Source organism: Hypanus sabinus, chromosome 9 (genome assembly GCF_030144855.1).
Source record: "Hypanus sabinus isolate sHypSab1 chromosome 9, sHypSab1.hap1, whole genome shotgun sequence".
Lineage (NCBI taxonomy): Eukaryota > Metazoa > Chordata > Chondrichthyes > Myliobatiformes > Dasyatidae > Hypanus > Hypanus sabinus.
Genome location: NC_082714.1, coordinates 155861855 through 156006033, shown reverse-complemented (window position 1 = coordinate 156006033; position 144179 = coordinate 155861855). Strand labels below are relative to the sequence as shown.

The 144179-nt window shown below is 42.9% G+C and overlaps 1 protein-coding gene across 2 annotated transcripts; it reads right to left on the bottom strand.

The window, feature by feature from the left end:
• Positions 1–36849: 36849 nt before the first annotated feature.
• Positions 36850–141050, bottom strand: hm13 (histocompatibility (minor) 13). 2 transcript variants are annotated; one of them, XM_059980899.1, is made up of 13 exons: positions 140766–140894; positions 126680–126792; positions 117736–117834; positions 117176–117258; positions 105089–105177; positions 100081–100166; positions 96126–96251; positions 89943–90000; positions 81675–81758; positions 79019–79055; positions 76715–76817; positions 74563–74648; positions 36850–40601 (listed from the first exon to the last, which is right to left on the bottom strand). In XM_059980899.1, the coding sequence occupies exons 3-13, from the start codon at positions 117820–117822 to the stop codon at positions 40517–40519; spliced, it is 924 nt and encodes a 307-aa protein (XP_059836882.1). In that variant the 5' UTR covers positions 117823–117834; positions 126680–126792; positions 140766–140894; the 3' UTR covers positions 36850–40516. The 2 variants fall into 2 exon arrangements, with proteins under 2 accessions (XP_059836882.1, XP_059836881.1); XM_059980898.1 differs by lacking the exon at positions 126680–126792 and having other exon boundaries at positions 140766–141050.
• Positions 141051–144179: the final 3129 nt, after the last annotated feature.

Sequence of the window (144179 nt, the reverse complement as noted above, 5' to 3'; positions counted from 1 at the left end):
GGATGAAACCCTGCATCAGGATAATTCCTTTCCCTGCACCAATGCTGAGCTCCTCCAGCAATTTGTGAGATTTTCGCCTGCACACACTTTGGGCTAGTAACATCGCCTCATCCATGGTTACACCTTATCTTTGTACTGGTTTGATTTCTTTCGTATTCATTCTGCCTCACTGTACAGGGTAGTGCCTCTGGTGAAGGGGCTTGTCGTGTCCAATCTGGGGCCGCTCACTCACCTTTGGTCCCTACGGACACTCAGCTCTCTCCTGGGGCTCTGAGTTGCTGCTTGAATGCGACAGTGGCCAGAACCCAGTACACTGCTTCAACAGGCAGGCAAGGCCAGGTGAGGGTAGCTGGCGGTGAGACAGGGACGTGCCTCAGAACCCAGTACACTGCTTCAACAGGCAGGCAAGGCCAGGTGAGGGTAGCTGGCGGTGAGACAGGGACGTGCCTGTCCTAGTATATGAACTCAGCTCTGGGAGACTGGGAGGATGAGATCTTCAGTGAGATCCAAAGGCCAGGAAAATGGCACTGCAAAACTCTGTGGAGAGCAATGGGCGTGCAAGGCTTGGAAGGTATGTCACGCTCACCCACGGCAACCAGGGAAGACCCCGGTTTGTGACGCTTGTTCATACCTCTGAACCTGGACATCTGAGGTCAAGAGAGTGGAAATGCCCCCGTGCACCGGCTTTTCCTCTTTAAAAACTCTCCCGCGCAGATTCTGTCACCATCGGACGCAATGGACAACCACTTATTTTCAAAATGATGTTCACCGATTGTCTCATTTCTATAAACATTATATGGTTATATACGTTATATTCATGTATATAGTTAAATGGTATTAAACTTGACTTGATGTTCAATATGTCAGTCCTCAAGGGTGGAAAATTTTAAAAGGTTCACAGATAGTTCGCTATTCCCCTTTTGCACTATTCATTTATTTTATTTTTTATTGTAGCATTTAATGATTTTTTAAATTTTGTATGGCACTGCACTGCTCCCACAAAACAACAAGTTTCATGACGTGTGTGAGTGATAATAAACCTGATCCTGATTCTGACGTCGAGGCATTCACAGTGGAACACAGCAGAGTCAATGAAAAACTAAACATAAACCAAGACAGATAATCAATGTGCAAAAGAAGACAAATAGTGCAAAGAGGAAGTATATGAACAGACAGAGAGGTAACTAAATAAATGGATAGATGGATGGATTGAGTGGATGAATGGATAAATGAATAGAAAGATAGATACATAATACTGAGAGCGTGAGTTGAAAGTGAAACCATAGGTTGTGGAATCACAAACAAGAGGAAATCTGCAGATGCTGGAAATCCCAGCAACACACACAGATAAATTCCTCCAGTGTCTTGTGTGTGTTCCGTAGGTTGTGAAATCAGTTCAGAGTTGAGTTAATATCACTGACATATCCCACAAAAGATGCCAGCGTTGCAGCACTTTCAATGAACTCTTGACCACTCTCTCACTACTTAATTTTTATATAGATAATTCTTTTAGTAATTGACGGTATATTTTACCTATGTCTCTGTACTGCTGCTACAAAATTTCACGATGATAAAAGCTGATTCTGAATCAGATTCCTTGTTTAGAAGTCTGGGTCAATGGGAACAAGGGTGATTAGTGGTCAGGACGCCATGCTGGTTAGGATAAACCACAAGTTAAACTTACTCCCAATGTGTGGCTGTTCTAGCCGTTGATGCTGTCCTGCTGAAAGTGATTTGGTGGGTACAACCTTCAATTCCGTAGACAGCCAAGGGAATTCAAACTTAAGCCTAGTGGAGGCGTTAAAGGTTCTGAAATAAGAGACAGCAAACAGAATTGGGCCAGATTCTTTTTTTTAAGAGATTAGGTTGATTTGTTTCTGGGCAAGACTTGGACTTTTGCCCAGATTGCAAGGATACAGATCCTGGAGACACTCTGTACAACTAGACACTGTAATCTAAGCCTGAAAAGTTTCCCTTTTAAAAAAAAGAGTCCCAAGAGTGATGAATTCCAAGTACTGTATACTCAGGAAGCCATTTAGTTCTGTTTTACTTCAGAATTTTTGTGTTACTACAAGTTAACACTATTTTGTTTAAAAAGTCTTGCGTTTTTCTCACCCAACTTGCCCGTGGACTGCTTGACCCACTCCCATCAGGGAGGAGGCTACGTAACATCCGCACCAGGACCACCAGACTCAAAAACAAGCCACACACACAAAATGCTAGTGGAACGCAGCAGGCCAGGCAGCATCTATAGGGAGAAGCACTGTCGACGTTTCGGGCCGAGACCCTTCGTCAGGACTAACTGAATGGAAAGATAGTAAGAGATTTGAAAGTAGGAGGGGGAGGGGGAAATGCGAAATGATAGGAGAAGACCAGAGGGGGTGGGGTGAAGCTGAGAGCTGGAAAGGTGATTGGCAAAAGGGATACGGACTCAAAAACAGTTACTTTCCCCAAGCAGTAAGGCTGATCAACACCTCCACCCACTAACCCACCCCGCCACATCCCACCATCACTACTTCAGCATTTTCTGTCAGAGTCACCTTGTGTACAGAGACTCCTGTGCCTAGTGTCACGTTATAGACATACAATCAGTCTACGTATATAAGCTATCTCATGTATTTATAGTTAATGTCTTTTATTTTGTTATTGTGCCTTTTGTGCCACTTTGGACCTGAAGTAACATTTATTTTGCTCTCCTTTACACTTTGTGTATTGGAAATTGCTATTAAATAATCTTGAATCTTGAATTCCAAATATACCCAGGAAGCTGTTTCTGTTTTACACTGGAATTTTTTTTAAACTACAAGCTTCACGCTATTTTGTTTAAACACTCCCGCATTTTTAATGGCGACAGGAAGGAAATCCCTTTGGGCAGTTGAAGCCCATTGGTTCCTGTGAGCCAAGCAGCAGGATCGCATGGCCCTCAAAGGGTTAAACCCCTTCTGACCGGAATCTGCAGCTACCACATGGCAAGGCGAACATTAACATCCTGGCTAACAGCTGGCCAGACTTTCTGGAGCCTCTCATCAAGCGGAGAATCTACTGTAGTGGCCGGCTGACTTCCTTACTCAAACATGTCCAGGTGTAAAGCCTTTCTGTGATCCAAAGGCATCTAGGGAGAAGCTGTGTAAACACCCGGAACACTACCCTGGGGAGGACCTTTAGAACAACAGCTTCACTGAAACTCTCAAGCCCACTTACAACAGGCTGCCAGCAGTATAGAGGGGTTTGTCCCTGGGACATGTGTGATATTGATACTAGTTTTTACTATTGTCACATGTACAAAGATACAGTGAAAAGCTTGTCTGTAATTATACTGCTTATTTTATTTATACTTTATTTTAATCAATCATACTTTAATTAATTAAATTATTTCGCACGTTTCATATGCCTGTCTGTAACCTAGAAGAGTTCCTCTTGCTAAGAGTCACTTTTGGCATTTTATCGTCTCCTGTCAGTCAACTTATGCACAGATATTCCAGCAGCTAACATCACTTAAAATGAAATTATCTCAGAGTTGTATATAGTGACATATACATACTTTGATAATAAACTTACTTTGAACTTTATGTACATACAATCAGTCACACTTGTACATTATGTTTTGTCAGATCATTTTTATATTTAAATTTATTGTGTTTTATTTATGCTGCATTGGATCTGAAGTAACAATCATTTTGTTCTCCTTTACACTTGTGTACTGAAGAATGACAGAAACAAACTTGTATCTTGAATCTTGAATGCTTCTGTTGTTGGTTGGTGGATAGCCGTCAGTCTCAAAGGGCAATGGGTGATGATGATCACCACGAGCCTGGGTGGAAGGTATGGAGATCCTGAGATGCCCAGTTGTCAAGATCTCCCACTCACCCTCACCGGTATGGTCCAAAGGAAAGCTTATGAAGCAATACGTTTGGCACCAGCTCAGCTGCAGGAGCTGCCGGAGGATGTTCAATGATGTCCAGATGCCTTAGGGGCTCCACTCTGGATTTTCTGTCTGGGTTTACTCCCATAGCTTTCGTCTCTCCCAAGGCTGCCCACTGGGCAGTGGGGCTATTTACCCACAGCTGGGGATCTGGTTCACGAGCACCAGGGCATGTCTACACACCGATGGGCCTGCGTGCTATGTGTGCAGGGGCTGGACCTCCTCCCTGTCCTCTGTAGTTCAGCCCGAGTCTGAAAGGAGTTCAGTTTCTGTGTGTTGCCAGTGAGGAGGTACTACGTGAGGCTTGCTGTTAGAGAGGCTATGTACTGGCAGGGAGAGACTTACACATTCAGCTCTCCTTTTCGCGAGACTGCTAGCCAGTGGAGGAAACTGAAAGTGAGAGTGACAAGCACTACCCACGACACTACCACATAGGATGCATCAAAACAACTACTTATCACCTATGTTTCTATGTATACTTGATAAATAAACTTGAATGTTCATTATACAAAATACTGTTTATGGAGATCAAATTACTAAACAGTGCATTATGCTAGAACACGGATTCCCAACCTGGGGTCCATGGACCTTTCAGTTAATGCTAGGGCATAAATAAAGTTGTGAACCCTCGCTCTAGGATGAGGTGTGAAAAAGAGAGCAATGCAGGTAACCAATGAAGTGCAAGAACACAACGAGGTGGATTACGAGACTAAGAGTTCATCTTATTGTAGAACAGGTCATTCAGGAGCCTGAAAACAGTGGGACAGAAGCTGTCCCTTGTCCTGGTGGTACGTTCTTCGTGCTTTTGCATCTTATGCCCTTAAGCAGTGTGGAGGAATGGAGGCATCTTGGAGTTTAATACTGACTATCTTTTCTATACCCTTCAGCAGTTTGTATACCTCTGTCAGCACACCCCCCCCCCACCAACACAGTCCACTCCAAAAAGTGCAAACCCCTTGATTTGTGGTTCTTTCTTGATAAAAAAAAATCCTTCCTCTCTGACTGAGGATTTGGTTCCATGCTTAAAGCACAGGAGCCTGAAGGCACACACTCAGTGTTCTTGGAGCAGTTTCTTCCCCTCCGCTATCTGACTTCTGAACGGCCCATAAATCCATGAACACCTCATGATGAAAAGGCAATGCCTCAAGAAGGCAGCGTCCATCATTAAGGACCCCCAACACTCGGGACATGCCCCCTTCTTATTACTATCATCGGGGAGTCTCACACTCAATGTTTTAGGAATGGCTTCTTCCCCACCGCCATCAGATTTCTGAACCGTCCATGAACACTACCTCACCATTTGATTTTTGGCGACGTCTGTCTATTTATTGTTGTGTGACAGTAATTCACAGTTACAGTTTATTATACTGCACCACGGTAGTATAGCAGTTACCACAACACTTTACAATGCCAACACCCAGCCATTAGGGTTCAATTCCTGCCGCCCTCTGTAAGGAGTTTCTACGTTCTCCCCGTGACTGCGTGGGTTTCCTCCGGGTGCTCTGGTTTCCTCCCACAGTCCAAAGATGTACGGGGTAGGGTTAGTAACGAATGGACATGCTCTGTTGGCACTGGAAGCACGGTGGCACTTGCGGGCTGCCACCAGCACATCTCAGGCCGCATCATCCAAAAACAACGGGTTTCTCTCTGAACTCCGATGTTTCGGTATACATGTGATAAATAAAGTCAACCTTAAATCTTATATTGCTGTCACAAAAACAACAAACTTCACAACATATGTCAGTGAAAATAAACCTGATTTGGAATCAACATTATAGTCACGAAAAGACTGGTGTTAAATACTGCTGACTTTTGATTCAGTTTTATGAAGTGCTCGTGGGTTCAGTGTTCATTCAGGGGAAGAAGCTGCTCCTGAAATGTTGAGTGTGTGCCTTCAGACTCTTGTACCACCTCTCTGATGGTAGCAATGAGAAGAGGGCATGTCCTGGATGATGGGAGTCCTTAATGATGGATGCTGCCTTTTTGAGGCATTGCTCCTTGGAGATGTCCTGGATGCTGGGGAATCTAGTGTTTATGATGGAGCTGGATAACTTTCTGCAGCTCTTTCTAATTCTGTGCAGTGCCCTTCCACAGCAGACGGTGATGCAACCAGTCAGGATGTTCTCCACAGTATCCTTGGTAACATACCAGTTCCCAAAGTCAAAGTTCATAGTAAAGCTTATTATCAGAGCAGATAGATGTCACCACATGCTATCATGAAATACTTTATCTGTGGGCATACTTAGCAAATCTATAGAACAGTAACTGTAAACAGGATCAATGAACAACAAACCATGCAAATGCAAATTTAAATGAGTAGCAATAAATAATGAAAACATGAAGCAACAAGATAGAGTCCTTAAAGTGAGACCATTGCTTGTGGAAACACCAAAAATTGAATGAGTGTAGTTATCCCCTTTTGTTCAAGAGCCTGATGGTTGAGGGGTGGTAACTGTTCTTGAACCTTGTGGTACAAGTCCTGAGGCACTTGTACCTTCTACTTGATGGCAGCAGTGAGGAAAGAGCCTGGACTGGGTGGTGAGAATCTTTAAGGATGGATGCTGCTTTTCTACAGCAATGTTTCATGTAGATGTGTTCAATGGTTGGGAGGGTTTTACCCGTGATGAACTGGGCTGAATCCATTACCTTTTGTATGATGGTTTGCTGAAAGGCATTGGTGTTCCCATACCAGGCCGCAATGCAGCCTGTCAGCACTCTTTGCACCACACATCTATCAAAGTTTCTCAAGATTTTTGACGACATGCCCAGTCTCTGCAGACTCCAGAGGAAGGAGAGGCGTTGTTGTGCTTTCTTTGCAATTACATTTACATGATGTGTCCAGGATAGGTCCCCTGAGATAGTGACACACAGGAATGTAAAGTTATGACCTTTTCCATCTCTGATCTCCCAATGAGTATTGGCACATGGCCCTCTGGTTCCCCTCTCTTGAAGTCTACATCAGCTCATTGGTCTTGCTGACATTGAGTGAGAGGTTGTTGTTATGACACCACTCAGCCAAATTTTCACCCTACTTCCTTTATGCCCATTCATCACCACCTTTGATTTGGCCCACAACAGTGGTGTCAACTTGTATATGGTGCTGGAGCTGTACTTAGCCGAACAGTCATTAGTGTGGAGTGAGTAGAGCAGGGGGCTAAGCACACATTGTTGTGGTGCACCTGTGCTGATGGAGATTGTGAAGAAGTTTCTGCCAATCTACAAGCGAGGAAATCCAAGATCCAATTGTACAAGGTGGTATTGAGGCCCAGGTCTTGGAGTTTACTCATGAGTTTTGAGGGGATGAGCTGTAATTGATTAAAAGCATCCTGATGTATGCATCTTTGCTGTCCAGATGTTGCAAGGCTGTGTGAAGACCAATGAGATGGCACCTGCTGTGGACCTGTTGCTTCAGTAATCAAACTGGAGCAGATCCAAGTCACCACTCAGACAGGAACACAGCCTCTCAAAGCACTTCATCACTATGAAGGTGAGTGCCACTGGGTGATAGTCATTGAGGTAATCTTGGATGGACAATAGTCTTGGCCACCGGTACTCCTCAAACTCCTAATGAAATAGCTACTGTTGTGCTTTCATTGTAATTGCACCTTTATGTTGGGCCCAGGTTAGATCTTTAGAGATGTTGACACCCTGGAACTTGAACCTGCTCACCCTTTCCATCTCTCATCTCTGGTTCGTGTTCCCACAACTTCCCCTTCTTGAAGTCCACAACCAATTCCTGGGTCTTACTGATGTTGAGTGCGAGGTTGTAGCTGAGACACCATCTAACCAGCTGATCTATCAAGTTCACCCACCATCCAGACCAGGCTCTCTTCTTACTACTACCATCAGAAAGGAGGTACAAGAGCCTTCGGTCCCACACCACCAGGTTCAGGAACAGTTATTATCCTACAATTTTCCAGCTCCTAGAACAGAGCCAGAAAGTTGTAAGATAATATCTGTTCCTGAACCTGGTGGGGTGGGACCGAAGGCTCAACTGTGAACTGATTCCACAACCTGGGGACTATTTCAAAGACTTTACAACTCATGTTCTCAGCATTATGCATTTACTTTTTTTTTATTTGCACAATTTGTCTTCTTTCACATATTGGTTGCTTGTTGGTCTTGGTTTATGTATAGTTTTTTCAAAAATTCCATTGTATTTCTTTATTTTCCTGCAAATGCTGCAAGAAAATGAAACCAAAGGTAATATATAAGACCATAAGACCTAGGACAGAATTAGGCCATTCAGCCCATTGAGTTTGCTCCACCATTCCAGCGAGGCTGATTCCGGATCCCACTCAACCCCATACACCTGCCTTCTTGCCATTTCCTTTGATGCCCTGACCGATCAGGAAATGATCAACTTCTGCTTTAAACATAACTACAGACTTGTCCTTCACCGCAGTCTGTGGCGGAGCTAAAAAAATTCCTTCTGTCCTCTGGTGTCATGATGTCATACGGTAAATGATAATAAATTCACTTTGTCTTTGACTTTCACTTGAAGTGAAAATAATTTCCTCGTCAGCTACTCTCTAACACTTTTAATTAACATTCTTAGTTATTGATCTCCCTGGTAAGGGAGCTATGACCTTCCTGTTCACCTAAGCTGATTGTAGTTTTATATAGTCAATTAAATCTCGCTGCTTCCTTCGCTCCAAAGAAAATAACCAATAGAGTGTAACAATTTCTCCTCATAACAAAGAATTTACAGCCTTGGAAATGTCCTTGAACGTGTAAAATGTAAAAAAGTGGAACCACCTCAGGTGCTTGAGAAATCGGCAAGGAACAAAATGGACTCCAAAACAGAGAGGAAGAGATCAGGAAGATGGCCAGAATATTTAAGATGGAGCTGGTGCCGCGAGGGCTGCTCAGACGATGCCAGTGTTTATGGCTAATAGATTAATGAGAGAAGATGGAGGGAGTGAAAACAAAAAATCAAGGGGTGTGTTAAAGCCATGGAGTGCAATTACATAGAGCATAGAAATTTACAGGACGTTACAGGCTCTTTGGCTCACAATGTTGTGTCAATCATGTAACCTACTCTGGAAACTGCCTAGAATTTTCTATTTTTCTAAGCTCCATGTACCTCTCTAAGAGTCTCTTAAAAGACCCTATTATCTCCGCCCCTACCACCGTTGCTGGCAATGCATTCCACACACCCACCACCCTCTGTGTGAAAAACTTACCCCTGACATCCTCTCTGTACTTACTTCCAAGCACCTTAAAACTGTGCCTCCTCATGTTAGCCATTTCAGCCCTTGGAAAAAGCCTCTGGCTATCCACACGATCAATGCCTCTCATCATCTTATACACCTCTATCAGATCACCTCTCATCCTCCGTCACTCCAAGGAGAAAAGGCCGAGTCCACTCAACCTATTCTCATAAAGCATGCTCTCCAATCCAGGAACATCCTTGTAAATCTCCTCTGCACTCTCTCTATAGTATCCACGTCCTTCCTTTAGTGAGGTGACCAGAAATGAACACAGTACTCTAAGTGGGATCTGACCAATTCATAGCTGTTGCTGAAGTTGAAAGCAATATTCGAGAACATCTGTGGTGAGCGGGAAACTGGTACATGTGGTAACCAAACAGCAGAAACAACCCGTTCCAATAGAAAAATGAATAAGCTGACAGAGGAATTGGTTGAGGCAGGTATCATGGCATCATTTAGGAAGCACTTGTGTAAGGACATGGAGAGATGGACCATCAGGATTATAAGACCATAAGCCAGGAGCAGAATTGAACTATTTGGCCCATCCAATTTGCTCTGCCATTCCATCATGGCCAATTTATTATCCCTCTGAGCCTCACTCTCCTGCCTTCTAACCGTAATGATCGATGCCCTGACTAACTAAGAACCTGCCAACCTCTACTTTAAATGTACCCAATGACTTGGCCTCCACAGCCGTCTGCGGCAATGAATTCCACAGATTCACCACCCTCTGGCTAAAGACATTCCTCCTCATCTCTGCTCTTCCAATTGAAGATGGTGCTGGTGAATCTCAGCAACTTCTGGCTGGTGGCCAAGGAAACGAGGAAAACAACTCAATACCTTGTAATCTTTCTTTTTCTGGCAAACTATCTTTGCAAACAATAGCCTGTAACTTCCCTTTGGATTTTGAGGCAACTTGATGTTGCAGAAATGAGGCAAGGCAAGGCAGCAGGCCCATCGCCAAGAGCGAAGAAGGCCTGAGGTTCAATAGATTTAGGCACTGGGCCGAAATGGATAGATCACATATAGGCTGAATCGAGGTGGCGGGATCCAGGCCCCAGAACATACTGAAGCAACTGAACCTAGTGTTCTGATAACAATATAGGCACTGAGCCAGATTGAAAAGGTCAGGGTGTCAGGACCCGAGGTGAGGGACAGCCCAGTTCAGCTTGTGGTTCTGCTCTGCACTGAACTAAGGGTCTTTGTAGCTTTCAGTTCAGAACGCTTTCTGCTTGCGTTTATTGTTCGCATGATTTGTTTTTTTCTCTCTCTGCATATTTGTGTTTGACGGTCATTTTTAATGGGAATTTTTGGGTTTCTTTGCTTTGTGGCTGCCTGTTAGGAGACAAATCTCAAGGTTGCATAGTGGATGGGTCAGGCAGAGGTTTAAGGATGACTGGAAGCCAGAGACTTTGAAACAGAGATGTGGCAGAAAGATGGACAGTCAACCTTTTTGGGTGAAGGCCCCTCATTTGGACATCAACGTTTCTGGTGGAGTTAACTCACCAGGAAGGATTTTCAAGGATCAATGCCTAAAAAGGACAGTGTCCATCATTAAGGACATGCTCTCTTCTCATTGTTACTGTCAGAAAAGAGGTACAGGAGCCTGAAGGCACACACTCAACAGTTCAGGAAAAACTTCTTCCCCTCTGCCATCCAATTCCTGAATGGACATTGAACCTGTGAACACTACCTCACTACATTTTTTATTTCTATTGTAGCATTACTTATTTAATTATTTAATATATATACTTACTGTAAGTCACAACTTCTTTCCTTTTCTATTATTGTGTATTGCATTGTATTGCCACCGCAAAGTTCTCAAACTTCGTGACATATGCCAATGATATTAAACTTGATTCTGACTCTGACAACCCGCAATGTTGACTGCTGATTTCTCTCCACAGAAGCTGCCTGACCTGCTGCGTTCCTCCAGCAGCTTGTGTGTTCCATGCATGTGAGGTGGGCAGATTGACTGTCCTCTGTGAATTGCCCCGGTGATGGAGGTGAGTGGCATAATTCTGGATGCCGTTGCTGGGAAGGAGGAGGAGAATAAAATTGTATTAATCAGCGTGAAGATCGTTGAAGGTCGGCGGTGAAGAGCTCGTTTCTATGCCACGACTCCACATCTCTGTCTACGTGAGGGGTTGAGCAGAAATCAAGCCTCTTTAAACATCAGCAGTCAGTGATCGCCCTGATCTGGGTGAATGCACGCAGCAAGCATTAAACCTGACAAGCACCACAAACCCTTCCTGCTGTGTCCGCTTCTCCAATTCCGCTGGCCAGTGGCGGATGCTGCCGAGTTTAATCCCCCTCATCCAGGCCGCAAGCCTCTGATAATGGAGGTAATTAGACAAGCCTCTTGCGCTGAGTCTCCATGCTGAACCCATTACAGCTGCTTGTGATATTTACTGAGTACCAGGGAGGCTACCAGTTCACATCTGGAGTCTAGACTTACTGACTCTATGGGCTGGGCTCCCTCGGACTGTTGCATCCCCTGTGATCGGCCACTGTTTGCTTAGGTGGCCCGTGGGTAATTGGTATCAAAGTAATTCGCTCCATTACAGGGCTCTCTTTCAGGGACGAGGAAAACAGAAAGGGCTCCATATATCACCAGAGGGAACGTCTGCCGGACACCTTTGCTTCAAGTTACCGCCCTGTGCTAAATTGCTTCCACAACTGGATGCTCGGAGGCCAAAATCTGGCCAGGGAGAAAAAGCTTCTGTTAAAGGCAGCACAACTCCAGGATCCAGCAAGAAATAGCTTTGCTGTCTGAACTCGCTCGACAACTCGATTGCTGAAAATGTGGCAAACATCAGAGGGCATGCTAAAACACACCCAATTACCAGGGGCTTCGATTATGGAACATAGAACAGTACAGCACAAGAACAGGCCCTTCAGCCCACTATGTTGTGCTGATCCAATTAAATTAGTAATCTAATGGACAATCTAACTAATTCCTGCTGCCTATATAATGTACATATGCTTCCATTTCTTCACATTCGTGTGCCTATCTGAACATCTTTTAAAGGTCTCTAATGTATCTGCCGCTACCACCACCCCAGGCAGGGCATTGCAGGGACCCTCCACACTCTACTTGCCCCCCATGTTTACCACCTCTCACCTTAAGCGTATGCTCAGATGTCAGTGTAGGGACACCTAACACATTTCTTAGAAGCTCACCTATGGAGAGGAATAAGGAGTTGCCGTTTCTGGCTGAAACCCCATCAGGACTGGAAGGGAAGGGGGCAGAAGACAGAATAAGGAGGAGGGCAGAGGGAAAGGAGCATGAGTTGCCTATCACCTGCGAGTTTGTACTCCTCGTCTTCCCCCATCTTCACATTCTGGCTTCCAGTCCCCCCCACCTTTCTTTCCAGCCCTGATGGAGGGTTTCAGCCTGAAACGTCGACTCTTTATTCCTCTCTATAGACGCTGCTCAGTTCTAGAATTGTGAAATTTGCTCCAGGCTCCGGTACCTCCTTCCCAACGGCAGCAATGAGAACAAGGCATGACCTCCAGCATTTTGTGCGTGTTTCTCCGGATTTCCAGCATCTGCAGACTCTCTTGTGCTCACTTTCCATGCTGAGCAGATCTCTCGGTGACATCCAAGCATTGCCTTTTATCCCGCCCTCCATTGTGTCTCTCTACACTTCCAGCTGCCTCAGGAAAACAGCCGGCAAAATGGAAGACCCCTCCCTCCCCTTCTCTCTTCTCCCATCGAGCAGAAGACAAAAAAGCCTGATAGCATGTACCGCCAGGCTCAAGGACAGCTTGTAAGATACAGAATGAGACGTACAAACAAGCTGGATGAACTCGGCAGGTCGGGCAGCCTCCGTTTCAGGTCGAAACCCTTCGTCAGGACTCAGTCCAGCTTGTTTGTACGTCTTGATTTGACCATAGCATCTGCAGTGTACTTTGTGTTTAAGATACAGAATACTTCTCTAAGACTATAGAATAGAACATAGAAGACGAGGGGACATAGCTTCAAGACTCGGGGGAGTAAATTTAGGACGGAGATGAGCAGGAACTGCTTTTTCAAAGAGTGGTGAATCTGTGGAATTCTCTGCCCAGTGAAACAGTGGAGGGTAAGGGTTGGATAGATTTTGCATGGGAGGGGAATTAAGGGTTACGGGGAAAAGGCAGGTAGGCGGAGATGAGTCCTGTGGTGAACTACATATACCTGTCTGGACACTCCCCCTGCTGACTGCTCCTGTGGCTCCTCCCACAGACCCCGGTATAAAGGCGATCAAGGCCTGAGCCCGGCCTCTCAGTCTCCAGGATGTAGCATGGTGGTCACTCACTGCTTGTTCCTTCTTCCAGTCAATAAAAGCCTTCATGTCTCAGGGTGAGTTATTGATGGTGCATCAAGTCCATGGCCAGATCAGCCATGATCTTATTGAATGGCAGAGCAGGCTCGATGGGCCAGATGGCCGACTCCTGCTCCTATTTCTTATGAATGGATTCATGACCTCCTCTAACTCTGCCTGCACTGCACCTCCTCTGTAAGTAACTCTTCATCCTGAGAACTTCTTGTAATGATAACAAAATAAGAGATAGGAGTAGAACTAAACCACCCAGCCCTGTGTCTGCCATTCTACCATGGTTAATCTATTACCATGCTCAACTCCTTCCACTGCCCTCTCCTCGTAACCTTTGACGCCCTAACTAATCAGGATCCTATCAACCTCCGCTTTACATGAACTCAATGGCAATGAATTCCACAGATTCACAACCCTCCTGGCAAAAGAAATTCCTGAGGCTTTGCGCTCTAGTCCTAGACTCCCCCACTACAGAAAACATCCTCTCTACACCCACCTTAACCAGGCCTTTCAATATTTGATAGGTTTCAGTGAGATCCCCCCTCATTCTTCTAAATTCCAGTGTACAGGCCCAGAGCCATCAAAAACTCTTCATGTGTTAACCCCTTCATTCCTCAGGTCATCATGAACCTCCTCTGGACCCTCTCCAATGCAAGAGCATCTTCACTGAAGCAAGGGGAGGAAAGCTGTTCACTATACTCCAATTGTGGTCTGACCAGTGCTTCATAAAGTCTCAGCATGACATCCTTGCACTTATATCCTTTCCCGTCCCTTTGAACCTCCAGCTTTTGAATTTCCTTCCCATTTAGAAAATAGCCTACATCTTTATTCCTTCTACCAAAGCACCTGGCCATACATTTCCCTGCACCATATTCCATCTGCAGCTTCTTTGCCCATTTTTTCTCCCAGTCTGTCCAAGTCCTTCTGCAGATTCCCTGCTTCCTATGTGCCCTTCCACCTAACTGTGTGTCGTCCACAAACTAGGCCACAAAGGCATCAAAAAATATATACCCTTGAATTCACAATCGACTATCTCATTTTGATCTTTCACTTGTTTACCTGCACTGTGCTTTCACTATTCTTAATGCCTGTTACACCGCTGCCGTTTACGGAGACAATGAAGGTCCTTCGTCTCTGGTGGTGTCCAAGGCTTCCTTCATCAGGTCAGTAGCTTCCTCTTGGTTTTCACTACCGTCAGTCACACAAGTCCTGGGCGGAGACTCAGGAATACCATCACACGGACGTAGAAGGATTATTCATTACTATTTCCGTAACAATTTTATTTTACCAGTCAGGGTTGTAGCCCTGAGCTGAATGCCTGAACCTAGAGGACCGGTGGACTGCTCTTAGTCTGGCCTTTTCCCTTTGACCTGCTTGGCATGGGTGACCCTACTAAGGGCCAAAGCATAAAGCCCTGACTGCAGCCAGCATCGCTCTCTGGAACATTGAGGCACGCAAGCCTCCAAACCCTACGACAAGGTTGAGGTCCTCTTGGAGGAGATTCTCTGCAGCTGTTAGTTACTTCTGCATTTGATTGTTCTAGTGTGCCCAACCTCACTGCGCCATGTGGCGACTTGATCTGTATAAAGAGTTTGCAAGACAAGCTTTTCACTGTATCGTGGTACCTGTGACAATAATAAGCCAGTATCCAGTGTGTAGGTGTCTCCGGACGGTGACGTGACCAGTCAGAATGCTCACCACCGTGTATGAATTTGCCTGAGCCTTTGGTGACAAACTCCTGACAAAGTGCAGCTGCTGGTGTACCTCCTTCACGATCGCTTTAATATGCTGAGCCTCAGTCGAATTAAAATTAGGGCACTTACCCCCCTTCAAACTTGTTCTAGCCTTCACGAGCTCCTTTTGAGATTATTACTGGTACAGTGAGAACTTGTTTTATATGCCGTCCGCTCAGATAATTGCATGACAAGGCTGCATTGAGGTAGAGCAGGGCAAAACGGTAACAATGCAGAATAAAGTGAGACAGTTACAGAGAGAGTGCAGTGCAGGTGGACAATAATGTGCGAGACCATAACAAGGTAGACTGTGAGGTCAAGGCTCCATTCCATTGTGCTAGGAAACCACACAACAGTGGGATAGAAGCTGCCCTTGAGCCCAGTTGGCCTGTCTCTGCTTTTAGGATTTTTTTGTGTCTTCTGTCCGAAGGAAGAGGGGAGAAAGGAGAATATCTGGTGGGGGGGATGGGACCTTTGATTATGCCGGGGGCTTTACCAGTGCAGTAAGGATTCCATGGAGGGGAGGCTGTTTTCGTGAAGCACTGAGCCGTGCTCACAACTCTCGGTAGTTTTTCTCACGGGCAGAGCAGTTGCTGTACCAGGCCTTGATACATCCAGGTACATCTATTGTGCATTGATAAAGAGTTGGTGAGGGTCAGAGAAGAGATGTCACTACTGTTCCATGGTCTTCCACACTCGTTGCTTTTGTAGAGGGATCAGAAGTGGAGAGAGTGAGCAATTTCAAGTTGCTGGGTGTTGAGATCTCTGCGGATTGAAACTGGTCCCAACGTATCGATGCAGCTACAAAGAAGGTGCGGCAGCAGCTATATTTCATTAAGTGTCTGAGAAGACTTGGTGTGTCATCAAAAACACTTGAAAACGTCTGTACATGTACAGCGGAGAGCACTCTGACAGGCTGCATCTCTGTCTGGTATGGAGGGATGGGAGCTACTGCACAGGACAGAAAGAAGCGACAGAAGGTGCAAAATTAGTCAGCTCCATCATAGGCACCTGCCTCCGTAGTACTCAAGTCATCTTCAAGGAGTGGTGCCTCAGAAGGGCGGCGTCCATTGTTAAGGACCCCCATCACCCAGGGCATGTGCTCTCCTCATCAGGAAGGAGATGCAGAAGCTTAAAGACACACACTCAGCAATTCAGGAACAGCTTCTCCCTGAGGGACATTGAGCCCATGAACAATGCCTCACTCTTTTATATATCATTTCTGTTTTGTACTATTTTAAATATATTTAATATACATATACATACTTACTGTAATTGATTTGCTTATTTATGTGTTTTTTTCTTTCTATATTGTCATGTATTGCATTGAACTGCTGCTGCTAAGTTCACAGATTTCACAACAGATGCCAGTGATAATAAACCTGATTCTGAATCACTTATAAGCTGCTCAATCAAACCCACAAAATCCACAGTCTTTCCCAATTCGATTCATTAATGGCTTCGAGGTAAGAACCCTGTGTCTACTGTAGTGAATCCTCTCAATGGTTTTAACATCTTAGTCACATCTCAGAATCAGGACCAGAAAGACTTCATTGCCAGAATGTGAAATGTACCAGAATTGATTGTGGTTCAGTGCCAAGCATAAAGCCCTGGACAATACCGTGACAGGCAACGTGGTAGCAACCAACAATTTACAAGATAATACTGCAGAGCCTGAGCAATAAACAATTAGCAAAATGGTCACATACGCAAACATCAATCACCAAATGTAAATAAAAGTGAACAAATGATTATCAACAGAACAAGGAGATATGCCCTCTTCTCATTGCTACCACCAGGGACGAGGTACAGGAGCCTGAAGGCTCACAGTCAGCAATTCAGGAACAGCTTCTTCCCCTCTGCCGTCCGATTTCTGAATGAACATTGAACCTATGGACACTACCTCACTACTTTTTAAATTTTAGTTTTACACTACTTATTTAACTATTTTATGTATATATATATATAGACTGTAAATCTCATTTCTTATCTATTATTATTATTAGATCATAGGGCCATAAGACATAGGAGCAGAATTAGGCCATTCAACCCATTGACTCTGCTCTGACATAACATCATGGCTGATCCTGGATCCTACTCAACCCCTTACATCTGCCTTCCCGCCATATCCTTTGATACCCTGACCGATCAGAAAACAATCAACTTCTGCTTTAAATATACGCATGGGCTTGGCCTTCTCCGCAGTCTGTGGCAGAACATTTGACAGATTCACTACTCTGTGGCTAAAAGAATTCCTCCTTACTTCTGTTCTAAAAGGTCACCCCTCGATTTTGAGGCTGTACTCTTTAGTTCAGGATACCCCACCATAGGAAACATCCTCTCTACTCCACCCTATCTAGTCCTTTCAACATTCGGTAGGTTTCAATGAGATCCCCCAGCATTCTTCTAAATTCCAGTGAGTACAGGCCCAAAGCTGCTAAACACTCCTCACATGTTAACCCCTTCATTCCCAGAATCATCCTCATGAACCTCCTCTGGACTATCTCCAATGACAACACATCCATTTGGAGATATGGGGCCCAAAACTGTTGATAATACTCCAAGTGTGGCTTAACTTGTGTCAATAAAGCCTCAGCATTATCTCCTTGCTTTTATAATATACTTCCTTTGAAATAAATGCCAACATTGCATTTGCCTTCTTTACCACAGACTCAACCAGTGAATTAACCTTCTGGGAGTCTTGCACGAGGATTCCTAAGTCCCTCTGCACTTTGAACCTTCTCCCCATTTAGATAACAGTCTGCACTATCGTTCCTTTTAACAAAATACATCATCATGTATTTCCCAACACTGTATTCCAACTTCCACTTCTTTGCCCATTCTTCCAATTTGTCTAAGTCCTGGTGCAATCGCATTGCTTCCTCAGCACTACCTACCCCTCCGCCTACCTTCGTATCATCTGCAAACTTTGTCACAAAGCCATCAATTCCATTGTCTAAATCATTGACAAACAATGTGAAAAGGAGCGGTCCCAATACTGACCCCTGAGGAACAGACCTGGTCACCGGCAGCCACCCAGAAAAGGACCCTTATTATGTATTGCAATGTACTGCTGCCGCACAGACAACAAATTTCACAACATTAAACCCGATTCTGATTCTAAAAGACAATTTATTGCGTGTTGTGCAGGGTATTACACCAGAGTAAAGTTTCGTTGAGAGGCTGGATAGTTACAGGAAAGGAGCTTCGGGAATAGCGTGTAGCCCTGGTGGTGTATCGTTTCCCTGATGGCAATTTGGTGAGGAGGCGATTGCTAGGGTGGGTGGGGACTTCCTCAGCTCTTGTCTTTGCTCTAGCAATGAACAGGTCTCCCTCAGCATTTTCACTGGAGGTGAAAACTAAGCTTGTTGCCCACTCAGAGGTATTTCTCTTTCTCCTTTGCTTGTGCAGCCCGACTCAATTCTGGAAATGTTGCCAGAAGGTCCCTGATCCAGAAGCAATTTGATTTTGGCCTGTACAAAGTTTGCCTGCCCTGCCAAGATCCCGAGGGAAGTTGACTCTGCTCCAGAGGAAGAGCTAACTTGGAGGTCCTGGAACTCCTCCGAGCTTAAACTCTCGTCCCAGCTGTTCAGTGGATGGGTTGGTAGGGGACAGATGTGCAGTCACCCTACCGGAACTCACAATCAGAATCAGATTCAGTATCAGTGACATGCACTCTGTCATGAAACTTGACCACACTTCAGTGCAATACATAAAATATACTGTAAATTACGATAAGAAATATGTATAAAAATTAAATAAGTAGTGCGAAAAGAGAGCAGAATTAGTGAGGTAACGTTCATGGGTTCATTGTCCAATCAGAAATCTGATGGCAGAGGAAGTGTGAGTGTGAGTCTTCAGGCTTCTGTACCTCCTCCTAAGTGTCCTAGGTGGCGGAGGTCCTACCCTTCTGAGGCATTGTGTTTTGAGGATGCCCTCAATGGCTGGTGCCCATGGGAGCCTGCCGAGCCTGTAACCCTCTGCAGCTTCTTCCCATCCTGTACATTGAAGTCTCCATACCAGGCTGAGGTGCAGCCAGTCCACGGTACATCGGTAGAAATTTGCCAGAGTCTTTGGTATCAAATCTCCTGAAACTCCGTATGAAATATAGCTGTTGGCACGTCTTCATGTAATCGCCTCAAAATGTTGGGCCCAGGATAGATCTTCAGAGATGTTGAACCCAGCTGCTCACCCTTTCCATTCCTGACACCCCCCCCCCCCACCCATGATACAGCCTAGTGTGTGTCCTCCCTTTCTGAAACCCACAAGTTTTATTCTGAATCAATTCCTCCTTGTTCAGGAAGCACCATCACTCTGACAATCACTTTCAAAATCTTGAGCAGAAAACAAAGCACTGGAGGAACTCATTGGCAGGCAGCATCTGTGTGGGGCAAACTCTTAACTGCCCCAACAAGAATCAGCTCTGGGCCTGTACTCACTGAAGTTTAGAAGAATTGGGGGGGGGGGGGTTGCGAGGATCTAATTGAAGCCTATCAAATATTGAAAGGCCAAGGCAGAGTGGATGTGAAGAGGGTGTTTCCTATAGTGGGGAACTAGGACCAGAGTCAGAATAGAGGGACGTTGATTTAGAACAGAGATGAGGAGGAATTGCTTCAGCCAGAGAGGGATAAATCTGTGGAATTCATTGCCACACACAGCTGTAGTGGCCAAGTCATTGGGTGTATTTAAGGAGGAGGTTGATAGGTTCTTGATTAGTCAGGATGTCCAAGGTACGGAGAGAAGCCAGGAAAGTGGGATTGAGAGGGATAATATATCAGCCTTGATGGAGGGGCAGAGCAGCCTCGATGGGTCAAATGGCGTAATTCTGCTGCTATGTCTTATGGGCCTAAGATCACCTCTCTGTACTGATCCAACACACCTTTCATCTGCACCCAGAACTGCCTCTCTCCCAGATGAACTAAAACTTTCTTACTCTCGGTTTGATGTCGCCAACACTGAGCCCCTGCGGAGAGCGGCCGAAGTGACCGGCACCTTGGTCATCTCTGAGGCTGAGGTACGCAGGTGCTTCCAATGAGTGGACAGTCGCAAGGCTGAGGGACCAGACAACATCCCAGGGCGGGTACTCAGAACCCACATGCAACAACGGGCAGGTGTGTTTACAGACATTTTTAATCTCTCCCTCTCCCAGTGTAGAGTGCCCTCCTGCTTCAGAACATCCACCATTGTCCCTGTACCTAAAAAAACCAAAGTAACGTGTCTGAACAACTAGTGTCCTGTTGCTCTCACCGCAATAATAAGCAAATGCTTTGAGAGGCTGGTCAAAGACTACACCCACACTGGACCCTTACAATTCGCCTACTGACACAACTGATCATGCACTAGCCACAGCTCCACACACAGTCCTTACACATCTGGAGAAGAGGGATGCTTATGTGAGAATGTGAGACTACAGTTAACATCATAGTTCCACCGGGTTTGACAAGAAGCTCAGAGACCTCAGCCTTCACCCTACCTGTGTAGCCGGATCCTGGACTTCCTGTCAGATCACCAGCAGGTAAGAGTGGGCTCCCTCACCTCTACCCCTGTACCCTTCAGGGCTGTGTCCTAAGCCCCCTCCTTTACTCCCTGTATACCAATGACTGTCTCGCCATCCACAGCTCCAATCTGCTAATTAAATTTGCCAACGACACTACACTGATTGGCCTATAATAATAATAATGAGGCTGCCTGCAGAGAAGAAGTCATCACTCTGACACAGTTGTGTCAAGAAAGCAACCTCTCTTTCAATGTGGCAAAAACAAAGGAGCTGGTTTTGGAATACGGGAGGAATGGAGATGGGCTAACCCCTATTGACATCAATTGATCTGGGGTTGAAAGGGTGAACAGCTTTAAGTTCCTCAGCATAAACATCACTGAGGATCTCATGTGGTCAGTACCTACCGGCTGTGTGATGTAAAAGGCAGAATAGCGCCTCTTTCACCTCAGACGGTTGAAGAAGTTCGGCATGAGCCCCCAAACAATAAGAACTTTCCACAGGGGCACAATTGAGAGCATCCTGACTGGCTGCATCACTGCCTGGTATGGGAACTGTACTTCCCTCAATCGCAGGACTCTGCAGAGAGTGGTGCGGACAGCCCAGCGCATCTGTGGACGTGAACTTCCCACAATTCAGGATATTTACAGTGACAGGTGCATAAAAGGGCCCGAAGGATCACTGGGGACCCGAGTCACCCCAACCACAAACTATTCCAGCTGCTACCATCCGGGAAACGGTACCGCAGCATAAAAGCCAGGACCAACAGGCTCCGGGACAGCTTCTTCCACCAGGCCATCAGACTGATTAATTCATGCAGACACAATGGTATTTCTAAGCTATTAACCAATTGTTTCTGTTGTAAATACTATTTATTATAAATTACTATAAATTGTACATTGCATATTCAGTCAGAGACGTAACATAAAGATTTTTACTCCTCAAGTACCGTTTGGTAGGTTAATTGGTCACTGTAATTTGTCCTGTGATTAGGTTAGGGTGAAGTTGGGAGTTTCTGGGCGGAGTGACTCAAAGGGTCAGAAGTGTCTGTTGCACATTGTATTCCAATAAAAAAAAATATCTACTCCGTGTATCTCTTTGCTAAATTTGCCAATGATACAATGATACAAAGATAGGTGGAGGAGTGGGTAGTGTTGAGGAAACAGAGAGCCTACAGGGAGAGTTAGTTAGTTTACGGGAATGGGCAAATGAAATACAATGTTGGAAAGTGTGTGGTCATGCACTTTGGTGGAAGAAATAAATGGGCAGACTATTATTGAGACAGGGAGAGAATTCAAAATGCAGAGATGCAAAGGGACTTGGGAGTCCTTGTGCAGGATACCCTAAAGGTTAACCTCCAGGTTGAGTCGGTGGTGAAGAAGGTGAATGCAATGTTGGCATTCATTTCTAGAGGTATAGATTATAAGAGCAGGGATGTGATGTTGAGGCTCTATAAGGCACTTGTGAGACCACACTTGGAGTATTGTGTGCAGCTTTGGGCTCCTTATTTTAGAAAGGATATACTGACATTGGAGAGGATTCAGACGAGTTTCACGAGAATGACTCCAGGAATGAAAGGGTTACTGTATGAGGAACATCTGGCAGCTCTTGACCTGTATTCCCTGGAGTTCAGGAGAATGAGGGGGGATCTCATAGAAACATTCTGAATGTTAAAAGGCCTGGACAGATTAGATCTGGAAAAATTATTTCTCATGATAGGGGATTCTAGGACAAGAGGACACAACTTTAGGATTGAAGGATGTCCTTTTAGAACTGAGATGTGGAGAAATTACTTCAGTCAGACGGTGGTAAATCTGTGGAATTTGTTGTCACGAGTGGCTGTGGAGGCCAAGCCATTGGGTGTATTTAAGGCAGAGACAGATATGTTCTTGATTAGCCAGGGCATCAAAGGGTATGGGATGAAAGCGGGGGAGTGGTGATGACTGGAAGAATTGGATCAGTCCAGGATGATGGCAGAGCAGACTTGATGGCCTACTTCTGCTCCTATATCATGGTCTTATGGTTTGTGTTCTGACTACCATGGTTTCAGATTCCTCAGTGGCACGATGAATTGTAGTCTCGCCATGATTAATAGTGACTTGTTTTATTGTTCTTCCTTTCCACCATTAAACACCATCACTACAATACACGTATAAGCAGCATTCATGGGATATACATGAACTAAACAAATTGTACTCAATTTTTCAGGGAATAGCACAACTGGAACAAAAAAAAGTTTATTTTGCTGCCAAAATTGGTCTTAGTTTTACTAATTTATACTATTTAGGTTTTTGCTGTTTTTTCCCAAGAATCAAATGGTTGAAGGGAAGTTGTTGAATCGGTGGTGGGGGGGGGGGGTGTGGGTTGGTCTTCAGGATTCTGTACCTCCTGCCTGGTGGCAGCTACTAGAAGATAGCATGTCCCGGATGGTGGGGATCTTTGATGATAGATGATGCCTTCTTGAGGTGGCATCTCCTGCAGATATCTTCAAGGAATGTGATGGTGGAGCATTGAACTGCATTCTCCAGGTTACATTCAGATTGAGGTATCAGCTCATGAAGAAACTCATCAGGATACTTCCAACTATACATCTTGGACGTTTGTCAGAGAGTTCAGTGACAAGCCAAACCTCCTTAACCTTGTAAGAAAATAAAGATGCTGACACACCTCCTTGAGATTCCTTCCACATGCTGAGCCCAGGACAGGTTATCAGATCTGCTAATGCCCAGGAATTTAAAGCTGCTCACTCATGAGGTGAAGAGAGCTTGAAAGTGAGTCCATTGGCTTTGGGAACATTTCAACGATGGGGCCAGTGGATTTGGGTGAAGTTGTCCCCTCTGGATCAGGAGCCTGATGGTTGAGGGGTAATAAACCTGGTGGTGGGAGTCTTGAGGCTCCTGTACCTTCTTACAGATGGCAGAAGTGAGAAGAGAGCATGGCCTGTGTGGTGGGGGTCCCGGATGATGCACACTGCTCTCTTGTGACAGCGTTTCAAGTAGATGTGCTCAGTAGTGGACCGGGCTTTACCCGTGATGGACTGGGCCATATTCACTACTTTTTGCAGGATTTTCCATTCAAAGGCAATGGTGTTTCTATACCAGACTGTGGTGCAGCCAGTCAATATACTCTCCACTACACATCTACAGAAGTTTGTCAAAGTTTTAGACGTCATACTGAACCTCCGCAAACTCGTAAGGAAGTAGAGGCGTTGCTGTGCTTTCTTCGCAATTGTGCTTAAGCGCTGGGCCCAGAACAGGTCTTCCAAAATGATAACACCAAGGAATTTAAAGTTTTTGATCCTCTCCACCTCTGATCCTTCGATGAGGACTGGCTCATGGACCTCTGGTTTCCTCCTTCTGAAGACAAAATCAGCTCTTTGGTCTTGCTGACGTTGAGTAAGAGGTTGTTGTTAATGGTACCACTCAGACAGATTTTCCATCTCCCACCTGTATGCAGATTCATCACAACCTTTACTTCAGCCTATGACAAAGGTGTCATCAGCAAACTTGAATATGGCATCGGAGCTGTCCTTAGCCACGCAGTCGTGAGTATAAGGCGAGTGAGTAGAGCAGGGTTCTAAGCACAGCCTTGTGGTGCACCTGTGCTGATGGAGATGGTGGAGGAGATGTTGTTGCCAATCCGAACTGACTGGGCTCTGCAAGTGAGGAAATCGAGGATGTAATTGCACACGGAGGTATAGAGGCCAAGGTCTTGAAACTTATTGATCAGTTTTGAAGGGATTATGGTGTTGAATGCTGAGATGTAGTCAGTAAAGATCATTCTGATGTAAGCCTCTTTGCTGTCCAGATGTTCCAGGGTTGAGTGAAGATTTATTTATCATATGTACATCAAAACGTACAGAGAAATGTGTGGTTTGTGTTAATGAACAGCACACAATCACACAATCTCTCCTCAGAGCACGATTCCCCCTTTCAGATCAAAACCTTTTAACACCTCAAATAACCTTCCTTTCTCTGAGCTTGTGGACGTTCTCACCAAATGCTGGCACCCTTGTGAGTCCCACCTCCTACACAAACAAAACAGTTGTGAAAAACAGAGTAACACACACAAAATGGTGGAGGGACTCGGCAGGTCAAGCAGCATTTGTGGAAGTAAGTCGACTCAGATTGGATGTTTCTTTGGGTCAGCAAATTCCTAATACAGGAGTTCTCAAACTGGGGTCTACGGACACCACGGTTAATGATAGGGATCCATGGCATAAAAGATAAGGTTGAGAACCTCTGTATTAGGAATTTGCAAATAAAATTGATCCTTACCGACATGCGCAAAATGCTGGAGGAACTCAGCAGTTCAGGTAGCATCTATGGAAAACAGTGAACAGTCGACGTTTTGGTGGTGGGATTGGGGGGGGGGGTGGTGGGTGGAGATTTGTTCACCGGAAGGAGAAATCGATATTCATGCCATCGGGTTGGAGGGTACCCAGACGGGTTTTGCTCCTCCACCCTGAGGATGGCCTCCTCTTGGCACGAGGGGAGGCCATGGATCGACACGTCAGAATGAAGTCAATTCCATTTTGTCCCCCCTTGGTTCAGGTCCCTTCCTACCTACATCCGCTCACTCAATGTGCTCTCGACCCCTTCTATAACTTTCACTTCCCTGGCCCTGATCAATAAAATGATGAAAACAGCAGGCAACAATGAGTTAACACTAAGGTTAAATATTCATAAGTTTACTTCTGTTAAAACACTATTGCTTAAATACAGCTCCATTCATTAGCACGCTAAAAAGAAATCTCGGCTTCACTACCTGCTCCTGCCTACTATATTGGAACTGCCCCTGTGAGGCATTCCCTCAGTGACCCTTGCTTTGACCTTTACGAGGACAGAAATGAGTATTTGTTCAGTTTTACAATCAATCTTGGAAGTTACTTTTGAAGGAAGTGTTCCTAATTTGCATGAAAGACCGTTGCTGTGAATCTAAAGATTCGCTTTAATGTATTGTCTGCCTGTGAATAGATTTTTTTCGCTCTCTGCCTGGGAGCGATCGCAACTTCAATGGGAATTACAGAGGAATGTTTTTGATGGTTTGTAGCTCAATCGCTCCCCCCCGTGGCTGGTTCAAGACAGCAAGCTCGAGGAAATCTGCAGATGCTGGAAATACAAACAACTGTCGACAAGACAGCAAGAACATTTTTCAAAACAACATCCGCAAATTGCTGGCAGAATTCAGAAAGTAAGCAGAATTTATGGCGTGGAGTACACAATCGCTGTTTCGGGCCAATACCCCTCATGTTAAGGAACTGGAGCTGCAGCTGGATAACCTTTGACTTATAAAAGAAATGAGGTGGTGATAGATAGGAGCTACAGGGAGGTAGTCACCCCGAATTTGCAGGAGGCAGGTGCCAGGGTGACTGTCATGAGAAAGAAAGGGTATAGGCAATCAGTGCAGTGTATCCCTGCCCTCTGGTATATGTAAGTATATCGCTGGGAGGCAGTGGGGGTGACACAACCCACTGTGGGGAGCTGCAATGACCTGATCTCTGCAACTGAGTCTGAGGAGAGAAGGGGGACTGCAGAAGTGACAGCGGATTCCATAATTAGAGTAGCAGACAGGAGATTCTGTGGACGTGAAAGAGGCACCAGCTGGTACGTTGCCTCCCAGGTACCAGGATCAGGGATGTCTCGGGCTGGGTGCACAGCATTCTAACGGGGGTGGGGGGCGGTGGAACTGTGAACAGCGAAAACTTGTGCTACATATTGGTATCGATGACATAGATAGGAAAAGGGAGGAGGCCCTGAAAAAGAGATGATAGGAAGTTAGGTAGAACGCAGAGCAGGGCTTCCAGGGTAGTAATCTCTGGATTGCTGCCAGTGGTACGTGCCAGTGAGGGTAAGAATAGGGTGATTTGACAAATGAATGTGCGGCTGAAGAATTAGTGCAGGGGGCAAGGTTTCAGATTTTTGGATCATTGGGATCTTGCCTGGGAGATATCTGACCTGCACAAAAAAGGGTATCAACATCCTTGTGAGTAGGTTTGCCAAAGCTGTTAGGAATCATTTAAACTAATTTGGCAGCAGATGACAACAAGATGGGCTGAGGACGGGGCAGTTGGTATAAAACTAGATGCCGTGTGTAATAAGACTGTGAGGACGGACAGGCAGATGACTGGGCAAAATTGCAGTCAGTGGGATGAGTTAAAGTGCAAAAGAGGGCCAAAATCAAAAAGGGTGACAAATACAGGACTGAAGGTGTTATATTTGAATGCACACAGTATATGGAATAAGGTAGTGCAGTTGGATATGACACCGTGGGCATCACTGAGTCGCGGCTGAAAGAAGATCAGAGTTGGGAATTTAACAGACAAGGATACACATCGAAGCAAAAAGATAGGCAGGTAGGCAGAGAGGATGGGGTGGCTCTGTCGGTAAAAAATGAAATCAAATCCTTAGAAGGAGGTGACATAGGATCTGAAGCTGTAGAATTCTTGAGTTAAGAAACTGCAAGACCCTAACGCAAGTTGTATACAGGCCCCCGAACAATATGCAGGGTGACTGGGAAAATCAGGTTGGTGCTGGATCCCAAGAGACGGCCTATGAGATGGCTTTTTAGAGCAGCTTGTGGCTGAGCCCACGAGGGGAATGGTATTTCTAGATTGGGTGTTAAGTAATGACCCAGATTTGATTAGAGAGCTTAAGGTAAAGAAACCCTTAGGAGGCAGTGATTATATTGCAATAGAATTCACCCTACAGTTTGAGAAGAAGTTAAAACCATATGTATCAGTATTACACTGGGGTAAAAGGATTAACAGTCGTATGAGAGAGGAGCTGGCCGAAATTGACTAGAAAAGGACCATGATGCAAAAACAGCAATGGCTGGAGTTTCTAGGAGCAATTTGAAAGATGCAGGAAAGATACATCCCAAATATGAAGAAGTATTTTAAAGGAAAGATTTTGCAACTGTGGCTGACATGGCAAGTCAAAGACAACATAAAACCAAAAGAGAGGGCATATAATATACCAGAAATTAGAGGTAAGGTAAAGGATTGGGAAGCTTTTAAAAACCAACAGAAGGCAACACAAAAAACATAAAGAGAAAAGATAAAATATGAAGGTAAGCTAGCCACTAAAAGAGGTCACAAAAAGTGTTTTCAGATATATAAGAGATGAAAGTGGATAACGGACCACTAGGAAATTACATTGGAAAGGAAGTAGGCTACGTCCACACTACATCAGATAAATCCGTAATCAAAGCTTTTTCTCTTCGTTTTTACCCTCCGTCCATGCTAAAACAGCATTTTCGTCCCCTGAAACTGGAGCTTTTTAGAAACGCTTTCCAGGGTGGGTATTTTGGAAAACGCCGCTTGGGCAGATCAGTGTGGACGGGGTAACCAGAGAAATCTGAAAAAGCTGTCAGACGGCAGTGCGCCATTTCATTGTTTTCTTGAACACAACCTAACAATTTCAGAACAGACGGCAACGAGACTGAAGCCAGAAGAGTTAGAAATGTGCTCACCAAATACTTTGACCCATAACTTACTGAATAAATAAGAATACTGGACTCACTTTGCCCTGTTTTCTGTCCTGGCTCATATGAAGGTGGTTTACCTATTTATACAAGTACTTCTCTGACAATAGATGTGTAACAGCCTAACGTAACATTGTATGGAAATACAAGATAATACTGATGCAGACATGTTTTATACATTTAACAAGGTGCTTTATTAATGCAACAGAGTTAGTCAGTTTTTCAATGTTCGTCATCAGCCGGGTCAATCTGTCCCTGTCGGTTGCCTCCATATGCTCCAGTATTTGTTTTTTTTTAGTTTTAAGTTCTCCTGCGTGGGAGCCAACAGCTGTCCGTCGTTTAAGTTTTTTTAGTCTGTAACTGAACAAACACGCACCATCTTCTCAGCGAGATTTGACACCAAACACGTCACTTGTTTTTGGTAGATGTGTCCTGCGCATGCGCAGGAGGAGGAGATTCGCCGAAATCTCCGTTTCAATGTGGATGGAGATATTTTCAAAAACGCATAGTGTGGACGCCCATCGTTTTTACACGAAACCGGTGTTTTCAAAATTATCCGATCTGGTGTGGATGTAGCCTAAGTATTTTGTGTCAGTCTTCACTGTGGAAGACATTAGCAGTATGCCTGAAATGTGAGAGTGTCAGGGGGCAGGTGTGAATGTCTTTGCTATTACTAAGGAGATAAGTCACCTCAACTAGATGGACTAGTTCTGAAAGATTGACTGAAGAGATTGTGGAGGCATTAGTAATAATCTTTCAAGAATCAATACATTCTGGAATGGTTTTTGGAGACTGGAAAATTGCAAATGTCACTCCATTCATTAAGAAGGGAGGGAGGCAGAAGAAAGGAAATTATACAATCAGAATCAGGTTTATTATCACTGTCATGTGACGTGAATTTTTTTAACTTAGCAGCAGCAGTTCAATGCAATATATAATCTAGGGGAGAGAGGGAGAGGGAGAGAAATACATAAAACATGATAATAAATGAACAAGTAAATCAATTACGTATATTGAATAGATTTAAAAGAATGTGCAAAAACAGAAATACTGTATATTAAAAATGTGAGGTAGCGTCCAAAGCTTCAATGTCCATTTAGGAATCGGATGGCAGAGGGGAAGAAGCTGTTCCTGAATCACTGAGTGTGTGCTTTCAGGCTTCTGTACCTCCTACCTGATGGTAACAGTGAGAAAAGGGCATTCCCTGGGTGCCGATGGTCCTTAATAATGGACACTGCCTTTCTGAGACATCACTCCTTAAAGATGTACTTTGTAGGCTAGAGCCTAAGATGGAGCTGGCTAGATTTACAACTTTCTGCAGCTTCTTTCAGTCCTGTGCAGTAGCCCCTCCATACCAGACAGTGATGCAGCCTGTCAGACTGCTCTCCATGGTACAACTATGGAAGTTTTTGGATGTATTTGTTGACATGCCAAATCTCTTCAAACTCCTAATCAAGTATAGTCGCTGTCTTACCTTCTTTATAACTACACTGATATGTTGTGACCAGGTTAGATCCTCAGAGATCTTGACACCCAGGAACTTGAAGCTGCTCACTCTCTCCACTTCTGATCCCTCTATGTGGATTGGTATGTGTTCCTTCGTCTTACCCTTCCTGAAGTCCACAATTAGCTCTTTCGTCTTACTGTCATTGAGTGCCAGGTTGTTGCTGTGGCACCACTCCACTAGTTGGCATATCTCACTCCTGTATGCCCACCTGAGATTCAACAATGGTTGTATCATCAGCAAATTTATAGATGGTATTTGAGCTATGCCTAGCCACACAGTCATGTGTGTATAGAGAGTAGAGCAGCGGGCTAAGCTCACACCCCTGAGGTGTGCCAGTGTTGATCGTCAGAGAGGAGGAGATGTTATCATCAATCCGCATAGACTGTGGTCTTCTGGCTAGGAAGTCGAGGTTCCAATTGCAGAGGGAGGTACAGAGGCCCAGGTTATGCAACTTCTCAATCAGGATTGCGGGTATGATGGTATCAAATGCTGAGCTATAGTCGATGAACAGCATCCTGACATAGGTGCTCGTGTTGTCCAGGTGGTCTAAAGCTGTGTGGAGAGCCATTGAGATTGCATCTGCCATTGACCTATTGTGGCGATAGGCAAACAGCAATGGGTCCAGGTCCTTGCTGAGGCAGGAGTTCAGTCTAGTCATGACCAACCTCTCAAAGCATTTCATCACTGTCAATGCGAGTGCTATCAAGCGATAGTCATTAAGGTAACCTACATTATTCTTCTTAGGCACTGGTATGATTGTTGCCTTTTTGAAGCAAGTGGGAACTTCTGCCCGTAGCAGTGAGAGGTTGAAAATGTCCCTGAATACTCCCGCTAGTTGGTTGGCACAGGTTTTCAGAGCCTCGCCAGGTACTCCATCGAGACCTTCTGCCTTGCGAAGGTTCACTCTCTTTAAAGAGAGGCCAATTAGCCTGACCACAGTGGTTGGGAAGATGTTGGAGTTTATGATTAAGGTTGAGGTTTCGGAGTACGTGGAGGCACATGGCAGAATATCCCAGTCAGCATGGTTTCCTTAAGGAGAAATCTTGACTGACTAATTTGTTGGAATTCTTTGAGGAAATAATGGGCGGGATAGAGATTCAGTGGATGTTGTTTATTTCAGAAGGCCTTTGACAAAGAGCTACATATGAGGCTGCTTAAGAAGAGACCATGGTATTACAGAAAAGACACTACCATGGATAGAAGAAGGCTGTCTGATCGGCAGGAGGCAAAGAGTAGGAATAAAGGGGGCCTTTTCTGGTTGGCTGCCGGTGATTAGTGGTGTTCCGCAGGGGTCAGTGTTGGGACCACTTCCTTTTCATGTTACATGTTAATAATTTGAATGAAGGAATTGATGGCTTTGTGGCCACATTTCGAGACAGTGTGAGGATGGGTGGGGGGGCAGGTAGTGTGGAAACAGGAAGACTGCAGAAGGAAATAGATTGGGAGAATGGGCAAAGAAGTGGCGGATAGGAAATGTGTGGTCATGCACTTTGGTAGACGGATTAAAGGCACAGACTATTTTCTAAATGGGGAGAAAGTTCAGTCAGCTTGCAGGTTGAGTCGGCGGTGAGGAAGGCAAATGCAATGTTAGCATTCATTTCAAGAGGACTAGAATATAAAAGCAAAGATGTATTTCTGAGGCTTTATAAGGCATTGGTTAGACTGCACGTGGAGTACTGTGAGCAATTTTGGGCCCCTTATTTAAGAAAAGATGTGTTGGCATTGGAGAGAATCCAGAGGAGATTCATGAGAATTAACCCAGGAATGAAAGGGTTAACATGTGAAGATTGTTTGGTGACCCTGTACTTGCTGCAGTTTATAAGAATGAGGAGGGATCTCATTGAAACCCATTGAGTATCTCTCATCAGAGATCCCCACCACCCAGGTCATGCTCTCCGCTGCTGCCATCAGGTAGAAGGTACAAAAGCCTCAGGATTTGCTCCATCAGGTTCAGGAAAAGCTATTGTCTATCAATCAACAGGCTCTTGAACAAAAGGGGGATAACTATACTCACTTGCCCTATCACTGAAATGTTCCAACAACCAATGGTCTCATTTTAAGGAATCTTTACCTCATTATCTCATGTTCTCGTTATTTATTGCAATCTATTTCTATTTGTATTTGCAGCTTGTTGTCTTCTGCACTCTGGTTGATCTTTCATTGATCCTGTTATAATTACTATTCTATAGATTTGCTGAGTAAGCCCACAGGAAAATAAATCTCAAGGTCGTATATGTGACATTATGTAATTTGATAATAAAATTTACTTTTGTTATGATCCCAGCCCCCTCCTTTGTGAGAATCGCAAGAGCACCCATTGGGGGGGGGGGTCAGTAGACCCAGGAAGTGAGAGAGAGAGAAACGTGCCAAATTGCACGTCCCACCTGGGATACAGAATAAGATGCCAGCGACTATTGTCTCATGGAGACCACGTGAAAAGCCCTCGGGCAAGGTGGGCTGGTTGAGAGAGAGATTGCATCATCCCAACCTGATTGACACCTGCAACCCCGTGAGGAAGCATAAAGGTGAGTCTCAGGAGGACAGCCCCCTCAGACGCACCCAGAAGACACGAGAGAGTGTTCCCGCAGCAGCGGGAAGCCATTCTGAAGGAAGCCACGTGCGTTAGATTCCGGGATTGGAATTTGTGGCTGGAATCACAGAAAACCGCTTTTAACTAACATCGGGGAGAGGGAACCAACGCTCCCCCGGTTTCACGGAAGATTCATCAAGACTCGGCAAGTTCTTTCTCTTCTCCCCCCAATCTCTCTCTCTCGGTCGCCCCACGCAAAACCCAGCGATTTTCAAAGGGCTGAGGCCTGCAGACTTTCAGAGTGACTTTTATATTTCCAACGGACAATCTATTAACCCCTAGACACCAGCAGAGCTCACTTCTTAATGATGATTATTACTATACCCGCGCTTTAGATTGAATGTTGACGATGTGCACTATCTGAATGTATGTATTAACCCTACTTTTATGTCCCTTTATAAATAAAAAACATTTGAAAATAGTGACACCAGACTTCAACAGACCTCTCTATCTTTGCTGGTAAGTTATCCAGTTATGGGATACGTAACACTTTAAACTTCAAATATTGAAGGTCTAGATAGAGTGGATGTGGAGAGGATGTTTCCTATAGTGGAAGAGTCTAGGACTGGGGCGGTGTTGGGGGGGGGGGGTGTTGGTGGGATAGAGGGATGTCCATTTAGAATGTAGATGGGAAAAAAATACTTCAGCCAGAGGGATGGTGAATCGGTGGAATTCATCACCACAGATGACTGTGTAGGCCTAAGTCATTCGGCATAATTAAGGCAGAAATTGATAGGTCCTTGATTAATCAGGGCATCAAAGGTTATGGGGAGAAGGCAGGAGAAGGGGTTGGGAGGGATAATAAATCAGCCATATTGAGATGGTGGAATAGACTCAATGGGCCAAATGGCCTATTTCTGCTCCTATGGATCTGGGCTGGAAGGGAGGGGGGCAAAAGCTAGAATCCAGAACGGTTTTCAAAACTTCTGTCTTTGCCCTAGTTCAGTCACATGATACTCTGTCAAGTCGTGCTGATGATCGCAAAAGATTGTGCAGATGCTGGAAATCCAGAGTAGTGCAAACGAGAAGCTGCAGGAACCCAGCAGGTCAGGCGGCATCAATGGAGCAGAATAAAGAGTCAATGTTTTGGGCCAAGATCCTGAATCAGGACTGAAATTGTAGGAAAGTAGCAGTTCCTGAACCTAGTGGTGTAGGGTTTCAGCCTTCTGTACTTAGAAGCGGCAGCTCAGAATAAGGATTGGATTCAAACCCTTGCAAAACTCAATGGATTAGCAGTCCATGGCCTTAAGCTATTGGCAGAGAGGATAGTCAGTGTAAAGAAGAGAGGGGGAGGTGTGACTCATGGGGCCACTAGATAATTGGTGGGCTTAGGAGAGATGAGGGATGAAAGTATAGTTGGGTAGGTTAGTAAGTTCGCAGATGCTAGTTCAATTGGTAGTGTTGTGGATACCACAGAATATTGCCAAAGGATACAGCAGGACATAGATCACTTACAGATATGGGTAGAGAAACGACAGACGCAGTTTAACCCAGCCAAATGAGAAGTGTTGCACTTAGGGAGATTAAATATCAAGTGAGAGTACACTGTTAATGGCAAGACCCTTAACAGGTCAGAGAAACCTTGGGATCCAAGTCCATAGCTCACTGAAAGTGGCTACACAGGTTGATAGGGTGGTAAGGAAGGCATGTGGTATGCTTGCCTTGAGTTGATGAATTAAGCTCAAGAGTTGGGAAGTTTTGTGGCAGCTTTACAAAACTCTAGTTAGGCCACATCTGGAGTATTGCATTCAGTTCTGGCCACCCCTTTAAAGGATGTGGAGGTTTTGGAGAGGATGCAATAGAGGATTATCAGGATGTTGCCCAGATTAGGGGACATGTATTAAAATGAGTGAATGGAGAAATTTGGGATATTTTCTTTGGAGCAACAGAGATTGAGGAAAAACGTAACAGAGGTTTACAAGATTATGAGACACTTGGATCTGGCATGGTTTTTTTCAAGGGTGAAATGGGGCAGACATTTAAGGTGAGGCGGGTATATTCAAAGGAGATGTGTAGTTAAGTTTTACACTTGATTCAGGAACAGCTTCTTCCCTCTCTGTCATTAAATTTTGGAACAGTCAATGAACTCATGGACACGTTTTTTTTTTGCACTACTTGATTATTTTTGGAATTAATATTAATTTTATGTGTTTGCACCATACTGCTGCAGTAAAGCAACAAATTTCATGTTATATAAAACAGTGAAAAACAATCTGATTCTGATATGTCAAATTGTCTGTAACCTGCGGAGACCCAGAATATGAAAGGGTGCCCTCTGGTGGCACAGTGAATAAAGTGTTGCTTCCCTTTCTGAAGTTCAAAGTTCAAAATAAATTTATTATCAAAGTGTGTATAGGTAATCATATACTACCCTAGAACAAAGAAATACAATAGAATCGATAAAAACCTACACATACAAAAAGACTAATGACAACCAATGTGCAAAAGAAGACAAACTGAAAATAAAAACTAATTACAATACTAATATATAACTAGGTAAAAGAACACGACTGTATGGGTAGGCACATTGTCCCTGCCTGTTCCTGCCCCACTTAACTCATGTCTTCCTCCCTCAACTCCATTCTATCCCTCTTGATTCAGTCCCTTTCCACTTACATCCATGACACTTCTCAGCTCTTGAATTCCCCAGTAACTTTCAATTCCCTGGCCCTGACACCCTCACTTTCATCCTGTATGTCCAGTCCTATACACTTTTATCCCCCATCAAGAAAGCCTTAAAGCTCTCTTCTTTCTCAGTAAAATCCACCAACACCCTCCTCCTCCTGGCAAAACTAGTCCTCACCCTCAACAATTTCTACTTCGGTTCCTCCCACTCCCTCCAGACTTGAGGAGAAGCCATGGGCACCCGCATGGGTCCCAGCATTATCTGCCTTTCTGTTGGCTGCATCCCATATTCCAAGCCTTTCCCCGCGATGCTTCCCAACTCTCACTCCACTACATTAGTGCTGCTTCACGAACCCATGCTGAGCTCGTCGATTTCATCAACTTTGCCTTAAACTTCCACCCTGCCCTTAAATTCACTTGGTCCATTCCTGACAGCTCCCTCCCCTTTCTTGATCTCTCATCTCCATCTCTGGAGGTAAGCTGTCAACCAACATCTTTTATAAACCTATCAATTCCACAGCTATCTGGACTATAACCTCTTCCTTCCCAGCCTCCTGCAAAAACACTATTCCCTTTTCTCAGTTCTTTCTTCGACACGAAACATATCTACCCACTCCTCTCTGCTTCCCGCAGGGATTGCTCCCTTCGCGATTCCCTTGTGCATTCGTCCCTCCGCACTAATCTCTGCAAGCAGCCCAAGAGATATACCTGCCCATACACCACCTCCCTCACCTCCATTCCAGGAGAGGCAACACTTCACCCCTGAATCTGTCGGTGTCATCCAGTGCTCCTGGCGCAGCCTTCTTGACATTGGTGAGACCCGTCATGAATAGGGGGACTGGTTCATCATCTCCGCTCCATCTGCCAAAAAGTGGGATTGCCCTGTAGCCAAACATTTTAATTTGCATTCCCATTCCAATATGTTCGTCCCTGGTCTCCTCTTGTAGCAAGATGAGGCCACCCTCGGGGTGGAGGAGCAAGTTTATATTCCACCTAGGTAGCCTCCAACCTGGTGGCGTGCATATCGATTTCATTTCTGGTAAAGTTCTTTCCCTCCTTCCTTCTTCTATTCCTCACTTAGACCTTTACTTCTCACCTGCCCCCTGGGTCCCCTCCTCCTTCTTGTTTATGGTCCACTCTCCTATCAGATTCCTTCTTCTCCTGCCCTTATTTTTTCTACCCACCTGGCTTCCCCTCTGTCCACCTTTTTATTCTGGCATTTTCCCCCTTCCTTTTCAGTCCTGAAGAAGGGCCTCAGGCCGAAACGTCAACTGTTTATTCACTTCCATGGATACTGCATGACATGCTGAGCTCCTCCAGCATTTTGCGTGTATTGATTTGGACATTTGGACATTGGAGTGAAGTGCAATGTCACCTCAGCCGCAGCTTACAAGGATGTTGGACGAGCCTCAGACATTTCACTCTCTGTGGTTTGATTGGACACTATCATTTGCCTGAATGTGGGAGAACCCTACTGTTAGGGCATAAAGCAAAATATCAATTTCAGCAACCGATCTTTTGATCTGAATGTGGACTGTAGATTAAATTTAAAATGTAGCTCTGGACAGTAGGTCCCTAGAGCTGTGAACCGGAGTTATTTGGAAAACCAGACAATGCTGATTTAATATTTGTTTGGGTAGTACAAAGGAGGAGGTATGAAAGTTATATGCAATTCAAAGAAAGCATTGTAGATATATTGTAAATATAGAATTGTCCTTTGATCTTTAGCATATAAAATGTCATGTAATATTGAGTTAAACAAGCCTCTTCCTCCAAGAGGGTCTCAATACGATGCCTGCTGTCTCATTTTTTATCGATTTAAAGACTGCTTCATATCTACCAGTTACGTCTCTCTGGTGACTTTGTTCAAAGTACAACACCTACTATGGGTTTTTCTTTTTGAAATGGTTTTGGTGAACTCTACTAATGACAAGAAATAAATTCAGAGACAGCAGCAATGCTTAGAGAGTATTCAGAGTGGTGCACACCACCGTTTATTGCAAATCAATCACAGCTCCTCCCGAAAGGAACCAAGTTTTACTACAATGAGTAAAAGCAAGAGAACGAGGGGTGAAAACAGAGGGCAAGACTAGACAAAATATAAGAAGGTGAACAAAGAGCAAAACCAGCTTAAAATTAAACCCCATCCCACCAGGTATTTTAACAACACCTAATCTCCAAAACATTGTGCACACACTGCAAAGGCGAATCCCCCAATTAAGAACAAGATCAGATAAGGGATTTCCATCCTTCCTGGAGAAAAATGTAATTAAAGGGTCTATCAGCACCACATGAGAGCTTCAGATGTAAACATGTATTCATTTATTCATCACCTTTTTAAAAAAAAAGCTTGGAGAAGTCAATAAACGAACAACATCCTGCCACACCACAAAAAATTCCATCAAATGCCTGGGCTGTTTGTTGCAAATGTATATTTTAACACCTTAAAACATTATGCTCAGTCGAGTTTTTGGGACACGGCAGCACTGAGGAAATCAAGACCAGGCACCCAAGGACAAACTGAACACCTTTTGACCAGAAGCAGCAAATTTAGAAAGCAGATTGAACTTGGCAAATTTATGTCCTGGTTTCACACAATCAACTACTACTGGAGCAATGAATCACTTCCCATTAGTTATTCTGTGTGTTGAGTCAAACAAAGGTGAATTGGTACCAAATTCCAACAGGGAGTGATACTACAATGTTTTTGATGTCAGTGTGTAGTAGTGTAGGACATTTAGAGATACTCATTTTGGGAGGAGACTGTATCACTGAAGATTATTTAATAAACACCATAAAGATTTTGAAGATCATTAAGATTGAAAATATTTTCTATTAAAAGATACCATTAACCCACAAAGTTAAACCAAATAGAATGTGCTAAAAAATATTTTTGCAGACCTTCACCATCAATCTGAAAAGGTAATCTTTTTATCAACGGGCAGTAAATATTCAGAGCCATGATGTGCTCAGGAGAGAGATACATGGTTAACAGAAGTACAAAGTCTCCATGTTCACTAACTAGTTTCAGAGATAATACTTCTAAAAGTCTCCACCTTATGACATTTATTCAAATTGTGTCCAAGGGCCTCGGATATCCAAACCACAATTCTGACGAAAATTTGACAATAAAGAATTGCTCCCATTGTTCAAACTCTTAACACTCTGCAAACTTGTCCTTTCCTACTCTTGCACTGTGGTGACTATATGTCACAGCTCAAACATTTTAATACTTAAATCTGCAAAAATTCCTAACTAATGAATGCAAAACCAAAGCTTAAGATGCTGAAGATAACACTGAGGTGTGCAGCTTCAAATCTGTAAGGAAACAATCAATAACACAAAATGCAGAATCAGAAAGACTTGCAGCACATTATATGAAAGCCAAGATGCTAAATCACAGCCCTACTACACGGACTAAAAATGACCAACATCCAGGTTAGATCAGCTCTTTAAAAATTAATGCACCAGGAGTCAGTACTGTGGGACATAATAGGGATGACTGGTTGTAAATAGGAGCTTGCAGCTAGCATGGAAAGTTCTAATGGATTTTCTTCACTATAGTCTGGCCACCTAAACCAAGCAGGACTGTGTGAAATTAAAAATCATAAGCCCTTGATCTTGGGTTGGTTTGGAAGTGGAAGTGCTGGGTCTTAATTTTATACCTGAGCTGACCTCTATCTAGGTCATTCATTTAAATAATCTTTGTTCTCCTTAACTGGTCCTTGCTTTTTTACCACTATTGACAGCTGCTCCATCAGTAAGTCTGGGGTTCCTGGACCCCTTGGTTAATGGTAGGAGTCCTGGACATAAAAAAGGTTGGGAACCCATGGTATGGAATCTTGCCTCCATTACTTAAGTGTAGCAGCTCAATATACCATCACTGTAATCCAATTCCCTTGAAGAAAGCCAAGTAAAATACAAGGCAAAGAAAAACTAAATCCCCAGGATACTGCAATGTCTCGTCTTTGATTCAAGAATCACAGAAAATATTCAGCGTGAGACACAAGAACACTTGATGTGATTGATTTCTGATTTGAAATCAATGTGGTGGTGGTCAGTGAAAGGAACAGTGACAATACTGGGTCTTAGAAAACAAGAGATTATCTCAGAAGTGTGCAAGGATCTGAGTTAAGGGTAGATACTGAGAAGCTGATTCCTCTAGCTAGAGAATCTAGAACTAGGGAGCATAGCCTCAATATGGAGTAAACTAAACTCCTTTCATTTCCACTCCTCAAAAGAGCCGATTGATATTAGGAACCAGGGTGAACCTGAGTAGATAGAAGATTATCAGGTCATTCCACCGACTCAAATCCTCAATTCTCATCCGCCAGACACATTGGAACAAGTAGGGTAAGGCAGTAAAGGGAATACAATCAATCACTGGTAGAAAAGGAACAAACAAAGCAAGGCAATACAACTGCTTAGATCAGATATGGGTCCCTTCACAATACTACAGTGCTGCACAGGCATGACATTCCTCTCTACAAAGGAGTTGAAATACGGGGCTTTCCCAGTTAATGAACGAGTTCCACCTCTTAAAAAAAATACAGATGCCCTTAAGTTGATTTTACCCATAACTTGGAAAACACACAAATAAAATCACACAGCATGATAAATGTATCTCAACATTATTGTATTAAAATACTATCAAAAGCACACAATTACTAAAAGTGGAAAGAGAACGAGAGGGGGACTAGTTCTGCTGTACCCTAGCACAAAACTCAATACATATGTCAGCCTAAATAATATTATGGGAGCCTGTTCACAGGTAGGGTTGTCCACAAGTCCAGTATTCATAACGTGGAAACAGCCTGTATGACATTAATAGCAGCTGATGTTTAAGCTTTCTGTGAAAATCAAAGCTACAAAAGGATTTATGTGGCAGTTTATCTGGGCATCTTTGTGATGTTGTAGTAGCTTGGTTTAAACAAACAAATGCAGGAAAATAAATGGCTCATAAGAAGTGACTCTAGCATACAGAATATATACAAAATTTCAGTAGGTTACAACAGATTAATTTTAATATTCTCTAATTAAATTTCAGTGTTTCAGGTGTGGCATACATGCAAGTTTGCAAGATGTATCTATTATCAATAGTCAAGTGTTTAAAAAAAGTTCTTCCATTAAACACTAACCCCCCCCCCCCTTAAAAAAACACACAGGAATCGAACTGAAAGCAGTCATGTAAAAAACAGCCGAGGTATTTATTTTTTTAAAATAAATACAAATTTTATTACATGAACTAGGTGAACACCTGTCTAAAAATTCAGATTTCTGCATTTGTTTGTGAAAACAGAAGGTACTGGTGCCTTTGAATTCAAAGTGTCATGATCATTTAAAGCCATTTGAAATAAATAAAAAGATTACAGATAGGCACTGGAGCAACCCCTCAGGTTTCTTCTTCGAAACAATCAGTTGGCACATTCATTGAAAACACCAAGCAGAACTGAGTAACTAGCATCATAGCATGATGTAATGAAATACTTTTATCCCCCATTAATAGCTAGGGACATAAGACACACATGACCACGTCATTACAATTAGGCATCTGCACAAAATGAACACAGAACAGGCAGCTGGGAACGTTTTTTAAAAAAACGATCGATTGCTCTGTGGCACGTCCCATTACTGCTCCTTTTTGTTTTCCTTCTGGTCACCCTTGGTTTCATCCAAAGTCGCTTTGTCAGGGATATCAGCCTTTTCTTCGTACCTGCAGTAGAGATGATAGGAAAGTTAAAGCATTCTGTAGAAGTTCACTCATTCAGCACTGAGACTTTCAGAACTGCTGGCTCTTCACCCAGAACCATAGCATTTTAAGAGTTGGAAATGGTGATTCAGCATGATGCTCGATTCACAGGATTCCTGCCTCCCCAGACATCTCAACTAGACAACAGCCAGGATCAGAAACAACTGTTGAAACTGAGACAGAAAACCAATGGTGCCCACTGTCCACACCTCCCAAGTTCAAATGATTAGATTAAAAAATAGCTTTAGTTGTCACAGATACATCAAAAGGTAGTGAAATATACCATTTTGCATCAAAGCAAATCAGTGATGATTATGCTGCCCCCAAGTGTCACTGGCAAATGTTCCATCAATAACATACTCACTAACCCTAACCATACCCACAAGAAAATAAATCTCTAGGTTGTATATGGTGACACGTGTACTTTGATAATCAAATTTTTTTCTTTGAACAAAGCTTAATTTTGAATGTTTTGCTAATCTTTAATCTATTTTAAGTGATGCACCAAGCAGTAACATTTAACTCCTAATGCTGCAGTGTGTATTTAACCAGTTCAGGGCAAGTCCTTTTTTTAAAAAAAAAAATTGGGGATGGGCTTGGCTTTTGCTCGTCTGTGTTGATTCTCTCAATTTAGGTAAATTTTAATGTTAGCAGCTGCAGTTCTGAGCTAGTCAGGGGGAAGGAACCCAAAGATGTCATGCCTAATATTGATCCAGCAACATCTACTGAGAGATTTATGTGTGTGGAGAAATGCCAAGGACAAGCTGCCCTGACAAGTTTGAATACGAGAAGCTTCAATCCAGCTACCTGCCCACAATCCTATCAAGTCTCAACCTAAGCTTTTGAGGTTCAATGGTAAAGGTAGGGAAGGAAGGTCCAAAAGACATTTGTGGTACAGAGCTCCAGTGAGGAAACAGCAGTCAAAGTTGGACTCCTGGACCAGTACGATGTCAGATTTTATCCAAATCACAGCTTTGTCAAATTTAGAACACAACAGAAAAATATAGGGTGCTGCCCAAACCATCAGCTGTTTACTCCCTCAATAGATGCTGTCTGGTTTGCTGAGTTCTTCCAGGATTTTTTGTGTGTTGCTCAACGATTTCCAACATCTAAACAATCTTGTGTTTAGGATGTGGAATTATTTCTCGGCATCCAATGCCTGCAACAATTCAACTTGAAATTCTTGACCTTTACTCAAAACCTTTATGTTTCACCTTTATCAACCACGCAAGCTCACCAACTCTCAAATTTCTGTTGCTCCATATCTAGCTTCTTGTTTATCAGATATTCACCTCTCCATTCAGCCTTTTGTACCATTCACGAGATCTGTTACAACAACAACCTTGCACTCAATGTCAGTAAGACCAATGAACTGATTGTGCACTTCAAAGAAGGGGAAATCGGGAGAACACACATCAGTTTCAAGTTTCTGGGTGCCAACATCTCTGAAGATCTATCCTGGGACCAACATATTGATGCAATTATGAATTAGGCACACCAGCATCTACATTCAATTAGGAGATTAAGAAGATTTGGCAATGAATTTCTATAGATTTGTCACCTGGTAGGGTAAATGTAATGTACAAAATCAAAAAAAACTGCAGAAGGTTGTAGAGTCAGCCAGCTCCACCATGGTCACTAGTCTTCCTAGTTCTTCAAAGTAATCTTCTTCAAGGACTTCTTCAAAAGGCGATGTCTCAAGGTAGCGGCATTCATCACGTAAGACCAGGACATACCCTCTTCTCATTACTACTATCAGAAAGGAGCCTGAAGACACACACTCAACATTTTAAGAACAGCTTCTACCCCTCTGCCATCACACTTCTGACTGATCCATGAACCCATGAGCAGTACCTCACCTTTTGCTCTCTTTATGCATTACTTTTTTTAGTATATTTCTTATTGCAACTTGTCATAATTTTTATGTAATGCACTGTACTGCTGCTGCAAAACAACAGATTTCCCAACATATGTCAGTGATAATGAACCTGATTCTGATTTTCTGAGAGAGTAGTGAATCAGTGTAATTCTCTGCCCAGGGAAGCAGTGCGTGCTACCTCATTAAGTATATTGAAAGTACAGTTAGATATTAGCAGTAAGCCTCCGTTAGCCTTAATAGACCATGGATTTGCACCTTGGAAAGTTTCCAGGGCACAAGCCTGGGCAAGTTTTTTTTTTATGGAAGACCAGCAGTTGCTCAAGCTGCAAGTCTCCCCTCTCCACGCCACCGATGTTGTCCAAGGGAAGGGCATTAGGGACCCATACAGCTTGGCATCGGTGTCGTCGCAGAGCAATGGGTGGTTAAGTGCCTTGTTCAAGGACACAACACTCTGCTTCAGCTAAGGCTCTAACTAGCGACCTTTATCCACTTGGCCAGTTAGAAATTACTGCTATTTAAAGCTACACAGGCACAGCAGAATCAGCCAAAGACAACAGAACCAACAAAAAAAAACTTCCAATTGCTTCTCTGTTTGGAGGTAACTAATGTCAACAGAGAAAAAAACCTTGTTCCAAAATAGTACACATCAGGAAAAAGTCAATGCCAAACAAGAAGTCGTGGTACATATTGGTACCAACAACGTAGGTAGGAAAAGGGAGGAGGTCCTGAAAACAGACTGCAGGGAGTTAGGAAGGAAGTTGAGAAGCAGGACCTCAAAGGTAGTAATCTTGGGATTACTGCCTGTGCCATGCGACAATGAGTATAGGAATAAAAGGAGGTGAAGGATAAATGAGGGATTGGAGCAGGGGGCAGGGATTCAGATTTCTGGATTATTGGGACAGCTTTTGGGGCAGGCGTGACTTGTACAAAAGACAGGTTGCACTTGAATCTGAGAGGGACCAATATCCTGGCGGGGAGGTTTGCTAATGCTATTGGGGAGAGTTTAAACTAGAAATGCTGGGGGGTAGGAACCAAACTGAAGAGACGGAGGAAGGGACTGTTGGCTCACAAATAAAGCTTGGAGACAGTGCGAGAGGAAGGATAGGCAGGTGATAGAGAAGGGATACACTTAGACCGATGGCTTGAGATGTGTCTAATTTAATGCAAGGAGAATCATGAACAAAGCGGATGAGCTTAGAGTGTGGTTCAGTACTGTACTTGGAGCTATCATGTTGTGACCATTACAGAGACTTCAATAGCTCTTGGCTATTGTAAGGCACTTGGCTCTACTGGGTTTTTCATAGACCACCCAATAGTAACAGGGACATCAAGGAGCAGATAGGGGGACCGGCTTTAGATGTTTCAGAAAGGACAGGGAGGGAGGCAAAAGAGGTGGGGGCGTGGCATGTTGATCAGAGATAGCATCACGGCTGTAACGGAGGAAGACATGGAGGGATTGTCTATGGAGTCTCTGTGGGTGGAAGTTAGGAACAGGAAGGGGTCAATAACTCTACCAGGTGTTTTTTTATAGACCACCCAATCACCCAATAGTGACATCGAGGAGCATATATGGAGACAGATTCTGAAAAGGTGTAATAATAACAGGGTTGTCGTGGTGGGAGATTTTAATTTCCCAAATATTGATTGGCATCTCTCTAGAGCGAGGGGTTTAGATGGGGTGGAGTGTGTTAGGTGTGTTCAGAAAGGTTTCCTGACACAATATGTAGATAAGCCTACAAGAGAAGAGGCTGAACTTGATCTGGTATTGGGAAATGAACCTGGTCAGGTCTCTCAGTGGGAGAGCATTTTGGAGATAGTGATCACAATTCTATCTCCTTTACCATAACATTGGAGACAAGTTAGGAAAGGGGAAATTGGAGTAAAGGGAAATATGAAGCTATCAGGCAGGAGCTTGGAAGCATAAATTGGGAACAGATGCTCTCAGGGAAATGTATGGCAGAAATGTGGCAAATGTTCAGGGGATATTTGCCTGGAGTTCTGCTTAGGCATGCTCCAATGAGACGGAAAGGATGGTAGGGTACAGAAACCATGGTGTACAAAGGCTGTTGAAAATCTAATCAAGAAGAAAAGCAAAGCTTACGAAAGGTTCAAAAAACTAGGTGATGATAGAGATCTAGAAGATTATAAGGCTAGCAGGAAGGAGCTTAAGAATGAAGTTAGGAGAGCCAGAAGGGACCACGAGAAGGCCTTGGCAAGCAGGATTAAGGAAAACACCAAGGCATTGTACAAGTATGTGAAGAGCAAGAGGATAAGACGTGAGAATAGGACCAATCAAGTTTGACAAAAGAAAAGTGTGGATGGAACTGGAGGAGGTAGCAGAGGTACTTAATGAATACTGAAGCAAAGTATTCATAATGGAAAAGGATTTTGGCAATTGTAGGGATGACTTATAGCTGACTGAAAAGCTTGAGCATACAGACATTAAAGAGGATGTGCTGGAGCTTTTGGAAAGCATCAAATTGGATAAGTCCCCATGACCGGACAAGATGTACCCCAGGCTACTGTGGGAGGCAAGGGAGCAGATTGCTGAACCTCTGGCAATAATCTTTGCATAATCAGTGGGGACAGGAGAGGTTCCAGATGTTGTTCCCTTCTTCGACAAAGGGGGTAGAGATAGCCCAGGAAATTATAGACCAGTGAGTCTTACTTCAGTGGTTGGTAAGTTGATGGAAAAGATCCTGACAGGCAGGATTTATGAACATTTGGAAAGACATAATATGATTAGGAATAGTCAGCATTGCTCTGTCAAAGGCAGGTTGTGCCTTACAAGCCTGAATGAATTTTTTGAGGATGTGACTAAACACATCGATGAAGGAAGAGCAGTAGATGTAGTGTATATGGATTTTAGCAAGGCACTTGATAAGGTACCCCATGCAAGGCTTATTGAGAAAGTCAGGAGGCATGGGATCCAAGGGAACATTGCTTTGTAGATCCAGAGTTGGCTTGTCCACAGAAGGCAAAGAGTGGCTGCAGACAGGTCATATGCTGCATGGAGATGGGTGACCAGTGGTGTGCTTGGGAATCTGTTCTGGGACCCCTTCTCATGATTTTTATAAATGACCTGGAAGAGGAAGTGGAGGGATGAGTTAGTAAGTTTGCTGATGACACCAAGATTGGGGGTGTTGTGGATAGTGTGGCCGGCTGTCAGAGATTACAGCGGGACATCAATAGGATGCAAAACTGGGCGGAGATGTGGCAGATGGAGTTCAACCCAGCTAAGTGTGAGGTGGTTCATTTTGGTAGGTCAAATATGATGGCAAATATAGTAGTAATGGTAAGACTCTTGGCAATGTGGAGGATCAGAGGGATCTTGGGGTCTGAGTCCATAGGACACTCAAAGCTGTTGCGCAGGTTGACTCTGTGGATAAGAAGGCATACAGCGCATTGACCTTCATCAACCATGGGATTGAGTTTAGGAGCCGAGAGGTAATGTTGCAGCTATATAGGACCCTGGTCAGACACCACTTGGAGAACTGTGCTCAGTTCTGGTCACCTTACTATAGGATGTGGAAACCATAGAAAGGGTACAGAGGAGATTTACAAGGATGTTGCCTGGATTGCGAAGCATGCCTTCTGGGAACAGGCTGAGTGAACTCAGCCTTTTCTTCTTGGAGCGACGGAGGATGAGAGGTGACCTGATAGAGGTGTACAAGATGATGAGAGGCATTGATCGTGTGGATAGTCGATTCATTACCACTGCAAGCAATGTTCCAGCTCATCTGCTCTCTGCTCAAAGTTTTCCCTCAAAATCTCAAAACCACTGGTCAAAATTATAAATCAGTAAACTTTTATCCTTAAACTCATTCCCTCACTAAATTCTCCTGTAACTAACCATGCCCATATTCTCATCACTTCCTCGACCTACCTGCACAAGGGTCAATCTACAATCAAGTACTCTAGCAACACCACTTTGGGATTTGAAAGGAAAACAGATCTGGCAGGGGAGTGTATGAATCACAGGGAAAGCATGCAAACTCCACACTGACAGCACTGGAGATCAGCTTTGAATGTGAGCTATGAGAATGTGAGCTTTGAATGGAGCTGAGAGAGAGCAATTTAACCATTCTTTTGGGCCCTATGTAAATAGTTTCCCCTCTATTCATCAGCTATCACCTTCTTTAACAAACATCCTATAGCTGATTCTGTTAATTTTATTTATAAATCATTGGGCAACCTCATGCATTGGATGAGGTATCATAATCAGATTTAATAACACCAACATATATTGGGAAATTTGTTGTTTTGCAATAGCAATACACTGTAATACAAAATAATCAAACACTGAATTACAGTAAATATATACTTAAAATGTTATATTAAATAACTAGTGGAAGAAAGTAGTGAGATAGCATTCATAGATTCAGTCCCCATTCAGAAATTTGATGGCAGAGGGGAAGAAGTTGTTCTGAATCGTTGAGTGTGTGCCTTCAGGCTCCTGTACCTCCTCCCTGATGGTAACGATGAGAAGAGGGCATGTTGTAGGTGATGGAGATCCTAAACGATGGATGCCATCTTTTTGAGGCATTGCTCCTTGGAGATGTTCTAGATGCTGGGAGATGACTGCCCATGATGGAGCTGACTGAATTTACCAACGTCTGTACTTATTTCAATCCTGCGTAGTGCTGCCACCCCTATACCAGACAGTGATGCGGCCCATTAGAATGCTCTCCATGATACATCTGTTGAAAACTGAGAATGTTTTTGGTGACATAGCAAATATCCTCAAATGCCTAATGAAATACAGCCACTGCTGTGCCTTCTTTGTAATTGCATCGATATGTTGGGCCCAGGAGAGATCCTCAGAGATGCTGATACCCAGGAATTGGAAATTGCTCACTCTTTCAACTTTTGAAACCGCTATGAGTACTCATTTTACCCTTTCTTAAGTCCATAATCGAGTTACTTTTTATACTCCTCCCTAACAAGAGATTCACTGACAGTATTCAACAACAGTAGGAAATATAAACAAAATCTTAAATAAATAATGCTTCAGATACTTTGCCTCTTGTTAACTACTGTGGGTGAACTGTCCATTGAAAAGGCTATTTGCTTCACTGCATTTCCAGTTGAGTTAGTATCGTACCAAATTGCAAACTCAAAGTAATTATCAGTGTATGAGACAGCTACCACATTAATATATTCGACTCCTATTCCTCGTTTACAGCAATTAAGTAGCTCATTAAAATCTGATATTACAACCAGATTCCTCTTTAAAAGGTATAAATGCAAGATAAATGTTTAACTAAATAATTTATCATTTGGAAAAGATTAGTTAATATCTCTATTTTTTGTAAGACTATCTTTATTATTTACCTTTCTCAACCACTTAGCTTGATTTCTCACCTTGCTGTGCATTACTGACTTTATTTCAAAAATGTAACTTTTATAACCATATAACATGGTGCTCATTTTCTTCTGGAATTGTGAAATCACTTGAAAGTTTAAATTATTTGGGGCCTGGCTTCATCTCTTTCAGAGAGTTTACTTTTAATTGGAGGCAACTCTTGTTTGACTGTGCTTTCCTCCACTTGCAGATGTCTGGGCATCAGAGGCAAATGGAATAAGAGAAAGCATAAAATATTCTGTGTTTAAGTGAACCCTCCCCCCACCCCCCAACAGTATTGAAAAGTTTATTTGTTGAAAGGAAAGGAATGGGTCCATCTTCAAATGGGAACACAGGAAAGCACCTTAATATATCATGTGTGCTCACTAGTAGGCCAACTTAAGGCAAATTTTACCAAAGCATCCGCTCCATAACTCAACATTCTACTAAAAATATTAACCACTTCTAAAGATATTAATATACGGTACTGTATTTGTCAACATGGGGTGGAGAGCGAGTTTGTAAATTTGGCAGGAGCAAAGGATGTTGGGATGGAGAAGATGGGGTGCCGCAGGAGGAGTGTTGGACAGGTGACAGAGAAAATGTGTCAGGGACATGGTTAGCATGGGTGCACGCACACAGCCCGCCCTGAGACTCCAGGCAAGGTAATTTTATTCCCAACGGTTGGTTTATTGATCATTACAGAAAGTCTCCCTGGTGCTTCCTACTCTTTCTCCTCTTCCTTCCCCTTTTCCCAACCATGATTTCCCTCTCCTTGCCCCCTTCTCACTCTCATTTCAGAATCAGGTTTATCATCACTCACATGTCATGAATTCTTTTTGTGGCAGCAGTACAAAATGATACATAAAATTACCACAGTACTGTGCAAAAGTCTTAGGCACCCTAGCTATATATATGTGCCAAGACTTTTGCATATTACTGTATGCATGAACACTCGAACTTGCTGTACCATTTAATGAGACCATGTCAAGGCCCTGACTGTTACTCCACTTTGCATTTCCATTTACACTCAAACTGTTCAGCCCCTTATCCAAATCCATTGATTCCTGGCTTAAAAATATTCAAAGTCTGCTTCCACCATCTTTTGAAGAGTGTTCCAAAGACTCTCAACCCTCCAAGAAAGTAATTCACTGCAATCCACTTAAAAGTCCATGTCTTTGCCTTTCAGTTACCACTCCTAGTTATAGATTCTCTCAAATGAAAACATTCTCTCTGTATCTACCATCAGTACTTGACATGTTTCAGTTAAAGTCATTCCAGCAAATACAAGCTGAGCCAGCCTGACCTTTCCAGCTAAAAGTCTGGTAAAACCGCCCTAAATTGCTCCAGCACATTAATATCATTCCTTAAATAAGGAGACTAATGTTGTTCAGCATTGCAAGAAGTCATGAATACCTAACCCACTGCTGCTCCATGAACTCTCAAAGGAGAGACTTGGCTGTGACAGAGGGAGTTACGCTTTTGCAGCATCAAATCTCAACAGAGTACTATAAAGTTGGAGCATAAACCTCCCTCATTATATACTCAATTAAACAATAGGATATACATAGGAAAATTAGGCAATTTGGCTCATCAAACCTGTTCTACCATTCCATCGCAGCTGATTTATCTTCTCTCTCAACCCCATTCTCCTCCCTTCTCCTCGTAATTTTTGATGCCCTTACTAATCAAGGAGCAATCAATCTCCACTTTAAATACACCCAATGACTTGGACCACAATCTTCTGTCGCATGAAATGCAGATTCACTAACTTCTGGCTAAAGAAATTCCTTCTAATCTCATTACTAAATGGACATCCTTCATTCTGAGATTGTGCCCCACCTCCTAGACTCCCCCGCTACTGGAAACATCCTACCATATATATTCTAGTCCTCTTGAAATTAATGCTAACCATTGCATTTGCCTTCCTTACTATCAAATCAATCTTTAGGGGATCCTGCACTAGGACTCCTAAATCCTTTTATATCTCAACTTATGAATTTGCTCCCCATTTAGAAAACAGTCTATTTCCTTCTACCAGAGTGCATGACCATACACTTCCTTACATTGTATTCCATCTTCCACTTAATTTTCCCATTTACTTGCTGCATGTAAACACAAGACAGCAAACACTGGAAACATTGAGGAAAACCACACAAAATGCTGAGGAACTCAGCAAGTCAGGCAGCAGCTATATAGGGGAATAAACAGTTGATGTTTCAGGTACAACCCTTCATCAGGACTCTCAGCCTCAATGACCTCAAATATCTTTTAGCCACTGCAATAATCTTAAAAATAAAAACCATCACCTTTACCTCAATCACTAAGTGGCAAAGATCCACCAATTCTTCCTAATCTCCATTATTCCAAAGACAACAGCTTGGCCTTTGTCTCGTCTCGTTTTTTCTAAACTATACTTCCCTGGCACAAAATTAAAAACAAAAAATTCTGTATGTACTCATCAGATCAGACCACACCTGACAAAGGTGTCTGACATGAAGCTTTTGAGGTGTTTCTCTTCCCACAGATGCAGCCTGGCCTGGAGATTTCCATCTCCAACATCCAAAGACTGATCGATTTATAGTGCTCCAACCTTGCTAGGGTTACTGGCTCCAGACCAAACTCCTGGCTTCTTCATGGGAGAGGACTCTGTGGTTATGTTCGCTGTATTATTTGCGTATTTTTCTTTTTACTGTTTGCACAATTTGTTCTTGTCTTATACAGTGGACATTTATCCATTTTGGCTGCATGGGGTTTCTCATGAATTCTGTTGTTTCTTTGTTTTATGACTGCCCGCAAGAAGATGAATCTCAAGGCTGTATACAATTCAAGATTGTTTAATGTCATTTCCTGTACACAAGTGTAAGGAGAACAAAATAATTGTCACTCCAGACCCAATGCAGCACAAAAAAAAAGATAAAGAACACAATAATAATTTAAAAAAATACAGTGGATATACAAGATAATTTATGTACATTGATTTTATGTCCACTATGTGACACTAGGCTGTTCATAAGGTGACTGGCGGGAAATAATAAAGTAGTGGTAGTTAGTGGATGGAGGTGTTGATCAGCCTTACTGCTTGGGGAAACTGTTTTTGAGTCTGTTGGTCCTGGATGCTATGTGGCCTCCTCTCTGATGAGAGGGGGACAAACAATCCATGAACAGGTGTGTGGGATCCTTTATGATGTTACTGGCCCTTTTCTGGCACCTTTCTGTATATCTGTCCTTGACACATAATTTAATAATAAATTTACTTTGAATAGTTATCAGTGCTGTACTGAGCAAACATTGAAGTTTACAGTGACTGAAATTAAGATTTCTAAAACTTAACCAAATGGATAAAGAATTTTTCTTATTTCAGGCAAACTTAATTTCATTATTAGGACCAACTTTGTTGATTATTCAGCAGACAGAGGGAATTAACCATCAGAAATTAGGAGGCATTGCTAAATCTGAACTTCTTAAATGAGAAGTTGTTAAGCTGTAAAGCAGTCTTCTGATTCCATACTGTATGTACAGTACTGTACAACAGTCAGGTACATATATAGCTAGGGTACAAGACTTTTGAAAAGTACTGTAGTAATGTTACATATTGTACTGTACTGTTGCTGCGAAACAAGAACAAATTTCATGACATACGTGAGTGATGATAACCTGATTCTGATATGGGTCTCTACTGTGAACTAAGAGTGGGAAGTGGGCAGGGAGAGGGGAATCATGGTTGAGGAAAAGGGAAAGGAGAGGAGAGTGAGTGGGAAGCACTGGACAGAATCTGTAATTAATTGTTTAGAATCAAATTACCTTGCCTGGCGTGTCAGGGTTGGGTGTGGCTGCAACCATGCCACCCCCTGCCCCTGACGCTCCTCTGCCACCTGTCCCACACTCCTGCTGTGGTACTCCACCCTCACCATTCCCACATCCTTTGCTCCCGCCAGATTGAGAAACTCACTCTCTGCGCAACATTGACAAATATAGTACTGTACATACAATGGAAGTTATGGCAGTGGTTTGGTGGACAATGTTATTGCATTCTCACAACTGTCTTCAACATCTGGAAGCAGATGCTGAAACACACCCATTCACAACACAAATCAGTGCAGTTGGTGCAGGATGTTCATGCTAAAGGATTAGCAATTAAAGTACCAATCTCACTACCTGAAAAATTGCAGGCAAGCTTTGCTGAGAGCACGTTAAGGTCATGCATCTGAAGCTATGGCTTAAATGGATTAAAAGCTCCTCCTTCAAATGAGGAGCAAATTAAAAATCAAACCATACACAAAGGGGAAAAAGCACACACACTCACACAAGTCTCAGTAGCTTGTACTGCATCAGCATGCTGGAGATATTACTATACAGGCAAAGCGTTGCAAGAAGTCATGAATACCTGACCCGTTGCTGCTCCACAAGCCCTCTCACAGGACTACATGGGGCTTGGGTTCGTCCGCCTGCGGCGGGGGGAGTTAGGCTTTTGCTGCATAGAGTTGGCCAGACTAGCAGGGGAGCCCGAAACAGTGGGGAAATGGGTGAGCCTTGGCGTGTGTGGCAAGACCTCAGCTGAAGACTCGTAGCTGATTAACAGAACAGAGAATGGAGGAAAGGGATAGGATAAGAGAAAGAACAAAAGAGGAAGCTTCATTAAGAGAAAGAGAACAAACAATTTATTAAGTGCAAATACAGAATCCTCAGCAAAGGAATACAAACCTGATGCATCTAATTCCATTCCAAATTTGGATCCTAGAATCAGCACCGGAAAGAAATCTCAATCTTTCAATGCCCCAGGCTCAGGATATCCACTGAGGCCAAAATTGAAATGCAGCCATTTTGAGAAAGGTATTAAATATGAAGGTCACATTAACCAATAATTTGCCACTTTAGCATATGCAGCTAGGAATGGACAGCAAGCACAGAATCATCCTGTATTCCACTTTGAAATATTATCCATTATACTAGAAATTACAGAGATGCGCAACTTTGTATTTGACATTGCAATTCATTCCAAAATTGACTTTGTTCAGTTTTGTTCCGAGGTTCCCGAAGACTGGAGTAGATATTCCTTCACTTATAACACACACAAAATGCTGGAGGAACTCAGCAGGCCAGGCAGCAGCAACAAAGGAAAAAAATAGTCGACATTTCAAGCCAAACCCCTTTGGCAGGACTGGAGAAAAAAGCTGAGTAGATTTAAAAGGTGGGGAGGGGAGAGAGAAACGGTAGGTGATAGGTGAAACCTGGAGGGGAGGGATGAAGTAAAAAGCTGGGAAGTTAATTGGTGAGACGAGGTGAGAGAGGGAAAAGGGGTGGAAAATGAAGAGGGAGGGGGGTGTTGGGGGCACTACCAGAAGTTTGTGAAATTTATGTTCATGCCATCAGGTTGGAGGCTGAATAAACTGAATAAAAAGATGTTGTTCCTCCAACCTAAGTGTGGCCTCATCACGACACTAGGGGAGGCCATGGATGGAGATATTGGAATGGGAGTGGGAAGTGGAATTAAAATGGGTGGCCAATGGGAGATCCCACTGATTCTGACGGATAGATGCACAGTGAAGCGGTCTCCCAATCTACGATGGGTCTCACTGATGTACAGGAGGCCACACCGAGAGCACAAAACACAGTAGGTGAGCCCAACAAACTCACAGGTGAAGTGTCGCCTCACCTGGAAGAACTGTTTAGGATTCTGGTTGGTAGTGAGGGAGGACGTGTAGGGGAAAGTGTAGCTCTTGTTCCCCTTGCAAGGAAAAGTGCCAGGAGAGAGATCAGTGGGGAGGGAGGTATGGACAAGGGAGTCATGTAGGGAGTGACCCCTGTGGAAAGCAGAAGGTGGGGAGAGGGAAAGATGTGCTTGGTGGTGAGATCCTGTTGGAGTTGGCAGAAGTTTAGGATAATTATGTGCCGGACACAGAGGTTGGTGGGGTGGTAGGTGAGGACAAGAGGAACCCTATCCCTGGTAGGGTAGCGGAAGGATGGCGCAAGAGCAGATGTGCGCTAAAATGGAAGAGATTTCCTTCACTTTCTGTCTAATAGTAGTTCAAACTCCCTCTATTTTATATTTCATAGCCCTTTCCAAAAAAAGATTCCATTGATGTTCCTGATTACTGATCTTAACAGCATGGTTTCACCTCTTTAATGGAGGATTCCAGCAATTCCCCAGCATATAAGATTTATGCATTATTTCTCTGGAATGAACTTGGGGATTTTGGGCTGGGGGTGGTGCAGCAGCAATAAATGTTATAGCTATGTACTGTCAATCTCTGGCTGACATTGGAGATTGGTGGTGGGAGCTGCAGAGAAAGCTGCTTTTCTATTTTTAATTCCCCTTTTGAAACAAGCAACAATGTAGACTCAATTACTCAGGAGCAACACAGAAAATGTTGGAGGAATTCGGTAGTCAGGTGGTATGGAAGGGAACAAACAGTTGATATTTCAAACAGAAACCCTTCATCAGGACCAAAAAGAAAGAATTTCCAACATCTGCATTTATATTTACTCGGTTTAAGACTCTGACGTTTCAGCACTACAAGACTGATATGTTTATGATTCACTGATATGATTCACCAATAAGGTTTCTCCCCTTGAAGATGCAAACAAACTAGTGACCACTGAAGATTCTTTTTAAAATGTGTCCAGAATACTTCTATATAGTTCTTCATTCAGTAATCCTTTAATACTGGTTCAAGCTGAGGCAGACATTCACAATCTGACAAGGCTACAAGAAGTGAGAAAAGCAAATTCAACCTCAGCTCATATTTATACATCCTCCAGAAATACATTTAATTCTCAATTTAAGGAGCTACCATCAGCACCCATTTAATCTAGTTTCTGCTCTACTAGAGGCTTTGTCTTTTAGACCATAAGATAAAGAAGCAGAGTTAGGCCATTTGACACAACGGGTCTGCTCCACCATTTCATCGCGGCTGATCCAATTTGCCTCTCAGCCCCAGTCTCCTGTCTTCTCTCCCTTTCTTCTGCTTTTCTCCCTTCTTGAAGAGTGGAGTGACATTTGCAATTTTTCCAGTCTTCCAGAACCATTTCAGCATCTAGGGATTCTTGGAAGATCATTACTAAAGCCTCCACAATCTCTTCAGCCACCTCTTTCAGAACCCTGGGGTGTATACCACCTGGTCCATGTGACTTACCTACCTTCTAACCTTTCAGTTTCTCAAGAGCCCTCTCTCTAATTATGGTAACTGCACATACTTCATGACCCTGACACCTGGAACTTCCCCATACTGCTAGTGCCTTCCATAGTGAAGGTTGATGCAAAATACTTATTCAATTTATCTGCTATTTCCTTGTCTCTCCTATCCAGCATCGTTTGCCAGCAGTCCGATATCCACTCTTGCCTCTCTTTTACACTTTATGTATCTGAAGAAAGTTTTAGTATCCTCTTTAATATTATTGGTGAGCTTAATTTTATATTCCATCTTTACCTTCTTAATGACTATTTAGATGCCTTCTGTTGGATTTTAAAAGCTTCCCAGTCTAACTACCCACCAACCTTTGCTCTACTATATGCCCTCTCTTTGGCTTTTATGCTGGTTTTGCTTCTCTTGTTAGCCACAGTTGTGTCATCTTGCCTTTAGAATACTTCTTCCTCTTAGGGATGTGTATAAATTATGCCTCCAAATTGCTTTCAGACAATCCAGCCATTGCTGCTCTACCATGATCCCTGCCAGTGTTCTTTAACTATCAAATCTGGCCAACTCTTCTTTCATCCCCCTTTTTAATTCCCTTTACTCCACTACAATACTGATACATCTGACTTTAGCTTCTCCTTGTTAAATTTCAGGGTAAAATCAATCATATTATTATCACTTTTTCCCCCAAGTGTTCTTTTACCTTAAGCTCTCTAATTCTGGTTCATTGCACAACATCCAATCCGGAATAGCTGATCCCCAAGTGGGCTCAACCACGAGCTGCTCTGAGAAGCCATCTCATAGGCACTCTAGAATTTCTCCCTCTTGGCACCAACCTGATTTTCCCCAATCTACCTGCATACTGAAATCCCCTGAGTACTGTAACATTGCCCTTCTGACGTGCATTTTCTATTTTGCATTGTCATTTGTATATCACATCCATACTACCGTTTTGGAGTCTGTACAACTCTCACATCAGGGTCTTTTTACCCTTGCAGTAGCTTAGCTCTATCTACAATGATTCAACACCTTCCAATCTCTTTCTAATGACTTTTGTTCTCTTTTCTTTTGTTCTTTCTCTACAACTTAATCTTTCAAAATTTCCCCCGATTCTGATGAATTGACCTTAGCAACACACACAAAATAGTGGAGGAACTCAGCAGGCCAGGAAGCATCAGGCTGAAACCTTGATTGTACTTTTTTCCATTGATGCTGCCTGGTATGCTGAGTTCCTCCAGTATTTTGTGTGTTGCTCAGATTTCCAGCTCTGGAGATTTTCTCTTGTCTGTAACCCAATACCTTGACTTTGTTTCTTCCTTTGTAGATGCTGTCATACTTGTTGGGTATTGCAAGCATTTTCTTTTTCTCTTTTAAGGATTATGGGCAGCTCAGGAAAGGTCAGTATTTATCACACATCTCTATAACTGACCTTGGCAGTGTGAAGTGATGGGTGGTGGGGTGGAGATACGTCTCTACCAAAGAGGGTGTCATCTGCAGGTCTCCCTCGGGCAAGGCGTAGCCACTCCAATAAGGATCATGTTAAGCCATGGGAGCAGGTAGTGGATGGTCTCAGTAACAGCTGGTACATATCACAAGTACTGGTTATGCAACCACTACTCTAGACAGACAATCTCTGAAGAACATTGATAAATGCTGGGGTCACCCATCTTGTAAAGACACTGCCCAGAAGGTAATGGCAAACCACTTCTACAGAAAAAACTGGCAGGAACAATCATGGTCAAGACCACGATTGCCCACATCACACAACACAGCACATGATGATGATGATGATGATGAGGAAGAAGAGGAGGAGTACAGAGTAAGCCAGCTTCCGACACAACAGCTTGCCTCAGATGAGACAGGGGTTAAAAACAATCATCCAGATTCTCTCTACTGACCACTTAGCAATTCTTGTGTAAGAGAGGGCAGATGTCAGTGGAATAAACTGAACAACATGCGGCTGCTGATGTCTTCATAATAAAAATTTAGCAACATAGCAATCAAAACAAAGGCATGAAGAATAACCATACAGACATGAGACCCAAACAATCACATCTGTTCTTTCAAAGGACAAGTCTGAAGGTTTATTGAAACTATAAAATTTAGTTCAAGGGAAACAACTTCCTTTCCAGGTCAGTGTCAAAAGAGATTTTTCAATACAATGTGGATTGCTTTTTGGGCATCTCTCAGTAATTTCAGAACAAACAGGATCAAAGAATACTTATCAGCACAAAACTTACATATACACTGATTTCCTGTATAATGTCAAACAGATGCACCAAATATATGGTAGATAAAAACCTGGAGCATAAAGAATAATTGGTCTCAAAAGGAAATATCAATAAGTGACAGTGCAAAGGGTAAAGGGACATAAAGCAACTTGAACAAAGCAACCAGACAAAACTCTCAGATATTTGCCAAGAATGAAAGTTGAAGTACAACAGTGGAAGAAATACAGGCTATAATCCAGAGCCAAGGTGAAGAAGCCAATTTGATTTGCAAACCATTTTATACAAGTACAGTTGCTCTCAGTTATTTTATGAAGGAATTGAATGAGAGACAATTATTCAGAACTCTTATGAAATCTATTCCCAGCCCTGAGAGGGGCTCAATGAACCTTGATTTCTTTATATTTTGGCAAGGTGGTGCAGTGAACCATGGCGACATGTTGTGGGATGCTTACAAAACTTCGAAATGTACTCTTCTGAAGTACTCTCACTGCAATCTGCAGCCTATAGTTTCCCTTTAAGTAATGCACTTTTGAACCATCTTAATGAACTAGCAATTTTACAATCTTCTGAAGGACTCAATGCAATTAACTCTCAAGCATACAGGTGTGGCACCTTTAGGGAGACGAAGGTACATCGCCATGGCCAGAAGTGAGGGAGGAGGGGAGGAATCCAAGCCAGACTGAAACACTAAGGAATGAACCTCCCTCTACCCAGCAACTTGTCAGCCAAGTTCCCAGTCACTGCAGAACAAGACTGAGTACCTCTGGCCAAGATTGCAGTATCAGAGGGAAATGAGGAATTGCTCTGTTCTCTGTTTCACAGAGACATGGCTCATTCCAGACATGCCAGATATATTAGTAAGACCTGAGGGCTTCTCAATACACAGAGTAGACCACACCGCTGATCTGGAGAGAGAAATGGTAGGATCTGTGTTTCATGATAAACTCTTTGTGGTGCCTGAACACAGCAGTCCTGTCACACCCTTGACCCCACCCCCGGAACATTTAATTAAGTACTGACCATTTTAGTTAACCTTGGGGATTCTCCTCCATGATCCTGACTGCAGTTTACATAATGTCAAAGGCCGACATTAAGCAGGCACTCGAGATTCTGTGTGCCACCATCAACAAACAAGTAATAGTCTACACCAAAGTCGTTCAAACAATCATCAGGGACTTCAATCAGGCTTCATTGAAGAAATCTCTGCCCAATTATTATCAACATATCACCTGCAGCACCAGGGATCCCAACACATTCAACAACTGCAATACTACAATTAAGAATGCCTACCATTCCATGCCTGGACCACATTTCAGGAAACCTGATCACTTTCTGATCATTGAAGGTATGAAGAGGCTGCCCTCCTCTTACCTGCATACAGAGGTTAAAGAGCAAGGCTCCAGAGATAACGACAACAAAGAGGTGGCCACGGGAGGCAGAAGAGCGCTTACGGGATTGCTTCAAGTTAGTGGTCTGGACCATGTTGAAGGACTCAGAGAAGTTGAACAAATACACTAAGGTTGTCACAGACTTTATAAAAACAGTTGTAGACAAGTGTGTCCCCTCAAAATCATTCAGTCTTGCCCAACCAGAAGCCTGAATGAACTCTGTTCTGTTGTTGAGGGACAGACTGCAGCAATCAGGTCTGGCAACCAAATAAATTTCAAAAGATCCAGGAACAATCTCCACAAAGCCATTTCACATGTGAAGTGGGAATTCTACACCAAACTTGAATCACTGAAGGATATTCAGTAGATGTGGCAGGACTTGAATGCTATCAAGCAACATAGGTAACAAAGCTTTGCTCCCAGATGAGCTCAATGCTTTTTATGCTTACTTTACTGTCAAACCATGAAGCAATCTTAAATTGCCACAGCCCCAATAAACCTCTGATTTCAGTCTGAGGCCAACATTAGAGCATCCTTCAGGAGAGTGAACCTACAGAAAGCATCTGGCCCAGACAGGGTAATTGGCTGAGTATAAAGACCTGTGTTGTTCATCTGACAAGAATGCTTACCAATATCTTTAACTTGTTGCTTTGGTGGTTTCAGGTACCCTCCTGCTTCAAGCAGGCTTCAATTATACTGCTACCCAAGAAGAATGTGGTAACCTGCCACTATGACTATCATCCACGCTTTAAAAGGATAGTGTTGGAACACATCAACTCCCACCTGAGAAGAAATTTGAATTTGGTCCGTTTTGCCTGGCATTACAACAGGTCAGTAGCAGATGCCACTTCAATGGCTCTTCACTCAACCCTGGAACATCTGGATGGTGAAGTGAGGATGTTCTTCGTTGACTGAAGCTCCGCATTCAGTATGATCATCTCCTCAAAACTAATCAATAAGTTTCAAGACCTTGGCCTCAGTACTTCCTTGTGCAACTGGTTCCATGATTTCCTCACTTGCAGACGCCAATTAGTTCAGATTGCCAACATCTTCTCTATGATCTCCATCAGTACAGGTGCACCACAAGGCTGTGTGCTTAGGCCCCTGCTCTACTGGCTTTATATTTAGGACAGTTTGGCTAAGAACTGCTCAAATGCCATAGCCATATTTCAGATTGCTGATGACAGCACTGTCATTAGCCGAATCAAAAATGTTGATGAATCAGCATATCGGAGATTGAAAATCTGGCTGAATGGTGCCAATAACCACAATCTCTCACTCATTGTCAGAAAGAATAAGGAGCTGATCATTTTGACTTCAAGACGAGGAAACCAAAGATCCATGAGCTAGTCCTCATTGCGGGAAGAGTGTTATCATTTCAGAGGATATGTTCTGGGTCCAGAGCGCAACTGGCATTATGAGAAAGTACAGCAGTGCCTCTTTTCTTAGAAGTTTACAAAGTCTCGGCAAGATACCTTATGCTTTGATGAATTTCTACAGATGTGTGGTGGAAAGAAATCTGACTGGTTGCACTAAGGCCTGGAATAGAAACACCAATGTCCTCGAATGGAAGAACCTACAGGAAATTGGGGATGCATTGGTAATGGCTCAGGAAATTGCGGATGCATTGGTAATCATTTTCCAATGTTCCTTAGATTCAGGATCAGTTCCTGAAGATTGGAGAGTGGCTAATGTTGTCCCACTTTTCAAGAAGGGAGGGAAGGAGAAAACGGAGAACTATCGCCCTGTTAGCCTAACGTCAGTCGTGGGGAAGATGCTTGAGTCCATTATTAAGGACGAAATAGTGGCACATCTAGATGGCAGAAATAGGATTAGGCCGAGCCAGCATGGATTTACCAAGGGCAAATCATGCTTGACTAATCTGTTGGAGTTTTTTGAGGGTGTAACAAGGATGTTAAATGAGGGTAAGCCAGTAGATGTTGTGTACCTAGATTTTCAGAAGGCATTCGATAAGGTGCCACATAGGAGATTGGTGAGTAAAATCAGAGCTCATGGCATTGGGGGCAGGGTTTCAACATGGATAGAAAACTGGTTGGCAGATAGAAAGCAAAGGGTAGCAGTGAATGGGTGTTTCTCAGACTGGCTGGAGGTGACTAGTGGGGTACCACAGGGCTCTAAATTGGGACCACAGCTCTTTACGATTTATGTCAATGATTTAGATGAGGGCATTGAAAACTATATCAGCAAGTTTGCTGACGATACTAAACTGGGTGGCAGTGTGACATGCGAAGAGGACGTTAGGAGAATACAGGGAGACTTGGATAGGCTGAGTGAGTGGGCAGATACTTGGCAGATGTCATTCAATGTGAATAAATGTGAAGTTATCCACTTTGGAAGCAGGAACAAGAGGGCAGAGTATTGTCTGAACAGTGTCGAGTTAGGTAAGGGAGAAATGCAAAGAGACCTAGGAGTCCTAGTTCACCAGTCAATGAAGGTGAATGAGCAAGTGCAACAGGCAGTGAAGAGGGCAAATGGAATGTTGGCCTTTGTTACAAGGGGAATTGAATACAAGAGCAAGGATGTTCTTTTGCATTTGTACAGGGCCCTGGTGAGACCACACCTGGAATATTGTGTACAGTTTTGGTCTCCAGTTTAAGGAAGGACATTCTGGCAATTGAGGAAGTGCAGCATAGATTCACTAGGTTGATTCCTGGGATGGCAGGGCTGTCTTACGCAGTGAGATTGGAGAGATTGGGCTTGTACACGCTGAAATTGAGGAGATTGAGAGGGGATCTGATTGAAACGTTTAAGATAATTAAAGGATTTGATAGGATTGAGGCAGGAAATATGTTCCAGATGTTGGGAGAGTCCAGTACCAGAGGGCATGGATTGAGAATAAGAGGTCAGTTATTTAAAACAGAGTTGAGGAAGAGCTTCTTCTCCCAGAGAGTTGTGGAGGTGTGGAATGCACTGCCTCGGAAGACGGTGGAGGCCAATTCTCTGGATGCTTTCAAAAGGAGCTGGATAGATATCTGATGGATAGGGGAATCAAGGGATATGGGAACAAGGCAGGGACTGGGTATTGATAGTGAATGATCAGCCATGATCTCAGAATGGCGGTGCAGACTCGAGGGGCCGAATGGTCTACTTCTGCACCTATTATCTATTGTCTATAAATACTGGATGCAATCCATTGAGCACAGGTAAAGCCCTCCTCACTATTCAGCACATGTATAAGAAGCCCTGTTGCAAGAGAGCAGCATCCATTAAGGACCCCCAACATCCAAGCCACACTCTCTTCTCACTGTTGCCATCAGGAAGTAGGTAATACACCACCAGGTTCAGGAACAGTTATTACCCCTCAATCATCAGGCTCATGAACTTTACTCACACCATCACTTAATTGTTCCTGCAACCTGTGGACTCACTCTCAAGGACTCTTCATCTCATATTCTCCAATTATAGCTTATTTATTTATTATTATTTGTTTTTGTTGTAAAGAGGGTTTCTTTTTGTTAACTAGCAGGAATGCTAATTTACTGATAACGAGAATGGTATTCCTTTGTAAACCAAATGGGGATTAATGTTCTTTCTTCTGAGTCTGTAAGCTTTTGTTGACTGGCTTTTGGGCAGATCGGCGCGAGGGGGTCGAGAGAGAGGATGCAATGCTCTAAGCTGGGCGAGGATCGGACCCCAAAGGGGGGTCCGAGGCCGGGAGATTCTCCGAGGAGGGGGGAGGATGAAGCTAGATGTGCTTGGTTGACCACTCGGAGGGTCCTGAGCTGTTTGGAGAGTCGAAGAGTTCGGAGGGTCCTGAGCTGCGAGTCGAGGAGTTCGGAGGGGATCGAATGGTGGCCAGAAGACTTCAGTAATTGAGCTCCAACGGTTGTGCACGAAGTGGTTTGGACTTTGATAAGTTTGGCGCCTTTTCTTTAATTTTCTCTTCATATATACTGTATCGTTATTAATCCCTTAGTTATAGTAACCTTTATAAAGTGTACTCATTTAATCGCATATGGTGTACTGTCTGTTTTTGGGTGAGGTGGGGACATCACACAGCATCCACACCAGCTGATTACCCAGTTTGGCGGGGCCGAAGGCTGCTCCCCCTAGACGAAACGAGCTGAGCCAGCCTGAGGCGACCCAGGGAGTTACATTGTATTTACACAGTTTATCTTTTGCACATCAGTTGGGGACATTCTTTCATTGATTCTAGTGTTTCTTGTATTTATGGTGGATGCCCATAATTAAGTGAATCTCAGAGTTGTATATGGTGACATATATGTACTTTGATAACAAATTGAACTTTGAACTTCTGGTAATTTTGCTTCCCCCCCCCCCCCCCACCAACTCTCTTTTTCCACTACCCATTCTGGTTTCCCTTGTCTCTTCTCGTCTCCTCACCTTCTTCTGGTTCCCCTGCTTCCCATTCTCCTGTGGTCTGTCATCTCCTATCACATTGCATCTTTTTCTGCTCCATACCTCTTCCAGCTATCACTTCCTAGCTTCTTGTTTCATCCATCCTCCCCAACCAACCCTCCCACCCACCTTCCCCCCCACCCCCTTCCCCCCCTTTCACCTGGTCTCAACCATTGTCCTCCCCCCCCCCCACCCCCTGCCTTCTTATTTTGGTTTCTCTGCCTTTCCATTTTAATCTCAATGAAGGGCCTCGGCCCAAAAATTGACTCCATTGGTACTGCCAGACCTACTGACTTCCTCCAGCATTTTATGTGCATTGATCAACTCCTAGTTGTTCTGACAGATCGGCCAAAATGAATTTAAAATACAAAGTGATTGTTACGGAGGTATCAAAAGCATGCAATAGATGAGATCACATCCCATGATAGCTGAATTCTCCCCAATTTAGAATGCGATAATCCAAAGATATAAAAGAATAGAAAGCCAGCCCAGGAGTTTTCTTTATAACATACCAACTTTTCTAAACAGAACTGAATGTTCCATATTTGCAGTCAAACTGTCCAGTTCCCCTTTATAAATTTAAACAGTAGGAACCTTTACAAAGCTTCCTACTATCCTGTAATATTTTTACTGGGACCTCAGTTATTCCGCTCTAGCCAAAAAAAACAAATCAAAAAGAGAATAACTTTGGGCAACTGCCTTAGTATTGCTTGACGAAACAAGACAAAAATGGGTTTATGCCTGTTTTCCCGTTGTACAGATGAATTTTGAATTTCAGGTATTTTCAATGGATCAGTAGTGAGGTTGCATTAACTGTGACTGTTTCTGGATTAACTGGACATCAAAGATTAAGGTGGAGATTTGGTATGGTTGTTACTCTGCAGCTTGAGAACAATCAGACAGTTTGTCTTTGCAGCTGGCTGAGTATGAATGCCAATCAACCCAAGAGAATTAATGAGGCAATGCCTTTTCACATGATGTTTATATCTTAAGAGTCAGAGAAATATAAAGCACAGAAACAAGCTCAAGCCCAACTTATCCATACCAACCACCATGCTGTGGGATTTGACCACTTCATTCTTAGACTGGACTGTTGAATTGTTACTTTCCTTGCAGTTTAACAAATATCTGCTTGTAATTTGTTGTTCTTGTATGCATGCAACAGTGTAAAATGCTTCCTAGAGGTCAGAGGATATATGAATTTGTTCAATGTGTCTCCTAATATTTATAATTCTAGAAAGCTCTGGAAGTGGCATTATTCGAATGAGCTTTCTCATTGGTTGATTCTTATCGACAAATTTGAATGGAATTTTTTTTATCCAGAGTAACAATTGCACCATGCTGAGCACCACCTTTTGACTCTCCCTCCCTCTCTAATTACCAGATCTCTATTGCTGTCTGTTCAACTAGCACTTAATAAAACAATCATAAAACAACAATTTTAGTACCTCTCTCGTGACTTCTGAAAGAACCTCCAATTTTTAAACATCAGAATCTAACAAAATGGTGCAGTTAGCAGGATGGCTACCAAGTTTAAAGGCTTAGAATATTTATTTAGAGATACAGTGCACCTTTGAGACATGCTTTCCAGCAAACCCTACAAAGTGGAAATTTTTGGTGCCTAAACGAAAGGGACAAGATTCTGATTCCTGTTCCGATTTGTCTGACAGAAAACTTAACTCTGGCTTCAACATCAGCAGATGGGAGTTAGGACTGAGGAACTATTCCTAACTCATTACTATTTAAAAAAAATAGATCAGCAAAAAGAAACAAGCCACTAGAGCCACAAGCAAGCCGGTACAGGATCTAATAAAAAATTAAATGCACAGAAGCAACGAAGCACAGATTAAAAAAAAATTAAATGTGTGCAAGCCAACAGTGCACATGAGAAAACTTAAATACATGCAGGCTAGAACAGCACAGAAAAGAAATTGAATTTGGGTAGCAGGACATCCTAATCTAATTTCAGCTGCAAACTTATTTTGCGATTGTTGTTAAAGTAAGTAGTAATTAAGACTGAATCAAAACAATGGCCAAAGTTGTAAAATCTACTATGAGCTCTGACCTGAATAAAGCATCTCAGTTTGATAGTTTGGACCATCAGGACGAAAAATGCCAACAATGTTAAGTTTATTAAGAATAAGGGGGCATGCAGTAAAATCCAGAAAACCGCTGAGGGGAAAGGAAAACCCTGGAGTGGCTACTGGTGATTGAAAGATAAGACCACGTGATCGGTTTGATCAAATTCACGAACAAATTAAAAACTTAATGGAGTAAAGATTTTCACTAGTCAATTGGGAAAGAACACAAGACACTATAAACTACAAAAACAGTATGATAGAGACAGTAAAAAGTCTAAAGAGCAAATCGCTGCATTAGCTGCACCAGTGAAAATAAAACATGATAAAATTGAAGTACACTTCCTGCTGCTGCCTGGAAAGTGTTTGCATGTTCTCACTGTGACTGCATGGGTTTCTTCCGGGTGCTCCAGTTTCCTCCCACAGTCCAAAGGCATACTGGTTGGTAGGTTATTTGGTTAACTGGTCATTGTAAACTGTCCTGTGATACGCTAGGATTAAATCGGGGGGGATTGCTGGCTGGCATGGCTCCAAGGGCTGGAAGGACCTATTCCACACTCTACCTCAATAAAAAAATTTTTAAAATAATAATTTTATTAAAAGTCTCAGAGCAAACTGAGTCAATTTCAAACAGTGCATCCATAACTTCAAGTGGGTGGCCCTGCTAGTGACACTTCTACTGACATTACTATTAAAGCTCCACCCTGGGAAGCACCATCTACATTCAAGAGTCCCCCAAGACAGTGACACCATCTGAACTCCAAAGAATTACAAGAAAGCACTAGCGACCAATGGTGGTGTTTACAGACAGCTGACAAAACCTGTAAATACTTTAGCATATACTTCTTCTAAACTGTGATTGCTGCAGCCTGTAACTTCCCTTTGAAAGATGTTCTTTGGAACCAACTAAATGACCTGGTGCTTTTGCAATCTCCTGGGGTATTCGGCAAACTAGAATCTTGAGAGTGCAGGTACAGTCAGGGTGGCCATCGCTGTGAGTGGATTCTGATGAGACCTGATGGTGGAAGCAAACCTGTGATTGGCTCCATTACTCTACACTGATTAAAACATCGAACAAGATCGAAATCAGCAACAAGAGTGAAAAATTAAAAGGCGTTCGGCACCATCTGCCTGCATTTGACTGGTCACTCACCTACCCAAGGAGTCTTGGGTACCACACTACCTGATTTGGGAACAATTGTTGCTCTGCCAGCCATTGGGCTTTAGCAGCTCCAGGTTTGGAGGCTCTGAAGTTCACACTTCATGTGCTTTTGTTTAATTTTGTTTAACTTGGGAAGATGTCGGAGTTGATTATTCAGGATGAGGTCTCGGAATTTGGAGGCACATGATAAAATAGGCTGAAGTCAACATGGTTTCCTCAAGAGAAAGTCCTGCCTGACAAATCTGTTGGAATTCTTTGAAGAAATAACAAGCAAGATAGACAAGGAAGATTCATTTGATGTTGTGCACTTGGATTTTCAGAAGACATTTGACAAGATACCACACGAGGTTACTCAATAAGCTACGAGCCCATGCTATTACAGGAAAGATTCTAGAATGAATAAAGCTGTGGCTGATTGGCAGGAGGCAAAGAGTGGAAATAAAGGGAGACTTTTCTGGCTGGTTGCCAGTGACCAGTGGTGTTCCACAGAGGTCTGTGTTGGAACCAATACTTTTTGTTATATTTCAACAATTTAGATGACAAAATTGATGGCTTTTTGCAAAGGTTGCTGACAATATGAAGTTAGGCAGAGGGGCAGGTAGTTTTGAGGTAGTAGAGACGCTACAAAAGGACAGATTAGGAGAATGGGCAAAGAAATAGCAAATTGGTAAGTGTATGGTCGTATATTTGTTCTAAATGGAGAGAAAATACAAAAAACTGGGATGCACAGGGACTTGAGAGTCCTTGTTCAGGATTCCATAAAGGTCAACTTGTAAGTGGAGTTTGTGTTAGTATTCATTTCAAGAGGACTAGAATATAAAAGCAAGGATGTAATGCTGAGACATTATGAAGCACTGGTGAGGCCTCACTTCGAATAGCGTGAGCAGGTTCACGAAAATGATTCGTGGATTGAATGGCTTGTTGTATGAAGATTGTTTGATGTCTCTGGGCCTGTATTTACTGCAATTCAGAAGAAAGAGGGGTGACCTAATTGAAACTTATTGAATAGTGAAAAGCTTTAAAAGAGTGGATGTGGGGAGGATGCTTCCTAAGGTGGGAGAGTCTAAGACCAGAGGACACAGCCGCAGAATAGAGGGATATCCTTTTAGAACAGAGATGAGGAGGAATTTCTTTAACCAGAGAATGGGGAATCTATGGAATTCATTGTCATAGGCAGCTGTGGAGGCTAAGTCTTTACATATATTTAAAGGCAGGGTGATAGATTCCTGATTGGTCAGGGTATAAAGGGAGATGGGGAGAAAGCAGGAGATTGGGACTGAGGGGAAAACTGGATCAGCCACGATGAAATGGCAGAGCAGACTTGAGGGGCCAAATGACTTGATTCTGCTCTTATACCTTATGGTCTAAAAGAACTGATTCTAAATACTGATGCCCCCTCAATAATCGAGGTTGGAATTCGAATGGCTGAATGAGCCTTAGTCACTGGGACTGAAATGCCGGCATCAGGAACCTGGTGGTACCTCTGAGCAACAGGTAGAACTGAAAGCTTTCACTGAAACCTGCAAGTTGACAGAGTGAAAATCAGCCCATCTACAGTGAGCAGTGATATGCTTTTGGAGTTGTTCATAATTTTGGAAACTTATGAAGACAAAGAGGATCTCTTACAGGTGCAGGAACCCCAATGAAGAATGGCTAACTAGTACAAGAACTTATGGATGTCATACAACTGGTGGAAAGTTAAACAGTTATGGAGTATAGAAATATGGCACTAGTCACAGACTGGTATCCCAACTGTGTTGCTTCCTTATCTGGTACAACAAATACACTCCCCTAGGACACATTGGAGTGGAAAAGATGATCAAAAGATTCTCCTGATGGTGGTGGAATCCAAAGTTCAGGCCACAAGCTCGATGAACAGATGTATGACATGGCAGAGAATGAATCCTGGAGAAGCAGAAGGGCTGGCATAACTAAGCGCTCCACACCTGCTGGCCCATTTTTACATTTACAGGTGGAGTACATTTCTTTGCCAAAGTGCCAAGGATACGCAGATGTACTGATAATAGTGGACAGGTTTTTAAGATGGATGGATGTAAGGAAAGCCACTGCAACACACAACAGCAAAAACTCTGATCAAAGGCTACATACCTACATGGGGATTACCATGTCACATCGACTTTGACCAAGGAACACATTTCACATTTGTTATATTTTTGCCAATTTCCCTACTTACAATTGGCCAATCATATCCATAAAGAAGCAGCTAAAATACATCAATCTGATGGATTGGATTTCTTTCACTGGATTATGTCAATATTTAATGTCATATTATTCATATTATTTTGCCTTATTATAAATTTTACTTGTTTAAATGCTACCGTTAATAGAATAGTTCAAACTTACTTAAGTTTGTCTGCCTAACAATGACAATCCTATGAATACTCTGAAGTACACCCTTTGATACTTCCTAACTTTGGTAGCTTTTAATTATTTTATACTTAAAGTAGAAACCACAAGTTTTTCTGGCTCAGAATTTTCAGATGTAATGATTCTAAATATGTGATTTAGCACGGGGGGGTGGGGGGGTGAGAGAAAAGATTGTTGGATGCAACTGTTTAACTCCAATTAGACCATTTCATGTTTTTTTTCCTTTGCAGTTTAACAATCAATTATCTGCTTGCATTTAAGTTGTTTTTGTATGCATCTAACAGCTTAATATCTTTCCTAGTGGTTACAGTGGGTATATGCAGTTGACAACGCATCTCCTAATGGTTATATTGACATAATTCCATAAAGTACTGGAAGCTTTTCTTGGTGCTGCATTATATGAATGAGAGTTTAATCATTGGTTGGCTCTTATCTATGAATTCAAATGCACGTTTATTATCTGTAATACAAAGAGCTGCTCCATGCTGAGCGCCATCTTTTGACTCTCTTCAATTAGTAGACCTCTAACACTGTCCGTTTTCAACTTTGTTCTATTAACACTTAATACAATAAAACAGTAACAAGTTTTCTGCCTTTTTCCTTACTTTTGAAAGAACCTCGGATTAAAACAACAGAATCCAGCAATGCTCATCTAAGCTAGTCCCCTTTGCCCACATTTGACCCATATCCCTCTGCAAGTTTCCTATCCATGTACTTGACTAAAATGTCTTTTAAATGTTAATGTCGTTGAGTCACAGAGCAACAACACAGAAAAAAAGGCCCTTTTGCCCACCAGCTAGTCCAAATATCCTGCATTTGGCCTATATCCCTCCAAGCACCCACCACCTCTTCCATGTACCTATCCAAGTGCTTCTTGAATGATACTACTGTACCTGCCTGAATCACTTCCTCTGGAAGCTCATTCCATGTATTCACCACCCTCTGTGCAGAAAATTTGCTGTTCATGTTCCCTTTAAATCTTCACCCTCTCACCCTAAACCTATGCCCTTTTCTTTTGGACCCTGCTTAGCCTGGTGGGGGGGGGGGGGGGGGGTGGAAGGACAAAAACTGGGCATCAGCCTTCAAAGTTCAAAGTAAATTTATTATCAAAGTGAATATATCACCATATACAACCTAAGGTTCATTTTTCTAGTGAGCAATCACAATAAATACAAGAAACACAATAGAATCAAATGAAAGACTGTACCCAGCAAGACAACCAATATGCAAAAAAACTGCAAATATAAGAAAATAATAATAATAAAGCAATAAATAAGGGAACATGAGACGAAGAGTCCTTGGAAGTAACCCCATATGATGTGGGAACAATTCATTGATGGGGCAAGTAAAGTTATCCCTTTATCAAGAGCCTGATGGTTGAGGGGTAATACCAGATCCTGAAGTTATGGTGAGGGTCTTGAGGCTCCTGTACCTTCTTCCTAATGGCAGCAGCAAGAAGAGAACAAGGCCTGGATGGCGGTGGTCCTTGATGATGGATGGTGCTTTATCTATACTTCTCAAAAATTTAAGGAGTTCTATTGGGTGGCCCCTCACTACTCTGCTTTCCAAGGAATAAGGTCCAAGCCTGGCCAACCACTCCCTATGATTCAGAGCCATTAGTTCTGGCAACATCATCTTAAATCTTTTCTGTACTCTTTCCAGTGAAACCTTATTTTTCCTATAACAGGGTGATCAAAACTGAACTGCAAGTGTGCCCTCACCTAATGCAACACAAAGTCCCCATTCCTTCAGTCAGTGCCCTGACTGAAGGTCATTACGCTAAATGTCTTTTACAGCATGGTGATGCTACTTTCAAGGAACAAAGCACTTCTAATCCTAGTCCCTTCTGTTCCAATTCACTCCCAAGTGTCCTGGTTTATTATCAAGGTTAACAAATATTATTATTCCTGCTTAAGCATTTTCTCTGACAGCTCATTCCATATTCATCCTACCTTCTGTATTAAAAAGTTGCTCCTCAATTTTCTATTAAGTAGCTTTCCTCTCACCTTAAATCTATGCCTTCTAGTTCTTGATGCTTCAAGCTTGGAGAAATAGACTGTGTATTTGTTTTACACACCTCTACAATGTCACTCAACAGCCCACAATCCAAGAAATAAAGTCTTAACTTACCCAAATGCTCCCTATTAACATAGTCATATGTACTGAGTCCTTATGAACTTTCTCATGGCTGGTCAAACTCTTATTCTTACCAGGTCTGGTGCTAAGCCAGTTTTTTAAAAAAATCACTAATATCTCAGGCAAGTACTTTTAGTTAATATAAAAATTATATGAAAAATAACCAAAAGACAGCAGCAACAAACCTACTGAAACCTCGTCCTGATAAACAGTTTTCTCCCTGGAACATTAACTATTTCTCTTTCCATTGATGCTGACTTGCTGACTTCTAACATCTTTTTAAAAATTAATGATAATTCACCAGAGATGTGCACAGGCACTTCTGGTGGAGCAACTGGGAATAGAGAACTAATGCTTTTGTGGCTGTTACTGGGGATTTTAATCATGTTTCTCTGAAGGTAACAATACTTTTTATAAATATGTCCGCTGCCCTACACAGGACAATAGAACACTGGACCTTCCGTATGGGAATGTAAAAGACACGTACAGTACCACTGCCCTTCCCCTACTTGGCAGATCTGATCACAACCTGGTCCTGCTAACACCCAGGTATATGCCTCTTGTCCAGTAGCAGCCTGTGTCAACAAGGATTGTAAGGAGCTGGACTCAGGATGTTAACGAGACACTGCAGGAATACTTAGGAGGACAGTCTGGGGTGTGTTATGTGAACCACAGGGAAGACATTCTGACAAAATGACTGATTGTACCATAGACTATATCAACACCATCTTGCCAGCCAGGTCTGTACGCTGCTTTCCCAACAAGAAGCCCTGGATCACCAGTGACCTGAAAGAACTTTTGAATATGAAGAAGAAAGCTCGCAGGTCTGGAGATAGACAAGTACTGAGGTGAATACAGAGTGAACTGAGGGTAAAGCTGAGGGAGTGCAAAGAATCCAACAAGAGGAAGCTGGAGTGCAAGCTCCAGAAGAATAACATAAGGGACGTGTGGTCGGGCATGAAGCAAATCACTGGCTTCAAGGTTAATGATAGAGGGCTGCCTGGATAGGGTCAACGAATTGAACACGTTTCTCAGCAGTTCAGCATGGGACCTCCTGCTGACCCTCCCCCACTTGTCCAAACCACATACTCCCCCTGCCCCCAAAGCTTTCTCCTTCACCCCTCCCTCCCCCCTGGTGAGTGCCTGTGTTCCAAATCCCCTAAATTTGGAGTATCCTGCCTCCATGGGGATGACCAACTTCTCCTGCCTGACTGTGACTGTAGGTCAGGTTAAGAGACAGCTGGAGAGACTACATCAAGACAAGGCTGCAGAACTGGGTGATATCAGCCACAGGGTACTGCTGAAGGCCTGTGCGAGCCAGCTGGCTACAAAGGATGGACATAGACAAATCCACTATCTCCCGGATTACTGACTACCTGACAGATAGATCCCAGTTTGTACAGCTGGGTAGCTCTGTCTGAGATGGTGGTGAGTGACACTGCAGTGCCTCAAGGGACTGTCCTGACCCCGTTTCTGTTCGCACTGTACACCTCACTTTCAGTACAAATCTGAATCCCATCACTTGCAGAAGTTCTCTGATGATTCTGCGGTGGTTGGGTGTATCAGAGATGGGCAGGGGTCAGAGCACAGAGGGCTGGTGGACAAGTTTGTGGAGTGGCACGGGAAGAATCACCTGCCCCTGAATGTGACCAAAAACAGGGAGATGGTGATTGACTTGAAGAGGAAGAGGACTGTGACGAGTCCTGTATACACTCTGGGAGAAGGTGCAGTGGTGGAGAGGTACAAATACTTGGGTGTTCACCTCGACAACAGACTTGGCTGGAAAACCAACACCAAAGCTGTTTACAAGAAGGGGATGAGCAGACTATTTTCTACAGAAGATGAGATCTTTCAATGTGTGCAGCAGGATGTTGGAAATCTTTTACCACTCTGTTGTAGCGAGTGCAGTCCTCTTTATTGCTGTATGTGGGGGGAGCAGCATCGGTGCTGATGATTCAAAAAAACTAAATAAATTAATCAAAAATGCAGGATCCATCCTTGGCTACAACCCGGATTCTTGAGTTAGTGATGGAGAGGAGGTCACTAAACAAACTGTTATCCATCATGGACAATCAGGCACATCCTCTCCATGACTTACTGAATAAGCAACACAGCATCCTTTCAAACAGACTCATTCAGCTCTGCTATCACAAGGTTTGTTACAGAACATCTTTCCTACCAAATGCAAGAATCATATACAACAGTTCATCTCTATGAATTAGGAGAACACACATCAAAATACAATAGTCTGTTTCATTATTTAGGACATTATTGCATAGTAATTATTGTGCATATTATTCTGTACTTTTAGTTATTATTATATTTATTATTATTAAATATTATTGCTAAGTGTGTTTTTAAATGCTGCTGTTGCTGTAACAAAATAATTTCCCACTTAGGATCAATGAAGAACTTATTATTACTACGTTAAGTCTATGCTACAGTTGCTTGCTATGTTGGCACTGGACTGTGAGGCAGCACTACCCCCCCCCCCCCCCCCCCCAGCATATCCTTGGATGTATTTGTTGTTAATGTAGATAACAACATTATCTACATTAGGTTTTGATGCACATGTGATAAATTAATAAATCTGAATCTGCATTGATAATGAACAAGTCATGACACTAGGAAATGTAGTGGGACATGGGGGAATCAACACCATAGATCAAAATGGTCAGAGAAGCAAGATGCACAGTGGGAAACTTACTCGCAGTACAACCTGTGGCACAAAAATGTAGGAACCAAATCCAGTGGGCAGACAGTGATGGTAAGGGAGCACAGGAGGGCCGGCAAACTCAACTGCATTTATCATAATGGAAAATCCTCACAGGTTCAGATGCGGTTAGAGTATGAAATTGGAATTATGAAATTGCAATCACAGAAACGTGATTACCAGGGCTGACAACTCATTACATACATTTAAAGCAGAGGTTGCTATGTACTTAATTAGTAAAGGCAGCAAAAGTTGTAGGGAGAAGGTAGGAGAATGGGGTTCAGAGGGAAAATGCTATTATCGAATGATGGAACAGACTCTATGTGCTGAATTTTGTGCCCATGTCTTATGGTCTTAACATCACTAGGTGCAAGTCTGGGAGCATCCAGTCATAGAACTTAACGGCTCATTAATAGTCTAATCATAAAGAAAAATATACCATGAACTGCAAAAATAATCTATATAAACTAGAAATGCAATATCAAGTGGCAGAAGTATATTACATTTAGTTTCAAGAAATCAGCAAAGTTTGCTTTTGTTGCTACAGACAGTATAATAACTGCTGCTCTTCCCTGCTATCTATGAACTTCCACAGGTGACATAGTCAGGTTTTGCCAAGTAGTTTTGCGGAAGTGCGGTTCATAGTTGCATGCAATATCAATTAACAAACGTGTAAAAAACTCTATAACAACTTACCTCTGACATCTCCCCTATCCTTTCCTCCAATCACCTTAAAAGTATGTCCCCTTGTATTAATGTACAACTTTAAAGGTGACTGAGGAAAAAATGGGGTGGGGGGGGGATGACAGAGGCAAGCTCTTTACACGGTGTGTGTGCGCGCGTGTGTGTGGGTGCGTGTTTGTGTGTGTGCGTGTTTGTGTGTGTGCGTGTTTGCGCGTTTGCTTGTGTGCGTAATACATTTAAAATTTATATGGGCACATGAATGATAGGAAAATTGAGTTATGTAGGAAGAAAGGGTTAGATTGAGCTTATAGACTGAAAGGCTACAGAGCCTATACTGTACACCTAAGTGCACCAAGAGACAATATGAACTGAAAATCAGTTATTATACAGCAATCAAAACTCTTACCTCAACATGTCAGTAAGTTCTCCTTTAACCACAGCAACAATCACTGGGAATCCAATACAAGCAGGCACCAAGTAGAGCAGAGCAGGCTGACAAGTAAAAGATGTATTTATATTTCAAAGGAAATTATTTCACTACACAATTTCAAACTATTGTGACTTTGGCATGAACTCAGTGCACCCAAGAACAGATTTCCAGAATGGATTCAATCACATTTCTCAATGGCCATTTTATTAGGTACACCTGCTTGTTAATGCAAATATCTTTTCAGTCAATCATATGGAGGTAATTCAATGTATAAAAGCATGCAGACATGGTGAAGAGCTTCAGCTGATGTTCAGGCCAAACATCAGAACGGGAGAGAAATGTGATTTCAGTGGCTTTGAATGATTTACTGTGGTTGATCGCTTTTTTAATAGTTTCCAATTTTTAGATCAGTGATGCATTGCACATAACAGATCTGGGGTTCTCACCAATTTTTGCAATCCACCAATAAAAATTGGATAGAATGGGAATGTTAGTTGCATGAGCTATACCAAGCCATTTTATGCATCATTGACAGTGTCTGCTTAGGGTAAAAATAGCACATGAAGATGTAACACTTTATAGTGCAAGCTGCAAGATCGGGGTTCATTCCTGTCACTGTGGGTAAGGAGATTGTACATTCTCCCTGTGATCGCGTGGTTTTCCTCTGGTTTCCACCCACATTCCAAAAACATACACATTAGTAGGAAGTAAGTTATGGGCATGCTACGTTAGCACTGGAAGCATAGTGACACATACGAGCTATCTCCAGCACATCCTTGGAATGTGTTGGTTATTGACTCAATCAACACACTTCACTGTGTGTTTTGACGTACACACGACTGATAAAGTTAATCATCTAATAGGGGCACGGTGTCATGGGACAATGCAAGTACACCACTGTCTTCAAGATGGGGGATTGGCTGAAAAAAACATTGCATTTATTGCCCACTACCAACTACTTTTGATATGAAATACTGTCATTTGATCAGAGGACAATTAAGAAATAATCATATCATTGTATTTCAAGTCACATGCCAAATTAAGAATGTCAGATTTCCTTCCCCAAAAGAGCTACACAGCTGCCCTTGAGCCACGGGTCTTTGATGTGCAGCTTGTACATATACCAGACTATATAATAATTACATTTCCCATGAACTACTAGCACAAGGATACCAAATAAAATTCTAAAAACAAAAGCAAGGATGTAATGCTCAGGTATTGGTCGTACTGTGTTTGAAGTATTGAGAGCAGTTTTGGGCCCCTAAGAAAGGATGTGCTGGTATTCGAGAGGATCCAGACGTGGTTCCCAGGAATGAAAAGGGTTAATATATGAGGAGCATTTGACTGCTCTGGGCCTATACTTGGAGTTTAGAAGAATGGGGGGGGGGGGGGGGGGGAAGAATCTCATTGAAAACTATCAAACATTGAATAGCCTCAATAGAATGTTTCTAATCGTGAGTCTGGGCCTGAGGGCACTGCCTAAGAATTACAAGCACATCCCTTTAGAACAGATGAGGAGGAATTTGCTTTTAGTTGGAGTGTGGTGAATCTGTGAAATTCATTGCCACAGATGGCTGTGGATGTCATTATTGAGTATATTTAAAGCAGAGGGTGATAGGTTCTTGATTAGAAAGGACATCAAAAGTTACAGAGAGAAGGAAGAATAGGGTTGAGAGGTATAGTAAATCACCCATGATTGAATGGCAAAGCAGATGCAATAGGCAAATGGCCTAATTCGGCAACCATGTCTTATAGTCTAATCGGATGAATTCCCCTTGTGGACTTTAGGGTGCATATGCAATAGATAAGATAGCAAGTTCATCTTTTACTGCATCAAATACGGTTGGCAATTTTTGAAAAGAAACAGATTATATTTATGGTATACATTTATCACAACAGTAAGCTTGGTGGTGTGAGCATGGACTTTGTAGAAGTCTTGCAACTCTTTTGGTTAATAGCGATTATGAATCTGGCTCTTGAATCAGATTACAATGAAACCCACTACACTTTGGCAACTCATATTGTGCATGACACTATGAATCATTCTATAACTGGTTCCACAACCAGTAAGGAGCGACTTTAAAAATCAAAGCACAAGCAGTATTTAAAACCACAAAGGATAATTTACCTGTGCATGCTTGAAAGTGTGCATTATATATATGGTAAGTCCAAGACCAAAGACATAAGCCAAGAAGCTGGTGTAGAAGTACGTTCGACTATTCCTCTTCAAACTGGTAAAGAGCAGGAAAAGTACATAGGTTAGCGATTTTTGTACATTGATAGTTTAACAGTCTAAACTTCAATCCAAGGATTTCATTACCACAACCAGCAGATATTCCACAAATGGCTTAATAAAGAACAAGCCAAATTCAAAACAAGGGCAAACATTTTAAGCATCTGCCATTTTAAGCATCTCCCCCCTGCACCTACAAGCAAAGACAGATAGGGCAATTGGAATACTTGTTTAACCTACAACTAGATCAGAATAGCTAATAAGCAGAAAGCCACCAAGAGTAGGAAAGGCTCTGTCTTTAATATCTCCCTGAAACAGTCCACTTTCTCTGCAGGCTTCCAGGCAGCTACCATCATTCCAGTGCCCAAGAGAATGGCAACTGGCCAGAGATTACTGCCCCATGGCAATGACTTCAACAATCATTTAGTGCTTTGAGCGGCAAATAATGGATCATATAAAATCCCACCTTCCAGTTACATTGGACCCTTCCCTGTTCGCCTACTGCTCAAACCAATCCACTAATGTCATAGCTTTTGACCTCTACACCATCCAGTCCCACCTTAAAGATGATGCCTCATACACCAGGATGTTGTTCAGCGATTTCAGCTCAGTGTTTAACATGATCATCTCTCAGAGGCTGGTGGGTAAACTGTCATTGGGACTCAACACCTCTTTCTGAAACTGGAACTTTTGATTTCTTGATGGAAAGACCCCAGTCAGAAGAGTTGGCAGCAATATCTCAAGCTCCATTACACTGAGCACCGATGCCCCCATGAATGTGTGCTTAGTCTGCTACTGTCTCATAAATGCACTGCCAGATTCAGCTCAAACTGTAATGTTAAGCTCACTGATAGTATTAGTCCTTGGCCTCATCAGCAACAGAAATGAGGTAGAGAGGCAGGTAAAGTGCTGTGAAAGCAACATGCATCTCAGCACGGCCAAGACAAAAGAAATTATTGTGGACTTCAGGAAGGCACAGGCCAACCACTTTCCATTGCATATCAATGGCTGTGCCATGGATACAGTGAAGGGCATCAAGTTCCTGGTGTGCACATAACAGATGATACAACCTGGACTCATAACACCACCTCACTGGTCAAGAAGACACAGCAGCCGCGATAACGAGAAGATTGAGGTGTAACAAGGTTCCTGCGCAGTCTAATAACTTTCTACAGGAGCATCATTGTGGGGGTACAGAAGCTGCAAGACATCGGGCTGTAAGATTCTGTAGAAGACAGTAAAAATCAGCTGAGATAATCGGCCTCCCACTCCCCGTATTTGCGACATTTACTGGAGCTTTGCAGGTGAAGGGTCAAAGCTTTGTTGAAGATAACCTGCCACCTATCCCACAATATCTTTGACACACTACCATCAGGAAGGAGGTACAGAAGCATCAGGACTGGGACTGACAGACTGGGTAATAGCTTCTTGCCTCAGGCTGTGAGAGTAATGATACCCTGCCACCACCGAGGCCTTGTCACTGGGACAGAGAACTGTTGACCTGTGTTGCACTTTACTACATGCATTTTGAATTATATTTTATTAACTTATAGTATACTATTGTGGTTTTATGTGCTGTGTGATCCATTGTGTGGGTGCATCATGGTCTAGAGGAACATTGATTCATTCAATTGTATATATGTACAGTCAGATGACAATAAACAAACTTGAACTCATCCTATTCAAGGATTTTGACTGTATGATGCTACAACTAGTCTCATATGAAGATCAAGATGAAGTACAATAACGCCTGAAGTCAAACTAGCTGCTGGAAAACATTTCCTGCAAATATGCAATTACATGTGAATAAAACTGAAGCACTTTACTCAACGTTCACAACATGGACAAAATACAAAATGATGCCATGAAAAGGAAAGACAGAAAAAGGACGGAAAAGGGAAAATTAATACTGCAAGGGAATTGAGGATAAGTAAAAAAGTGTGCAACTTTAATTATACTGTACGTCTGGCATTCTAAGAATAATCATTCCAAATAACTAAACAGAGTTTCATTAATTTATGACCATTAGCAATTTAATCGGTTTTGAAAACGCTAATCTAATTTCCTTACTGACTCTGCATTACCTAATTACTACTGACAGATTAGTGAAGTTTGATTAACATTGTCAAAACCATTCAGAATCAACATGATCTAAAATTTGGCCATGTATAACTTTGCTCACAACTTCAGGCAGCTTACCTCACATCAAAACGAAGGAGAAGGGCGATGAAGATGCCTAAGTTTAGACGAGAAATTAAAAAAAATCAGATAACTGCCCATTCAGAATTGTACTAAATTGACATCAACTGTTCCTTTATGGTAACAAGTTGCACATTACAACACTCCATGAGTGAAGAGAATCATGACGACATAACACCAATGTAATGAGTATTGTGAGAAGTTTTAGGTCAGAGAAAGGGTGTGCTGGCATTGGAGGGGCTTCAGAGAATGATCCCAGGAATGAAAGGGTTAAAGTACAAAGAGCATTTGATGCTTTGCTGGGGTTTTGAAGAATGAGAGGGGGAATCTCATTGAAACCTATCGAATACCGAAAGCCCTACATAGAATGGACATAGAAAGGATGTTTCCTATAGTGGGAGAGTCTAGGACTGCGAACACAGCCTCAGAACCAAAGGATGTCTGTTTAAAACAGACATGAAAAGATATTTCTTTAGCCAGAGAATAGTATATCTTGAATTTATTGCCAAAGATGGCCATGAAGACCTAGTTATTGGGTATACTTAAAAGTGGAAGTTGATAGGTTCTTGATTAGTATGGGCATCAAAGGTTTACAGGGAGAAGATAGGAGAATGGGTTGAGTGGAATAATAAATCAGCCATGATTGAACAGTAGAGGAGACTTGATAGATGGGATGGCCTAATTCTGCTCTTGTTTTAATGGATATACAACAACCATTATCATTTCATCCAACCGTTTTATCGTCCTGCAACAGACAGCAAGCTTTGTTGTCAGCTACACCTTATTGTGTTCTCTAGTTTTATTAAATTTAATAGTTTGCATCGAGTTAATGGATTAAATGACTGTAGTGTTAACAGGCCTTACAAAAAAAGGCAAATGAGAAAACCAGAAGGAGCAGTGGATGTGAGACCTACTCCACCTCCACAGAAAGGTGAACCCACCACTAGGATTAGGAGACTGGATGCAGCCATCTAGCCATTTTCTGCTATGTATAGATCAGAGAAACTTATGGCTTCAGTGTGTTAGGCTGTGCTCAACAGCAAATCAGTTATTCCAGGGTCAGATATATTCCCAGTGATTGTCTCCAACTTGTGAAAATTTCTCTGATGTTGGTTGTATTGAGAACAATAAGTTCCAGAAAAGGTCAAACAATCTTGCTCTGGGGATCTGTTTCACAAATAACAGCTGGGGATACAGGAAAGCAGATTAGAGGAGAGAATGAGATAAGAGGTTGGGGAAAAACCTGTTCTGTGTGCACGTGTCTTTCTTTTGGTAGGGAACTCTGAGATGGAACCATGACGTGGGGAATGGAAAGGAGGTGCAGATATTTGAAGAAAATGGGTTTCCAAAATTAAGTAAAATTAGTTTTGCTTATCATGTTGGTGTTAAAAACCTACTTCATACAGTTTGCTCTGTACCCTATGTTATACAAGGTAAAGAACACCACAAGCACCAAATATACCTTGGCATCATAGTGGCTAGTTTAATGTTTTACAATGCCAGCTGAGGGTTCAATTGCTGCCAGTCTTTTTCTACCCCACGACTGCATGGGTTTGCCGAGTGCTCCAGCTTCCTCCCGCATTTCAACAATATACAAGTTAGGGATAGTGAGTTGTGGGAGTACTATGTTGGTGCCGGAAATATGGCAACAATTGTAGGCTGCCCCCAGAACACAGACTGTGTTGAACTTTGACATAAAATAATGTATTTTCACTGTTTGTTTTGATGTCCATGTGCCAAATAATCTAAGATTATTATTTTTATCAATTCAATTCATAACATCATGATCACTATCCCTCTTCCCAACCAGTTATTCTGCCTTGATAGTGATATGCTCTGGCTCAATATCATACTTGCCAAGTTTTCACGAAGTCCATAAGACAATATCAGACACTCCAGATTATGCTGACTAGAGCTCCCAACAAGCTTAAGATGGCTTGTAAAAAAAAAACATTTGTTTCAGACAAACATCAGTAGAGGAAATCTGCTGCCCTTAGAGCAGGGGTTCCCAACCTTTTTTATGCCATGGACCAATACCATTAAGAAAAGGGCTCGTGGACCCCAGGTTAGAAACTCCTGCTACAGCCTTTGCACAGTTCCAGACTCTCAGAGTCACACTGATACTTAAATGTCCTCTGAAGTGACCTTGGCCACTCTGTTCTGGTACTATGAAAGATAAGCAATAAATGCTGGCCACAAGGTTGAAGTCCATTATCTTGAAAAGTTTACAAATAACCAATAATGCATATAGTGGGCTCCAAACTCTCCCACATTAGATTGGCAGATGGTCCAATGCTACGTCAACAATGATGTGAGAAGGGCATTATACTTGTAATTTTAAAATAAAACTCAAGAGCAGAATTGGGCCATTCAGCCCATTGAGTCTATCCGCTATTCCATCATAGCTGATTTATTATCCCTCTCAACCCTATTCTCCTGCCTTCTCCTTGTAACATTTGGCACCCTTACTAATATGCAAAACTAAAGTGGTGCATGACAAGAATTGCTTAAGGAACATTAGCTAATTTGAGCTCATGTTAAAATTGAGAACAGCATGGTATTTGACACCAACACATTTAGGCCAATTGTCCAGAGCATGAGCTGAATTGACAGCAGTTACTAAACATTATGGATTCTTTAAAGAAAGCTCAATTACCTGGAATGACGATGTCTCCTAAGCCAAGCATTGCAAAATTATTGGCTGCAAGCCCTTTCTCGAGTAGATCTTGAGGGAACAGCACTAAATAAACAAAAAAATAAACATTACTATCCAACCTTGAGAGAAAAAGGGAAGCTGCAAAAGGTACCATTGGCCCATAAAATCATGAAATACAAAGTTCAGGAAGCAGGGAAAGAAATTATCAAGATGGTTTTCCTTAGTAGTCTTAACTTTTAGAAGTTAAAATATTCTGTGCAGGTGATGCTCCTCTTTCCCCTCATACCTACTGTCAATGCTCATAATGGGAGAATTGTCAGAACTACAACAGTCTGCTCAGTCTGTTCAAACCATAATCCATCATCTTTAGTTGGTCCAGTGAAAAATATGGCAGTACTGATGGCCCCTTTTAAAAAGAGAGCAATTTTGAACAATGTTTTAGGTGCATTCCAGTGCCAGACTGTATAAACACAGAGCAGCTGGGATGTCCTGCAGCTTGACGGGAATGTTTGCTTTTGTACATCTCATTCCAGTCCATGCTGTGCACAGTGATGTCGCCCAACCGCAGGCCATCTGGAATCTAACCACCAGCTAGGGTGATGCTAACAGTTTCTAATTCTATTCTCATGCAGCTGCTCTGGTAAGCAGCGGGCCAGCATCTTGGCCAAACTGATCAAAAACAAGGTCTGTTTATAAACACTCACCCAGATTCTACTTTCAGATAGAAAGTCCAAAATGTTGCTGTGAAACTTAATACCATTTATTACAATGACACAAAAGACATTTCAAAGACTTGGAATATCTACAATTGGGAGAAAGAGTAATTTGAAGTATTTTAAACAATTAAAGGTCCCTCAATACATCCCCACAGATAAATAGAGTTTAAGAATTAGCTCTCAAAACATTAAGATTGTGGAATAGAATTCGGCTATTTGGCCCATCAAGGCTGCTCTGCCAGTTCATCATGGTTGATACAATTCCTTTTCAACCCCAATCTCTTGCCTTCTCCCTGTAACCCTTCATGCCCTGGCTAATCAATAATCTAGTGACCTCTGCTGGTAAACTTTGTTTAACAGGCACCAGGACTTAAAAGTGAGAGGCTCAAGATTTTGTTGTTGATCCTTGATCTTGGATTCAGGGTAGGCAGGATGGTAGCTTGGGAAGCAGCTTGATCCCCCTGCAAGATGTAGCATTTCAAGGGACCTGATGGTCTCCCCGTTGACTATATCTGTGGCAAGAGCACAACTGTGCAGCTCAGACCAACCAGGCCAAGAGCTGGAGTTGGCTCTGGAGGTACTCCGGAGATCATCTGGGAAGCTGAGGGCTTCACAGATGAGACTTACTGAGGTGGTCACAAGCAAATTACAGACTTCAGATAGATGGATAAGAACCAGAAGAAAGGGGAGTAGGCAGTCAGTGCAGGGTTTCTCTGTGGTCATTCCCTTAAGTATTGCTTGGTGGAGTGGGATGGGGAGGAGGAGGGCATGACCTATCAGGACAAAGCACCAGCAGGCAGATCAATGGCTCTGTGGCAGGCTCTGAGACTCAGTGGAGAAGAGTAAAGTCAGGGAGAGGACCAGTGATTGGAGACTTGTTGATCAGTGGGACAGACAGGAGATTCTGTGACTGCTAAAGACGTCAGCATGATGTGCTACCTCCCTGGTATCAGGTGCAATGACAGCTGCAGAATATTCTCAAGGAGGCTGAGCAGCCATAGGTCATGGTGCACACTGACAAAAGTGACATATGTATAAAAGGACAAAGAGATCCTGCATAGTGAATATGGGAAACTTGGAAGCAAGATGAAAAGAAGGACCTCAAAAGATAATCACCTCTAGCTACCTCTCACACACGACAGGAACAGGAAGACAGAACAGAAGAGGGGTTGAGGAAGATGAACCAGATTTTAGTTTCTTCAACCAACAGAACCTCTTCTGAGGCAGGATAGAACAAATTGAAGGCAAAGCAGTGAATGTGGTGTTTTATGGATTTTAGTAAGGCATTTGACAAGGTTCCCCACAGTAGGCTCATTCAGAAAGTCAGGAGACGTGGGATCCAGGGAAGCTTTGCTGCATGGATTAGGAATTTGCTTGCCCACAGAAAGTAGAGTAGTAGTAATGAATGACTTAGATAACGGAGTGGAAGGATGGGTTAGTAAGTGTGCAGGTGAAGATTGGTGGTGTTATGGATAATGTAGAAGGTTATTGTAGGTTACAACTGGTCAACAGTAGGATGCAGAGCTGGCAGGTGGAGTTCAAATCTGGAAAAGTGTGAACTGATTCACTTTGAAAGGTTCAACTTAAAAGCAGAGTACAGAGATCCTGGTAGGATTTTTAGTAGTGTGGATGAACTGTATCTCAATGTTCCCTTGAGTCATACAATTTGCTGTATACTCTTGTGTTTAACCATCCATAGTATACCACCTCACACTTGTCTGGATTAAACACCACCTATTATTCTTTTGCCCAAAATTCAAATTCATCTGTATCTCATGATGTTTTGACAACCTTTCTACCTATAATAGGGTGACAAGGTGAAGATATATCTCTACTAAAGGCACTCCTTCCCTCCACTAGCCTGCAGGTCATCCTTGGGCATTAGCCCTTCCACCCACCCCGCTCACATGAAGCCATGGGAGCAGGTATTAGCACCTGGTGCATATCACAAGTCCTGGTCATACAACCACTGATACCAGGCAGACAATCTGAAGAGTACTGATTTTGGCTGGGGTTACCCATCTTGTAAAGACACTGCCCAGAAGGAGGCAAAGGCAAACCAGTTCTATACAAAAATCAGCCAAAACAATCACAGTCCCGGAAAGACCATAATCTCCCACATCATATATAATGAATGAAATATCTAAAATTCCACCAATGTTTGCGTTACCCACAAACTTGATAATCAGACTGTCTACCAAATTATTATATATACTTTAAAGGGGTCCCAGCACTGATCCTGCAAAGCACCACTGATCACAGACCTCCAAATATGGGCAACACCTCTTCACCACTACCCTGCCTTCCACAACCAAGCCAATTCTGAACCCAGCCTACCAACTTACCTCGGATTCTCTATGACTTAATCTTCTGGATTAGTCGGCCCTGCAGGATCTTAAAGGTTTAAAAAAAAATGTACACCAAGATGATATCATTTGCCATATCCATCTAAATGTTAACCACCTCTGCAACAGAGCTTCCCTCACACAGACATCCTGACTACCCCCATGCAAACAAACCTGTGGAAATTCGAAATGCAAGCAAGAATTTCTCCAATGTTTTCCCTACCACTGATCTAAGGCAAAACACCGGAATTGTATGAAAGGAATTATTTAAATACAAAAGCAGCACTGTCCAACCAGCTTCACTTATTTCACTTATCCTCCCTATTGGATTCCACCTTCTCCAGCCCTTTACCTTTCCCACCCACCTGACTTCCACTATCACCTTCCAGCTAGTCTCCCAACTCCCCCCAACCTTTTTATTCCAGTACCTTGCCGCTTCCTTTCCACTCCTGGAGAAGCGTCTCAGTCCAAAACATCCGCCATCCATTCATTTCCACAGATGTTGCCTAACCTGCTGGGTTCCTCCAGAATTTTGTGCGCATTACTTTGGATTTCCAGCATCTGCAGACTTCCCCGTGTTTATGATTAACATGCTTTGTTACCCTTTCTCCTTGCTGATTATTAAATACAAAAATATCCTACTTAATAAAAACATTCTATCCATGATTCCATGTCTGTCTTCAATCCTGTGACAACCTAGCCTATTCTAAAACACTAAGCGAATGCTTTAATTTAGCTAGTATCACATCCTTATCAAGGCTTCCCAAAACATCCCTGCTTTTAACATCATGAAATATAACTGACAACATACAAGTTGTGGGACCTTGCTATATGTGTAAAGATCAACACACACAAAATGCTGGAGGAACTCAGCAGGCCAGGCAGCATCTATGGAAAAAGTACAGTTGACATTTCAGGGCAAAAACCCCACTTTTCAAATCTACTCCTCAGTTTTTTTCTCCAGTCAAAACTGCCAAAGGGTTTCAGCCTGAAACGTTGACTGTACTCCCGCCCGCCCCCGTGCCCCCCCCCCATAGATGCTGCCTGGCCTGCTGAGTTCCTCCAGCATTTTGTGTGTGTTGTTTGGATTTCCAGCATCTGCAGATTTTCTCTTGTTTCTGTAAAGATCGTATGTTTCTGGTCAAATGCTGGCCACGACACATAAGAATTCCTTATCTACTCTTCAAATTAGTGCCACAAAATCGCTGACGTTGGAGAGCATTTGTGCTTTTGGTTTAACAGCTCCTTCGAAAGAAGGCACTTCCAAAACTGCAACAGTGTGCATACAGTAAGCCAATCCAGTCTCTCAAAGGCAAGCTTAAATTGCCAGAGAGATGCAAACTTATAAAGGTTAACCTCACCAGATGTGTGGTACAAATAGCAAATATATAAACAGGGAATTAAATATTTATGCAAGGTAAGAAACAGAAGGCCAATTCATTTAGAAACACCTGTATTTTTCTTCATTTTTGGAACTATAGTCATGGAAGATGCTTTTAATTCTGCTGCAATGTCCTCTTTTACTTCTTGGCATAACTACTATTTTCACAAGCCTCACAGACTAATAGCAAGAGCATAACTTGCTTGCTAAAAGAGCACTTGCCAAATTATCTGCAGTAGCCCAAGAGGGAAAAGGAGTTTAATTTACCACAAGCACAGTAAAGTATTTTATCCTATGACAAGGTGATTTTTGTTCTTGCAAGGTTTTGCCAAATTTGGGAAAATATGAAATTAGTTTAAAATGGGAAGATTTTAAGTCTAAGATTGGAATTGAATTCAAGTCCAGTGGGACAGGGCTCCCTCTAGGGGGTGTACACTGCACTTAAAATAACACTGTTCTGAAAAGTCTATGCAGTCATCACCTCAGACGTGATTAACAGAACTGCAAATGTCAAAGGTTAAAGGTTCATTATCTGCAAATAAGTAAATTTGACTAGTGGGTAAACATCAATTTTAGTGAGACAGGCTTCACCTTGTCAGTAGTTATTATAAGCTAATGATTGGCTGAATCACACCCTTGCCACAGGGTAAGAGGAGTTTTTACTGTAAACAGAGAATGATCACAATCAAACCATCACAAGGTCTGTAAGAATTGCGTAATTGCTTGATTTGTGATTTAAAAAACATTCTTGGAGAAGTTGCATGATTCAAATTGGGTTTGATCAATACTTTTTTTCACCTCCCAATTAATTCTCACTTTTCGTCTACAAGTAGTGATTACAATTCTGGCAATTCCATTTGCCCAAAAATTAACTGCGCTATTCCAGCAAAATTAGATGGCAGATGCTGGAAATACAAAATAAAAAACAAATACTAGAAGAACTCAACACGCCAGCTAGCATCTGGAGAAAGAAGAGAGCCAAAAATCTTTCATCCGATCAAGTTTCATCGATATAAAACAATCAGCTGGGACACAGACCTTAAGATATAGGAGCAGAATTAGGCCATTTGGCCCACCGAGTCTGCTCCACAATAATGATTATTGCTATGGTCAATACTTACACTCAGTGACCGCTATTAGGCACACCGACTCATTTATGCAAATAGCTTATCGGCCAATCATTTGGCAGCAACTCTATGCATAAAAGCAAGCAGACTTGGTCAAGAGATTCAGTTGTTCCAACCAATCAGAATGGGGAAGAAATGTGACCTGAGTGACTTGGACCATGGAATGATTGTTGGTGCCAGGCAGAGTAGTCTGAACATCTCAAACAGCTGATCTCGTGGGATTTTCCCAAGTTTACAGAGACTGATGTGGAAAAACAACAAAAACACCCCATGAGCAGCAGTTCTGTGGGTGATAATGCCTTATTAACGAGAGAAGTCAGAGGAGCATGGCCAGACTGGGTCAAGCTGATAGGAAAGTGACCCAAAATAGCCGTACACATACAACTGTGGTGGGCAGAAGAGCATCTCTGAATGTGCAACATGTCAAACCTGTAAGTGGATGGGCTTCGACAGCAGCAGATCATACCAGGGTGCGCTTCTGTACCTAATAAAGTGGCCACTGAGTGCATCTGCACCTCTTTTGTAGAGCATCACTTGTTGTCAAGTTAATGCAGGTATAATAACTGTATTGCCCAACTGTTGGACCAGAGATTGCTGGTAAAGCATTAACTGAATACTTCTCATCTGTACCCACAATCAGGGCTGTGGTTGAAGAATTCGGTGGTGGGATGGAAGGGGCAGGATATTGCAAATTCCAAATCTCACTGGGTTGGGAGTTGAAAGTAATTTTTACTGACGTCTCCTCCAACTCTCCTACCCTTTCTTTGAACCTAGGTTTTTGGTAATACAGTGGATTTCAGTTAACTGGGACACATCGGGACCAATACATTTTGGCTCAATTAAGCGGCTACCCCAATTAGCCGAAGTTTCATGGAAATAGTTAAAAAGGTATAAAAAAAAGACAAACTGAATATAACAAATTAGCTATTTAAATGAAATACAGAACAAATTAAAAGACTAATAATGCTGCTACGGTACTCTAACTATATTAGTTCCTAATAGTTATCCGAGGAATTCATCCAGTGTATGCACTGAACAAAATCAGTGCCAACACCCAGTGTAGATATTGGTACTGCCTTCAATGATGATTGCATCCTCCAAATCATGACTTTCATTATAACATTCAATATAACTGTCAATGTAACTGTCAACAGCTTCAAATTTTTCATAGCTCTTAACTTCAAGTAGTGAAATCATTTCATTTTCACTCCTGGCTATTTCTGACATCTCCCAAATCTGAATGCTTGAAACCACCATGAGTAAAACAGTTCTGAATTACTTTACTGCTTACTTCTCACCAACTATCAGTGACAAAAAATAACTGCTGTTTTAAAGCACACACAACTGAAGCTACTTAAAAATTGTTTGCTCTATAATAGTGTACCGTCTAATGGCCACACAAGTGTCCATCCCTAAATAAATATAGGGAATCCTGGAAATTTTCTTAATTAGTTTTTGCTCTTTAAGAGCTGTCCCAAATAAGTAGCACCCTGATTAACCAATGACTCAATTGAGCAGAATCCACTATAGTCATCCCTGCCATGGTGAAAACCCTCTCACCATCTTCCCCATCTATTCCCCTTATTCGGAAACCATCAGATTCCAAGGAAAACAAATCCAACCTATTCAGCGCAGTTTAATAGCAGAATTACTGCATCCACACAAGGTCGTGGTGTGCTTTCTCTGCATAGCCTATGGTGTGGCAACCAGAACTGCAGACAGCTGTGCCTTAAATAATGATTTCTATTTTTTTATGATAAACTCCCTGTTCTTACAGTATTTTCTTAGAGTGATAGAGGCAGGTACTTCATTACATTTAGGTATCTAGCTAAGAAGTTGAAACAGAAGGTCACGGGAGATTGCAGGCCCAGAACTATGAAATGGGATTAGTATACATCGGTACTTGGCGGTCACAATGAATCAGTTGAGCTAAAGGGTTCCATTTTTGGGGTGTATGACAAACTTGACCAAACTTCAATAAACTTCCCTCCTTTAAGGCAATGCTAAAATTCTGCCACAACTGAAGTTCTACTTTCCCAAGAAATTTCCATGAGGATCAGAGTAATCATTTGCAGTTTATCAGCATAGACAAAATCCTGGCAAATTAATAGACAACAGAAGCTTCACAGAATCTCATCTTTGCCTCCCCATACATCAAATACAAGCAGTTTCCAGATGCTCCCAAAGGAGGATGGAGAACTGCTTGAAGTTTGAAGCACTGCTTGATACGAGTTTGAAACTGGTATAATCAGCAGGAAACAAGAATCCCCTAAGCCACCAATTTACTGCAAAGGAGAGAATCAATCTTGTCTTATCTGGCTTCAAACACAGAGCAATGCTATCTCACATTTTCAATCTTCATTTACTTCTTTCTGAACTATCTTGGGGAACAGGTTCAATATAGAATATCTTAGCTCTCAAGGAAAAGGCAGAGAAAGCTACCTAACCAGCAGTCAAGCAACACTTGATAGATCACTGGTTATGCCAAGTATTTAATTGCTAAATAAGAAAGGGATAATCAAGATATCTTTGCTACTTGTTTGCAAGCAGTTTGCTAAACCAAGCAGAGTTGAAAATGGTTTTAATTACATATCTTAGAAAATCCTTATCAGACTTAAAACAACACCTGGTGCTGCATTTGTCAAGGTATATAATGTTGTGATCGACACATGTTAAGAATATACTACTGTGGTACTCACATTTAATTGGTGCTTCAAATGACTTGGCAACAGTTACCATGACATTTGTGCCAAATACCTGTAAGCAAAGATTTAAAGGATTTAAATATTCAGTTTAAATAACTCCAAGATGCAAGTAAAGGTCCCTTTCACCAAACCCAATCCAAAATAACAGAATATATAATGACATTGAATTAGGAATAATTCAGTTTCAATTTTGTTTGAAAAACATAAATATAGTAAAACTTTGCAAAACAGACTTAACCAAAATTAATGTGGAATGTAATATTAACACCACTTGTTAAACACCTTGCCTTAGATCATAATTACAATTGGTTCAGCAAGATTTGTCACAAGGAAAAAACAGTTTCAGTATCTTCATTTTGGAGGTCTGCCATATGTTTAACTACCACTGTTGTAACTCAAGGATGAAATCACAATGAAACCTTTGCAACTCAAATGAGGTATTGTGGCGACCCATTTCCTAGCATATCCGAACCGACTCACAATTAGATAGCCTATGGGGGTTTGCGAGCACAGAGCTTTGGAGCCTCTGCGCCATGGGGGGCCGGTTGACAGAGGCTTAAAAGTGAGGCTGAAGTTTTCGAATAAAGTTTTTTCCTTCGGCTGCAGTTACCAACTCCGTGTTGTAATTTTAGCTCTGCGTGTAGCACACTGCTACAATTGGTGACCCCGACGGTCCAAACGATTTTTGGACCAGAAATGACCGACACCACCTCTGTTCACGCGGTTTCGTTGAAACTGCCAGGTTTCTGGACACAGCGCCCGGACCTATGGTTCCAGCAAGCCGAAGCCCAATTCCACGTTCGCCAGATCACCTCAGAAGACACCTGCTACTACTACGTGGTGAGCTCCCTCGACCAGGACGCAGCGGCCCAGGTCGCGGAGTTCGTACAGTCGCCCCCGGCAGACGGCAAGTACACGGAATTCAAAGCCCCGCTCCTCAGGACTTTCGGACTCTCTCGGCGCGAGCGGGCTGCCCGTTTACTGCACCTGGATGGCTTGGGCGACAGACCTCCATCGGCTTTAATGAATGAGATGTTGTCTCTGGCCGACGGACACACATGCCTCATGTTTGAGCAGGCATTCCTGGAGCAGCTGCCTGAGGACATACGCCTGCTGCTGTCCGACGCGGATTTCAGTGACCCCCGGAAGGTGGCAGCCCGGGCGGACTTGCTGTGGAACGCCAAAAAGGTGAGCGGGGCGTCCATCGCACAGATCTCCCAGCCACGCTCCCGGCAGCAAACCAGTCCAGGCCCGGCCGCAGAGACCGCCAACCCCCGGCCCAATGAACACTGGTGCTTCTACCACCAGCGGTGGGGCGCAGAAGCCCGCCGTTGTCGCCCGCCCTGCAAGTTCCCGGGAAACGCCAGGGCCAGCCGCCGCTGATGGCTACGGCGGCTGGCCATCGGGATAGCCTCCTGTATGTGTGGGATAGAAGGTTGGGACGCCGGTTTTTGGTCGATACTGGGGCTGAGATCAGCGTTTTACCTCCGACGAGTTACGACACCCGCAGCAGGGCACCGGGTCCCCCCCTGAGGGCTGTGAACGGCAGCACTGTAAGGACCTATGGCACCCATCAGGTGCAGCTACAGTTCGGCTCCAGCCAGTTCACGTGGGACTTTACACTGGCCGCCGTAGCCCAACCGCTTCTGGGTGCGGATTTTTTGCGGGCTCACAGCCTACTGGTCGACCTGCCCAGGAAGAGACTGGTACACGCCGAGACCTTTCAGATGTTCTCCCTGGGTGCAGCCCAGTTGCCAGCCCCTCACCTCGGCTCCATCACGCTGTCCGACAACGACTTCACCAGGGTCCTGGCGGAGTTCCCATCGGTTCTGGCACCGCAGTTCACAGCGGCCATGCCCAGGCACAGCGTACAGCACCACATCCCAACCCAGGGACCACCCCTCCATGCCCGTGCTCGGCGGCTTCCCCTGGACAAGCTCCGACTGGCGAAGGAGGAGTTCCAGAGGATGGAGGAATTGGGGATCATCCGGCGGTCCGACAGCCCATGGGCCTCCCCCCTGCACATGGTGCCCAAAGCGACAGTGGGGCTGGAGACCGTGCGGCGACTACCGCAGGCTGAACGAGGCTACCACACCGGACCGCTACCCTGTGCCGCACATTCAGGACTTTGCAGCAAACCTGCACGGCGCACGGATCTTCTCCAAGGTAGATCTCGTCCGGGGATACCATCAAATCCCGATGCATCCTGACGACGTCCCCAAAATGGCTCTCATCACCCCTTTCGACCTTTGAGTTCCTCCGCATGCCGTTCGGCCTGAAGAATGCCGCACAGATGTTCCAGCGGTTAATGGACGCGGTGGGACTGGACCTGGACTTCGCGTTCATCTATTTGGATGACATCCTCATAGCCAGCGGCAGTCGTCAGGAGCATCTGTCCCACCTCCGTCAACTCTGCGCCCGACTGAGTGAGTACGGTCTTACAATCAACCCCGCCAAATGCCAGTTCGGACTCGATACCATTGACTTCCTGGGCCACAGGATTACTAAAGACGGGGCAACCCCTCTGCCCGCTAAGGTAGATGCGGTCCGCCACTTCCCCTGACCCACCACGATCGAAGGCCTTCAGAAATTCGTAGGTATGGTCAATTTCTACCGCCGCTTCCTCCCTTCAGCTGCCCGGATCATGCGCCCCCTGTTCGCCATGATGTCGGGTCCGAGCAAGGACATTACCTGGGACGAGGAGTCCGCCGCCGCTTTCGTTCAAACGAAGGAAGCTTTGGCGGACGCCGCAATGCTAGTACATCCCAGAATGGACACGCCTACCACCCACAGTCAAACGGGCTAGTGGAGCGTTTCCACCGTCACCTGACGTCGGCCCTCATGGCCCGCCTGCGAGGAGCCAACTGGGCGGATGAGCTTCCCTGGGTCCTACTCGGCATCCGCACAGCGCCCAAGGACGACCTGCACGCCTCGTCGGCCGAGTTGGTATACGGCATGCCCCTGGTCGTCCCCGGGGAGTTCCTACCAGCCCCAAGGGGGCAAGAGGAAGAACCCGCAGCAGTCCTGGGCAGACTACGCAAGAAGCTCGGTAACCTGGCCCCCATACCCACTTCACAGCACGGGCGGCACCCGACCTGCATACCCAAAGACCTACAGAACTGTAAGTTTGTGTTTGTACGAAGGGGCGGGCATCGGCCACTGCTGCAGCGGCCATACGAGGGGCCGTTTATGGTGCTCCGGAACAACGGGTCCACGTTCGTGCTGGACGTTGGGGGGAAAGAGGAGGTTTTCACGGTTGACCGCCTCAAACCGGCCCATGTGGACCTGGCGCAACCGGCCGAGTTTCTGGCGCCTCGGCGCAGAGGCCGACCTCCCAAGCAGGTTCTGGCCCAGACTGTGGACATTGGGGGGTGTATCGCCGGTTCTGGGGGGGGGGGGGGTTATGTGGCGACCCATTTCCTAGCATATCCGAACCGACTCACAATTAGATAGCCTACGGGGGTTTGTGAGCACAGAGCTTTGGAGCCTCTGCGCCATGGGGGGTCGGTTGACAGAGGCTTAAAAGTGAGGCTGAAGTTTTCGAATAAAGTTTTTTCCTTCGGCTGCAGTTACCGACTCCGTGTCGTAATTTTAGCGCTGCGTGTAGCACACCGCTACAGTATATATTTTGCATTCTCCAGTATTCTAATGACTACACAGAAACACAAGCTTTTTAGTTAATTATTACTGTTACTAAACAAAAAAGTAACTTGAAAGTAATTGTTCTGAAATAAAAATGAATAAAAATGTAATTTAGGTTAACAACAATACTCACTTAGAATATGGAAAATTCACCTAGTCTCCCACATATACAACAAGGCTTGGCCTTGAACACAGCTTTGGCTCACTGTTTAACACAGTCACCCCAGAGTTAAAAGGTTGTAGATTCCAAAAAGATACAAGCTGATATCTATACAGAATGTTTACTGAGTGCTAAATCACTTATGGTACTATCGGATATTATCCAAGATCCTGACTTTACTTAGCAATAAAAAAGCCAAAGCATTATTTCAAAGAGAGGTGGGTTCGTTACTCAGTGTCCCAAGCAATTTTTATCCCTCATTTTCCATTTCCACTGCAGACGATGTCCAAGCTGTTAAAAAATTCCTACATCTCAACTTTCCCTCAGTCTGTTACTCAGTGGGTTCCTGACAAACTGATCGAAATTTATCAACGCTGGCCAGCAACTTGATTGCTGCCCAACATGCAACCTATTAGGATTGTAAGCGAGCTAGCTGGAACTTAGTTCAGGATCATTCATTTCCTACTATCTAGTTGATTACAGATTCCAGGCTGACATTGAGTTTGTTGTATATGGAGAAAATAGGCCCACCAACTTGAAACATACAGAATTCCTAAAGGCATTGACGCAATACACGTTGAATTGCTGTCAGGTCATCCTAGCCATGGAAAACAATGTTCTGCTGGCAAGGACAGAGACAGAATGAAAAAAATGCTAAGGTTTTAAAATTCTCTACCCAAGTGGCCAATAAAAGGTATTAAAAATAAATCATGTTTTTTAAAAAAAAGATATTTAAGGGCAGGAAGGGATATTGGTGTTAATGCAGAGAAGTTTCACATAAAAGATTATTCTTAACCCTACTGAAAGGATGGGCAAGCGTGAAGGATGAATATCTTATATCTACTTAGATTTTTTAAATTTAAAATTAAAAATGCATTTTAAATACCATTTCCATGTTTAATGTATCTTTTGAAAGACAACTGATTAATGTTTTCCTTTAAATACATTATATTTCAACAAAGAATCTGAAGTAATTGAACAGGACAACTTACATCTTAGAAAAAGATTTAAAACATTTCTGTTGACATAGCCTTTGTAACCCAGATGGTCCATGCCTGTGTATGTCAGATTACTTTTAATATAGGTTGAGGACACCTTATCCAAGATACTTGGGGCCGGAAGCTTTACAGATTTTGGAATATTTGCATCTACATAATGAGATACCTTGGGGTTTGGACCCAAGTCTAAACACAAAATCCATTTCTGTTACATATATAGCTTACCCTGAAGATAGTTTTAAATTTTTTTTTACAATTTGTTGCATGAAACAATGTTTATATTGAACCATCAGAAAGGCAAGTTATCACTACCCCAGCCACCTAGATGGACAGTGGCTATTTGGTATCGCCATAATCCTGTCTCTAAATTTGTGTTTCCAGTAAACAGACTGCCTTTGACACTTGTTCATCAGACATGTACTGATGCAGCAGCAATCATCAATGATCTTGGCAAACTCAATGAATTTCTCTGTAGCTTTGTCATTAGCACATGCTTTATGAGCACCAATCTTTAAACAAAAATTAATGCTGTGCCTTTCTTAAATTTCTGCAACCAGCCTGCTAAATATTCACAATAACCTTCCATTTTTAATCATGACAGATCTTTGCTTGTTTCATCATTAGCATGCCATTAAAGAGTGCATGTTCACACCATTGCTGACAAATCCAATCTTTCAATTTATAATCAAGATCTTCAATTTTTGCTTTATTCAGTGTTCTCTATTTTTCATTAACTTCTAATCATTACACATGTGAGGATACTCCTCATAATTGTCTGTGGTGCAGTGGCACTTACATCACCTGGGAACCCCAGAGCTTTGTGGAATTTTCCATTTGTGACTTTGTGTCAGCACTCAATTTTTTTTTCAGATTTCAGAGGTTTTAAGATTTTGGAATTTTCGACTGGGGGTGATCAACACTGTATTAGCTCTATTTGTCACACATACATTGAAACATCAAAATATATGCTGAAGTATGTGGCTTTGCATCAAAGACAAGCACAATCTGAGATATGGTGGGACAGCCTGAAAGTGTCACCAAGCTTCTGGCACCAACTCAGTATGCCCACATTTTGTGAACCCTAATCCATACATCTTTGGAAACTGGAGCACCGAAAGGAAACCTGCTGGGTCACAGGAGAGCATACAAACTCCATACAGACAAAAGCAGGAATTCAACCCTGATTTTACAATGGGCACTGTTAGTGTCACACGAACCACTATGGTTTGGTGTCACCCTAAAAATAAAATGAGTGCTCCATATGAGGCTCAAACTCAGTTGGTGCACTCCTGGCTGAAATGAGGATGTTGGCTAATTGCATTTTTCACCAAGCGAGATGCAGTGGAACATAATCAAGGAAGTAACAAACCCACTTACCCAGAATACATCATAGATAAACAGCCCACCGAGGAGAATGCACCCCGTGCTGACATTGTTGAGATGAAGGAGTTCGACACCATTGAGAGCAAAGGCTAATCCAAACAGATTGTTGGCAATCCAATGCTGCCATAGAACAGGAAAAGACCATTAAAATTAAAAGGCAGTTAAAAGTACAGTATTGTACAAAAAATTGTGAGGGGTGTAGATAAAGTGGATGTAAGTCTTGAGGTTGGGTGAGACTAGAACCAGAGGACATAGATTAAGGATGAAAGGTGAAATTAAGGGGAACATGAGGGGGACTTCTTCACCCAGAGGGTGGTGAGGGTGTGGAAAGAGCTACCAGCTGAAGTGGTGGATGCCGGTTTAATTTCAACACTTAAGTCAAATTTGGACAAGTACATGGATAGAAGGGGTATGATCCAGGTGCAGATTGATGGGACTAGGTAGAATAATAGTTCAGCACAGACTAGATGGCACAAAGGCCTGTTTCTGTGCTGTAGTGCTCTATGACACTACATTCCAGAATGTCTTTAAATGTATTTTGCCGCACACTTTATTCAAATCATCTTCTAATACAAGCAATACTCCTTTACATATATTAACAGTCTAGCAGTAACATCAATTCATATTTCACAAGTCAGGTTAGATGTAATCAAACATGAAACACTGACACATTACAAAATATTACAGTGACAAGTTTGGTGCAGTTGATAGTCCAAGCACTTTGTCCAGATGCTAGTTTAAGGATGCTGGAAACAGCAGTACTTTTAGTTATTTGGTTAAATGAGGACCAACTTCATTTCAAGAGGACTAGAATATAAAATAAAGTATGTAAATGTTAAGGCTTTATAAGGCATTGGTAAGGCCTCACTTGGAGTATTATGAGCAGTTTTGGGCCCCTTATCTCAGAATGGATCTGTTGATATTGGAGAGGGTTCCCAGTAGAAAATTATTCTGGGAATGAAAGACTTGTGGAGAGCTTGATGGCTCTGTACTCACCTGAATGAGGGAGGATCTCATTGAAACTGATTAAATGTTCAAAAGTGGAGATAGAGTGTAGAGAAGATGTCTCCTATGGGGGGGGGGGGGGGGGGAGGGCAGAATCTCAGAATAGAGGAACACTTGTTTAGAATAGAGATGAGGAGGAATTTCTTTAGCCAGAGGTTGGTGAATCTGTTGAATTTATTGCCAAAGGTCATTGGGTGTATTAGGTTATAGGAGGACGGCAGGAGAATGGAGTTGAGAAGGATAATAAACTAGCCATGATGGGATGGCAGAGTGCTTGATGGGCTAAATGGCCTAATTCCACTCCTATGTCTTACAGTCTTAAATGGAGTTCAATACAAAATTACATGCAAATCAATCACAGGTCATCTACAATTGTTGTCAAATGAAGTCTGTGCAGTATTATGCCCCTTTATGTAGACAAGGGGCAATACATCACTTTAATTGGTGGAGCCTGCAGAACACAAGTGGAATTTCTCCAACTTAAGCTAAAGTTGCTGTCCAGTCTATTTAATATGAAGCCAAATTTAGAGTTCTTTTAAAACTTACCTGCATCTTTACTGACAGAATTAATGTTTATATCCTCTGACTCCTTTCAAAAAAAATAGTTCCAGGAACATTACCTCTTTAATCCAAATGACCATTCTTGTCTGTTTTGTGGAATTTCCCCCCTATCAACTGCAATTAAATACTATTTCCCCTTCAGATACACTCAGTTAAAACAGAGAATTTAAAATACAATTTCTATTCACCCTTCATTACTAGTCATATTAAAAAACTATATTAAATCATTCTTGCAGATAATCATCTGCAAAAGGAGGATACAAAACAATGTTCGTCAAAGATGCACAATTTTTTTTTGTAAAATCTTTACATTTATTTACAACAAATACACAGAATCCAATTTCAGTGATAGATACTTAAATATTGGATAAATGAAGATGTGTAGTTAAGTAATGAGACATTTAGAACATTACTTTCATGTTACAATGCTTTGAATTGATTTGTCAGAATGCTATTTTTTACCCTTATGTTAATCCCATGAGCAGTTACGGTAATGAAAGAGGAACAATTAGCAGTAATGACTTGGAGCTTTACATTACATTTCTAACTGACCCAAAAACCCAACCTCTTGCATTAATAGCCTACTTCAATGTTGCAGCTATATAGGAACCTGGTCAGACCCCACTTGGAAGTACTGTGCTCAGTTTTGGTCACCTCACTACAGCAAGGATGTGGAAGCCATAGGAAGGGTGCAGAGGAGATTTACAAGGATGTTGCCTGGATTGGGGAGCATGCCTTATGAGAATAGGTTGAGTGAACTTTGCCTTTTCTCCTTGGAGTGACAGAGGATGAGAGGACCTGATAGAGGTGTATAAGATGTTGAGAGGCATTGATCGTGTGGATAGTCAGAGGCTTTTTCCCAGGGCTGAAATGGTTGCCACATGAGGACACAAGTTTAAGGTGCTAGGGAGTAGATACAGAGGAGATGTCAGGGGTAAGTTTTTTACTCAGAGTGGTGAGTGCGTGGAATGGGTTGCTGGCAATGGTGGTGGAGGCGGATATGACAGAGTCTTTTAAGAAACTTTTGGATAGGTACATGGAGCTTAGAAAAACCAAAGGCTACAGGTAAGCCAAGTAATTTCTAGGGTAGGGACATGTTCAGCACAACCTTGTGGGCCAAAGGGCCTGTATTGTGCTGTAGGTTTTCTATGTTTCTAAAAAAAAACTTTTAATACCATAACTCTACCAATCCTACCAGAGGAGCTTCTACCTATGCCCTTCATTCCCTGAAGATGCACCCTCCTGCACTCAGCTTGTCAGACATTGCTTAAAGCCAAGTTTCTGAGCAGTAGTCCTAAATGCAGGTATTAGAAAGGATCCAAGTTTCACAGACAAGTGGTGAAAGTTAATGAAGGCCATTCAACTAATTTTATGACAGATTGATAGAATAGAAGCAAAAGCACTTAAATCATGGTTGCCTATTCAGAAAGGCCTGAATTCCATTTCCCCATCAGTTTTCTGACAACTTTGATTTCCACAAGTTCCATACCACACCCATTACAAATGTCACATTGTTTCTTGAAGACAAGAAACTGGAGCTACAAATCAGATGCTGAAGATACTCAGCAGGTCATGGCAGTATTTGTGGAGGAAACTGGACCATCAACATTTCCAGTCATCTGAACTGAAAGATGAGGAAAGAAAGCCACATAAGAAAGTGAAGAGAAGAGCTGCCAAGTGACAGGTGTATGCACAAAAGAGGTGACAGAGGAGCATAGAAAACTGGAAATAGCAGAGGCTAGGAGGTAGTAGATGGAAGTAACAAAGCATAGATAACTGCAGGTGGGGTGGACAGATGCGGACAATGCATACCCCACTTCCAATAAAGTATGTCTGTCTGTCCCCTTATTTGATTCTGCCGCTGTCTTTCTTTCCTATAAGATGCCATCATCTGCAGTCTTCTGTCACCTGTCACATTCAAAACATGGACTTCCATTTTCTTCCACAAATGCAGCCTGACCTGCTGAGATCCCCCAGCAGTTTTTCTTTGCTTCATATTGTTTCTGTCAGTTTTCACTTTCACAGCTCTTCATGATACACAGGTCAAAATGTATCTGAACAGACTTTTAGAAGGCTAAGTGAAAACAATCCCAGAATATTTTTAAAAATGTAGTTGAAATTAAAATGACTTAAATGACCTTAAGTTCATAAATAATTGATCACATTCAGGAGAACAGAGCACGCACTTCACCCAGAGACATGGAAACTTACTATGGCCCAAATCAGCTAACAATGAGAGCAGAACCATTCATTTTAAAACTCTGGAAAATTAGCAACTGCATGCTGTATTGTACTGAACTGAGCGCGTTCCACTAACTGGATATAGTTACAGACAGAGATCATTCAACACTAACAAAATTACTACTTGATATGTTGTCCTTACCTTTTTCAGCAAGTACCAGACTCCAATCACACTGCTAAAACCCAAACAGACAAGATCTTTGGTGTCAAACTCATAGTTGATGATTTCTAGAAAAGTAAATATATACTGGTTTAAGAAAAACTTAATACAGGCCCCAGTGAGGTTTTGAATGTTCAATTTATAGAAGCCCCATATATAAAAGCAAGCACAGAGATCAGCAGGATGAATTTGCTGGCTATTGGGTAGGATGGGGCATCTCTGCACCTGAGCACCAACAATCAGAGGTTTAGTGTGACCCCAGCAAAGCCAAATGTTAGCAGGTTTTTGCTGAGCCCTCACTCATTTTATCAGAGGTCACTGGCAGCTGCTTTTCTCTGAACCTACTGTTCAGATGCTCCTCTCTTTTCATTTCAGAATTATGAATAGTTCTCAGGAATGGAATCATGTTATTAGTTCTGCATTGCTTGTACTTTTTTTTTTAGTGCTTTTCAGGAAAATACCCATCACTCTTTTCTCCCCCAATTTAACACTACAGCTTTGGTCAGAAACTCTAAAATCATTGACTAAAGTTGCTGCTTCCTTAACACCAAACCATGGGTCACCAGTGATCTAAAGATTCTTCTCAACCACAAAAGAGCCTTTAGATCAGGAGACAGGGAAGAATTGAAATGTACAAAGGGAGCTAAAAGAGAAGATCAAGGTAGCTAAAGAGGAATACAGGAGGGAACTGGAGAACAAACTGGGGCAGAGTAGCATACGGGAGGTGTGGAGAGGCATGAAGAACATCACTGGCTTCAATCAGCCCAGCTATAGAGCCTGGAAATTGAACCGTAAATGGGTTAATGAGTTAAACCAATTCTTCAATAGATTTGACAACTGCCCACCTGTTCACACCTCCCTCAGCACACCAGTCCAGGTGCCAAAGCACCCAATGCTCCCTCAGCACTAAAACCTCCCCCCTTACCCTCTCCAATTCAACATGTAGATGAACACAGGCTAAGATTATCTACATCCCCCCTCCTTGCCCTCCACCTACCATCCACAGCACCACACACCAACTGTTATCATCCTGATTTCACCTCCTCCAGCCGCCACCTTCAGCCAACTTCCCAGTCATCATGGACTTGCGAGAAAGAAGGGCTCTGAGGAAACTCAGACATGGCAAAACATCGGGATTAGATGGTGTGAACCCCAAGGTCCTGAAGGAGTGCGCTGAGCCGCTGTGTGGAGTTCTCCAGCACATTTTCAATCTGAGTCTCAGCCTGGAGTTGACACTGCTGATATCTACCTGCTGAACAGAGCCTACTCTCAGAATGCTGAAGAAGTTTGGTGTGGGCCCCCAAATCCTAAGAACTTTCTATAGGGGCAAAATTGGGAGCAACCTGACTGGCTGCATCACTGCCTAGTGCCTGGTATGGGAACTGTACTTCCCTCAATAGTAGAACTCTGCAGAACTTCCCACTATTCGGGACATTTACAAGGACAGGTGTGTAAAAAGGGCCTGAAGAATCATTGGGGCCCAAGTCACCCCAACCACAAAAAAACTGTTCCAGCTACTACCATCGGGGAAAACAGTAGCACAGAATAAAAGCCAGAACCAACAGGCTCTGGGCCAGCTTCTTCCACCAGGCCATCAAACTGCTTAATTCATGCAGACACAGTTGTATTTCTGATATACTGACTATACTGTTGTACACACTATTTATTATAAATTACTATGTTGCACATTGCACATTTAGACAGAGACTTAACATCAAGATTTTTACTCCTCATGGATATGAAAGATGCAAGTAATAAAGTCAATTCAATTTAATTCAACTTCCATTTGGATAAGAAGTGCAGCACTGTGAGAATCATGTTGTCTGATTTCTCAAGTGCCTTCAATACCATACAGCCCTCATTGCTGGGAGAAAAGCATTCAATGCAGGTTGGCACTTGTGTCCTGGATAATGGACTGTCTGACTGGCAGACCACAGAATGTGCAGCCTCAGAGCTGTGTTTCAGACATGGCTATATGTAGCACTGGGGGCCCGCAGGGCTCCCTTCCTCTTTACCCACAATACCTTGGTTTTTCGATACAACACTGAGTCATGCCATCTGTAGAAATTTTCCGATGACTCAGCATAGTTGGGTGTATGAAGGGAGGACAAGGTGATGAATACAGGGCCCTGATGAAGGATTTTGTTCAAATGGTGCCAGCTGAATCATCTGCAGCTCAATATCAGTTAAGACAAAGGAGAGGGTGATGGACTTCAGGAAGACTAGCCTGCACTGTTCCCTGTTACCATTGAAGAGGAGGACATGAATGTGGTAAGAACCTACAAGTACCTGGGGGTGCACCTGGATGATAGACTTGAGTGGAGCACCAACATACAAGAAGGGCCAGAGTCACTTCTACTTCTTGAGGAGACTGAGATCCTCTGGAGTGTGCAGACCTCTCCTTCATATGATCTATCAATCTGTTGTCACCAATACAATCTTCTATGCAGTGGTGCGCTGGAGCAATGGCATCAACACAGGTGATACCAACAGGCTCGATAAACTGATTAGAAAGGCTGGCTGTTATAGGAGTTAAACCGGACACACTGGAGGCTGAGATAGAACAAAGGACCCTACAGAAAATCCAGGCAATCTCACCCTCTAAATGCTTCCTTGGCTGAACAGAGGAGCACTTTCAGTAATAGACTAAGACAACTGTGCTGCTCCAAAGACCACTGTATGAGGTCGTTCTTACCCCCCTGTCATTAGCATCTATAATGAGTCAACCATAGCCAAGGAAGTGATAACTTACCACAAACAGTCTAACAGGAGTGGGTTTTTTTTTTCTTTCTTACTTCCCTTCTAATATTTTTATATCTGTGTACTAGTAATGTTACTGTGACACTGCAATTTCCTTTGGGATCAATAAAGTATCTATTGTTATGTCCGTAGCCCCCTCCTTTGTGAGAATCGCAAGAGCACTCATTGTGGGGGGGGGGGGGGGGTCAGTAGACCCAGGAAATGGGAGAGAGACGTGCCGAATAGACACAGGAAAAAGAGAGAGCGAGAGAGAGAGAGAGAGTTGTGCCGAATACCTCGTTTCACCGTGATGCAAACTAAGGCGACATTGACCTTTGTCTCATGAAGACCACGTGTAAGCCCTCAGGCAAAGTGGGCTGGTTGAAAGAGAGATTGTATCATCCCAACCTGATTGACACCTGAGACCCCGTGAGGAAGTATAAAGGAGGGTCTGGGGGGAACAACCCCTGCAGACGCACCAGAAGACACGCTAGCGATCCCGTCGTAGTGGGAAGCCATTTTGAAGGAAGCCACGTGCGTTAAATTCCGGGCCTGGAATCTGTGGCTGGAATCACGGAAAACGGCTTTTAGCTAACAACGGGGAAGCCTGCTCCCCTGATTTAACGGATTTGCTTAATAAAGACCCGGGCAAGTTTTTCTTTTCTCACCAATCTCTCTCTCTCCAACAAGTGAAAATCCAGCCACCCCCCCCCCCCGAAAACCAGGAATTTGAGTGACTTTTATATTTCCATCGGACACTATATTATCCCCTAGACAAACGATCGAGCTGTTTCTTATTGATGGTTATTATTAGACCCGTGCTTTTAGATTAAGCAGTGACTACGTATATTTGAGTGTTTGTATTAATCTTACCATTTGTGCCCCTTTCATAAATAAAGACTTTTAAAAATAGACCATCAGACTTCAACGGACCTCTCTATCTTTGCTGGTAAGTGATCCAGTTACGGGATTTCGTAACACTATCTAATTATTGATTGACCAGCAGGTCATTTTAATGATACATTTTTCCAATGATTCAATCAGCTCCAACTTTTAGTAGGTTATCTCCAAACACGTCAGCCTTCAATACTAAGCTTATTCAGTCTTCACATTTTTTTTTAATAGAAGTTGATCCCAACCCTGAAAGCACCAGGGAAAGCTAGTATCACTTTCTCAAGATGAGTATTAATGGAATTTTAACAGAAAATCCCCATCAGGAAACTTTTAATTTCAGTTGTGTGGTGAACTACATATACCTGTCTGGACACCCCCCCGCTGACTGCTCCTGTGGCTCCTCCCACGAAACCCAGTATAAAGGCGATTGGAGACACCGCCCCGGCCTCAGTTTCCGGGATGCGGTGTGGTGGTCAATTGCTGCTTGTTCTTTCTTCCAGCCAATAAAAGCCTATATCTCGCCTCACGTCTCCGAGAGTTATTGATGGTGCATCAAGTTGCAACGACATCATGTTGGATTGGCCACCACCACTCACTGCCTCGCATATCTCAGCTGGAACTATATGATCTTACAGATCCAAAGCTCATTACTTCCAACACAATACATACTCCAGTTCTCCAGAGCAATATTTGCCACTTAGTTTAGGCAAGAAGAAAAAGGTTCACAGTGGCAACAACAAAGAGAAACACCTTAGAATATGTAAAGTGATTTTATCTTTTTGCCCTTACAATTCAATGGTGGGCAAGATAATTCAGAACTAGAACAGCTGGTTTTACTAATCTCTCATTAAAGAATCGTTCATGTTATCCTCTTAATTAAAGGTAATCATATACAGACTTAGCTAATGAGATAAGCAGGGTAGTATAAATAACTTAGATGGAGAAATTTGGAGCAAAGGATGAGAAGTGACTTGATGGAGGTATATAGGAGCCATTGACAGAATGGACAGCAAGGAAATTTTCCCAAGGCAGACATGGCTAACACAAGGGGATATAATTCTGAGGTGACTGGAGGAAAGTATGGGGAGGCGGGGAGGAAGAGGGATGTCAGAAGGAAGTTTTTTTTTAAAAACAAAGAGTGGTGGTTGCATGAAATGCACTGCCAGGAGGTGGTGGTACAGGCAGATATATTAGAGACACCCAGAGACTCACAGGTAGGCACACGGATGAAAGAAAATTGGAGGTCTCGGTAGGAGGGCAGATTTAGATTGATCTTGGGGTAGGTTTAAAGACTGGCACAATATTGTGGTCCAATCAGCCTATCCTGTGCTGTAACATTCTATGTTCAAGTACTTACCCTCCTTGGATTCCCCTGTTCCCTGAGTAAAAAGCAGCTGGTACTGTTTGTTTGGTAGACTTGCAGGAATCACTTTATTCATAGCTGGACTGAAACAAAAGAACAAATCAGTTCACTTTTTTTTCCCAAATCCCTCCTTTGACTTAATTATTACGAGAAAATGGAGAATAATATTGAAAGTTTTACCTAGGTACAATAATCACACAAAAATTTCTCATTAGCCACTAATGTCTTTTCTGGTTACACTCCATTTTCCAATGACTGTTTGCCATACTGAGCTACATAAAGGAGTTTAAAAGTAGCTGAAGAAACATCAGCCCTGATCAGTGTCACCACAAGGTTCTGAAAATGTAATAGTAATAATTTAAAAAGCACTTTTTATACAATATAGTTCAAAGTGCTTTACAGTGGGGTATAGTGCAAATATGAAAATAAAAGACAAAATTACGTTAGTTAAAGTAAGGTTAAATAAACAAGTTTTGAGCTGGCATTTAGAAGTGTCAACTGAGTCTGCATCCCTTATCATCTTAGGTGTTGAATTCCACAGTTTAGGAGCATGGCAGAAGAAGATCTGAGAGTCAAGCAGGATTATAAAACAAAAGCAATTCAGCCATGTAATGGAGGGAGATTACAATACTCAACTTGCTAAATTTCATTGAGCATAATGACTTCTTCCTGCTATGGAGGGTAGGGTGAAAGAAGAATGAGAAGGGTTTGGTGCAATTTGTCAGTATTTTGCATGGTCAAGTATACATGAACTGGCCTAGCTGGGATGAAGAAGAGCCAAAAGCCAAACATCACCCATAAGAAAACTTGTTCGTTATTTTTGTACAGTTCAAGCAGCTCTCAAATCACAAGCCCAAGGATACAATTTTGATTAAATTTAGCTTTGTCAGAGTAAAATTAGACTTTTACAGCTCTGTTAAAATAATCCCCAATTCCTATCTAAAGTACCAAATAGACATTAAGTTAATACAGTCAGCCCTCCTTATCCACAGGGGATTGGTACCGGGGACCCCCCCCCCACAGATACCAAAAGACACGGATGTTCAAGTCCCTTATATAAAATGGTGTAGTATTTGCATATAACCGACGCACATCCTTCCGCATACTTTAAATCATCTCTAGATTACTTATGCTTCTCTGTGGATTGTCAACTTGTCATGGGTGGAGAAGCTTTGTGGTCCTGAGATCCCAAGAGCGATGCCATCTGCAGCTCTGCTCCTGGTAGGGTCACCCATGGAGGGAAGGTCGAGGGCGAGGTCCTTGACAAAGAACAATCCAACCAAAACCTCAATGGTGGAACAGGCGGACGAAGTTACTTCGAACTCAACGGCTGTGAAGGCGGATGAAGGCTGCAACAAATCCAGCATCTCCAATCGCCATGGTTTCCATGCCATTGGAATCAGTTGGTTGATTTGTGAATTACCCTGTGCTTCTTGGAGTGCAACATCAAGTACATGTTAAACAAATACACGCAAACAGAAACAGAATGAAGACCATCATCCTTGACCTCGAGGGATAGCCACGATGAAAAGATTACTTATAACACCTAATACAATGCAAATGCTATGTAAATAGTTGTTATACTGTATTGTTTAGGGAATAATGACAAGAAAAAAATGTCTGTACATGTTCAGTACAGACGCAACCATTGCAGCTCTTCTGGGAACGCTGATGCTGCCTCGACATCAGCCGATGCCGACTCTCTCATGATCTTCAAGTTCTTGAGGCTGTAGCGCTTTACATAGCTAGCCAGCCATCCCTTACTAGCCTTAAACTCCTTCCTCTTGCGCACAAGTAGCGAACGAGCGAGACACGAGGCAAACAATGCTCAAACGACGAGTGCTGGAGAGAGAACTTCCAGGTTTTCCTGATCAGCAGTTGGTTGAATCCACGCATGCAGAACCCACGGATAAGGAAGGCCGACTGTATTGAGTTACACAGACAGAATAAGTTACCTGAAGTCAAATTTTTTTAAAGCAGAAATGTCAAAACTTGGGAGGTTTAGACATGAGAAACTAAAAACCAGCTCAAACAGAACTCATTTTTGAATTGTTATTGGGCCTTTTACATTCAGTTTGACAGATATTTTTGCATTTCAAAAGTCTCTCGGCACTGCTTAAGCATCCAACTGTTAACCCATCTGTTCCTCTCCTAAAGTAAGGCATTAACCTAAAACCTATCATTCAAAACCGCTTGCAATTAAACAAAACCAACATCATAAACAAGAATAGGTGAAGAAATTAAGTACGAAGAACCATCAGGTGAGACCATTTCTCACCTCATTGCTTTAGTTTTGCTCTTCAGAGATACAAAAGTTAAAATATAAAGATGAAAGATTAGCTTTGTTAGATGAAATGTATTGTTTGCATCAACAACCAACACAGTTTGAGGATGTGCTGGAGGAAGACTGCCAGTGTTGCCGTGCTTCCAGCACCAACATAGCATGCCCATAACTTATTAATTCTAACTCTTACGTCTTTAAAAACCAGAGCACCTGGTGAAAACCACAGTCATGGGGAGAATGTACAAACTCCTTACAGAGAGCAGCAAGAATAGAACCCCAAACTTAACACGCTGTAAAGAGTTATGCTTACTGCTATGCCAATGTGTTATGTTCTGTACATAGCACAGGTCTTGAAAAGGAAAGCTTTTCATTAGCAGCGATCTTCTAAAAAGTAAAAATCCAGTCAGGAGCTGAACACCAGCTACTTTCTTCCAGCTCACCTTCCCCAATGACAGATGCTGTGCAATTTTTGAAATACTTGAGTCAAGCAGCCACTGCAGTGTGAGAAACAATTACTCTTGCAGGTTAATGGTCTTGGATATTTTGGATGAACACGCGACAGTAACCACTCATTTCACTTTTCAGAGGCTACTCGACCAGCTGAGGATTCCCAGCACATTAAGTTCAGGCTGCCAGCAGCTGCTGTGTTTAGACTCTGGATTCCTTATTTCACCATCTCTACCATGTGGAGGGGAAAGTTATGCTGCTGTAGGGCTCTCTGTACCAGTAATTGTGGTGTTAACTGTTCAGGCTAACAAAATGGCTTCTCTGTATCGCTATAATGAAATAGCTTCTCTGTAATGTTACTTAATGCTGTAATGGGTTTCTGTATCTGGAATGTTTGGGTTATAACTGCAGATAAGGGGGGAACTAACCGTTGGAGAATTGTTATGCTATCTTGTATGTGTGAGCTGAGCGGGAGTTCATGGTCTTTTTTGGGAGGTGAGTGAGGACGGATGGACGGGTGGTTCCGGGGCAGTGGATACTGGATGTCAGCGGTTCAGACGGTGGCTGAAGGCTCGGAAGGTCATTGTGGATGGAACCGGAGGCGTGAGCTCCAACTTATTAAAATATAATGTACACAAACTGATAAACTTACTGATCTGGCACCTTTAGGTTATCTGTTTCTACTAACCCATCACTAAGAAATAACTACAAAGCTGCAACTGTTTACTTGCCTTTGGTGTATCGGCTGATACTTGTGTTGCGAATGTGTACTGAGGGGGCATTACACCGTATTCATACCAATGTATTGCACTATTGGTGGAGCAACGGCAGTTCACCCTAGGTGAACGGTGTTAAAGTGGGTTTCTCATCCAGGATTTGAACTTGTCAGATATGGTGTAATTTGCCCCGGTTTAAATGAGGGGAGATGGATTCGGATAAAATTGAACTCTGGTATGAGATCAAGGGAGTACCGGTTAATCGTGCCTGCGTATTAAGTGGGTTGGACTTGCGTATCTCAGTTAATTCAGTGTTTGTGTACGGTTCAGCTATCGGTAAGGTTGAAATCATAGGCAGAAAGATTGGTAAAATGGGGAATTTAAGCTTTGTGTTAGAGCAGACTGGTGTTGACGTCTCTGCTATGGGACTGCTGCCATGTATCGGCGACCTCAGTGACACACATCATCACAGAGGAAAAGTTTGACGTGTCTGATGGGACACCAGAGGAGTTGCCAGCCGCTGGGGGCAGTGATTTTCGAGAGCAGGTCCTATTGTTTTTGAAGGATAAAGGAAGGGATTGGTCAGATTTAGAAAATCTAAGTAGTTCCCCTCTCCCACGGAAGGGGGAAGGTTCGGAGTTGGCATCAGTCAATAACCCCTTGGTGAACAAGGCAGTAGGTCCTTGTCAGAAGTTAAGAATTTTCTCAGGGAGGACTCTCACTCCCAAAGGGAAGGGTGATTTTGAGACCTGGACAGAACATGTCTCTTGGCTGCTGGGTGAGTGGCAGTGTTCTGAGGAAGAGAAGCAGCAGAGATTGGTTGACAGTTTGAGAGGTAGTAAAAGGTGTGAAAGGTAGCAAACCCTTGGCTACCTGGAAAGAGTATCTAGAAGCATTGACGACTTTTAGTCTGATGGGGGCATGGTGGAGCTTTTAGGGGAGCTTTGGAGCCTGCGTCAGGAGAAAGGGGAAAAGCTTTCCGAGTATCTTTTCCAGGTAGAATGAAGGATAAATTGTTTGAGGCGACGGGGGGTCATTTTGGAGATGGAGGTGAATCAGATAAGGATAAGGGGCACCCAGAGGCATGATGTGATTGCTACAAGTCTCCGGCAGTCCCATAGATTGTGGCCTCCCCCCCCCCCCCCCATCCTTTGTTCAGTTGCTGAGAGGTGAGGGAAGCGGAAGACGCACTGGAGTCAGAAGAGGGCTCTGTCAATACGGTGCAATCCTCCATGGTAGCCCCTTGTAGTGAAGTGACTGGGGCCAGCTTCTATCGGGAGAAAGTGGGGGGGGGGGGTCACAGCAGGTGGGGTCCCTCCGCATGAGGGACTGGCAGAGAGTGCCCCTCCCTGAAGAGACGGACTGAACCGAAGTCCAGGGGAGGCCGAGGTCCTGTGAGACGAGGTGTGTATTATAACTGTGGGGAAGAGGGTCACTTCAGACAGGAATGTGACAGGCCGGGAGCCCCTCCACAGGTGTCCCAGCAGTTAAGGGGGGGGGGGGGTCAGGAAACTTAGAGGAGACCCAGTGACAGAACGGCCTGGAGTCTCTGGAAAAACATGTTCCCAGCAATATGCCACGGGACCCCGAGAGGAAAAGCCCCTATCCCAGAAGGATTGGTGGGACCACGATCCAGTGTGTCAATCCAGATAGAGGGAATAGATGCAAAAGCCATACTCGACACTGGGTCGCAGGTCACACTACTGTACTGGTCACTCGATCAGTATTTGTCGCTCTTACCCTTGATGCCCTTCAGTGCCCTGGAAATTTGGGGCATCAGTGCTGGTGATTACTCATACGATGGTTATTTGTCCATGAGGCTGGAGTTCCTAGAGGCTGAGGTGGGAGTGTTTGAGGCTCATGAGGCCTTTGTGCTGGTTTGCCCGGACCCAGTTGCGACTGGAGGTTTATCAATTCTGATTAGGGACCAACACCCCAATTGTGCGGAGACTTCTGGGGGGTCTGCAAGAAGGCGGGAGAGGACTTTTTGGGAGACCCTGTCGGTGCACCCAGTGTTTCAAGCTGCCTTTAAGGAAGTGTGTGGTCACATGGGGTGGGACAGGGCATTGGAAAGAGGAACTGTATGGAACGCCCAGTCGAAGCCCAGGGCGGTACGACCCAGGGAAGTAGTGAAAGTGATGGGGATCCCCAGATACTCCAGAGTGCCTGAGGGTGAAGCCTTTTTAGTGGACACCCCAGAGGATCTCGAGGGGGAAATCGAGATTCCTATCTGGGGTGCTGGTGAGACCTGAGCTGCAGAAGCTCTCGGTGGTACAGGCACGCCAGATGGTGGTGAACATCAGGAACACCACTCAACGGGAGATCACTTTTAAATGAGGGATGCCCCTGGTGCATTTGATCCCGGTGACAGTGATGCATAGTACCCCCTTGAGGCTCGCGGGGAGAGAACCATTGGAAAACAAGGATAAGTTGACCGCTGGGGCATTTAACTTTGGGGCCTCACCTGTGCCGGAGAGTTGGAAGCGGAGGATAGTGGAGAAGATGTTGAAGCTAGAAGATGTTTTTTCCCCTAGATGAGTTTGACGTGGGCTGTTCCAGGACCACTCGCCACACCATCTGGGTGACCGAAGACACCCCATTTCCAGAAAGGTCGCGGCGACTAGCCTCTGCAGACGTGGACGATGTGCGGCAGCATTTGTGCAAGTTGATGGAAGCTGGGATCATTTCGGAGTCCCGCAGCTCTTGTGTCCCCGATAGTCGTGGCCAGGAAGAAATTGGGAAGGTTCATATATGTGCGTGGACTATAGGACCCTGAATAGGTGCACCATCCCTGACCAGTATATGGTCCCCAGGGTCGAAGACGCACTGGCCTGTCTGAGTGGGGCAAAGTGGTTCAGTGTGTTGGATTTCAGGAGTGGATATTACCAGATCCCGATGAGTGAGGCGGATAAGGAGAAGATGGCCTTTATATGCCCTCTGGGATTTTACCAGTTCGAAGGGATGCCCCAGGGCATATTGGGGGCCCCCTGCCACCTTCCAGAGCATCATGGAGAAGACTGTGGGGGATATGAACCTGCTTGAAGTACTGGTATGTTTGGACGACCTGATAGTATTTGGATCCACCTTGGAAGAACATGAAGTGAGGCTAATGAAGATGCTCAACCAGCTGAAAGATGAAGGGTTAAAGCTTTCCCTGGCCAAGTGCCAATTTTGCCAGACGTGTTAGCTGTGTTGGACATATAATCTCGTGGAATGGAGTAGCTATAGACCCGACCAAGATCGAAGCAGTGACCAACTGGCCAAGGCCCCGGACTATGAGCGCTCTGTGCTCATTCATGGGTTCTGTGAATACTACCGGAGATTCATGAAGGGCTACGCCAAGGTGAGCCATCCCTTGATCCAGCTTCTGTGTGGCTACCCCCCTCTGGGATAGAAAGGGAAAGGGAGGAGAGGGCAGGATGCTGGAGAATATCTGAACTCGGCAGAGCCCTTCAGACAGAGATGGGATGACCAATGTGAAGCGCCTTTTCAGTCACTGAAGGAGGTGCTGGCTTTTGCGGACCCCCAATTGGCCTATGTGCTACACACTGATGCCAGTCAGGAGGAGTTAGGGGCCATCTTGTATCAGGATCAGGGCACCGAGCTGAGGCCGGTAGGATTTGTCAGCCGGAGTTTTTCACCCTCCGAGAGGAACTATTCCACCCACAAGTTGGAGTTTCTGGCATTGAAATGGGCGGTGGTGAATAAGCTGAGTGACTATCTCTACGGGGCCAAGTTTGAGGTGCAGACGGACAACAACACACTTAACTACACCCTGACCTTGGCGAAACTGGATGCCACCGGTAGTCTGTATATGATTTTAGCCTGGCCAAAATGCAGACGCTCTGTCCCAATGGAGGCATGAGGACATGGAGGGGGATGAGGAGTGGGAGAGCTTTCCTGCATCCGGGGTGAAGGCCATGGGTCAGTTCGCTATCACCGCGCAGGCCGAGGGAAAGGAGAGGCCAGATCATGCAGTGGACCCATTGGGGGTGTCCAATGATGCCCTACCCCTAGTTTACTGTGACATGACTGCTCTGAAGACCCCACAGCTGCCAGAGTTGAGTCCTGGGGAAGTTGCAGCTGCTCAGCGAGATGACCCTGACATTGGCACTATTTGGCAGTTGAGAAGGGGGTCGTGGCCCGGGTGAAGAAGACACAACACAGTCTCTGTTACTGAGAGAATGGCCTCGGTTGAAGTTGAAGAACCAAATGTTACACTGGGTAATGTCACCCACGGACCGATCTTGGTGTTGGCAGCTGGTCCTGCCTGAGAAGTATCGGAGGGTTGTGATGAAGTCACTGTATGATGACTCTGGACACTTGGGGGTGGAGAATACCTATGGGTTACTCAAGGACTGGTTTTATTGGCCCCGAATGAGGTCGGAGGTCGACGAGTACTGTAAGTCCTGTATACGTTGCATACGCCGGAAGACGCAGCCTGTTCAGGCTGCTTCATTGTTGCACTTGCAGAGTGTGGGGCCTTTGGATCTAGTGTGTATGGATTTCCTGGCCATAGAACCCAATACCAGCAACACGGTGAATGTCTTGGTCATCACAGACCATTACACCAGGTATGCTCAAGTGTTCCCCATCAAGGATCAGTGGACGATTACGGTGGCAAAAGTGCTATGGGAAAAGTATATTGTGCATTATGGCCTTCACTGGCAGGTACATAGTGTCCAGGGACAGGACTTTGAGAGCAGGCTCATCTATGAGTTACTGGATATACTGGGAATTGAGAAATCGAGGACCACGCCTTATTATCCATAGGGCCATCCCCTACCCGAGAGGTTTAATCGGAACCTGCTAGACATGCTTGGGACTCTGGAGATCAGCAAAAAGAGTCGATGGAGTCAACATATTGGACATCTGGTTCACTGTTACAACTGTACACACAATGACGCTACTGGGTATTTGCCCTATCATCTGATGTTCCGGTGCAAGGCAAGGTTGCCCATTGACCTCCGTTTCAGGACGGCCGCAGGTAAAGTATCACCGAAGCCTTATTTGAAGTCTGTGGCTGACATAAAGAGAGAGCTTTAAAGGGCTTATGAGTTGGCTGGGGAGGCGGCTGCCAAGCAGAATCAGGGAAATAAGAAGAGGTATGACCAGAAGGTGAAGTTCTCCCAACTCCTGCTGGGAGACTGAGTCCTCATAAGGAATTTGGGATTGTCTGGGAAACACAAGTTGGCTGATCACTGGTCAGACATGCCTTGTGTGGTAGAGTCAGTTGCCCAACTTACCGGTCTTCCAAGTGCAGCCCAAGGATGGGAAGGGGCCCATCAAGGTTCTCCATCGGAATCATCTGTTGCCTCTGGGGTGAGATGTACAAGTGGAGTGGGAGCCCGAGGTGCCAGCTGCACCTAATACTAGGACTTTGCGTCCATGGAGGGTGGAGGAAGAGCCCACACCGGGAGAGACGAGCCTGGGCCCAGCCCCTGTGAGCGATACTGACTCACGAGGATGATGACTTGAGATGATTGGTCCATGCTGCCATTCGCTAATGCCCCTGTGATGGAGGAGGAGGCTCCTGGCCCTTCCCCCACTGAATTAGAAGGGGTAAGGGGGGGCTAGTGATGGGCCATCAGGAGCATCAAAGGGCGTTGGAGAGGAGAATGTGGGGCCCAGCAAGAGATGGAGGGATCCGAGGTGCAGAGGGGTTTGGGTGACTGCTCGCCGGGGGGGGGGGGGGGGGGAGGGGTTCGTCCAAGGTGTCCAAGGTGGAGGAGTTAGAAGAGGGAGTGCGCAGATCTCAGAGAAGTAGATACCCCCACAGATAGGTTGGCCTATGTAGCACCAGGGGAATAAGGTGTGATCTCCACTGTTTGGGGGAGTTATGTCACTGCTTTCTCTTGGGTTGGGCTTTGTGCTTTGCAGGAAGGGTTGGCAAATTACTAAATTTGGTGGGGGGGGGGGGGGGTGGGGGAGAGAATGTAAGGCTCTCAGTACCAGTAACTGTGGTATTAACTGTTCAGGCTAACAAAATGGCTTCTCTGTATCATTATAATGAAATGGCTTCTCTGTAATATTACTTAATGCTGTAATGGGTTTCTGTACCTGGAATGTTTGGGTTATAACTGCAGATAAGGGGGGAACAAATCAATGGAAAATTGTTTTGCTATCTTGTATGTGTGAGCTGAGCGGGAGTTCATGGTCTTTTCTCAGGAGGCGAGCGAGGAATACTGACATGTGAGGAGCGGATAACGGTTCCAGAGTGGCGGAAACTGGACACGTCGCCAGTTCCGACGGTGGCTGAAGGCTCAGAAGGTCGTTGTGGATGGAACCGGAGGCGTGAGCTTCAATGTATTAAAATATTATGTGCACAAACTAATAAATTTACTGATTTGGCGCCTTTAGGTTATCTGTTTCTACCATCCCATCACTAAGAAATAACTATAAAGTTGCAATTATTTACTCACCTTTGGTGTATTGTCTGATATTTGTGTTGTGAGCATGTACTGTGAGGGCATTACACCGTATTCGCACTGAGGTATTGCACTATTGGTGGGGCGACGGCGGTTCACCCTAGGTGAACGGGGGTAAATTGGGGGCACGGATGCTACACTGTCCTTTTGCAAGATAAGGTTTGAGATAGCAATACAAATACCAAAATGTTGTGGTAAAATGCATTGTTCAAGATCAGGAGCAAGAAGCAACACCCCCCCCCCCACCCCCAAATCAGCCTTTTGCCTTTACTTTGTTACAGCTAGATGTTGGCAAAGATATAGCAACAAGGATGTGTCACTGAGACCCTTTAATTTGTTCTTCCAGTTAATTGGACAACAGTTGATATGCTGTTAGTAAATTTAGTTAAGAGGACTAAGGATTTGACTCAGTGCCCATAATGACAGAAAACTCAAAACACCAGCTGGATATGTTTTTAGTTATTCCATCAATACAACTTTTTACTAAAATATATTAAAGTCAATAGTTTCCAGCCAAAACAATGACTGCCCATTTCCCTTGGTAGATGATGATTAATCTGCTCAGTACATCCAGCTTTTTGAGCTTTTATTTCTAAATTTTATTATTTTTAAATATTTTATTGCGAGACAGAATGGAATAAGCCCTTCCAGCTTTCCCATCCATCAAGCCCTGATTTAACCCTAGCCTAATTATGGGACAACTTACAATGACCAATTAACTACTAATTGGTACACCTTTAGATTGTGGGAGGAAACCAGAGCACCACAGGAAACCCAAGCCATCATGAGAACATACAAACTCTAAAGGCAGCAGCTGGAATTGAACCCAGGTTGTTGGTACTGTAAAGCATTGTCCTAACCACTGCACTACTGTGCCAACCCTTTAAAATGAAGAGTTAATCTGAAAAGATCTCAGAAGTTACTCCCAAAAATACAGACTTCCAGTAAACAAGTGGGACAGTCCATAAATTGTGCAGAAATTCTAATGAAGTAGATGGCACAATATATTGAAGTCTCGTTACTGAGTAGACGAATTTTGAGAAGTACTTAGTCAGGCAGTAATCCACCAAGGAATTCACTGCTGAAAATAACTAAGTAGCTTGACAATGTTTTCAGGAACTAAAAATGGCTCACTCCTTTACCTTAGTTAACATTTACATCTTAACTTTAGCTAATCAGTGAACTACACAGCAAATTGATGAATGCATACAGTAACAACATTCCATTCAGCCATTTCCTGTGCAAATGCTATTACTGCAGGATTAGTCTATAAATAATCTGTCATTAGCTGCAAGGAAATGTGCCATAATTACCGTACACTTATTTTCAATAGCTTAATTGGTGAACATTGGAATTGTTTCCAAATTTGAAGATTTATTTTAATGGATACATTCTAGCACGTTATTATACGCTTTCAGATTCACCATTTGTGAGGAGACAATTTTAATATGATCATCATGAAATGAGTACTAATCAGCCATCATCTTGATGGTGGAGCAGACTCAATGGTCCAAATGGCCTAATTTTGCTTCTGTATCTTATGGTCTTAAAATAGCACACCAGTCTTAGATTGCCCTTTTAGAAAGTGTTTCTGTGAACAATGAATATGCTAAGATTTACAAAGCACATCTAAAGAGGCTCACCCCAATGATTTGGCAGGTTAATGTGACATGTCCGACATTAAATTAGTTCTCAGATGTTGCTTACCTACCCAATTTCTAAAAATAAAACTAAATTCAACACAATCTATCAATCATCCCATTTCACCTGCTGGCACTTAGCAGTCAGAGTTAGCCCTGAGCTGAACCTTCAAACTTGGAGGACCGGTGGACTACTCCAAGTCTGGTTTCTACCCTTCGCTTAACCTGTGTGGCATGGGTGATCCTACCAAGAGCCAAAGCATAAAGCCCTGACTCCAACCAACGTAGTTTCCAGGTTACTGAGGCACACAAGCCTCTAAGCCTCAAGGCTGTAGTACTCAGATCATAAGACCAGTAGATCTGTTCACCAGTTATTGTTAGGTTTCCCTAATATGCTAGTTAAGTCAAAGGGATTTTTTAATATACTGTACATACAGCACAATCATTTAGCATGGTTAAATTGAATACCCACAACTTTTTAAATTTTTTTTAAAAAAAGGTTTCTTCAAGTTTTCTTTCCAAATTAAAGAATATAAGAACTTTTTTCCAATGAAAGAATGTCATACCTTAAAGTGTGAGACAAAGCCAATATACCAAGTATGAAAAAGTACATGGAAAGGAGCAAATTGATGTATTCTTGAGAAAATATCTGAAAACAAAAGACACAGAAGTTATTTCCCCTCAACCATCAGCCTCTTGAACCAGATAACTTCACTCACCCCATCACTGAACTATTCCCACAACCTATGGACCCTTCATCTCATGTTCTCAATATTTATTACTTATTTATCATTGCTATTTTCCCCCTTTCTTTTTGTATTTGCACAGTTTGTCATCTTTTCCACACTGGTTATCGCCTGTTTTTCATTTATTCTATTTTGGTTATTGGATTTATTGAGTATGCCCACAAGAAAGTCAATCTCTGGGTTATATATGGTGACATATGTACTTTGAGAATAAATTTACTTAGAACTTTGAATTATTTAATGAAGTATAGCAGCAGCCCCTACGACAATGTGGATAAGAAATACTGTATTGACAACCAAAGTATATACTTTTTAAGAAAATAAAGTCTCAAACCTGGGGGTGAGCACACAGAAAGAAAATATATACAAAGCAAACTTACTTTGAAAAAAAGATAAAGGCCAAACAGTGTGCAGCTGGCAATGATGGGAAATCTGGCTGCATCTCGACTTGTAATGGTCTCCGGCATATCACTGGAATTCTGCAAATGCAAAGCAAGTGGCTGTTATGAATCATACTAAAGTATAAGTCTTCGTACAGCCCGGATAATTGATGTCCAGGATAATCAGCTTTTTTTTGAGAGAATGCAACAGGAACCTTGATTTCCTCCTCACAATGTATTACTACTGAATTTTACCAAATCAGAGTGGTTACAGACATCTGTCAAGTCCAGGAAAAACTGAGCCAGTCCCATTCTCTCACCTTTTCATCATAATCCTTAAAATTCTTTCTTTTCATACATTGAGTCACATTCCTCATGAATGCTAGAATTGAATCTGCCTCACATTCTAAGCCTTAACCGTTAACCACGTGCTTTGCGAGAAAAGTATCGAGTCTCTTTATAACTGGCAAAAAAAAGTGCTCTCTCCGTCTGTCTAGATCCTTCAGAACCCTTGATGTATATACAAAACTCCACTTGTGGCGGAATCAATGTTTTATAGAAGGTTCATTGTCATTTAAACTGATTAATTAACCACCTGGATGTGAGGGTAGAAGGGTGGGTTGGCAAGTTTGCAGACAACAAAAAGGTTGGTGGTGTTGTGGATAGTGTAGAGGATTGTCGAAGATTGCAGAGAGACATTGATAAGATACAGAAGTGGGCTGAGAAGTGGCAAATGGAGTTCAACCTGGAGAAGTGTGAGGTGGTACACTTTGAAAGGACAAACTCCAAGGCAGAGTACAAAGTAAATGGCAGGATACTTGGTAGTGTGAAGGAGCAGAGGGATCTGGGGGTACATGTCCACAGATCCCTGAAAGTTGCCTCACAGGTAGATAGGGTAGTTAAGAAAGCTTATGGGGTATTAGCTTTCATAAGTCCAGGGAGAGAGTTTAAGAGTCGCAAGGTAATGATGCAGCTCTATAAAACTCTGGTTAGGCCACACTTGGAGTACTGTGTCCAGTTCTAGTTGCCTCACTATAGGAAGGATGTGGAAGCATTGGAAAGGGTGCAGAGTAGACTTACCAGGATGCTGTCTGGTTTAGAGAGTATGGATTATGATCAGAGATTAAAGGAGCTTTGGAGAGAAGGATGAGAGGAGACATGATAGAGGTGTACAAGATATTAAGAGGAGTAGATGGAGTGGACAACCAGCATCTCTTCCCCAAGGAACCACTGCTCAATACAAGAGGACATGGCTTTAAGGAAAGGGGAGAGAAGTTCAAGGGGGATATTAGAGGAAGGTTTTTCACTCAGAGATTGGTTGGTACGTGAACAGCACTGCCTGAGTCAGTGGTGGAGGCAAATACATTAGTGAAATTTAAGAGACTACTAGACAGATATATGGAGGAAATTAAGGTGGGAGGTTATATGGGAGGCAGGGTTTAAGGTCGGCACAACATTGTGGGCTCAAGGGCCTGTACTGTTCTACGTTCTATGATTTGATCCCAGTCCAAGAAGTGCAACATTGGAATACAGACCTCTTAACCAAACATCAGAAATCAGCTTCAGCATCAGAACAACTCATCAGTGTTCAATTGCAACCGGCTACGAAAACTATTCAACGTTTTGTGTTTCCTACAATTTTTCAGTATTGTATTTGTCTATTTGTCAACTGTTTTTGTCCATTATACCAGATGACCACAAGGCTCTAAACCCTCTGGTCTGGTGTCTTACTGGCATTACAGAATGGTAGAGTTTGAATATCCTTAAACTAAATGAGGGGAAAAAACCCAAAAATTCCAGTTATTGGTAACAATAAAAAGTTGTGTGAATCTCAGAAATGAATTTGATCATCTGGCCTTACAAATCGAGCCAGAAGTAAAAAAAAATTCAGATGTTATTATTGACTCAAGAGTTTTATTTCTTATAACATCAATTTGCAGAAAAATTGATACAAGTTTTTTTGTTTCTGGCTGATTAGATTACTGTAATACACTGTTTTCAGGATTGCCTATGAAAGATAGAATCAGCTGCAGCTTGTTCAAAATGCAGCAGCCAGAATCTTAAACAAAAAAGAAAACTTGAGCACATTTCACCACTTTTGGCATCATTACACTGGGTGCCTGTCTGCTTTAGGACAAATTTTAAAATACTCCTAACTGTGTACAAGGCTCGAGTAATCTAGCTCCTCTATATATTTTGGAGTGTCTCTCCCCTTATGTCCTGAATCATAATCTCAGAGTTGCAAATATCAGTTTGCTTAGTATTGCTAGAGCCAAGCATACAAAAATCTTGAATACTTGTAACGACTGAGATACGCCAAGCTAATATTGTGGAATGTTTCAAAACACTTCCAAAAACCTACTTTTTAGAAAAAGTTGGATTACTTAATGCCTATTGATTATATTTATATAATTTGGTTTTTGGTTACATTTTATTATATATAATGCTTGTCTTTACTTATGATTGTCTCATTTTATGCTATATTGATCTTTACAATGTAAAGCACTACAAGTCTACACCTTAATGCATACAAATAAAGATTATTATTAGTACTATAGACCAAATTAACAAAACTAGTGTGGCAGGTGGGGAGGTCTGCAATCTGATTGAGAATGTTTACCAGCCAGACAAAAATGGGCACACAGCAGGCAGTCTTCAGAGTATTGTTTTGTTGAGAAATAAGCAAAAGGCAAACAGAGCACAAGGTGCTGCTAATAGAAAGAAGTGGTGGGTAGACAAAGGATAGCAGCATAAAGGCAGCTCCACAACACAGAGGCCACATTTATTCAGGCTGTTATTCTCAGTAGGAAGCTGTACAAATAGTCTCCATCTCAAGAATGTCCTCAGCCAAGTCTTCATTCTGGAACAGTTTAGTATACTATCAAGAATTCTGCATGGTAAATACCATAATACCACACAGAAAATAATAAAACTGACAACTCAAATGCCGAAAAATTGCTTCCACTAAGTAAGCACTTAGCCATTCCATAGGGCAATTTCAGTATTGGCATAAAGATTCAATGTTTAGCAAGCTCGCCATGATGACAGTAAGAACTGAAAGCAGGCAAAAAGGATGAGGAATACAGAAGGCAGTCACAAGTGGATCTTTCTAGTTGGCTGATAATAAATCGTGTAACAAAATCCATTAACTGCAACCCCAATTCCCCATTCACTGACAATCCCATATTTGGCCTTTTCTACTGATGGTCAGTGTTTGCTTGTCTATAATACAAGAACAAAACTTTCTACTTTTGATTTTTTTTTGCAATTTATGAAATGGATGGTACATAAATATCAGCCACTCATATAACCATGTAACAATTACAGCATGGAAACAGGCCACCTCGGCCCTTCTAGTCCGTGCCAAACGCTTACTCTCACCTCGTCCCACTGGCCTGCACTCAGCCCATAACCCTCCATTCCTTTCCTGTCCATATACCTTTCCAGTTTTACTTTAAATGACAATACTGAACCTGCTTCTACCACTTCTACTGGAAGCTCGTTCCACACAGCTACCACTCTGAGTAAACCTCGTGTTACCCTTAAACTTTTGCCCCCTAACTGTTGTACAACCTGTTAATTTCTTTTTGTTCCAGTCTAACTTAATAGGTCATCCACCATGGACAATGAATGAACTCGGAAGTGATGTGGAGAGAACTCACCTCAAAATATTCAGTAGTCTAAAAGATAACACATTCAATAGGTTCTGCCAACTGAGTCACAACATTTGGCCACGAAATTTAACAAGCTGCGATCTCTCCTGTCATAGCCGGAGGCCACATGGCGAGCGATTCACTAGGTGTTAGATGTTTAAACTACAGAATCATCTGAGCCAAAACACACGATACCAAATGACTAGATTTTCATCTTCATATTCTTTATGCTCTTCTACCATGACCAGAAAGATTACAGCAACAGATGCTTGAAGACAGAAAGGCACATGTGCAGGTTCGGATGACTAGAAAGGGGAGGGAAGATAGATGCATGCTTACACTATTTGAAGTTAATCAATTAGAGATGATGGAATGAAGTGCAAAGAGAATTAGATGTGAGAATACTGTCAAAATTTGGTAAATGAGACTAAAACTAGAGGATATAGCCTCAAGATTCAGAGAAACAGATTCAGGAAGGAGATGAGGAGAAATTGCTTTCCCCCAGAGAGTAGTGAAGCTTTGGAATTCTCTGTCCAGGGATGCATTAGAGACCATCTCATTAAATATTTAAGACACAATTAGATAGATTGTTTGCTTTGCAGGGGAATTAAGGTTTATGAGGAGAAGACAAATTGGTTGTTCTCAGTGCACGGCCAGATTAGCTACAATCTTACTTAATGGCAGAGCAGGCTCAATAGACCAGATGGCCCAGACCCACTCCTATTTCATATGTTCTAAGTTCTATTATTTTAATTCCATGATTGGCTTGCCTTCAAAAATAGGTAAAGCAATATTTGCCAGTCTAGCAGCCAATCCTGCTGCCAGATTTCTGTTCATTGTTTGAGATCACGATGTCCATGGCAAGGATGTATTTATTACCCTCCCCAACTTCCTCTGGAAATTAAGCAACCTTCCTTGCATTTAAACGACCGAGCACTGACTGCAGCAGGAGTGACTGCTAAAGTGACGAGTGGCATTCCAATTGTCCTGGATGAAGTTCAGCTTCCAGGATGCAATTGGAGTTGTACTCATCTAGGCAAATGGAGATTATTCCATGACCATCCTGACTTACACTTAGTGATGCCAGAAGCCTGGGTTAACACATACAAAATGGAGCAACTCAGCAAATCAAGCCACATCTACAGATGGAAATAGACAATTGACATTTTTTAAGGCTAAAATGTCAATAGTTCATTTCACTACACAGATACTGCCCGATTGTGTGTGCTGCATCAGGTTTCCAGCATCTGCAGAATCTTGAGGCTCTGGTGTCCCTTGCTACAGCAGATTCAGCCTCATTTATGCATTTGTAGCCAGTTATACAGTTGGTCCATTTGCGTTTCTGATTATTAGTGACACTCAAAGTAATAACAAGGTTAACTTGGCAACAGTGAGTTCCACACTGCTCTGCGTGAACTGTGCCATTATTAAACATTCTTTGTTGTTTTAGCCATGATTGAATAGTTAGCTCTGTGGGGTTTGCAGCAATGCCAACTGTGTGAAAGTGTTGTCTCCCAAATAAAATGTTAAATATGGGCCCTGAAAGATTAATTGTTTGCATTTTTTAAAAATCAGGACATTTATGTATGACATTGGTTATCGTGTTAACTGACACTCATTCAAGGGCAATGAACTGATTGGGATGCTCCATCAGGTCTTTTTGACTTGATCCACAGCAATGAGCAATAACAGAAGAAGCCACAAGCTCTGGCTGTCTCAAGTGCCTTCAGACACATTGACTGAATCACACCTTTCATTAGACCAGAAGACAATGAAGCAGAATGAGGCCATTTGGTTCATTGAGTCTGCTCCCCATTCCATTGTAGCTGATTTATTATTTCTCTCAACCCCTTTCTCCTGCCTCCTTCCATTGACCTTCGCTACCCTTACAAATCAAGAAGCTATCAACCTCCACTTTGAATATACTCAATTACTTGGCCTCCATAGACTCTGATGACAATGAAGTTCAAAGATTCACCTTCTCTGGCTACAGCAATTCTATCAAAAACTTAAGCAGGACCAAGATTCTTTTACCAACACCAAATAAACATTGCAAAACTCTTACTTCTTAACTCTTTGTTATGACAATATAAATTAGCTTTAAATGATGTTGCTCATTATACTTGCCTCTTACTACAAAGTACAACCAAAACAGTATAATTATAAACAACTGCTCATGACAATTCTCCAAGTAATTCAAGAAGACAAAACCCAGGTACTACCCTTGCCACCACTAAGAGGCAGTGCCTCACAAAGGTGGCATCCATTAATTAGGACCCTCTCAATCCAGGATATGCCCACTCCTCATTACAACCATCTGAAAGGAGATGTAGCAGCTTCTCAACAATTCAGAAACGGCTTCTTTCCTCTCTGCCATCAGATTTCTAAACTGTCCACAAAAGGTACCTCATTATTTCCATATTTTTATTTCTGATTTACAGTAATTATGTCTTTGCACTGTACTGCAGCTACAGCACAAGAAATTCCACATCATCCAAGTCAAGAGATAATAAATTTGATCTGTCATCTGCATCTGAAACTGCACAAGTGTATTAATTGTACTTCAGGCACACCAGGCCTATTTTCAAGAAAAATACACTCCAAGTGTTAAGGATTAAAAGGAAAGCTGAAACTTTCAGCCAAATTCCACTCATAAGTTCCAACACATTCTTGCTTTTGTGAGTGTTCAAGTAAAGGAACATTTCAGTCAACTGAAGCCTTGCACATAAAGCTCAGATTTCTTGCCTTCTGATAAATGCCAAAATGTATTTTCTGCTTTAGTACAAATTATGAAAATAATTGGATTGAAAATGGGCAGGGTAGTCAGTAACAGAGGATGTTGGTAGAGTATTGCTCCTGTGATTGAAAGCCTGTGACCACCAATATACCAGAGGGACTGGTGCCGAGTCCCGAGCTGTATTATACACATATTGTATACACTAATGACTCAAGTAAAATTACAAAAAGTTTGTAAATAGCAGAACTTGATGTTGCTGCTTTTGATGACAGGGTTGTCTTAGGGTACAGAATATTATCCAGGTGGCAAGTTTAGCAAAATGGTGGCAGATCAAATTTAATCCTGCCAAGTGGCATGATGCATTTTGGGGAGAGGGAGACAAAGGGTAGAACAAACACCATAAATGGTAGGAACTGAAGAAGCATTGAAGAAGAGGGACCTTGGTAGATAGGAAGTAAAAATAGCAAATAGGATGCTTATGTTTATTAGCTCAGCATGAAATAATAAGTGATTTCCTAGTACAAGTTTATAAAATAACAATTAGGCCTCTGCTAAGATATTGCATGCATTGCTGACAGCCACAGTATAAGAAAGGATGTGGTTGCACTGGAGAGGGTGCAGAGAAGATTCACTAAGATGTTGTCTATAATGGAAAAATTCAATTATAGGGTGTGATAGTAGAGGTCCATTTATCTTGAAGCAGAGGAGGTTAACTAAGGACACATATACACAATGAGGAGGCAAAGATAGCAAGTAACTTTTCACATGACAGATGTATGCCCTCTGGCCTTGGGTACATCTAAGGTATGGAGTACGAGTTTGAAACAAATCCAAGGAAGAACTGCTTTGAACCAAAAGTCTGGAACACTGCCTGAAATTGTTGTGGAGGTAGGTTCTCTTACAGTTAAGAAAGAGCTGTATGAACATTAAATTATAACATTATAGGCTACAGGCCAAGTGCTAGTAAATAGGATTCAAGGATGAAAAGGAAAGCACATTAAAATTATGCCCCACTCATATTTGCCATTTCCGCTCTAGGGGAGAAAAATAGTCTCTGGCTAGCCACTCAATCTACGCTCATCACTTTCTAAGGGTACTTGGTCAGCAGAAGCAAGATGGGCACTTGGTTAGTATAAAGGAGAATGACTACAGGTTCTGTTTCTGTACTGTTGTGGTCGCCACCCCGTCGATCACAATCGACAGGTTGATCTTTGAAAAAAAAAATACACAAATACTGTTGAATGATTGTTTCCGGGTTGAGGGGTTTTAGTTCCGTTCTTTCTGCCCAGTGCGCATGCGTGTAGCTCCCCGCACTACACAGTGTAATTCAGTGGTCCCCAACCACTGGGCCGCGAGGAAATGATATGAGTCAGCTGCACCTTTCCTCATTCCCTGTTATGCCCACTGCTGAACTTGAACGCACGCGAACGAAGACATCACCCGCCTAAACGCAGTGATACCCTTGTGTCAGGGATCACTGGTTGGTCTCACGCAGACGGCGGGAAGTGCCGTTGCTACTGGCCTGGAACACAGGTGGGTGCCCCCTCTAAACCTGCTTAGCACTCCAAATGTTCGTGGTGAACTCAGTGCTAAAATATTCGCAGACAACCTAATTCAGGCTCAGCGTTCCGTAAGTATCAGAGCAGCTACCTCGCTACGATCTACTGAAACAAACTTTTGTCAGCTGATCGATCCTACGGGGGGGGGGGGGGGGCACGCGTCCTGTCGTACTATTGCACTCCTCACTCCGGACTGCGACTGCCGCGGCCCCAGCACGGGGACCTCCAACCCTGACCTTGTCCTCTCACCCCACCCATGACCAGCCACACCTGGCCAAGGCGGCTGGCAGTGGGCGGGCGGGAGGCTGGAGTTTGGGCCTGGAAGGGAGGCTGTCTAATGAGGCAATGAAGCACTCAAAACTTTCAGTACCCTGAGTCCGAGCACCCTGCACTTAAAGACAAACCCACTGAGATTTTTCAGCGGAAAAAACATAGGCAGGGCAGGACAGAAGCTGAGAGCCACGAAAATTAAATTATGGAATAGACTGGACATGAGGAACCTGCTTCGAGTATTGCTATATTCCAGTCGTGTTTAACAACCACCACCCGCCCCCCACCCCCCCAATCGGCCAGTCCGTAAGAATATTGTCAAAATTAAACTGGTCCACAGTGCAAAAAAGGGCAGATACCCCTGGTGTTTATACATTATTTCTGCTTCCAGGTTGCAGGGTTTTACTTCTGGTCTTTTCTGCCCTGGTGCGCATACGTGTAACTACTCGATCTGGGGTTGATCTTGCCTTTCACTAAGGCCGAGGTAGGGGATCTTGGGCTTAAAAAGGTTGGTGACCACTACTGTACTGTACAACTAAATGAACCTTTTCCTTCTTCCTCAAAATATTTACCCAGCATAGAGTCTGATAAAACCTGCCAGATACTCTCCTATTTGCACTGCAAAGTCACATTGTTCCATGTCATACAATTCAAAAGGAATACAAGTTTTATGTAAAATTACTTTGAAAATGGACACCACGTGTTAGGACCTTGCCATTACTTACTTTTTAGTAAGAAGTGCAGTGAGCAATTTCAAGGTGCTATCACATCAATCAGTTCTAGTGTGGAATTTCACTGCGCAAACAAGATACATGGGGCCAGCAAAAATATTCCTAAGCTGCAAAAAGAAAACAGAGGGGTAAGGAAATTGTCACAAGGAGCTCAAGACTACCTAAAAAAAAATTGCTGTTAGTTTACTGCATTTCATGCACAAGGAATACCCAGATCCCTGTGAATACTGACATTAAAAAAATAAAAAAATAAAAATATTTTTTCATGGGGAATAAATGGCATAGTAGCAAAGCTAGTACAGCTGCTGCTTCACAGGATTGAATGTGGACCAGAGTTTAGTCCTGGCTTTGGTATTGTCCATGTGGTGTTTGCACACTTGCCCTATAAAAGCATCCCCCCCCCCCCACGCATCCCACAGTTGTGAGGGTTTGTAGGTTAACTAGCCGTGACTTGTCCCCAAGAGATAGGCAAGTGGTAGAATCAAGAGGGAGCTGAGAATGAAAAAATAAAAATTGGGATTAACACAAGTGGGTAGCTGAAAGTCAACAAAGATTGAGCAGACAAGAGGGACTGTTGCCATGCCATCTGTCCCCTTGACCTAACATAATACGTCACCTGTCTAAACCTAGGACAACATAGAACAGTACAGCCACAATCACTCTAACCCTTCCCTCTGACATAGCCTCCGTTTTTCTATCAACCATTCGCTTTTCTTTAAAGAAAAGTTGCTTAAATGCTCTTAAAATATCTGCCTCTACCACCACCCCAGGCAGGGCATTCCAAGGACCCACCACTTTGTTCAGAGAGACTTGCACATACTTTCCTCCTTATATCAGCCATCGTCACCCTGGGAAAAAGTTTCTAGCTATCTGCTCAATCTGTGCTTATTATTACTTTGTAATCAAATGCTCCTGCTTTTTGCACAACTGTGAACTCAAAATACCTGCTCAAGCAATGTTTATCCACAAGACATCATAGCAGAATTAGGCAACTCAACACATTAAATCGCTCCACCATTCCATTATGGCTGATTATCACATCCTACCTTCTCTGCATAACCTTTTACACCTTTGCTAATCAAGAATCCTATAAATGATGATTTGGCCTCTATTGTCATCTGTGGCAGTGAATTCCACAGATTCATCACCCTCTGGTAAAAGATATTCCTTATCTTTCTTCTAAATGGATGTCCTTTTATTCTGAGGCTTTGCACTCTACCACTATAGGAAACATCCTCTCCACATCTACTCTATCCAGGCCTTTCAACATTTAAGAGGTTTCAATGAGATCCTCCCCTCATACTTCTAAACTCCAGCAAATACTGGTCCAGAGACATTAAACATACCTCATATGTTAATACTCTCCTCATCTAGTATTCTTATGAAGAAAGCTACAGGGCCATTAAAAATATGATCATGGAACCTGGGCTATCAGAAGAAGAGAATGCTTCATTATTGGAAGAATGGTATACCCAGGTATCAATTAGGTTATTGGGTGAATGCAATAGATTCTAGAGTAGGTGCTACAATAAGAGCAAGATTCAAGCTGAGCTTCCCATCAATAACAAAAATCGTTCAGAAGAAGCTCAGAAACCTCAGCCCTTACCCTACCTGTATAGCTGGATCCTGGACTTCCTGTCAGATCACCAGTAGGTGATAAGAGTGAACTCCTTCACCTCTGCCCATCTGACCCTCAACACAGTTGCCCCTCAGGGCAGTATACTAAACCTCTTCTTTACTCTCTGTATACCCATGATTATGTCATCATCCACAGCTCCAATCTAATTACATTTGCTGACGACACTACAGTGATTGGCCTAATCTCAAATAATAATGAGGCAGCCCACAGAGAAGTCATCATCCTGACATGGTGGTGTCAAGAAAACAGCCTCTCCCTCAACATCACAAACACAAAGGAGCTGGTTGTGGACTACAGGAGGAGTAGAGAAAGGCTAGCCCCTATCGACATCAATGGATCTGGGGTTGAGAGGGTGAACTGCTTTAAGGTTACTTGGCATGAACATCACCGAGGATCTCACATCGTCTGTACATACCAGCTGTGTGGTGAAAAAGGCACAATAGTGCCTCTTCAACTTCAGACGGTTGAAGTAATTTGGTATGGGCCCCCAATTTCTAAGAACTTTCTATAGGGGCACAATTGAGTGCACCCTGACTACCTACATCACTGCCTGGTATAGGAAATGCACTTCCCTCAATCACAGGACTCTGCAAGAGAGTGGTGAGGCCAGCCCAGCGCATCTATAGATGTGAACTTCCCACGATTCTGGATATTTACGCAGACAGGTATGTAAAAAGGGCCCGAAGGATCACTGGAGACCCAAGTCACCCCAACCACAAACTATTCCAGCTGCTACCATCCGGGAAACGGTACCACAGCATAAAAGCCAGGACCAACAGGCTCCGGGACAACTTCTTTCACTAGGCCATCAGACTGATTAATTCATGGTGACACAACTGTACTTCTAAGTTATACTATCTATGTTGACTATCCTGTTGTACATAATATTTATTATAAACTACTACAGATTGTGCATTGCACATTTAGACAGAGACATAATGTAAAGATTTTTACTCAGGTGTACGAAGGATGTAAGTAATTAAGCCAATTCAATTTAAATAAAACGTTAAGGCCATACTATTATTTGTGGAACTGTGCTGCATGCATTATGCTTGTCAACTTAACCTATATCATTGACTACATTTGAGAACCGTTTGGTATTAAATGCTTTGGAATGCTACCAAAGAATGACATAAATCCCAAATATTCCCTGATAACTCCTTCCTGCTCTACCCTCCAGGTGGATTACTTTCAGAGAAGACTAACAGAGCCAGGAAGATAGACAATCAGGACCAGACATTAGAAACTCCATGTTGAAAACAGACACAAAATGCTGGAGAAACTCAGCAGGTCAGGCAGCATCGATGGAAATAAATAAATAGTCATCATTTCAGGGTGAGACCCTTCTTCACAACTGGGGTGGGGGGGGGGGGGGGAAGAAGAGCCATAATAAGCTGATGGGAAGCAGTACAAGCTAGCGGGTGATAGGTGAAACAGAACCTTCCTGATGAAGGGTCTCAGCCCAAAACACTGACTGCTTATTCCCCTCCATTGATGCTGACCAACTTGGTGAGCAACAATTGTATAACAGGCATATAGTGTGCTTTCCTTCATCGGTTGGAACAGTATGAAAATGGCAAATCATGTTGCTGCTGTATAAAATATTGTTTGGGCCACATTTGAAGTATTGTGTATAGTGTACAGTTCTGGATACAATACTACCTGGAGGCTTAGAAAGTTTCACCAGGGTATTACCTGGATTGGCTAGTTGGACAAACTCAGCTTGTTTTCTCTGGAGCAGAGGCTGAAAGGCAATCTAATAAAAAAGCACACAAAAATATAAGGCATGGAAAGGGTAGGCTGTCAGAAACTTTTACTGCAGAATGGAAATGTCAAATACTGAATGGAGCAGCTTGAAAATGAGAAAGGGAAAGTTTACAAGAGATGAGAGGCAAGTTTATTTTTTCCACCAGAGTTAAATATTTGATAAACACTGCTGGGGTGGGGGGAGGTTTAAGCAAATATGCAAGTAGCATTTAACAGGCACTTAGACAAATAAGATTACTTCAAATCGAGGTTCCAAGCCTTTACGTCATAGACCCCTACCAGTGACCAAGGGGTCTGTGGACCCTAGATCGAGAACCTGTTTTCAATCAACATCATGGTCAACACAAACATGGTAGGCTAAATGCACTGAATATCTTTTCCATAGGCAGGTTAGAAGTGAACAGAAACGCCTTCTGAGAGTATTGTTTTCTTTTTCTTGCTGGACAGCAGTGTTGTGCAGCAGGAACAGTTAGGTTGAGCACTTATTTAAATGGATGATTAATCCAAGATCCATTTGCTCATCTGCTTCAGTGGATAGGCTAACAATATCTTAGACATGGGCCTTCAATTGTGCACAATGAGTGCCTAAAAAATTCACCCTCTTGTAAGTATTCATGTTTTATTGTTTTACACTGAATTACAACGGATTTAATTGCTTCTTTTGGCACTAATCAACAAAAAAACAAAATCTTTTGTGTCAAAGTGAAAACAGATCTCTACAAAGTGATCCAAATTAATTACGTATAAAACACAAAATAATTGACTGCACAAGTATTCACAACCCCCACTTTAATATGACACACCAAATCACCACTGCTGCTGCCAATTGGTTTTAGAAGTCACATAATTAGTTAAATGGAGATTGTTTTTGGAGATCTGTGCACAGTCAAGGTGTTTCAATTTATTGTAGTAATGCATACCTGTATCTGGAGTCAACTGCTGGGAGTCAGTATCCTGGTAAAAACTACACCATGAAGACAAAAGAACACTCCAAGCAACTCAACAAAAAGGTTATCAAAAAGCACAACTCATGAGATGGATACAAGATTTCCAAGTCACTGAATATCCTTTGGAGTATAGTTAAGTCAATCATCAGGAAATGGAAAGAACATGGTACAGTTGTAAATCTGCCTAGAGCAGGCCATCTGCAAAAACTGAGTGACCATGCAGAGGGACTAGTGAGGGAGGCTACCAAGAGACCTGTAACAACTCTACAAGCTTCAGTGGCTGAGATGGGTGATGGGAAAGACTGCGCATAGAACAACTATTACTCGGGTACTCCACCAGTCGTAGCTTTATGGGAGTGTGGCAAACAGAAAGACACTGTTGAAATAAAAAAACTCACATGAAAATCTCAGCTAGAGTTTGCCAGAAAGCATGTGGGAGGCTTTGAAGTCAGCTGGAAAAAAGTTCAATGGTCTGATGAAACCAAAATTGAGCTTTTTGGCCATCAGCCAAACACTGCACATCAGCATCACAATATCCCTACCATGAAGCCTGAAGCATGGTTGCAGCTGCATCACTTTGTGGGGATGTTTCACTGCAACAGGCCCAGGAAGGCTTGTGAAGATAGAGGGAAAACCACAGAGAAATCCTGGAAGAAAACCTGATGCAATCTGTAAGAGAACTGCAACTAGGGAGAAGATTTGTTTTCCAACAAAACAATGATCCCAAGCATGAAGTCAAAGCTACATAGGAATGGCTTAAATCAATAAAGTTGATATCCTGGAGTGGCCAAGTCACAGTCCAGACTTTAGTCCAATTGAGAACATGTGGCTGGACTTGAACAGGGCTGTTCACTCACGATCCCCATTTAATCTGACAAAACCTGTGCAGTTCTGTAAAGAAGAATGGGGAAAAAATTGCAGTCCATATGTACAAAGCTGATAAAGACCTATCAAATACTACCTGAAGGGGGTGAATACTTGTGCAATCAATTATTGTTTTAAATTTGTAATTAATTTAGATTGCTTTGTATCAATGTTTTCAATTTGACATTAAAGAATTTTCTGTTTTCGAGGGCCAAAAAAGCCAAATTAAATCCACAGTGATTCAATGTTGTAAAACAATAAAACATGAAAGCTTCCAAGGGGGTGAATTTCATAGGGACTGCATAGACAAAACAAGATGGAATGCTCTTGGTTCTGGTGAGAAGGACACAGAGGCTGAATGGTTTCACATTTGTCCTGTCAATTAGCTGCAATACAGCAATAAATTTATTTCAAATGAAGTGCAAGATTTCCTTGAGAGTATAAGACTGTTAGAACTATGACAGCTTTGCTCCATTCCAGTTTCCACTGGGCTTGAGTTTGTAACAAATCTAATGGTTTGAATCAGAGCTTGCATGCAATCTTGTGGTAGATGCAAAATAACAATCTCAAATCTGAGACTGATTCTTCAGTCCCTTTCAGTTGACAGAGACTGAAAGCAAAAACTCTTGAGTTCATTAAGTGTCCTAGTTTATGATAGACATTATATTTGAAATGATACAGCAAAAATTATGCCCACTGTGCCTCTTGATGCAAAGAATCTCAAACTAACTTGGGGAGCATCTTGGGGACCAGTAGATCCTCAAGGTCCCACATATTCATAAAACATAGGAGCAGAATTAGGCCATTCAGCCCATTGAGTCCGCTCCACCATTCAATCATGGCTGATCCTAGACCCCACACTCCTGCCTTCGCCAAATCCTTTGATGTCCTGACAAATCAGCAATCAACCAACTTCTGCCTTAAGGATATGCACAGGCTTGACAGGTCGTCTGTGCCAGGGTATTCCAAAAATTTACTACTCTCTGACTACAATAAATCCTGCTTACCTCTGTCCTAAAGGATCACCCCTCAATTTTGAGGCTGAGCCCTCTTGTTCTAGATACCCCCACAATAGCAAACATCCTCTCCAGATTCACTCTATATAGTCCTTTCCATATTCAGTAGGTTTCAATGAGATCCCCATGCATTCTTCTAAATTCCAGTGAGTACAGTCCCAAAGCTGCCAAATGCTCCTCATATCTTAACCCCTTCATTTCCAGAATCATCCTCCTGAACCTAGTCTGGATTCTCTCCTTTGAGATATGGAGCTCAAAACTGTTGACAATACTCCAAGTGCAGCCTGACTAGTGTCTTATAAAGGCTCAGCATTATCTCCTTGCATTTATATTCTATTCCCCTTAATCAACACTGGCACACCTCAGGGGTGTGAGCTTAGCCCACTGCTTTACTCTTTATATACACATGACTGTGTGGCTAGGCATAGCACAAATACCATCCATAAATTTGCTGACGATACCATGGTAGAATCTCAGGTGGTGACATGAGGATGTACAGGAGTGAGATATGTCAACTAGTGGAATGGTGCCACAGCAACAACCTGGCACTCAGTATCAGTAAGATGAAAGAGCTGACTGTAGACTTCATGAAAGGTAAGACAAAGAAACACATACCAATCCTCGTAGAGGGATCAGAAATGGAGAGAGTGAGCAGTTTCAAGTTCCTGGTTAAGATCTCTGAGGATCTAACCTGGTCCCAACATATCGATGTCGTTATAAAGAAAGCAAAACAGCAGCTATACTTTATTAGAAGAGATTTGACATGTCAACAATAACACCCAGAAAGGTGTTACACCTTCTATAGGTGTACCGTGGAGAGCATTCTGACAGGCTGCATCACTGTCTGTTATGGTTGGGGGTGGGGGGGGGGGGCAGTGGCAGCTACTGCACAGAACTGAAAGAAGTTGCAGAGGGTTGCAAATCTAGTCAGCTCCATCTTGGGCACTAGCTTATAGGGTATCCAGGACATCAGGGAGCAGTGTCTCAGAAAGGCAGCGTCTATTATTAAAGACCTCCAGTACCCAGAGCATGCCCTTTTCTCATTGTTACCGTCAAGTAGGAGGTACAGAAGCCTGAAGGCACACACACAGCAATTCAGGAACAGCTTCTTCCCCCTGCCATCTGATTCCTAAATGGACATTGAACCCTTGGACACTAACTCACCTTTTTTTTAAAAAAAACATACAGCATTTCTGTTTTTTGCACTTTTTTAAACTCTATTCAATATATGTATACTGTAATTGATTTATTAATATTTTATTTAGTTTTTTTTCTCCTTTATATCAATGTAATGCATTGATCTTGGAAATAAAGGTTGTTAGATATATCCAAGTTCTTCTCCACCCTTTCATAAACCCAGCATGGATAGTATCTTCTCCAGAAGCTTTAGCTTTTCTGTGAATTATAATCCTTTTGGGGAAATATAACAATGGATAAATTCAAAGTTCAAAATACATTCATCATCGAAGTATACAACCCTGAGAACCATCCCACCGCAGGAGACCACGAAACAAACACCATGGAACCCATTGAAAGAAAACATTAAACAACTCAATGTGTTAAAAAAAAATGCAAACAGCAAAAAGTGAGCAAATAACATACAAAATATTAAACATCAAACACAGTCTCCAAAAACAGTCATGGTGTGACAGCCACCGAGTCAGTTTACTTCAGCTCAGGGTCGATGACTACAGGTCTCAGGTGCGGAACCAGTTTCATGCCAAAGCACTTCAAGCAAATCGTGCAGATGCTACAAAGTAACCAGAAACACATGGAACGTGAACCAGAGTCCTCTAAAAGCAAGTTTGCGGAGCGTGTTCAGCAATGAGAATTTTAAACATCAAAATGCTGATTCTCCCGATAGAGTCCCACAGCCACAAGCTGCACTGCTGAGGGAAATGAACTCAAGGATCCTGCACCTTCCTCGAGAAGCAGAGATACTTATCAAAAGTAGGTAAATGGCACTAAACACCGGCTCGCCTTCTATTCTTTTCCTCAAGTTCAACCTCGCAATGTTTTAAATCAGCGAGGAGTAATGAAGCCTACCACGGGTTCAGGTTCTGCTACTAGGCTCTCAACTTAATCAAATTCCCCAAGAGATAGCAAAAGCACCAGATCACTCATTCGGTCCAAAAGTACATCAAAATGGAAATTACAGATAGCAATCACAGTTCAGAAGTATATTTAAAAGAAATCTGCAGGATGTCACTAGTCGCATTTGTCACTGGTGCCATCTTGTTCCAAATGCAGCAACTCCAGATATAAAACCACAGCTTCCATCCACAAGGAAAAATATTCAGAACACAAGCACCTGTTGACCATGCTCTCCCCTTATCTCATATACAGAAGGTGGTTTAAAAAATGAAATTAAAAATTTCACCATTAGTCATTAAAAATTACTGTTGTTATTTCAGTTAAGTAACTCTAATGGAGAAAAAGCAAAATGTGGTCCCCAGACTGCCACAACCTTGGTTAAAACAGTGCCAATCCAGAGATATGAGCTGGCAACCTTGGAAGCTTAGACAAGATACAGTGATGCAGCTAGTACCGATAACTTCCTTGTTATGCAAGGGCTCACTTCCTGGGAACTGTCTCTGAAAGTGCGAAATGTGCATTTTCTATAGTAACACAAATCGTACAGCAAGTACATGTAGTACCCTAAATTAAACTAATGAAATATACAACATACTGTGCATATGTAGTCATTAATGGAAAAATGTAATGGAAGAATTTGCAAAGAGTCAGATTTCCCCCAGATTCAGGTTATTCATAACCTGGGAAGCCCCTGAAAAACTGTTGCCTTGACCTCTAGCGCCATCTGTGTGAAGTTTGCATGTACATTTCCTTCAGTTGTTCCAACTTCTTCCCCATCCCACTGATATACTGGTGATTGTAATTGTCCAGCATGTCAGTGAGTAGTGCCTTCTTAGAGCAGTTGACGGGATTGAGGGAAGAATAGTAGTGGATGCTTGATGGCCGTCTCAAACTCAGAGGGTGTTTTTCCATTTGGTATAATTCTATGGTTCACGTCTCTGTAAAACGCTGTCTCATTTAACAGTAGGAATTGAGATCATAGAGTTGCATCACATTACAAAGTAAATCAATTTCCCTTCTGTACATAGAATATAGTACTGTGCATATGTGAAAAAATTCTGTAAAGCGAAGATACTTTCAAAAATAATGAATTATTAAATATCAAAAAATTACAATAAAGAACAGTAAAAATTTAAAAACCAAATCAAATATTTAATTTTGCCTTTAAAACTGCAATAATTCACTTAGGTACACTGTGTGCAGTTTTATAAGAAAATCAGCTGGTAGGTTGTTCCAAGCATCTTGGAGAATTTGCCACAGTTCTTCTGCAGACTTTGGCCATCTCTCTTGCTTCTGCCTCTCCAGGTAATCCCAGACAGCCTCGATGATGTTGGCATCAGGGCCCTGTGGAGGCCACACCATCCGTTGCAAAACTCCTTGTCCTTTGTTTTTTAGAAGTGCCGGCTGACTGAAGAATGGCAAATGCAGTTCCCTTGTTTAAAAAAGGCAATAGGAAGAAACCTGGGAACTATAGACCAGAGAGTCTTATGTTGGCGGTCTGCAAACTACTGGAAAGGATTCTTAAGGATAGGATCTACGAGCATATGGAGAAGTACAGTCTACTCATGGATAGTCAACATGGCTTTGTGAAGGGAAGATCGTGCCTCACGAGCCTGATTGAGTGTTTTGGAGAGGTAACAAAAGAAATTGATGAGGGTAGGTCAGTGGATGTGGTCTACATGGACTTTAGCAAGGCATTTGACAAGGTCCTTCATGAGAGACTCATCCAGAAAGTCATGAGGCATGGGATAAGTGGAACCTTGACTGTTTGGATTAAAAAATTGGCTTAAAGGAAGAAAGCAGAGGGTAGTTGTGGAAGAAAAGCATTCTGCCTGGAGGTCAGTGACTAGTGCAGTGCCGCAGGGATCTGTCCTGGGAACCCTGCTATTTGTGATTTTTATAAATGACCTGGATGTAAAGGCAGAAGGATGGGTGAATAAGTTTGCGGATGACACAAAGATTGGAGGAGTTGTGGATAGAGCTGCAGGTTGTCGAAGGTTACAAGAGGATATAGACAGGCTGCAGAGTTGGGCAGAAAAATGGCAGATGGAGTTCAATCCGGATAAGTGTGAGGTGATGCATTTTGGAAGGACAAACCAGAAGACAGAGTACAAGATTAATGGTCAGTTACTTAAGAGTGTGGATGAACAAAGGGACCTTGGGGTTCAAATCCATACATCCCTCAAGGTCACTGCACAGGTTGATAGGGTAGTTAAGAAGGCCTATGGATTGCTAGGCTTCATTAAACAGGGAGATTGAGTTCAAGAGTAGAGAGGTCATGTTGCAACTCTACAAATCTCTGGTGAGACCACACTTAAGAGTATTGTGTTCAATTCTGGTCATCTTATTATAGAAAGGATGTGGAAGCTATGGAGAGGGTGCAGAGGAGATTTACCAGGATGTTGCCTGGTTTGGAGAACAAGTCATATGAAGCAAGGTTAGCAGAGCTGGGACTTTTCTCTTTGGAGCGTAGAATGAGAGGGGACTTGATAGCAGTCTACAAGATTATGAGAGGCATAGATAGTGTGGATAGTCAGTACCTGTTTCCCAGGGCACCAATAGCAAACACCAGAGGGCATATGTATGAAATTAAGGGAGCGAAGTTTAGGGGAGACATCTGGGGTAAGTGTTTTTTATTATTACACAGAGGGTTGCGAGTGCCTGGAATGACTTGCCAGGGATGGTGGTGGAGGCTAAAACATTAGGGGTATTTAAGAGCCTCTTGGACAGGCACATGGATAAAAGAAAAATAGAGGGTTATGGGGTAGTGTGGGTTTAGTACCTTTTTAGGATTATATGGGTCAGCAGAACATGGAGGGCTGAAGGGCCTGTACTGTGCTGTAATGTTCTATGGTTCACTGAAGATAGTTCTTTATGACCTTGACCATGTGTTTGGGATCATTGTCCTGCTGCAGAATGAAGTTGGGACCTATCTGATGCCTCCCTTATAGTATTGCATGATGGATGAGAACCTGGTTGTAATTCTCAGCATTGAGGATTCCATTAATTCTGACCAAGTCACCAATTCCACTTGCAGAAATGCTGCCCCAAACCTGCAGGGATCTACACCGTGCTTCACTGTCGGCTGCAGACACTCATCCATGTAGCATGCTCCAGCCCCTCTACAGACAAACTGGCTCCTGTTTTGAAAGAAAAATTTCAAATTTTGACTTATCATTCCAAAGCACTTGCTGCCATTGTTCAGCAACCCACTCTGTTTTTTTTGTGTGTGTAGATGAGTCTCTCAGCTTCATTTCCACTTCAGAGGAATGGCTTTTTGGCAGCAACTCTTCCATGAAGACAATTTCTGACAAGCTTTCTCCGGACTGTAGAGGGGTGTACCTGGGTTCCAGTGGTTTCTGTGAGTTCAGAGCAGACAGCAGTGCTGAATGAGTTCTGATTTATAAAGGATGTAAGTTTGATGTACTTCTTGTCTTCTGCACTGTTTCCATGGATAACCACTAAGATTCTGGTCCACAACCTTGCCCATTTCTTTGCGCTTCTTCAGAAAAAGCTTGGACAGCACATGTTGAAACTGTGCTGTGAAATTTCTGCATGGGAGAGAACTTGCTGATGTAGGATGACTACCTTGTGTCTTACTGCCAGGCTCACTCTTGCCATGATGTTAAGAATTGATGATTTGAAGGTTAAACTGTCAAAACTGCTACACCTTCACCTTTTAGTTTGGTTGTCCTTTACCCAGCTTGATTCATAAGGAGCAGAATTAGGCCATTTAGCCCATCGAGTTTGCTCTGCCATTTAATCATGTCTGATCCATTTCCCTCTCAGCTCCAATCTCCTGCCTTCTCCCCATTTCCCTTCATGTCCTGACTGATCAAGAATCCATCAACCTCTGCCTTAAATATACCCAATGACTTGGCCCCCACAGCCGCCTATGGCAAATTATTCCACAGATTCACCACCTTTGGCTAAAAAAATTCCTCAGCTCCCTTCTCAATGGACATTCTGTGTCCTCTGGTCTGAAGACTCCCCAACACAGGAAACATCCTCCACACATCCACTCTGTCAAGGCCTTTCAACATTCAATATAGGTTTCAATGAGATCCCTCTTTATTCTTCTGAATTCCAGTGAGTACTGGCCCAGAGCCATTAAACGCTCCTCGTATTTCAAGACTTTCAATCCCAGAATAATTTTCATGAACTTCCTTTGAATCCTTTCTAAGATAAGGGGCTCAAAACTGCCTATAATACTCCAACTGAGGCCTCACCAGTGCCTTGTAACGGCTCAACATTACATCCTTGATTTCTCTTCCTTCGACATGCATTTCTGCTATAGTTAATTAGTGTAGTTCATTCAACTCATTAAGTCACTGATCATTAGCACCCTCTGTTACCGTTTTTCATCACGCACTGGGCTGTAAACCTACAAAGCAATCAAGTTTTTAATTTGAAGTGATCTTAATTACTTAATATGCTACTCTCTAAAAAAACACTTCTCTGTAAAATTTATGGAAATCTAAAATTTTCTCTTTTCCAGACAAAAAATAAATATCCAAATCAAAATTTATATTTAAAAAAATCTAGCAGCCCCAAGACTTTTGCACAGCTCTGTACACTCAAGCCCCAGAGCAGTTTGTCAATAGCTCCAAATTTATTGTACGCCTTTCTGTCAAAACAATTACAAGAGTTCATGAATACAGACAGCATATTGCAAACCTTTTCAAAGATAATTCCTAACCTCAACAAAAACATTCCAAAAAATGAAACTAATCTGGTACCACTCTTATCAGGCCACATTACCACATCTACAATCATCCAATATTGAAATATAAATGTTCATACACAAGTTACAGTAACCATAACAAAAATATAAGTGAAAGAGAACATGTCATCTAAAAATACCCACCCAATAAAGCTATTCTGCCTATCAATGTGTCCCGGCCTGTTTCTGAAGAACAAAGCAATCCTGCCATCAGCCATCTCTACCTCCACTGATGCTGCCCCACACACAGAGTTCCTCCAGAATTCAGTGTTTTGTTCCAAGTTAATCCAAACCTCTGGTTATTATTCTCCACGTACAATTCTGCTGTATTCATCCAATTTCAGAGTATTATCAAATCTATACTTACCACCATCTCTACTGCAAATTGTAACTGCACACTTCTTACAAAAATACTCATGCTCACATCAATTCCAATTCTGTTAATAACATGTCACATTAAATTTGAGGCCACTTGAACTTTTGGATAAAATTTAATGCATCCAAAACCTCGCTGCCAAATTTCCTCTTCGCTACAATCATTCCACAGAAGGCAACCACAGCTTTTTTATCTTAACCACACAGTCATAACCTCCCTTACATCTTTTCCATACTTCCTTAGAACATTCAGGTCCTGCAAGATAAAATAAAAGGGATTTGAAGACCTGGGTATGAAGTAGTTCTTTCTAAAGATACGCCTGAACTTCCTGTGTTACCATCCCTGAAGCTTTGCTAATCTGTCCTGCCAATGGAAAGAAAGGGAAACAGAGACAAATGGAGACCGGAAAAAAAAGACATAAAGAAGCAGAGAAAATTAAGTACTGCCAGCTGGGGCAAACTTCCCCCATCTACGCTTCACCCTGACATTATTTCAAAGTGATAGTTTATAAATATAAACGAACGTGGGTAGGTGTGTGTGTTTGGTGGGGGGGGGGGTGTGAAACAATGTTCTGCTCGACCGACCACACTCTCCCTACTGGTGTGTCCGCTCCCCCGGTAACCGAGCCCACCATCCCTACCCTCCCCACCTTACCTTGGCCTTAGCACAATTCACCGATCGCAGGGCCCCGAAGAAGATTGGCAGCAGCGCCATGACCACAAGGCTCCCGTAGGCGACGGCCGTCCCCTCGGGGGTTGCCACGAACTTGGCGGTGGCGTTGGCAGCCGCCTCGGTGTCGTTGAGAGTGACATTGACAGCGCTGTCGTTCATCACGGGAACCTCAACTCCAGCCATGTTACCCACCCTCACAACAGCCTGAAAGGCCACGTTTCCTTAACACCCCGGCAGCGGACGTGACACCACACAGAAGAGAGCGGACCGGAAGTTGCAACACCACCATAGCAACCAGTCCCCAGCGCTTAGCAACCGCCCAAGCTTCGTTTTGCCAGGGAATCACTATCTCCAACAAGACTGAGGTAAACCACCTCCCTAATAATCAATGGTGTTACAATGACTGTGTCTGTTTTTAAGGTACCTCTATCATAAGCTGTCTGGTTATAGTTATTAACTTTTAATGCACACTTGACCAATGAGGTTTAGAATCAGGCTTATTATCACTAACATATATCTTATACTCCTTCCCCTCCTCCCACCCTTCTGCCCCCTTCTTTCACTGTCCCGATGAAGAGCCTCAGCCCAAAACATCGACCATGAACATTGAGATCATCTACAAAGAACGTTGTCACAGGAAAGCAGCATCCATCATCAAGGACCCCCAACATCCTTACCATGCTCTTTTCTTCTTGGTGCTGTTGGGGAAGGAAGTACTAGAGCCTCAGGCTGCACATCACCAGGTTCAGGAACAGTTATTAACTGCTCCACCATCAGACTCCTGAACCAGCATGGATAACTTCATTCAGTTCAACAATGAAATGATTGACCATAAGATATAGGAGCAGAATTATGCCATTGGGGCCATCGAGTAGCTCTGCCATTTCACCATGGCTGATCCATTTTTTCTCTCTGCACCTATCTCCCACCTCCTCCCCACCTCGTGCCCCTGTAACCCTTCATGACCTGACTAATCAAGAATCTATCAACCTCTGCCTTATATATACATACGGGCTTGGACTCCACAGCTGCCTGTCACAATGAATCCCACAGATTCACCATTCTCTAGCTAAAGTAATTCCTCCTCCTCTCCATTCTAAAAGGACAGCCTTCTATTCTAAGGCTGTGTCCACTGGTCTTAGACACTCCCACCATAGGAAACATCCTCTCCACCACCAGTCTATTAAGGCCTTTCAGCATTTGAAAGGTTTCAATGAGATCACTCCTCATTCTTCTGAATTCCAGTGAATTCAGGCCCAGAGCCATCAAATGGTCGTCATGCGATAAGCCATTTAATCCTGAAATCATTTTCATGAACCTTCTTTGGACCCTCTCCAGTCTCAGCACACCAACCTGATTTTCCCAATCTATCTGCATATTGAAATCCCCCTTGACTATTTTAACATTGCCCATTTTCCATGCATTTTCTATCTCCCATTGTAGTTTGTAGACAACAAACTTACTACTGTTTGGGTGTCTGTATACAACTCCCATCATGGTCTTTTTATCCTTGCAGTTCCTTAGCTCTATCCACAATGATTCAACACCTACTGAACTTACGTCACTTCTTCCTAATGATTTAATTTCATTTTTTGCTAAGAGAGCCACACCACCCCCTCTGCTTTCCTGCCTATCTTTTTAATACAATGTGTATCTTGGACATTAAGCTCCCAGCTATAACCTACTTTCAGCCATGATTCAGTGATGCCTACAACATCATACATGCCAATCTGTAATTGTGCTCAAAGTTCATCGACCTTATTCCACATTCTGCATGCATTCAAATATAACACCTTTAGTCCTGTTCTTACCCTTTTCAATTTTGTCCGCCTTTTCTGTTGCAACTCATCCTGCTGACTGCAATTTTGCCCTTTTATCAACCTCTCCTTGCTGGGAGTCTCACTACACATTGCCTCTGTTTGTAACCCAACTACCTCATCTTCAGCACTATCCCTCCAGTTCCCATCTCCCTGCCTGATTAGTTTAAACCCAACCAAACAACTCCAGCAATGATATTGAACCCCGCCGCCCCCTTTGGGTTCAGGTGCAACCCATCCCTTTTGTACAGGCCATACCTTCCCCATAAGAGATCCCAATGATATGTAAATCTGAACTTCTGTCCCCCCTCAGCCACATATTCACCTGTCAAATCATCCTATTCTTACCCTCACTGGCACGTGGCACAGGCAGCAATCCAAAGATTGCTACCCTGGAGGTCCTGTTTCTCAGCTTTCTACCCAGCTTCCTAAAACCTGTCTTCAGGACCCCCTCACCTTGCCTATTTATGTCATTGATGCTAATATGGCTGCTCACCCTCGCCCTTGAGCATGCCACAGACACATTCTAAGACATCCCTGACCCTGGCAGCAGGGAGGTGACATATCATCTGAGTGCCTCTATCAAAAAACCTCGTCTCTGTTTCTCTGTTGAAAGAATCTCCTATCATCACTGCAGTCCTCTTCACAACCCATGGACTTTCAAGGACTCAACAACTCATGTTCTCAATATTTTTTTTTGTATTTGCACAATTTGTTGTCTTATGTACATTTATTGTTTGTCCATCTTTGTTGTGTTACAGTTTTCCATTGATTCTATTGTGAATCTTTGTATTTATTCACTTCAGGTCTCATTCAACCATACATGAATACTCATGAATACAGCCAAATGAAACAGCATTATTCAAGGGTCAAGGTGCAAAGCACAGTACCAACTGTCACACACAGCACAAAGCACACATAGTACATATAAGATAGAAAGATACAGCCACTCAATAAAAGAGTCCAAACTCAAGCCATCCTACACCACGGAAATCTGCAAATGACTACAAAAGAGCTTGTCTTGTGCCGAGCGAACTCTGGGGCTGGGAGGACTGCACCGACTCCACTCCAGTCTCCATGCCTCACTGACCTGGTGGAGCGCAGGCTATGATGCCTCTCCCCTGGTGGCTGTAGACAGGCGACACCATGGCTCAAGGCCTGGCCTCGCTATGACCAAGGCCATGCAGCTTCCTCACAGTCCAGTTCTGCTTTCTGCTAATAAATTGAACTTGTGGCATTCTTATTAACAAGGTGGTCACTCACCATTAGACTGGACACCTCCTTCAACTCCTTCAGCACAATGCCCAGCTCCCTCATTTTCACTACCAGCGAGCAACTCACAGATGGGTTAGACCTGAAGTACTTTAAGTTCTCAATATTCAGCAGGACCGTGTGATAATTAAAAATACATTTAAATATGACAGTAGCACCATTTGTTGACCTCCGTAGACCACCATCTACCAGAAGTACTGTGAATACCACAAGAAAATGAATCTCAGGTGATGTATACTGTTTGCGCTTTGATAATAAATTTACTTTGAACTTTGTGTATTCCTCTCCATAGATGCTGTCTGACTTG

What these genes read in the sequence shown, in the direction of transcription:
- hm13 (XM_059980898.1), bottom strand. Translation starts at nt 140,966, where the DNA reads ATGGCTGGAGTTGAGGTTCCCGTGATGAACGACAGCGCTGTCAATGTC. An exon ending in GCTTTGTCTCACACTTTAAG is followed by an intron (nt 105,178 to 117,175) that starts GTATGACATTCT and finishes CTTTTGTTTCAG; the next exon opens with TCCAGCTATGAATAAAGTGA. An exon ending in AGGAGACATCGTCATTCCAG is followed by an intron (nt 79,056 to 81,674) that starts GTAATTGAGCTT and finishes GTCTAAACTTAG; the next exon opens with GCATCTTCATCGCCCTTCTC.